The sequence below is a fragment of the Hypomesus nipponensis genome, chromosome 23, assembly GCF_054491055.1.
Source record: "Hypomesus nipponensis isolate SF chromosome 23, ASM5449105v1, whole genome shotgun sequence".
Classification (NCBI taxonomy): Eukaryota; Metazoa; Chordata; class Actinopteri; order Osmeriformes; family Osmeridae; genus Hypomesus; species Hypomesus nipponensis.
Window position 1 is genome coordinate 16,479,890 of NC_140383.1, and position 121,896 is coordinate 16,601,785.

General features: G+C 41.1%; 3 protein-coding genes and 4 long non-coding RNA genes across 12 annotated transcripts; 4 read left to right on the top strand and 3 right to left on the bottom strand.

The window, feature by feature from the left end:
- Window positions 1–5,078: 5,078 nt before the first annotated feature.
- On the bottom strand, window positions 5,079–13,597 carry LOC146234389 (uncharacterized). 5 transcript variants are annotated; one of them, XR_014741653.1, is made up of 5 exons: window positions 13,542–13,597; window positions 13,241–13,261; window positions 10,257–11,937; window positions 9,619–9,761; window positions 5,079–5,783 (listed from the first exon to the last, which is right to left on the bottom strand). It is a non-coding gene; the product is annotated as an uncharacterized LOC146234389 (long non-coding RNA). The 5 variants fall into 5 exon arrangements; XR_014741652.1 differs by lacking the exon at window positions 13,542–13,597 and having other exon boundaries at window positions 10,257–10,317; window positions 11,858–11,937; window positions 13,241–13,344; XR_014741654.1 differs by lacking the exon at window positions 13,542–13,597 and having other exon boundaries at window positions 5,079–5,333; window positions 5,721–5,783; window positions 13,241–13,344.
- Window positions 13,598–66,498: 52,901 nt separating this feature from the next.
- LOC146234390 (uncharacterized) lies at window positions 66,499–68,529 on the top strand. Its single transcript, XR_014741588.1, has 2 exons — window positions 66,499–67,550; window positions 67,661–68,529. It is a non-coding gene; the product is annotated as an uncharacterized LOC146234390 (long non-coding RNA).
- A 1,862-nt stretch (window positions 68,530–70,391) lies between these two features.
- ndufv3 (NADH:ubiquinone oxidoreductase subunit V3) lies at window positions 70,392–89,738 on the top strand. 2 transcript variants are annotated; one of them, XM_084688428.1, is made up of 5 exons: window positions 70,462–70,521; window positions 71,369–71,442; window positions 82,067–82,163; window positions 84,337–85,953; window positions 89,180–89,738. In XM_084688428.1, the coding sequence occupies exons 3-5, from the start codon at window positions 82,121–82,123 to the stop codon at window positions 89,347–89,349; spliced, it is 1,830 nt and encodes a 609-aa protein (XP_084544554.1). In that variant the 5' UTR covers window positions 70,462–70,521; window positions 71,369–71,442; window positions 82,067–82,120; the 3' UTR covers window positions 89,350–89,738. The 2 variants fall into 2 exon arrangements, with proteins under 2 accessions (XP_084544553.1, XP_084544554.1); XM_084688427.1 differs by lacking the exon at window positions 71,369–71,442 and having other exon boundaries at window positions 70,392–70,521.
- A 6,202-nt stretch (window positions 89,739–95,940) lies between these two features.
- On the top strand, window positions 95,941–98,372 carry LOC146234392 (uncharacterized). The gene is made up of 4 exons (XR_014741734.1): window positions 95,941–97,162; window positions 97,371–97,524; window positions 97,643–97,761; window positions 98,000–98,372. It is a non-coding gene; the product is annotated as an uncharacterized LOC146234392 (long non-coding RNA).
- Window positions 98,373–107,150: 8,778 nt separating this feature from the next.
- LOC146234393 (G2/M phase-specific E3 ubiquitin-protein ligase) lies at window positions 107,151–108,317 on the top strand. The gene is made up of 4 exons (XM_084689854.1): window positions 107,151–107,223; window positions 107,300–107,478; window positions 107,622–107,794; window positions 107,886–108,317. Exons 1-4 carry the CDS (start codon window positions 107,151–107,153, stop codon window positions 108,103–108,105), a joined length of 645 nt encoding a protein of 214 aa, XP_084545980.1. The 3' UTR covers window positions 108,106–108,317.
- A 1,596-nt stretch (window positions 108,318–109,913) lies between these two features.
- Window positions 109,914–111,620, bottom strand: LOC146234394 (uncharacterized). Its single transcript, XM_084689830.1, has 4 exons — window positions 111,528–111,620; window positions 111,172–111,337; window positions 110,719–111,012; window positions 109,914–110,491 (listed from the first exon to the last, which is right to left on the bottom strand). The coding sequence occupies exons 2-4, from the start codon at window positions 111,294–111,296 to the stop codon at window positions 110,101–110,103; spliced, it is 810 nt and encodes a 269-aa protein (XP_084545956.1). The 5' UTR covers window positions 111,297–111,337; window positions 111,528–111,620; the 3' UTR covers window positions 109,914–110,100.
- Window positions 111,621–116,678: 5,058 nt separating this feature from the next.
- Window positions 116,679–118,933, bottom strand: LOC146234395 (uncharacterized). Its single transcript, XR_014741681.1, has 2 exons — window positions 118,745–118,933; window positions 116,679–117,395 (listed from the first exon to the last, which is right to left on the bottom strand). It is a non-coding gene; the product is annotated as an uncharacterized LOC146234395 (long non-coding RNA).
- Between the last annotated feature and the right edge of the window lie 2,963 nt (window positions 118,934–121,896).

A 121,896-nucleotide genomic window follows, 5' to 3' on the forward strand; every position in this document is an offset into this window, starting at 1 on the left:
CCTGAAAAGTGCACAACACGACTCCTTCAAAGAAGAAATAAAAAACCTGGTTAAAGCGGAAGAAGTCTCAAGAAGCAGTCCACTCAAGAGTTTAGATCCCATTCTTGATGATAATGGTTTGCTGAGAGTCGGGGGACGTTTATCGTCAGAAGACATGTCCTGGGAAGAAAGGCATCCTGTCATTCTCCCCAAGAACCATCATGTTTCCACTTTGCTGGTAAGACACTATCACGAACAGGTTGCTCACCAAGGTCGACACTTAACGGAAGGTGCAGTTCGTTCAGCTGGACTCTGGATTCAAGGAAGCAAGGGGTTGGTGTCGAGTGTACTACAGAAGTGTGTGACCTGCAAAAGACTAAGAGGGAAGTTAGAAGAGCAAAAAATGTCGGACTTACCTGTTGAAAGACTTACTCTGGATCCTCCGTTCACTCACGTTGGACTCGATGTTTTCGGACCTTGGACTATCACAACACGCCGGACCAGAGGTGGCCAAGCAGAAAACAAACGCTGGGCAGTCTTGTTCACCTGTCTGTGTACACGAGCGGTGCATATTGAGGTTATAGAGAGTATGTCAACATCCAGTTTCATTAACGCCCTGAGAAGATTCACTGCTATCAGAGGACCTATGAGACTATTGCGTTCTGATAGAGGCACTAACTTCATTGGAGCGTGCAAAGAACTGCAGATAAACGCAGAAGATCCTGAGTTGAAAGCTCATCTGCAAAACAAAGGATGCACCTGGTCGTTCAACCCTCCACATTCCTCGCACATGGGTGGGGTGTGGGAAAGGATGATCGGTGTGGCTCGTCGCATTTTGGATGCCATGTTGGTCAAGGAAAACTGTCGCCTCACCCATGAGGTCCTTGTGACACTTATGGCAGAAGTCATGGCAATTATGAACGCAAGACCTCTAGTTCCAGACTCTTCTGACCCTGATATGCCAGCTGTCTTCACACCTGCCATGCTGCTCACTCAGAAGATTGACACAGTGTCTGCTCCACAAGGGAACATGGAACTTAAGGATCTGTATACAAAACAGTGGCGACAGGTCCAAGCCCTTGCCAAGACGTTTTGGAGACGCTAGAGGCAAGAGTATTTGGCAACTCTTCAGTCTCGCAAGAAGTGGACATCGGACAGATTGAACCTGCAAACGGGAGATATTGTACTCCTGAAGGATAGTCAAGTTAAAAGAAATGAGTGGCCAATGGGAACTATCGTGGAAACCATTCCCAGCCGTGATGGAAGAATTCGGAAGGTTGAAGTCAAGATCATCCGACAGGGTACCCCTAAGGTGTATTCAAGACCTGTTTCAGAAGTGGTACTGCTCCTCAGTAAAGAGACTTAGTGATATTATCAAATATCAGGCGGGGAGTGTTCTGCCCCCACAATTTGTTTTTGTGTTAGACACCTGGTGGTTACAAACGGCATTGCATGTGTGATTTGTGTTTTTTGACCGTCCTGTGTTACCTTAGTTTAGTTTGGATGCAACTAGAAAGAGAGCTCAGCATACAGTTAATTCTCTCCTTTGTTGTCCTGAGAAAGTCTCAGTCTGTGAGTATTTATGTTTAAAGCTTCTAAAAAAACTTGTGTGGCATAGCAACTATGTTTGTTTAGTTTCTGAGTGTTCAGTTTTAACTTAAATTTGGCGATGCTAATCGCGGCAGCATTTTACATTAAGAATACACTGTAAAACCTCTCGTTTTATATGTTTTTCTGCAGTTTTACAAAATCACCTGAAGTAAATGGAACCTTACCAAAGTTTAAACTCTACACTGTATCCTGGACTTTATTTCAAGGAACCTGAACTTATTGTTAGCTATCTGCTAAGCTATACTAATCGAGAGCGAGAGCAGAATATGTATTTTATTGTCATTTTCAATTACCTATGGTTGTACAAACGAAACAGAGTTTCCCCAGGACCATGATGCCATATTAAAAAACCAGGGTCAGGGTCAACGTATATGTAGCCAACAGTGACAGGGCAGTATGTACAGTGACAGGCCAGTATGCAGTGACAGGGCAGTATGTACAGTGACAGTACAGTATAGTATAGGTTCTCGTGCCAATATATTGTGATGCCAATTTGTTGAGCGGTCATCTTCCTTCTATAGTAAGTAAGTAAGTAAGACTTTATTTATATAGCACTTTTCATACAAGAATTGCAGCTCAAAGTGCTTTACATAAAATCAACAAAAACAACAATAATAATAAAAGTGTTGATCTAACTAGCCGCACTCTATCTGCGGTCTCTCGAATCCGTCTTAGATCCGAGCTGCCACTTGCAGTTTCTAATATACAAACATGACAAGGGGCTAGACAGGACGGGAAGAAATATTCAGCATAACATGAGGAGAGGGAGGAGAAAAAAAAGTAACCCCCAGACTATGCTCCTAGGGGAGTACAGTGTGGGAACAGGCAAAAAACACCTCAGCACAGGGGTGTGTATGAGTGTGCCTGGGTTGGCGCCTTCGCCTAAGCCACAATCAGTCAGATTCTCAGTTCACAGATAGTATTGCCATGGAGACATCCTTGGTCATGACCCAAGACAGAGACGTAATCCACAGGTGAAAGTTAGTGTATGAGTAGGCCTGGGTTGTCACCATCGCCTAGGCTACAATTAGACAGTTCTCAGTTCGCAGATTGTAAACTTGTATAGAGTTAGAAAAGTGAAATACACAGCCACAGTTAGATAAATAAAGGTTCATCGGCTGTCCTTCACATTCACATATACTTAACAGATCATTCTTTATACTTAACAGATCATCTATGATGTCCCAAAGGCCCAACTCATTTTCAGGTCAACTTCTGGCAGCAACCTTGCAGGTGGGTTTCACTGTGCAACCAGGCCTACCCAAGCTGCTGCTGGGTCAAGGGATGATTTTAATGGCACACTGGGACTTGTAGATGACCTGAAGTAAATATTAGTCTTTCTGCTGTGTAAGATGTAGGCCTACTGCTTTTAACTTGAGTTGAACGCCGTTAAACACTGCCATCGTCAGCAAACACTAGCCATGGCTCTACTTCAGAAAGGATACTGTTCACAGCTGTATGAGTCAATAGGACATTACCATTACCTGAATGACTTGTAGTGACCGGGAGGATATGCCTGTTGTGATGATAGTATAAACCATGTTAGATTGTTGACTCTGTGTATTGTTTGGGTCTCCTCTCCCTGTCTGTTTCTGTGTCTTTGGTTCTGTTGCAGGATGGCAGGCAGGTAGAGGAGCTGTGATTGCTGCAGGGGCACACCAGTGACCTGTGCCTTGGTCCTTAATAAGCTGCGCCCTAACAAGCTGGGTCTCTCCATTACTAGCAGGAACATCATTTCTGTTTGCTTTTTAGTTTGTAATGATTCTCTATACTTGCACTGATCCCACATCCATTCCCTACACTACTAATTTACATGACCGTTACATACAACCGTTTTTTTGTAAGCACTTTCTATAGAATAAATATGCTGTTATCCATATTCATGTGGCTTGCCACTTCCTTCATTTACTTCTGGAGCAATAAAGTATCAATCTAATCTTTCTATGAACCCGGTTAACACAAAATATCGTACACTACTAATCGTCAGCTAGCTAAATGGTTGGCGAATAGACAATCAAGCTTGATATGGTATAGTCATGAACTAGCACTGTTCAAAGATGTCCAACCCAAGTTCTTAATGTCTGCAGAAAAACACAAAAGAGCAGAAACCTGCTCTCGCAATGCAGTGTTAGGCTTCTAATAAAATAATTGTGATAACTTTCATTTATCTTCACAGTTCCCGCTCACTAGGGATAATTTTCCATGACCTGACGCTCAGGTAATTGACCCTTTAGTGACACCATCTATATGGGTAACACCATTTTCATTATCTGGGAAATCATACCCTAATCTTTTGTTACATTTCCTTCTCATGTAATACACTTTCCCCTACATTCAGCCTAATTACATACTCCAAACTAACACAATGTACCATCATTAGGCTACAGTGTCTTGGTAAAGGGTGAAAAATACTAGATTTTAACTAAGCTTCCATTCAGGATTACGACTGCAGACGCATTGATTAAAGAGAAGTTTAAAGAATTATAATAGACATTTTTGTAAGTCCGACGGTAATATCTGTAGGTTGCCACCTACACTCAGAAGCCAATTGTTACTAAGAAACCCTTTTAAAATCAAACACTCTAAAAGTAAGGTTATACAATTTAATTTGATGTCTTTAATTAATTCAATTATGCCTTATGTGTCACGGTGTGTGGTGGGGTACGACCCAAACGCAGGAGAGTAGCCATACATTGCCTCAAACAAAGGGTTTATTCTTTTAACTGGGAAACAGCCAGGGTCTGTAGAGGTGTTAGCACATTTGGCGCCCTAGGCAAGATTTTTCACCAGCACCCACTCTTATGCCGCCCTAGGCGGCTGCCTATGTCGCCTATAGGATTGACCGGCACTGGACAGGGTACTCACATTAACAAGGGTAAGGACAAGACAAAGACTGGACACAAAACAGGAACCTAAAATACAGAGAACCAAACAAGACACAGGTGGACAAGATATTACAAACAAGAACTGAAACCACTCAACGAGACACAAGTGAAGACAATGGCAGACACAAGGACACGGTAGGGCAGGGCAAAACCAAAAACGGGGGCACGGCTGTGGCCGTGACATTATGCCTGCCCAAAGGTGGGTGACTGTATTATCCCAGACTTATCCCAGACAGTACTGTTTGAACTGTACATGGGTTGTGTGTATGGGCAGTCTCAGGGTTATGTCACAGGTGTTGGCCTTTGGGAACACCTTTGGTGCTGGGGAAGGACCAGGGGGACAGAAAGATAGTCAAAATATAGTATTTTCCTTAGAGTAGAGGTGCTACACATGTCGTAAATGGATACAGGTCACTATACAAACGTTGAATGTATTCATTCACACAAGGTAGTAGCCTACACTAAACCTTTCAAAGTGCCAATACACACATCTGTATAAGCCCGGCATGAGGTGTGTAGCCAACCAGTGCTTGTTTAATGCTGTCATAACTGGATTCATAAGAAGATTAGATAAAAACTTCAGGAAGTGACAAGCCACGGTAATAAGAATAAACATGTATTTATTTAATAAAATGTGCTTACAAAGAAACGGTTGGTAAATTAGTAGTGTAGGGAATGGGTGTGGGATCAGTGCAAGTGTTGAGTGTAAAGAATCATTACAAACTAAAAAGCAAACAGTAATGATGTTCCTGCTTGTAATGGAGACCCAGCTTGTTAGGGCACAGCTTATTAAGGACCGAGGCACAGGTCAGAGCTGTGCCCCTGCAGCAATCACAGCTCCTCTACCTGCCTGCCATCCTGCAACAGAACCAAAGACACAGAAACAGAAGACAGAGAAAGGAGACCCAAACAGTGCACATAAAGGCAACAATCTAACATGGTTTATACTATCATCACAACAGGCATAGCCTCCCGGTCACTACAAGTCATTCAGGTAATGGTAATGTCCTATTGACTCATACAGCCGTGAACAGTATCCTTTCTGAAGTAGAGCCATGGCTAGTGTTTGTTGACCATGGCAGTGTTTAACAGCATTCAACTCAAGTTAAAAGCAGTAGGCCTACATCTTACACAGCAGAAAGACAAATATTCATTTCAGGTCATCTACAAGTCCCAGTGTGCCATTACAATCATCCCTTGGCCAAGCAGCAGCTTGGTTTGGACTGGTTGCACAGTGAAACCCACCTGCAAGGTTGCTGCCATAAGTTGACCTGAAATGAGTTGGGCCTTTGGGACATCATAGATGATCTGTTAAGTATAAAGACAACAGTGTGTGAATGTGAAGGACAGCCGATGAACCTTTATTTATCTCACCGTGTGTATTTCACTTTTCTAAGTCTATACAAGAAAGATGACCGCTCAACAAATTGGCATCACAATATATTAGCACGAGAACCTATCACTTCATAACTGCTACCTCCAATCACTGTACATACTGTCCTGTCACTGTACATACTGTCCTGTCAGTGTACATACTGTCCTTTCAGTGTACATACTGTCCTGTCACTATACATTCTATCCTGTCACTGTAGGCTACATATACGTTGACCCTAGCACCTTACTGTCGTGTTTTTTAATATGGCATCATGGTCCTGGGGAAACACTGTTTCGTTTGTACAACCATAGGTAATTGAAAATGACAATAAAATACATTTGACTTGAATAGTAACAACAGTTGTATATTGCCAACAACTGAGTTTGCGCATTGCCTCTTACATTAAGGAATGTTGGCAGTTAACCTAATCGCGCACAATACTGAGGCAACGCAATCGCAGTGCAAATGCAGTTCACAAAACTCCAAGCCAGACAGCCAGCCAGCCAGCCTGATATTACTGCATTTATTTGTCTCTGCACCCCTTGTTATATCATAGTATTGCAATTGTGATCCCCAACTTCAGACTAATAGCTAACTAGCTAACCAACATTGTATTTGATAGTAGCCTAGCTCGCACGAGCATCCTAAGACCTACTTTACTTACGTATTAGATGTTACAATTGTTAATTTCCCATCGGAGATTCAAGCAAGACTTTAATTTTGGAAAACCAGACGCTGATTGTGCCAAACCAGGCGTTAATTTTGTGTGGTTTGCTAGACACGTCTCAAAATTTGAGACGCAATTTACTTGTGTAAATGGCAACGTGTCACGTGACACGTTCAAAGCACGCGTTTTTTAGACGCGTGCTTTTGACACGTCTCAAAGTTTGAGACGTAATTTACGTGTGTAAATGGCAACGTGTCACGTGACACGCTTCAATTCGAGGCGAAAAAGACGCCGACTTTGTATGGAAGTCAGCGTTTTTTACGCGTGGTTGAGACGACTTTGCATGCCGGGTCGGCGTTAATTACGCGTGGTTGACACACGGGGGCGTCTTAATAGTTGCCCACTAGGCCTTCCATAAAATGAGGGTGAGGGCGGGGCTTGGTCAGCACACCATTTCCAGAAAGGATGTGTGTGCGTCTCGCCAAGCTTGCGTGTGTCAGTAGGTTTGACCACCTGTTCCTCTTTGCGCTGTATAGCACAGCATTTTCAATATGCAACGTGCGGAACAAGGGGTTTAAAATGCTGTGCAACACAACGCAAAGCGGAACAGGTGGTCACCCTAGTGTCAAGGGGCGGGATGAGTCTGTGAGAATTTGGAGCGCGCTCACTGTGGAGCAATTCAATTGAATTCAATCATATATTGACATACCAAGGTGAAATTGTTTATGGTACTTTAGAGTGATGTCGTCTTGAACCCTATTAGGTTTGAAAAACAATCAGTCAAATTATATTTGATTTATTAACACAAAGATATTGAGGCAATGTGGACATTTACATAAATACACTCCTTTCAGCCATTTTGTATTGCATTTCTTATTCCCTGTCACCCTATGTAAAGACATGTATTCTACACATCTGTAACTAATTTCAAGTCGATTGGGTCTATGGTTTATGAGTAGAAGGGTTTTGAAGGTTGTACCAAATTTGGACTGTACAGCAAAATCTATCATGGCGGACTTTATGGGTCCTTGAGGCTTTTTTGTTTCCCATGAGAAATAAGGCATGTATACCAATTTTCAGGCATTTTGGAGTAATGGGGCGCTGGGGAAATCACGTAGACTTTGGGTGTGTTTTATAGCGCCACCTATGGGCGCACATGGGCCACTAGCCTTCTGGGAGTAATGAGTGATCTCCTACCGGAGGAACCCTAACAAATATATTTGTGAGAGAACAATGGTTTGTGCTCGCCGAAGGCAAGCACACCCCAATTATTTAATACCTTGATGCTGTGTAGGGGTAGGCAAGGCTTCCGTCAACATATCGGCAAAAAAGTACAGCATGTTTGAGTTGTGTGATGTACTGGCTATAATTAGGACATGATCCATTACACAGGATCCACCATGGCCATCCAGAATCATGAAGGGCTTGGGATTTCTGGGTTTGTTGTCATGACAAGTCAACTGGCATACATTGTCATCATATACTTGATACTAGTACACAATGAAATGAAACAACATTCTTCCAGGACCTAGACATATCCTAGACAACTATGTAGAATTTGGTAAAAAAAAGATTGGTCCAACAAGACAAGATCACATTTGTGACAAATGCCTCAAGACTGTAAACAAGTAGGATAGTGCAAGGGAAACTGTGAATGTAAACATAACCTTCTAAAATCATACGTGGACATCAGTTATTGAGTTAGCAGCCACATGCAAAACTAAAAAAATAGTGGAGTGATGATGTACAGGAGCGTGTGGGGTGCATGGGTTTGTCCACAATGCGTGTGGCTTTGGGGATGCAGCGTTTGGTATAGATATTTGTGAGGGAGGGAACAGAGATCCTTACTCCTGAATCTTCTCAGCTGTCCTCACTGCCTCTGCAGGCTGTGATGCAGCTCCTTGGGATGCTCTCTACAGTCCCTCTATGCAATGTGGTGAGGGTGTGGGATGGGAGATGGGCTTTCAAAATTAACACGCTGCTGGCACATCAAGGTGTTCGACAGTCTCGTTGATGTTCAGCAAGGAATGGTCACTTTGTGCTGACCGTACTTGCTCGACACCTGAGAGAAGGCCATGTACTGTGGACAATTTGTACAGCAGTGCAACCATCTTTCAAAATTTTCTGTCTCCTGTGCAGTGGCGGAACCAGACTTTTATATATGGGGTGGCCAAGGGGTGGCCAGGGCTACTTCAGGGGGTCCACAGATCATGACTGAAAATGTGTGTGTAACCATCATTAGACCCTTTTTACTGGGGCACGTGCCCCAGTATAAATCTGCTGTGCCCCAGTAAAATCTAAAGTTAGAGTTTTAACAATTGACTTTATTAGTCCGTGCATTAATTTAGATTGATAATCCCGGAAAAAATAAACGCAGTATCCAAATAAACACTTGTAAAAGCCGATGCATGCAGAATTCCATGTCAGCACGCTCTTCTGAGCTTGCCAAATAGCCACTGCAGCACGCACACAGGAGTCCAGGTGTCGGACTCGGCACACAAGTCAGAATTGAAGTAGGCTAAGAAAATATTACAGAACTAAAGATAATTTCTAAATGAGAGGCCTACCGATCATCTTATTTTCATTAAAACTAAAACATGAAGCTCAAAAAACAGTATTTGCGCTCAAATAAGTGTGCGCGCTCGCATTAACTATTGATGTTGCTGCCAAAGCTGATATCAAACTTGCATCCCTGAACTGTTGTATAGTGGGTTAAACAATGGGAGTTTCTATAGCCTCGTAGTGCATTGTGCGCAGGAAGCTTGAAAGAAAAAAAGGGATATGAATATGGGCCTGTGCCCCTGTAGAGTTTTATGTCTAACAACGCCTCTGTTACACACACTGGACTGTACTCACAAATCGGAGAGACTTTGGTCACTCTGTTTTAATGAATATATAATCTGGGTCTAACCCGGTTAGAGGTTAGATCCTTTGATGAATCTTTTACATTAAAACATAACTATTACTGTATACTCACACAAAAAAATGCCACAGCCATCAAAACAAGAACACTCATGAATCAAGAAAAACGTTTAGGCTACGTGTGGCCTACAAACACAAACTAAACTTAGCATGTGACTGACTGCCAAGTATGCTCTGACCTGGTGCCTGTAGCCTCGGGGAAGAAGCTGCTCTGAGGTCTTGGGGTGGTGCAAGGACGGGTCTATTTCCACCTGATCCTGTTTGCGCAGCTTTTTGAAGAAGTTTGCTATCTCACCCCTTCTTTTAATGTTTGAAGTCAACCCTAAGCAAAAATAACATCCATTTACCCACATTTGAGTCCAATCTCAATCTTAAATATATCCCCATTATTATCTTCAATCAACTACCAGCCTTTAAGTTACTAGATCATGGCTAGCCCTACTCTGAAATACGTAAGCCTGTGTACCGTGTGGTTAATAAACGTCAATTCGGGAACTTCAGCTATGCCTGGATGATTGCTCCTTTCTGACCTAGCAGTCAGGTCATTACAATAGATTTCACATGGCTAAATGATACTGTTGTTGTTTTAAAAGTGTGCAATATAAATGAAAATGAAAAAAACGAAATTCAATCAACTGCACCACAGTACGATAACTGCGCTGTTAGCTACCAAGGTAGTGCTAAACAAAAACAGGGACATTTCTCTTATCTGAATCTTTTATGGAACCAAACTGCCAATATGCATCTTTTTCTATGGCTCTGCGGCCCAGCAACTCAACTTTCATCAGGAAGTCTCAACCCCAATCCTAAACCTTACCATCTTCCGTTGCTGGTGCTGTATCAGACGCTGGCCTAGTGATTTGTGACTGACTGGTGAACTGTGGAAATATCCTCGATTGAAACAATGCGCAGCAATAATTGCTTCTGGTCCGTGTACTTTGCGGCCAATGGATTTCCGTTTTAAAATTAGAAAACCAAAATCGGGAAACAAGCTGTTCCCCGATTACCATTTGGAAATAGGAAAACAAAAAACTGAAAGCGACCCATTTTCTGTTTGTTTTTTGATAATAGAAAACGGAAAACGAAAAAACGACCCGTTATCTGATTTCTTTGATGTGCTTAAACATGGAAATTGGGAAGTAAAATAATGTGTGCAAATATTCTTTCTCAATTTTGCATACATTTTTGTTTAGTGACCCGGAAGTTGCTCCCACGAGCTTGACAGTCACTCTGGTCCACATATTCAGGATGTCAGCAGAGGGCGCGCTGCCATTTGTACGAAAGCAAATCAGTGACATAATGTTTTGAGTTTTAAAAGGCATTGAATACTTAATATTGAAATTTAAACAACACCGAATTCACATCTGAATATACATTTCCATGAAAAAAAATTTTTTTCCCAAAAATTCAAAACTCGGAAATTCAGTTTGCTCAAATTTTAGCCCCCTAAAAAATTGGACCTTAAAAATTTCAGAGCCTATCAACTTTGAGATGTATATCTTAAAAAATGTGAGCCTTATGGAACGATAGGTTCATTGTAATGAATAGGAAATCATTGTTTAAATAGGCTATGATTGGTATGAATTGTGTTTAGTTATGCATTGTGTTTGTGAATGATGTTATAATTTATATGTCTGGTAACCTTTTTGAATATAAAGTGTTCTTCAAAAAATATAATTTAAACTGTACTTGTTGTATAGAGAATACAACAACATCTGTAAAGCAATACCGATACCATTATTAGAGTTGGTTCAAAGCACATTGTTATATGTAAGAATAAGACCTTTACCAAATGTTTTTATTAACGATTGTACTTTATTTGACAGTAAATGTAATAATACATATGTTATTGATGCTTTGAAATCCAAATCTTTTTTTATAACAGAGGATTGTGTGTACAGGCTCTGAATATGGTTGCATTGTCCATAAAACAAAAACATTTCAAATTCAGTAAATGGCCCATTTCCCCGAAAGTCAAAGAAACTCACTTTAAAATAATTTATAAAATATATCCGGTCGCTGACTTTCTTAGAAAAATATTCAAATTTCGTGTAGAACCACAGAATGTCTAATATAATATGTCTAATATAATATAAATCCTTGAACAGGCTTTGGTAGAACCTTCTTTATTTTGTGAGGTGGCTGATGAGACTCTGGAAACATGCTTCCGTCCAATGTAATCAAATTTTGCATTGAGGCTCTTTTGCTCTGCGAGCAATTTTATCGTTCATCCGCTCTCCTATGCGCCTTCTGCTGACATCCTGTATATGTGACTGTCAAGCTCGATTTTGGTTTTCTAATTTTTTAATGAAAATCCATTGGCCGCAAAATGCACGGACCGCTTCTTTTAACAAGATAAATTAAATGTCAATCATCATCCAATTGCCAGCGATTGCGAATGATATTTTGGGGTGGCACCTGGGGTGGCCAGTCCGATATCAGGGGGGTCCAGTGCCACCCCTGGCTCCACGACTGCTCCTGTGTGGGCCAACATTCACCTGTAAAATTAGAAAAAGGGAGATCAAAAAACGGTCAACAGCAGGCAATCAAGTGGTATGACGAGGTGTGTTCATTACCCTATGAAACATTACAGTCATACATTGCCGTCTTGTCATTTCAATAGGGAGGGAGTCAGGTGGCTGAGCGGTTCGGGAATCGGGCTAGTAATCAGAAGGTTGCTGGTTCAATTCCCAGCCGTGCCAAATTACGTTGTTTCCTTTGGCAAGGAACTTTACCCCACTTGCCTCGGGGAAATGTCTCTGTGCTTACTGTAAGTCACTCTGAATAAGAGCGTCTGCTAAATTACTAAATGTAATGTAATGCAATAGGTTGTTATATTGAATAAGCATCATTTTTGCTTGAACTGTGGCCTGACAATAAATGATGAATAAATGTTCTATCAACACGGAAATGAATGACAGTAGATGGTAGCAAGAGATCACAAAACATAGCCATCAATATAGAATGGATGTCTGAATTATTGTGTTTGCTTTAATTTGACTAAGCATGGCAAGTTGGTAATCGCTAGTTACCTGAATAATACCCTTTACTACGAGCTAGCTAGCAAAACATCAGATAGTGGAAAACAACCACAGGTCATGCTTTCGTCTCAATATCATGCCACAGGTATGCGTATATTTTGTGGGTATAAATAATCTACTCACCAGAAAAGTTTCCCAGATAAATTTAAGACAACCAAAAAGGTTTGAAGATATTCAAGCAGCATAAGCTTGCTTGATCGCCTTTCGTCAGGGAGTCATGTTCCAGTCTCGCCTATCGCTCAATTTGGTTGACAATCACCAATTGTTGTTAATTTACTTGGCTATGTTACGTAGTTTGTCTAGTAGGATTATAACCAAATAATGCAAGTGCATCTAGTCAGTGTAACATGTTACTAGGATTGTAATGCATTGTTTTGTTTTCGTTTTGCTGGCTTCCATCCAGTAACTTATTTGGTGAACACGGGCTGCGTTGCCTACTCAGAAGGTTTACGAGATGGAAGCCAGCTAGAGAAAACAAAACGATGCATAGCAATCAAGTTAGACTGACTGGATGTATCCGAATTATTTTGTATTCGTTATAATCCGACCACACAAACAACGTAACATAGCCTTGTAAATTAGCAACAGGTAACTTGTTGATTGACTCTACTACACTATGAGCTAGCTAGTTTGGCATGAACATCACCTCGTGAAATACAACAGTTCATGCTTTCATCTCAGTATCGTGCAAACTATATGGGTGGTATAATTTGAGTTATACAAATACTTCAGTCACCAGAATAATAGTCAAAATATTTACTTGGAAGGTTTCCGCCAGTCCCTTGAAGCGGAAGAAATACATAACGAGAATGTAAACAAAACAACCAATGAATGGAGTGGTCATCACTGACACTGGGTGCAAACTGAATGCGAACTGAATGCAATGGAAAATGCGAACCGAGAAATGCTGAAATTGTATAGCAATTCGATTTTAATGCGTCATAATCAATTTCTGGAAAGTTGAGATTGATCCAAACTCAAGTGCATAAATAACTCACTCTGGGGAACCAGTCAAGAAATGTTGAATGTACGTGTGAAAGGGCTAGAAAAAAAAGACTTACATCCAACTAATTAACGCAGTGTTTTGGCTGAAATTTTTGTCGGACGCTGTGTTTCTATAAATTCATTTTGAATGCTCTGTAGCCTAGCAAACGTGGTTAGTTTACGTAACAGAAGTGAATTGGACAGATACAGTGTGGACAGAGAGCGTCCAATGCTACGCAACAGTCTACGCTCACACCCAGTTACGGCACAGTGTTAGAGAGTAGAAAAAGTAATAGACCAACTGCAAAAACAGTGACACCTTTACTTTGAAAAATTCAGCAAAGTCAACAACAAAACATTAAACATCATCTTCAACCAACAGAGCTCAATGAAAAGTTGGACAAACCAGCATAGTGGAACGAATTCTACTCAGTGGAGACTGGGGTAGATGATACAAGTGCAGAGCGCACACTTATTAGGCCGTGTTCACCCTTGACTTTTTTGTAAAAAAGCGCTGCCTTCAGTGCCTTTTGAGCGCCTTTTGAGCGCCTTTTGAGCGCCTTTTGAGCGCCTTTTGAGCGCCTTTTGAGCGCCTTTTGAGCGCCTTTTGAGCGCCTTTTGAGCGCCTTTTGAGCGCCTTTTGAGCGCCTTTTGAGCGCCTTTTGCCTTTTCAGAAAAGCACTTGGTGACATCAAGCGCCTTTCTGACGAGAATTCTGTAACCTGAACAGGAATCATACATTCTATATTATTATCCGTTATTTTCCGTTGGTTACTTATTGACAGCTAGCTACTATGGCAAATAAAATGCAATTACTTTCTTTAGCTTTGGCGTTTGAGGAGCCATAGCCTGGTGACTAAGGTAAAAGGTTACTCGGGAAGGTACACTCGTACCAGAGAATGTCTAATATAGGGAGAACTGCCACTCTCGGGAAACTTCCGGGTTCTGAACTGGTAGCAGTTCCATGTGAGGGTGCTAACGAGCGAGTGCAGAATGAATGGAGGTCTATGGAGCTATACCCCTCAAAATCCACTTTTGTCAGGATACATTTTTTTCCAGTAATCTAAATTCGAAAGAGGAGGCAAAAAAATACACACTGCTGGCTGTTAGATTTTTTTTAAATTCACCTTTCTGTTCTAAAAAGCCTTTGAAAATGTCATTGACGTTACTGCTTTACGGCAAGCTCTGGTCACTTCCTTTTCTCTCTCAAGGCATCGACAACACAGCTGACAGGTTAGGCTCTCCTTGTCAATACACATGCTAGAAAGAGTTTTGGCTTGCTTATGTTGTTGCTAATATTGCTAATGCTCTGACATTCTGATTCCACTTCGGATGCCATCAAGCGGGATCTCTGGTCGTATTAGTCTTTCACTAACCAATCAGCATTCATTAGGAAAATGCTAGCATGTTATGGGCAACAATGACTCACCCTTTAAGAAATCAAAAGGACATAGGTACTCGTCCATTCAACTTTCGACCTATAATCCATGTTGAACATGCAAAAACTACAATCAAATCGGAGATTTCTCAACAACAATCAGACGAAAGAGACAAATTTAGCCGTTTAGCTCCAAAGACTCCCATTCAACATGCACTCACTCGCGATCACCCCCAGTGGAACTCTGGTGGAACTGCAGCCAAATCCGGTACAATGGAGGGAGTGGCAAGGTTCTCTTTAAATAGGCTCTGCTCGTACCTACTCTCCTCGTCCTGATTGGTCAGTTGTCAGAACGGCGCTTGACGTCACCCAGCGCTTTTCTGAAAAGTTACGAAAATTAAACTCAAAAAAGCATTGGGTGCTGCACTTTTTTAGAAGTTTTTTAAAAGTCAAGTGTGAACACAGTCTTACAAGCACAAAACGGAGCAGGCAGAAGGCAAAAAATGAATCTAGGCAAAGTTCGGTATACGCTGAGATAGGATGACAGGGCAAAGGTAGCCTACCAGACGACAGGCTAGGGGAGGAATCCAGGGCAAAAACGGTCTGGGGCAGGTCATTTGTTTAGCATTTATTGTGGCAATGTTGGTACATTGGCTAGCAAGTTAGCTGGAGTCTTCGGAACCCCTAGCAACCATAGCTACCAATAACATGTTGTCATTTAGCAGATGCTCTTATCCAAATACTTTCTACAACTTGCTTTAACAGTTCCATTTTATTCGGAAAACAAATTAAACACACACACCAGTCAACTATAACTTTTTTTTTGAAAGACCACATTTACATGGCCATTGCGTCTTATTGTATTGCCTTGCAATTCCATTGATACTAAATGTGTATATAGATCTGGCCATAAGGCCATGAACTCCCTCCACCAGCAAACTTTCCTGGAAGCGAATCTCCTTGTTTAATTTGACTGGATATATCAACATTGAAGTAAGTAAATTCCATGAAATATTTGTTTTAGTAATTGTTAGAATATGTAGTTAATGTAAATACTAAGTTATTGTGGAATTCATGCATCACATTTGATTCTCGAATGTTCAGATACAGGATAAATACTTATAGAAATATAATGTATTTGATGATTCACACTTTTAAAATTGGTTATTTGTTATAAATTATAAATCAATGTTATTTCTATGTTAGCAGTGAAATATAGTCAACAGTTTTTTTTATCAGGACTTTGTTTGCCCAAATATCTGCTTGTTGCACAAGGCAGATACTGTTTGTGGAATGCTTTGGAGGATGGTTTTACAGTGTAAATGTTTTGGAATGTGGGGGTTGCATGTATGGTGCATTGTTCAGGTACAGGTGTGAATGTTATGCAATATGGGGATGTTAGAGGTTTGGGGGGTTGTATCTTCCTTTTAGAATGTTAAGTAGAAAGCACATTAGACTAGCCAGACAGTATTGTGTGCCTTTAGTGGAATGTATTGCACAAATAGGATTCATTTGCATTGGAATTAGTTGTACTTGAACATACTCTTAACTATTATTTCCATTTCAGAATGACACCAGCAAGGAGAGTTTACTTCAGTGTGCATGATGTCATTGATGCTATCCAAAATGGAGAAAGTGATGTTGACATGGAATCAGGCACCAGTGATTCGAGTGATAAGGAGGTGGTTGAAAATGTAGAAGAAGTGGAACAAGAGAATCAGAGACCCACTGATTGTCCAACTGATGATGAGGAGGTAAAGACATAGAGCAAACCAACAGAAGCGAACCAAACAACAACATATGCGCTAGGGTTGCAACAACGAATCGATTAAAATCGATTATTAAAAGTGTTGGCAACGAATTTCGTTATCGATTTGTTGTGTCGCGCGATTATTACACCACTCAATAAGTTGCAGAGATGTTTAGTTGAGCCAGAGCCTGTTTAAGGAGAGCCTTGCCACTCCCTATTAAGCCCCATTGTACCGAATTTGGCTGCAGTTCCACCAGAGTTCCACTGGGGGTGATCGCGAGCGAGTGCATGTTGAATGGGAGTCTATGGAGCTAAACGGCTACATTTGTCTCTTTCGCCTGATTGTCGTTGAAAAATCTCCGATTTGATTGTAGTTTGTGCATGTTCAACATGGATTATAGGTCGAAAGTTGAATGAACGAGTACTCATGTCCTTTTGATTTCTTACATGGTGAGTCGTTGTTGCACATAACACGCTAGCATTCTGCTAATAAATGCTGATTGGTTAGTGAAGGACTGATACGACCAGAGCTCCCGCTTGATGGCATCCGAAGCGGAATCAGAATGTCAGAGCATAAGCAACATTAGCAACAACATTAGCAAGCCAAAACTCTTTCTAGCATGTGTATTGACAGGGAGAGCCTAACCTGTCAGCCGCGTTGTCGATGCCCTGAAAGAAAAAAGTAAGTGACCAGAGCTTGCCGTCAAGCAGTAGCTCTGGTCGTACGATGTGTATGACGTCAATGACATTTTCAAAAGCTTTTTAGAACAGAAAGGCGACTTTCAAAAAATCTAAAACCCGGCAGTGTGTATTTTTTTGGCCTCCCCTTTCGAATTCAGAATTCAAATTATTGGACAAAAAATTATATCCTGAGAAAAATGGATTTTGAGGGGTACTGCTCCATAGACCTCCATTCATTCTGCACTCGCTCGTTAGCGCCCTCACATGGAATTTCAACCAGTTCAGAACCCGGAAGTTTCCAGAGAGTGGCAGTTCTCTCTATATTAGACATTCTCTGGTTGAGCGCGGAGCAAAGCGGAAGTAGAGGAAAGACCATCGGAGAGACGTTGTTGAGCAGGGACGTCGTTAGGCCTATTTTAGGGGGGCTGAAGTAGCACTAGTACCGTCTCGACGTCAACGACAGCCAGTATTATAGCCAAGGAGTTCAAAGTAAATGATGCACGGAGTGAAATTGTAAGTACAAGGAGTTACAGAATGTGGCTATCTGTAGTTGTTAGCGAGTGTTACCTGCTTTAGGTTTACTTGATATGAGGCAAATGAAAGCGAATATTGTAGTGGGCTATGTTAAAACTAAGCTAGCTAACTACTTTGTTAGAAACTGTCCCCAGTTAGCAAGAGTGTGAACTAGCGAATTCGAAATACCAGAAATAACTACCGACGTCTCTCTATCCTTTGCATTGATATATCTCTCTAGTATTTCAAAACAATAATATAGCTGCAAGCAGCAATGTGGTGGCCAAGCAGGTCAGATGACCCAGAAGGAACTTTCGACATCTAGTGACTGCGGTGTACCTGGCTTCCTTTGCAGTGGCTTACAGTCTTGCTAAACAGAGAATCAGAGACATGACAAGCTTGTCTGCTTTGGCTGGATTCCAACCTCTGACGTTGACATTGCCAGGACACCAACTTATCCTAGTGAGCTATTCTCAGTGCTGGAAATCACAGATTTCAGTTACTGGGTAAAAATGTGATTTGTCCAAAGTTTAAACAGCTGTAATTCAGTTCTATTTTGACATGTAAAGGTGATTGTGGTCTGAAGATAATCTGTGCCAAATGAGGTGAATATATGATATTTACCAAAAACAGTTCATTCATTTAAAATGGCGGCCACATCAATTCAGCTGGTATCACAATTTAACATGTGTTAAACACAGGATCGCCCCCTAGCAGTTAGATGACACAACCTTTTGTGGACCTCTTTGGAACACGGTCCTGAGCACCTGTACCAAGTTTGATGTCGTTTCAGCAAATATTTCCTGAGCTATGATCTCACGTCCTGTTTTGGCGGCTTCATCGCCGAATTTGATCAGCTTTACCGAAATGTGAAAGGGTTTGTGAGGCTTGATCTGAAGATAAATGACAATTTTTTGCTTATTGCAGCGCCACCTAGAGGTGAAATGGCATGACCTATTTGGACCTCTTTAGAACAGTGTCCCTAGTCCCTATACCAAATTTGGTGTCAATGCAGTAAAGAGGTGCTGAGATATGACCTCACTTCTTTTATGGTGGCTTGGTTGACGACTTTGATTGGCTGACGACTTTGATTGGCTGTTCCAGTCAAAAGTGTAGAAAATAAAAAAAAACTTGATGTCTTTTGTGAGGCTTGAAGATAAATGGTGCCAAATTTTTACTTATTGCAGTGCCACCTAGAGGTGAAATGGCATGAACTATTTTGGACCTCTTTAGAACAGTGTCCCTAGTCCCTATACCAAATTTGGTGTCAATGCAGTAAAGCGGTGCTGAGATATGACCTCACTTCTTTTATGGTGGCTTGGTTGACGACTTTGATTGGCTGTTCCAGTCAAAAGTGTAAAAAAAAACAAAACGTGATGTCTTTTGTGAGGCTTGATCTGAAGATAAATGGTGCAAAATTTTTACTTATTGCAGCGCCACCTAGAGGTGAAATGGCATGACCTATTTTGGACCTCTTTATAACAGTGTCCCTAGTCCCTATACCAAATTTGGTGTCAATGCAGTAAAGAGGTGCTGAGATATGACCTCACTTCTTTTATGGTGGCTTGGTTGATGACTTTGATTGGCTGACGACTTTGATTGGCTGTTCCAGTCAAAAGTATAGAAAATCAAAAAAACGTGATGTCTTTTGTGAGGCTTGATCTGAAGATAAATGGTGCAAAATTTTTACTTATTGCAGCGCCACCTAGAGGTGAAATGGCATGACCTATTTTGGACCTCTTTAGAACAGTGTCCCTAGTCCCTATACCAAATTTGGTGTCAATGCAGTAAAAAGGTGCTGAGATATGACCTCACTTCTTTTATGGTGGCTTGGTTGACGACTTTGATTGGCTGACAACTTTGATATGCTGTTCCAGTCAATAGGTTTAGATAATCAAAAAAACTTGTGAGGCTTGGTCTGAAGATGATCTGTGCCAAATTTGGTGAAGATTGGACAAACCTTATAGGAGAGGTAGCGAAAAAACGGTATATTCAAAATGGCGGCCATATCAATTCAGCCACATAAATTTGATGTGGCTGTAACTAACAAACGGTTGCTCCAGGGGATAATTTTTGTGAGGCTTGGTCTGAAGATCATCTCTGGCAATTTTGAAGAAGATTCAACAAGAATTGTAGGAGGAGTAGCGAAAAAACGCTTTTTCTTTACATTCAAAATGGCGGAGAATCTATGGAACTGGGTATGATGTCATAGAGTGCGTTGAACTCGTCTTGATCCAGGGAATCCAACAATACCTCATTTTGGAAAATGGGGCATATGGTTCAAAAGTAACATGTGTAAACACACCTTCAACTTTGACCCATTGGTGGCGCTAGATGGTTGGAATGGGAGACATGAAACTTGGTGAAATTGATGAGGGGACTGATCCCAAAGAATGTGCCAAATTTCACAACTTCTGACCATGTGGTTGGGGCTGCCATAGACTCCAATGACAGATGTGTAATAATAATAAGAAGAAGAATACGTAGAAACCCTTAAGGTGGCTTCGCCGCTTCGCGGCTTGGCCACCAATTATCAGTCCCTATAGAATGTTGTTATTTATAATCAGTTAATGCTAGTGAAAACTAAATGTCATAGTGTCCCTCATAACGCTATTGTGCCGGTATATCATCCAATTCATTGACCAGATGGATATAAGAACATTCTTTAGGAGAGGTGGCAGCTCCACCCAGTCAGATGAGAGAGAGAAGCAGGAGATTGACAGGGCTGAAGGAGCCGGTGTGACGGAGGTTAGCGGTCTACAGGTCTAGAAGGAAATGAGTGGAGTTTTTTTTATTTTCTTCGACTGTGGTAGAAATGTATAGGCATTTGTTGTCAGGCCTAGGCTACTCCAAGGCATAGCCTAAACTAGATTATTACATGACATTTTTACGCCAAGTCATAAAATTGGCTTCTGGATTTCGATCAGTTATGTTTCAATGTTTGAACTTATCTTAAAGGTGACATGACATGAAAACTTCATTTTATGAGGTTATTTAACATTAATATGAGTTCCCCTAGCCTGCCTTTGGTCCCCCAGTGGCTAGAATTTTTGATAGGTCTAAACAAAGCCCTTGGTGTTCTTCTCCGCCTTTGACAAAATCAAGGCTCAAACGCTCTGTTTGAAAATCTCCTCCAAGTGACGTAGATACGAGAAAGGTTACCTCCCCTCTCTCTGCTTTGCCCGCCCAGATCATCTGGCCCGCCCATGAGAAACTGAGCTACCACCTTGCAAGGGCAAGTGCGATATCGGTTTTTCCTAGAGAGACATCATGGGGAGCAAACAAACAAAGTACAACAGTTGCTCAGTGCTTGGATGTACAAATGCAAGCACAAATCTTTATTTAATTCCTTCATCCGAGCCTCTGCACAACCAATATCTCAATTTTATTTTCGCTGGAAATGCTCCGACACAACTTCCCAAAGTTTTGCATGTCTGCGCCAAACATTTCATCCAGGCATGCAGCCCTAAATCTCAAAACTTCTTAAGTGAATCACACTTAGATGAGCTTGCCAAGCACTATAGCATCAATCTGAAAAAAGAGGATAAAAAAAATAATAATTGCCGCACGCAAACATGCCACTCCCCTTGGGGCTAAGCCCCCCCTTTCTTTGAATCCTAGAAACGCCCCTGTTGTTGAGTAACATTGTTCTGAAACACATGGCGGAGAAATCAGTACGACTTAAGTCATTCAAGGTGTGGCAGCATTTCACACTAAATATGTCGAAAAGGTGCGTTAATTGACCGAGGTGAAGGTAGTTTCATATTCGACATTCGTCTCACATTCGGAAGACGTTACTTTGCAGCGTCGCGCTAGGGACCGGGTGAAAACTACCCATACCATTTTGAAAAAAGTAGACTTTTATAATATTTTTATAATTATATAAAACCTCAGACAGACACCAGAGTTAAAAATGTCTGGTTTACTTCCACAGCCTTTACTTTTTCAATTAAGTTTCAAATAAAATGATAGAAAATCACTCATCTATGGTGGCCCTGAAGTGCAAAAGACCCCCCCTAATATGAGTACATCCCCCAGGTGACAACAAACGACATTACATTAACTCTGAACGGAAAGGGTAGGTACTACACTTCAGCGCTGATTGGATGCAGTAGGCTAACTAACAAGATAAGAAATTGATCGACAGAAGTACAAAATGCCATAGCCTGACAGAGTTACGTGCACCAGGCCATTTATTTGGGTATTGAAGCATGTAGCATAGGCTACTAATGCAACAGCATAAATTGCGTGTTAAACGTAAACATCGATAGCCAAACAACTACAGTTGCTACAATAGTCCACTTAACTCCATCATTATCATGAACGTAATCGTTTTGGTTGGAAGGAAAGAGGAAACATTTGTGTTAACAATTCAGAGTCATATGACACTACTCTTATAATCAGGGTCATTCCTATGAAACAATCTTAGATATGCTGTTAACGTTTCACAATATTTAAATAAGTAGGCTACAATGCGCACGCTAAAAACGCAGTTGCAGGAAGCAGGACTTGTCAGAAGAAAGAACTAATAGTCCACTACTAGAACAAAATGCCACAATGACAGAGTAACGGACCAGGATATAGTTGTTTGGCTATGGATTTTTACATTTAACCCGCAATACTTTAATTGAGTATTGTACTATTTGCTACATTCTTCAATGGCCAAAAAAATGTCCCGGTGCACCTAACTCTGTCAGGCTATTGCATTTGGTACTTCTGTCGATCAATTTCTTATCTTGTTAGTTAGCCTACTGCATCCAATCAGCGCTGAAGTGTAGTACCTACCCTTTCCATTCAGAGTTAATGTAATGTGTTTTTGAGTTAATGTAATGTCATTTTCCATGTGGGGGAGCTTGTTTTTGTATTGGGGGGAGGTAAACAAGTCATCCGATTTGGGAGGAGTTTACTCGTTTTCGGGGGGAGTGTTTTCATTTGGGGGATGTACTCATATTAGGGGGGGGTCTTTTGCACTTCAGGGCCACCGTACTCATCTTTGAAAATAGCTTAATCCTCGCAAATCTTACCTTTTTTCAAAATTGTGTAAAAAAATCATACATATACACCAGATTATTCTAATAAAATCTGGCCTACTTCCACAACCTTTCCATTTTCAAAAATGTTTTAAACAAAACTAAAAATAAATCGCTCATCTCTGAAAATAGCATAAAACCTATGGAAGCAAATCGTCACCAAAATTCAAATGAAAAGCATTTCTGGAAATGCATTTTTCATTTTAAGAATGTGGCTGCATTATTTGACTCATAAATAAAATTAGTAAAATCAATCATCCTATTTGCATTTTAATTTTCTTCTTTAAGACTAGTCATTCTTTCACTTAATTAAAATGAAAATATGCCCTAGCAAATAGATACCAAAATTGACCACAATTCAAATTCAAATGCATTTCCAGAAATGCATTTTCATTTTCAAGAACATGGCTGCAAAATCGTGACCACAATTCAAATTCAAATGCATTTCCAGAAATGCATTTTAGTTTTCGTGTTCTGCCCACAAATAACTGCCCATAATTGAAAACGAAAATGCATTCTGAGCGGCGCAGCAGAGGGACGTCAGTAGCCTTCTTTTTCAGCTCCCTGCTGACCGAGCTACCCATCTTGTTCAGTAGGGGGCGGTGTGCACATACGCATTGCATTACATGACAAAATTTGCCGGTAAATTGACTGAATTGCCGGGTGTTTAGAGGACGCATCACATATCATGGCGCTCCCTCAAATTGTGCAGACATTAGAATTAGCTGAGCTGGTAGAAACTAATAATATATCTGAGTCTGATGCCCGTGACCGAGTAGAACAAACTGAGTTGCTAGTTGCTTGAGGAAGACCCAGATCATCTGGGATAGCACACATACGTCTTGCCGACGTTGGCCCGATGTGTAGAAGATACGTCGGCAAGGAGATAGTTGGTATTTGATCGAAACTGACTTCCAGACGATGTGTGGACGATGAATCAAATCACACCCGGCCGCACTACAGATATATTCTGATAGATAACTCCTTATATGCTGTTAAATACTAGGCTGTTAAATACTAGGCTATGTCCGATCTCTCAGAAAGCAAATATTTCACTATCCATAACCGATATGATATGTCACTTAGCAAATGAACATAGCCTATAGGCTGAACATTGACATTGACTTTGGAATAAGGAGACAAAAATATGCTTGACCATCCAAAATTGGCTATTAGCAATACAGTAGCTAGCTAGCGTGACTTGATTCAACCTGGATTTTCTGGATGTTGGATGGCATCAAGCTCTTAAAAGAACTCCAACACAAAAAAGAAAACAACAAAACATAAATATATAGTCTATAGCTTTGCCAGTTGTTCCACGTCTTCCATCGGTCTCCGCCGCCCTCCGAGTCTGTCTCGACTCACTTGGTAACAGTAACTGCCGATTTTGGCAAAGGAGAAGACACAAGTTTTTACAAGTTTCATAAGCACTTGCTCCATACTGTTCCTCCAACGAGCAACTGAGCTTTTGTTCTGAGGTAAAGTTTGGTCGTTCTGAAATCGTCTACCTTTCCCTGTGAAACAAGCTGTTTCACCTTTGGCCTATTTCAGACAAAATCTGAATTTCCGCAATCTGAATTTCAAGAATCTGAATTCCTGCAATCTGAATTTCAAGAATCTGAATTTCAAGAATCTGAATTTTTGAAATGTGTATTTTTGGATCAAAATAATTCAGTTTAATTAAATTTGGCATACAAATAATTCAGATATTATATATTAAACAGCATACATTTCAGTTTTATGAATTCGACACACAAATATTTCAGATCTTTCATATTCAAATTCAGATACTTTTGTCAGCTTTCTAGCTCCATAAATCCGTTGCTTTGCATCCTCCGACGGATGGTCTGGTGGCCTACGCCTAACAGCTCCGCTATGTCCTTTATTTTTAAACCTAGACCTTTAGACTCGAACGGGATGTGGATGGTTGGTCGTCCCCGTCCCATTCGAGGCTCCACAGCATCCAGCCGTTCCAGGACTGAAGAGAGGTTTACTATGGCAACCTCATTAATGTGTACGTCTGTGACCCTAGGCATATATATGTCTGTGACGGCAGAGTATGCAGCCAAGCTCTCTGTGACTTGTTCTACTCAGTCACGGGCATCAGACTCAGATACATTATTAGTTTCTACCAGCTCAGCTAATTTTATCAGTATGTAGCCGACTGTTTGGGTTCGTTTATGTTGCATTAATCATTAGAGACGGACACGGTCTTCTGGCACACTTAGTACATCTTTACTGTATCTCCCCCACACATAGCATTTCACTCCACTCACTTTCTTCCAACATCAGAACCACACACCCCTGTCACAATCAAAGCCCACAAGAAAATACCTGTATCTGCACAATTTGAGGGAGCGCCATGATCTGTGATGCGTCCTCTAAAGCAGTGTTTCCCAAAGACTGGGTCGCGACCCTCGGGTGGGTCGCAAGAGATTTTTTGGGGTTCGCCTTGTCACCATCTGAATCTCTGCCAGTGGCGATTTCTTAAACTAGTTAATGGTCAAATATTTACTATTGTGTTAACATTTTAAATGCGTTGGAACACATTCATATCGAAGACGAGTTCATTCAGAATCAGCTACATATATTAGCAGGTCGAATGAATGATTTCCTTCTCATACATTCCAGTAGCGCCACAGTGCATTTCCCTGTAGAAGCTCAGCTTCTATGGATTTCAATGGAGCTGCTTTGAACAGTTTTTGTCAGTGCCTCAAAACTATACAGTCATTGGATAAATGCTGCGATTATGTCCCGCCCATGGACGCTCAGGTGGGGGTGAATGGAGGAGTGGGCTGGCCTGGATGCAGGGCTTCCGCGTGATTGGAGGGTCTGTCGAAAGACATCTCCTTTTGATTGACAATAATTTTGTACTATAAAAAGTCACCGAAGCTATTCAAGCTCAGTCCCATCGCGGATTCTGTAAGTTTAGTCGAAAGAGCTGCTGCAACCTATTTCTTGGTATTTGCTTGGCGAAGTTGCTAGCAAGTTTTAATCATACATTTCATACAATTATCCACCACATGTCTTGTTTCAGTTGAGCCTATTTCCCACATTTTCTTCGAGTTTAATTAATATAGTTTCGTTGATCGTTCCTTCCTTTATTCATTCATACATACATACTACAAACATACAGTAGGCAAGGCTAGTGTCGTAAGGGTGAACTAGCCAGTGAACTAGAAAAATAATGTAAAATATATATGATATGAAAATTAACTTCCCCTATTTGAAAGACCAGCAGCCGTCTGCGCTTAATAATTTTCCAACAGAGAGGTATGCCCTTCTGAATGATGAAATGTGGATACAAAATCCCTTCGAATTTGAGAGTCCTCGGGCTTAACTTGACGCTTAGTCCTGCAGAAGAAACCGAGTTGTTGCAGCTCAGCTACGATCGCACTGACGCTATGGATGTGTGACTTTATCATTCTGGATAAGCATTTTGTCAGAATATCCTGTCCTCAGTAGGGCCAGTATTTCGAATTATATGCTTATTCCTTTCACTTCCACGTACATGTGCGAATTGGGATTTTCTGTGTTCACAAAAATGAAGACAAGCACAGAAACTGACTGAATGCTGGGCCTGATATGCGTGTTGCGCTCTCCTCCTGCACCACGGACTGAAATGCACTACAAAAACGCAGACAGGCCCAGCTTTCCCATTAGCAATGTTGAATTGGTACAACATGTTTTGTATAATTTGTAATCTTTCTGTAATTATTTCATATTTTGTTCCAATATTGCTGGTTCAATTGAATGTTGAAAATAAGAATACATGGGCTATATGTTTTTCTATAGCCTACATTGTATGTCCAATTAGGCACTTATTGGATACCTTCTTTAAACATTGCTGGTTCAATTGTTCAGAGAGAAGTGATCACTCAGTCTGAGATAGCTTATTAACAATGGCAGTAGGCGTACAAGTTCTGAAATAACTATAAAATAACAGTAATATATCCTCTTTATTGTGCAATAATGGTCAAATCCACCTTATTTTGTGATTTACGAATAATCTCTATTGGCTTGGGTCGCGAAGGCTTGTGACTTTTAAAATATGGGTCCCCAGAAAAAAAGTTTGGAAAACACTGCTCTAAAGACCCGGCAATTCAGTCAATTTCCCAGCAAATGTTGTCATGTACTGCAATGCGTATGTGCACACCGCTCCCTACCGAACAAGATGGGTAGCTCGGTCAGCAGGGAGCTGAAGAAGAGAGGCTACTGACGTCACTCTGCTGCGCCGCTCAGAATGCATTTTGTTTTCGAATTATGGGCGGTTCTTTGCGGGCAGAACACGAAAACGAAAATGCATTTCTGGAAATGCATTTGAATTGTGGTCACGATTTTGCAGCCACGTTCTTAAAATGAAAACGCAATTCTGGAAATGCATTTTCATTTTTGAATTTTACATTTCAAATTGAATTTTGGTATCTATTTGCTGAGGCATATTTTGAAAATTACATTTCAATTGTCTTTTTCGTTTTCATTTTAATTAAGTGAAAGAATGAGCAGTCTTAAAGAAGAAAATTTAAATGCAAATAGGATGTTAAAATGAAAAAGCATTTCTGGAAATGCATTTTCATTTGAATTTTGGTCACGATTTGCTTCCATATAAATCCACGCTAATGTTAAAATCCTTTTCAAAATTTGTTTTCAAAGTTTGTGCACATTCTGAAGATGTTTTGTACCGTGGATTTGCACTGTCAGTTCTGTTTTTGAATAAAGGGTTGGAAATCAATGCTTTTTTTTTTGTTCTATCCGATTCACCGATTAATTGAAAAAAGAATCTACAGATTAATCAATTACTAAAATAATTGTTAGTTGCAGCCCTAATATGCACTATCAAGTGGTATGACAACAGGACAGGCACAATTGTGTCATCCTTTGCTGGCATTGATCCTGTGCAAAAAATTCAACGCTGGAACAAAGCCACCAAATCCTACATTGAAGTTGAGAGACCTCATAGTGTGGGTGCATACAACAAATACATGGGCGGTGTGGATTTGCTGGACTCATTTGCAGCCAAATACAAGTTCCTCATGAAATTGCATCGCTCATACAGCTACATCGTCTGGCACACTATTATCATGCTTTTCAGAGGAAAGGAACTGCTTTTGGGACTACTATATCAAGTGAACAAATGGACCCCGGGGTCCTTGAAGTTTTCATTCTTTTTAATAAATTCTGATTTATCAAAATATGACTGTTGGGTGATTATTATTAGTGAAATGTACTGTTATAGTGCTATGTAAGCAATCCACACTCCAAATTAACCGTTAGTTGTTTTGTGTATTTGTTCTGACAGGTTGAGAGCAAATGTTGAAATTCTGCTCCCACTAGGCCCAACATTGCAATATTACGTTTCCCTAAAAACGTGTATGAATAATGAATCTTTCATTATCTGCATCAGAGGAGTCCTACAACATCATCTGACTTGATGATGTTTGGGTCTATATTTTATATTTTTGGTTCTATATTTGGGTCTTACAGGGTTAACTACTAATTTTCCATATTTAATTGCCCCTTCAATGCTGCTTGCAGCTATATTTAGGGTTCCTCCAATAGGAGGAAACCTATTGTTTTTGTTAGTATTCTTATTATTAGGGTTCCTCCGGTAGGAGGAAACCTATTGTTTTTGTTAGTATTCTTCTTATTGGGTTGTGCTTGCCTTCGGCGAGCACAAACCATTGTTATCTCACATGTATATATATTTTTTTTATGATTATTGTTTATTTTTGTGCCCCTGACGCATGGATACAACGTGATTGAGACTGTCTAGCTCGCAAATTGGACTTGGATTATGAGTGAAAAATACCACCCCCAAAAAATCACAACCATTTGGCTTTGTAGAGAAAGCGATTTAAAGTGGAACTGCAATCTCACATTTTTGATTTTGGTTGTGACAGTCCTTGAAATTTGAGTGAGTGCAGGTCGCCTGTGAGACCGCCTCGTCTTTTAGGCAGCAGCCATGCTAGAAAGCGTCATAGTAGTATTTTTTATAGCTAATTTTATAGTTCAATTTTACACAAAAAAGCTGAAAGAGGGAAATGTTATGACAATATGACTATTGTGATAACGGCCAGTTGGTGAGATTTTAATATAGATTGCTGTAAAAACTTTGATTTGTTTGCTACGTGAGAGCCTGTCAGCCTCCATTGACGATTGCGGCAGCAACAACAGTATTGTCAACAGGTTGACACTCAGTCAACTGTCGATCTGCGTCTGGTGAGTAGTTTCTTAATTTCGTACCAGGGTCAATTTTACATCAAAATAGACAGCAGTGTTTCAAAGATATGGCGATTGCGAAGACAGCCAGCGGGTCAGCATAGTTTGTAATTTGTGTAAAACGTGGAATTTGAGTGAGACTGCGTCTTGTTTTGACGTTAGCCACAGAGTCACAGACTCAGCTCGCCCACTGGCAGTGTAGTAGGCTACAGTACTTTCTTCAATGTCACAGCTATAGCTAAACTTTATTATGTCTTATTGCACGGCTGTTCTTAATGCTGTAGAATGCTCCATTCACTTGAATGGGGCTTCCCAACGTTCTGCGTTGGGAATTTTCTCATATTTGACCGTTGCTATGCATATTTGACCGCTGTCAAGGGAAGTGGCCTTTTTGCCTCGGATCAACCCCAGCGTACTTTGTTGCTTAGCGACGTCAACTGATTTGAAGCCAAAATAATGCTTAAAGTCTATGAAGTTCAACGTCTTTGGCGAACTATTTCTCTGCTGATCATCAATACGAATGGTAACAAATACATTGTAAAAAGACACACTGTGTTAAGTTATTTTTGTTGGCAAGTAGCCGTGTAATAAGCGGGATAATGTATAGAACGCCGGTCATTATCGGGGAAATAAGCCCCTTCATGGCGAAACAAAACTGGCAAAAACTCTGCTTCGCGTCGTGCCTAACAACTCCCCTTCCCTGTTCTAAAATCAGCGCAAACCACTGCCTCTTGGGGCTTATTGTTTAATTATCCCTTACAAAAGAACCTTTCTAATTTCCTGCGCTTTCAAACAATCAGTGGAGTGTGGATAGCTACGGCAGCTAGCTTGCCTCTAGCAAACTGCTTTTGAATTAGCCATGTCCCAATGTTTTTTTCAGTAAGCAGACGGAACTATTTGAATCGCAATTCCATCTGAAATACTGCCAGTGACAACGTTGTTACAGTAGCTTGTTTCAAAGGGGGTTCCTTGTTTCAAAGGGTGAATGAATTATGCAATATGAGTAGGCTAAATGCTTGAAAATATCACTAGAAGGGAAAACCGACCCACCTGGATCAAATCAAATCAAATTTATTTGTATAGCCCTTTTTACACGCAAGCATGTCACAGAGGGCTTCACATACGCCCATAGAACTGCCCCTCAACCAACCTAAACCCTCAAGGAAGACAAGGAAAAACTCCCAACGGGAGAAAAAATGGAAGAAACCTTGGGAGGAGCAATTCAGAGAGGGATCCCCTCCTCCAGAGACGGTTGGCAAGAGAGAGGAGCAGAACACAAGCTAAACATAGTCATACAGTGTCAATGGGTTTTGAAACACCAAAAATCCATTGTTCGGCTTTATAGACGTTGGATGGGACCTGGAAACTCTCTGTTGGCCGTCGTCGAGGCTGGTTTCCGGTTGACGACCTGGTCCAGCGTTGGTAGACCGACGACCAGGCAGGTCCTGACAGCTCAGACCCCCCATACCACAGGGGATGTGTGGGGGGGACAGAGAGGAGAACAGGGATTAGAGAATGCCAGGAGCAGCTAACAGTTACAGTCGTAATAGAATGAGATCCCCACCGGTCAAGTGTGGACTAGTGCAGCAATTTAACAAAGCTAAGAGGGTATTTGATGCAGCCCCACACACCAAGACAGCGACAGCCCCCCTTGATTGGAACATGAAATCTGTTCCAGGGGAAACAACTCTAAAATAGGTTATATTTATACGAATAAGGATGAAAACAACCAGCCCCCCGTTGTCTCCAACTAGTAAACTATAACAATTAAAATATACAGCAACGGAACTATTACAGTAACAATATACAATAACAGGTTTACTTTATTTGTAACATTTAAATGGGCAGTGTGAACATAAGCCAAAATTACAATTTAAAAGTTACATGTGATACACACATAGGCAAACGCACACCCCAGGTTTACATAGAAAGTACACACATTTAACAATCATAGGATTGACTAAACAAGAACGTTTTTAATCTAGTTTTAAAGGTCGAAACAGTATCAGCCTCCCTAATTGAGACAGGTAATTTGTTCCAGAGAAGAGGTGCTCTATATGAGAACGCCCTACCTCCAGCAGTTTTTTTCTTAATTTTGGGTATTACCAGATAGCCGGCATCTTGAGATCTTAGAGTCCTTGCGGGGCAATAGGGTGCAAGGAGACCGGAGAGGTACAGTGGTGCCAATCCATGTAGAGATTTGTAAGTTAGTAGTAAAACTTTGAAATCAGCTCTGGCTTGGATAGGGAGCCAGCGTAAAGAGACAAGAGTAGATGTTATATGATCAAACTTTCTTGTTTTTGTCAATAGTCTAGCAGCAGCATTTTGTACCCGCTGTAAATTTTTCAAGTAGGTAATTGGGAGGCCAGAGAACAACACCTTGCAGTAGTCCAATCGGGATGTAACAAAAGCATGTATTAGTTTTTCAGCATCATCCTTTGAGAGGAATTTTCGTATTTTGGCAATATTACGTAGATGGAAAAATGCAGTTCTGGTGATTTGTTTAATATAGTACTCAAACGAAAGGTCTGGGTCCAATGTGACTCCAAAATTTTTTACCAACTGGCTTTGAGATACTTTGACACCATCTAAGTTTAAGGTCAGATTGGATAAATTATTTCTGTATTTTTTAGGGCCGAAATTTGAACCTCGGTTTTATCCGAATTAAGAAGAAGGAAATTTGCTGTCATCCAACTTCTCAACCCGGAAACACATTTTTCCATAGCATGTGGAAATTCTCCAGGCTTTATGGACATGTATAGCTGAGTATCATCTGCATAACAGTGAAAATTTACCCCAGAGCTTCTAATTATGTTTCCTAAAGGTAACATATAGAGTGAAAATAACAGAGGGCCTAGAACTGAACCCTGTGGTACTCCGTATTTTACAGTAGTGCTCCTGGATGAGCAACCATCATAGTGGACATATTGTGATCTATCAGATAGATACGATCTAAACCACTGAAGTGAAGTACCAGAGATCCCAACATAGTTCTTAGGATCTGAAGCAAGCAAGCACACCCTACAATTTCCCCAGAAATGGTACCCTCTCTAGTTATTATTATTATATTTCTATACATGCCTTACTTCTCATGGGGAACAAAAGGACCCATATTGTCAGACTTATGAATTTTCTTGTACTGTCCAAATTTGGTACAACCTTCAAAACCGTTCTCCTCATAGATCCAATCAACTTGAAATTTGTTCCAGATGTGTAGAATACATGTGTTTATAAAGGATCAAAGTGAATAAGAAATGCTATACAAAAAGGCTGACAGAAGTGTATTTATGTAAATGTCCACATTGCCTCAATATCTTTGTGTTAATAAATCAAATGTAATTTTGACTGATGGTTTTCAAACCTTATTGGCTTCAATATGACAACCATCAACAATTTCACCTTGGTATGTCAAAATATGATTGAATTCAAGTGAATTGCTCCGAAGCACGCGCTCCAAATTCTCACAGACTCATCCTGCCCCTTGAACTACGGTGACCACCTGTCCCGCTTTGCGTTGTGCCGCACTGCATTTTCACCCCTTGTCCCGCACGTCATATATAGACTGCTTCCAATCGCAGCTCCCCGTTGCGAATATGAATTATTTTTCGGCGGCCATTGTTGTTTTCAACTGGAATCGCCTGATTCCAGTGTTGGAGGCAGCCACGTTTGGTAAGTCCTATTTTTACACATTGTAAGCTAGAATCAATGATTGGGTTCGTGAAAGTACACTACTCTTGAATTATGGTGAAGGTTTGAACACTTTGAGACCTTTAGATCGTGAGTTTGAAGTGACGGAAAACCAAACTCGAAAAGTAGCTAGCTTTTTCCCTCTGTGTAATTAGTGAATCATGTAGCATCTCTGCAAATTCATCAAAAAGGTAGAGGAGGGCAGCTTTAAGGAGAACAAGCAATTCCCCACAGACCTATCGGCTCAGAATTTAGATTTGGGTCGTGAAAGTCTTTGTAATAAGCCTATGCGCCAGGGAGACCGCATAGGCTTAGGTCAGCCATGTTTTGGTCGCGTCATGTTCATAAGTTCACCATTTCACAGTTCGGTCGACACCAAAAATGTCGACCGGGGCAGCCTTTAGGAGATGTGGGAATTGTGCTTTTAGCCAGATGCTCTGATTATTTTTGTGATTTGTGGAAAACTTGCAAGTGAAGTGAGATTGCGTCCCGGGGGTACATTGTTTTGACTTAGCCTCAGAGACTCGACTCGCTCACTCACTGGCAATGCGTAAACAATATCGTAATTCACTAAATTCTAGTCCTAAAACATCAGGGAGGGCTGCTTTTCGTAGACAAGAGTCTGCTGAAGTTAGCCAGTATATAGGATCTTTCAAAACAAGCCTATTTCATTTGTCATTTTCCTGAGAAAGCGACCTATGTTAGCCAGGCTTGTTTCACTCGGTCAGCCTATTTAAAGGTCTCTGACAGTCAGAATCACTGTTTACAGGCAAAGGTCGAGCTGGTCTTTGGTCAGATGTGTATATATTGACCGGTTTAGAGCTAAATACTCTTGCCAGAGCCTGGGATCGAGCCAAATATTTTGAGTGACTTTGCATGGCCGGGTCTCCATCAGGTCAACATATTTGGATTCAAGTTCAAGTAATGCCACTGCATTTCACAGTCAAAACTGAAGTCTGTGTAAAGCTTTATTTTTCACCACTGACATGAACACTTTCTTCACTTTTACAGGTCTGGAGGGTCATGCAGAGGCCTGCTCAACAGAGTTCAACAGAAGATGCTGAGAGAAAAACAGATCCCTTGCTGTACTACCCCCCTCTAGCTGGACAGCTTCTCTTCAGCCCTGACCCCAGAACAGCTTCATCCAGCTGGCCTACCCTGACTGCCTGCCTGCAGGCCCTGCTGGCCCCTGCCTGCCAGCCCTCCAGAGACAGACAGTCACCCCACAGACACAGTAGTTCTGCAGACTGCTTTTTTGAGGACATTGATGAAAAAAGACAAACCAGCATTTTTTACTTTCAAGTCTAAATGTTTAATCCTTTCCGTGTCCCAGCATGCCCAGCTGCTGACTTTTAGTGTCTCAAGTAATGAAACCAGTTCAAGTTATAGACTTTTGACCTGAATCCAATGATTAGTCAACTGAATAAAAATCACTCAAGAGAAGTACTGCTTCTTGGATGATTTGTGCTCCACATCAGTTCATCTCACACATTTGCCTTTGTTTTCATGAGATTCATGGAATTGCTAGTTTCTGCTCCACCATTGTGTAATAAAAAATATAATTTAGGACAGCAATTACCTTTTTGTGTTATCCTTTCACATTACACACTTTTGTGTTCTTAAACTCAACCGATTGTTGTCATTTTACCATACTGTAAATGAAAACACATCAGTGTTTGGGAAGATGACTGTATATTTCCACTTTTGATTTTTATTTCCATCGTAAATGTGGTCTTTCATTTCAATTGGAAGTGGTATTAAAAGGTCTTAAAAAGTCTTAAATGTAACTTGTTTACACCTGTAGACAGCCTGTGAAGCCCCCACCCCCCACTCCAGAGACAGTTGGTGACAGATAGGTGAAAACATTAAGTTAAACATAGTTATGCCTTAAGAGTAGAGTAAAAAATAGGGACTAAATGTGGATGTAAATGGATGTTGAAACTCAGTTCTCTGAGTTGGTGCATGTCAGTTTAGGCAAAGGTTGTTTTTTGAACCTCTTGGTTTAAAAATAATTCAGATTTGATTGGAACTCTCTCTTTTATACATTTATATAGGATATTATGTTGGATTTGACATGTAACAGCCATTTAATTCATTAAGCAAGTTGTTTAACTCAAACAACCATAACACGGTACATATGGTATACAAAGCTGCAGTCAGATATGGAGAAATTGTTAGCTTCAAAGCAGAAAGACGCGTTTTATTTCAGGAGACTCCGAGACTTTAGCGCGTCACTAGCATCTCGTCATATCATGCAGTCGGAGCACAGCTAGATCATCAGCGTCGGTGTGGTTTAATGGGAAGTGAGAGTCGGCTATTGTACATTAATGTCTGCAAGGAGTTCATCATGGGCTGTGCCATAAACCTTTTGCCAATGATGTTATTCTTGATAGTAAGTTGACTGTGGTTCTGGAAAGCGGTCTTCAAGCCATCTTTGAGAAATTATGGAAACAGCGTTGCGAGCAATGTGTTTTGACTGTGGGAGGCTATTTTTGGTCGTCATCTAAACCTCATGCGTCCGCCACAGCATTTCTGCTTTGGCATGACTTGCGCTGGGAGGGAGGTAAACGGCATGATTGGGATAGTGTGTGGGTAGGTTTTATATAGGGTGAAATGGGTGTATTTACGTAAATGTCCACATTGCCTCAATATCTTTGTGTTAATAAATCAAATATCATTTTGACTGATGGTTTTCAAACCTTATTGGGTTCAATTTGACATCACTCTAAAGTACCATCAACAATTTCACCTTGGTATGTCAAAATATGATTGAATTTGAGGAGTTTAAACTTTGGCTGAATCTAACAACTCTTCCCACAGAAGAAACAGCATACTTTTTTATACAGTAACTGAACATGACAATATTCAACACTGAGAATAACTCAATGGACAGGGACAGTGACCTGTAAAGTATGAGATTGTAGATTTGAATCCAGCCGCAGTCTTTTAGCCTGTCATAAATTTGAATATTTGTTTAGTTAAACAGGATGACATCATTATGAAATACCATGCGCAATTTCATGCAATTCCACTTTGAAATGTCAACCACTTCTTAAACAGTAACTGACCACAGCATTTCCCGACACTAAGAAATGCCTCGTCTCAATGGGCTGAGACGGTGTACTGCAAAGTGCAAGGTCATAGGTTCAAATCCAGACACAGCCATTGAGCCTGTCATGATACAGATTATCTATTTTGTGAAACAGGTACACTACAGTAACTGTCTAGCTGCACACTCACTGGCGCGCGCGGCAGGCTCTCTCACTCTCACTCAGTGAAAGCACACTCAGCGCAGATTCGAGTGCATTGCTGCGGTCATGACTGAAAGAAAAAGAAGCATAATCTGGAGTTATTTCACTTCAGTTAACAACGATGAAGCTTCATGTGACATTTGTCAAACAACAATACGCCATTGCGGCAATACCACAAACATGAAAAGCATCTAAAAGTTGAACACCCAAGTAGCCTACAGCTTCCGCGAGCAGAGGAGGCAACACAGACACGTAATGCCTATTGCGGTTTATCTAATTATTAATAATGATGGCTTTCCGAATGCATTATAAAATTACTAAAATAAAAATATTTCATATAGACGTATCGGTATCGACGATACTGGTCTTGAAAGCACTTGGTATCGGATCGAAAAGAAAATGATTGGTATGGCCCATCCCTAGTGACAGACGCTGGTATTTTGGTCTGCATGTAGGTCATGGTCATTTCAGTAATGTCTTTTCATTAAAGTCCAGATTGTATGCTTGCAAATTAGGCATTTTACATTGCAATCTGAAAGTATTTGAAGGAGATATGTTTATTTAAATGTTGTTAAATCAACTAATGGATAAAATTACATTTCATAAATGTTTAACTTTTTCACACTTTCTACAGGTACGATGGTATATTAGGGCCATTGTAGGTCAAATGAATTTAATTTGCAAGAAAAATCTTGGCTATTATCTGAGATTCTAAAGTCGCAAACTCTTTTCAGTTAAGGAACCACGTCACTTTACTTTGCAAAGTCAACCTCATCACATTACAGACGCCACAGCTGGCGGTGTATTATACATATTATACTCACCGTGATTTTATCCCAGAATCCACATATTGTTATGAACATCCAGAGTTAGGATAATGCTCAGTATGCGAACTCGAGATTTACTAGTTTTTTCTAGCAAATTTACGATTTTTGTGGAATATTACTATGTTTATCCTGTCTTCTGCACCTCTCTTTCATCAACTGTCTCTGGAGGAGGGGATCCCTCACTGAATTGCTCCTTCCCAGGTTTCTTCAATTTGTTCTCCACTAGTGACTTTTTCTGGAAGTTTTTCTTTGTCTTCCTTGAGGGTTTAGATTGGTTGAAGGGCAGTTCTATGGGCGTATGTGAAGCCCTCTGTGACATTGCTTGTAAAAATACAAATACATTTTGATTTGATTAAAGTTAAGGTACGTATTCACACTGCCTATTCCATCTAATTGTAGTACAGTAGAAACTAACTCGACACATTTTTCTATCTCGTTTTTCCCTTAGAAAGAAGAGGTATCAAGGATTTCAACAGTTAGTACTGACAACTGAATCCCAAAGTTTTCATCATATTTTTTGCAGCTATGAGACTTGAGTTTGAGTGTGAAGCTGTTGTAACAGGGATGTATACATTTTGTAATATTAGGTTAATACAGGATAAGGTAAACCAAATAAATTCCTTAGATGAAGTATCATACTTTAATATATAAACTCAAGTGTCAGGGTTGTGACCCTTTGTTGGCCACAAGAGGCCCTCGTTGTGTTTTCTTGGTTTTGGTTATGTTAATCTGTTTTCATTAGGACATGTAGTTTTCACCTGTGCCTTGTTTGTTGTATGTGCTATTTCGGTGGCTTGGTTTCTTAGTTCTGTGCTTAGTTTTTCACATGCAACAGTGTACGTTACAATGCTTTCTTGGTTGTGCTTTTGCATCTTCTTTTTGTGTATTTCTGACCGCCAATAAAAGAAGGAAAAACCTATTTTGAGCTTCAGAGGAGTCTGCTTTTTTCCACAATTGGTTTCCCAAACTAAGCCACTATGGACCAGGGCTGGCCTGGGACAAAAAAATGGCCCTGGTATTTTTGCTCAGACCGGCCCACCACAATCGGTTGGACACCTACAGCCCTAAACATGTTGGTTATTTTTGCGTATGTTGATCAACCTCTAGACTTTTACTTTTTTTGGCCCGCAACTTCTCCGCACCCTCCTTGCCCTTGCGTTCGGTTTCTTCATCTTAATCCACAGATTTCTGGCTCTGAGCCACTGCATCTGACACAAGAAAACAGAGGGGGAGGGGTGAAGCCAGTCGCGGAGCCAGAGGGGTGGCCGGGGTGGCACTGGACCCCCCTGCTATCGGACTGGCCACCCTAGGTGCCACCCGAAAATATCATTCGCTATCCCTGGCAATTGGATGCTGATTGACATTTAATTTATCTTGTTCAAAGAAGCGTTTCTTGCAGCGCATTTTTTCCATCGAGGATATTTCCACAGTTCACCAGTCAGTCACAAATCACTAGGCCAGCATCTGATACAGGGCCAGCAACGGAAGATGGTAAGGTTTAGGATTGGGGTTGAGACTTCCTGATGAAAGTTGAGTTGATGGGCCGCAGAGCCATAGAAAAAGATGCATATTGGCAATTTGGTTCCATAACGGATTCAGATAAGAGAAATGTCCCTGTTTTTGTTCAGCACTAAGCACTACCTTGGTAGCTAACAGCACAGTTGTCGTACTGTGGTGCAGTTGATTGAATTTCGTTTTTTTCATTTTCATTTATATAGCACACTTTTAAAACATCAACAGTATCATTTAGCCATTTGAAATCTATTGTAATGTAGGGCTGTTTTGGCAGCCCCTTTGTCACTGGTCACCCAGACACTCGTCTGGGACAGTCGTTGATTGGCATGAATGCTAAAATAACAATCACACCTTAATGACACACCTCTGGAGAGGTGATCTCAACAGTTGAAGAGGAAGGTGGACAGACGAAGACTCTGAAATGATCATTTAAAGTTGTGTTTCTTGTAAATATCGTTCTCAACAGCTTTTAATGTCATGTTTAATAAGATTTTGTTTCTTATTTTATGTATTACATTCTAGTAATAATTGTAATACTGTAACATGTACAGGGTTTACAGAGTTTGTGCCTGCAGAAGACCAACATGTGTTTAACATATTCCCTTGTCTTGCAAGGGCACCACTTGGTCTACTGCAGCCTTGATTAATGATCCAATTTGAATTTGTATGCATTAGACAACTTTTCAGTCACATGACCGGTGTCCCCATTTTAGTCAGGTTGGGTGTATATAGGGAGAAGTTTTACCAATCACTTCGAGTTCTGTTTACGATACAGCTCTGGTGCGTTAAGCGCCTAGTCTTCATTGTGAATACCTTTGTTAACCATTGCTCTGAAGGTATGTTTTGTATTTGATGATACTTCATTATCATTGTATTGATTATCTTACTATTTATCTACTATCTTACTATTACTATTATAGTGCATTTTGAAGTTACTTGTTCTCCTTGAACTGTATCTATCAAGCTACAGCGGTGAAAACTTTGATCTAGTCTGGTTGATGCGGCTAACTGATTATAAACATAGACTTTTGGAGTAGGTTTTAACTTAAGGCCTCTTTGTCACTTACAGTGGATCTCCACGCTCCGAAGGAATTTACCGGAGCCTCTGAGTGATCGATTACACATCCTACAAGGTCTACTATGGTTAAATCCATATTATAGTAGAGATAAACGACTGATTAGTGAACATCATACTTTAGGGTCGGTGCTCTGATCAAGCAGATAATTTTTACCTACGTCAGAGTTTCATGTCATCAACTGTTTAGCGCTCAAGGTTACAGGCGCACTTGTGCACATTCCTAAAATTGGAGTCAGATATTAACAAGTCAACTATCTCCCTGAGAATCGAACCAAAAGTGAATTGTGGTTCCCAAGCCAGGGTCAAACACCAAGCGTCTCTGGCCTTTCAATTCACCACCTACAGTAATGACCTGACTGCTAGGTCAGAAAGGAACAATCATCCAGGCATACCTGAAGTTCCCGAATTGACGTTTATTAACCACACGGTACACGGGGTAGCCTACCAGTAAGCCAAACAGCTGTTTAGCCTTAGCCCATGCTAAATTAAAGAAAGGTAGCCCACAAAACAATAGTGACAGTCTTTTGTAAAAACCCAGAAGTAACAGAAAGAACAGACGCTAAGCTGGTCTTAACTTCGAATGCTCCATTCCCCCAGCACAATTCCCTTCCATGCCCCTTTGCCAACCACCAGGTTGCCCGGCATCCGATCATTCCGGGCATTCCCGTGACTGGCAGACAGCAGGTTGATTGGCATGTCGGACCCAGCAAACACTATTGGTAAACAGCCTAACACACGTCTTTCTGTGTGGGTCGCTACACTATTTTTGCACTTTAACTGCTAAAATTCCATAATGATATGCCTTATCAATCTATTAACGTTACAAAAGATTAACACTGCAGTCAGATAGCTACCCTGTTTGCTACTGTATAATGCCGGTTTGAAATACGTATTAAGATGATCAAGATGACGCCGACGAAGGCAGCCGCGGTAGCTAGGTGCTCTCTGTTTTGTCTTGTTTTGTCGTTAATTCAGTGTTCTGCCAAGATTTCCGGGGTTCTCTAACAAGAGAAGTACTTCTAAACATCAGGACTACACTACTCCTGCGGATTTATTTCCCTTTTTTCTGTTACCAGTGGCAGAATTAGTGGGAATTATAGTCATAGCCACCCTCGGCTTTGTCCAAGCAGCGAAGTGCCGGAGAGGAGGCAAACGAGCCGGTGCACTGGTGCGACTCCGTCGGCGTGGGGCACGCACAGCGTTACCGGGGATATTTCTCTCCAACGTGCGTTCACTGAGCAACAAACTGGATGAACTTCAGCTACTGGTGTGGAAAAGACTTTCGACTCATCTTCCGTTTTTTGCTTTACGGAGAGATGGCTGAGTGAACTGATCCCAGACTCTGTGCTACAGCTAGCAGGTTTCAAACTGCTGAGAGCGGATCGTGACCCTGTGGTCTCTGGCAAAACGAAAGGTGGTGGTATTTGTTTTTACATTAACAGTGCTGGTGTGAAGATGTGACAGTGATTCTGCAGCACTGTTCTCCTGATCTGGAATCATTTTTTATTAACTGTAAACCTTTTTACTCGCCACGTGAGTTTGCTTCATTCATACTGGTCGGCGTCTTCATGCGCCCTCAGGCTAGCGCCAGCGAGGCTCAACGTATGCTCGCCAACCAGATATTGTCCATGGAGCATGAAAATCCAGATTCCTTGGTGATTGTGCTAGGCGACTTTAACAAAGGCAATCTCACTCAAGAACTCCCCAAATACAGACAACTCATCAAATGCCCTACCAGAGAAGGGAACATTTTGGATCACTGCTACTCTTCAATCAGTAAAGCATACCATGCGGTTCCCCGAGCAGCACTGGGTCAGTCAGACCACGCCATGGTTCACCTGATTCCTACATACAGGCAGAAGCTTAAGCGCTACAAGCCTGCTGTGAGGACATCGAAACAGTGGACCTGTGAGACTATGGAGGAACTGCGGGCGTGCTTGGACTCTACTGACTGGGATATGTTCATGACTGCCTCCAATAGTCTGGATGAGCTCACAGAGGCTGTGACATCATACATCAGCTTCTGTGAGGACTGCTGTATACCAACACGCACCAATGTGAGCTACAACAACGACAAACCCTGGTTTACAGCTAAACTCAGAAGGCTGAGGCTGGACAAAAAGGCCGCGTTTAGGAGTGGTGACAGGAACATATTCAAGGAGTCGAAGAACAGGTTTAGCAAGGCGGTGAGAGAGTCTAAACCAGCGGTCCCCAACCTTTTTTGCGCCACGGACCGGTTTAATGTTGCAATATTTTCACGGACCGGCCTTTAAGGCGTGGCGCATAAATACATAAAATAAAATGATACGACCGGCATACAAACGGTGGCATTTTCTAAATACAATAATAAACGTGATAATAATAATATTTAAACATGCCTTCAAAATAAGACGCAACACAAAAACAAATATTTAAGGTGCATGAAAAATACATTTATTTTTATTTTTTATAAAACTGAAATAATGTAATTATTTATTCTTTCTCTGCGGACCGGTACCAAATGACCCACGGACCGGTACCGGTCCGCGGCCCGGGGGTTGGGGACCACTGGTCTAAACGACTGTACTCAGAGAGGCGCCAGTTCTCTGCTAACGACTCTGCTTCTGTCTGGAGAGGCCTCAGGCAGATCACCAACTTCCAGCCCAGAGCCCCCCACTCCACTAACGACTCTCGTCTGGTCAACGACCTGAACGAGTTCTACTGTCGTTTTGAAAGACAATTGGACAGTCCTGAACAACCCCTTTCCACCCGTGAGGCCTCCCCCCCCTCTACAGTGACGACCCTCTCCATTCAGGAGAGAGAAGTGAACAAACTGTTCAAGAGACAGAACCCCCGCAAAGCAGCTGGGCCGGACTCTGTCTCTCCAGCCACCCTAAAGAACTGTGCTGACCAGCTGTCTCTGCTGTCTCTTCAACACCTCCCTGGAGACATGCCATGTGCCAGCCTGTCTCAAGTCCTCCACCATCATCCCTGTGCCCGAAAAGCCCAGGCCAACTGGACATAATGACTACAGACCCGTCGCCCTGACCTCTGTGGTAATGAAGTCTTTTGAGCGCCTGGTGCTGGCACACCTTAAATCCATCACAGACCCTCTACTGGACCCCCTGCAGTTTGCCTACAGAGCCAACAGGTCTGTGGATGATGCAGTTAATATGGCCCTCCACTTCACTCTACAGCACCTGGACTCCCCAGCATCCTACGCCAGGATCCTGTTTGTGGACTTCAGCTCTGCCTTTAATACCACCATCCCCGCTCTGCTTCAGGACAAGCTCTCCCAGCTGAACGTGCCTGATTCCACCAGCAGGTGGATCACAGACTTCCTGTCTGACAGGAAGCAGTGCGTTAAGCTGGGAACATAAGCAGAGAATGTCTAATATAGAGAGAACTGCCACTCTCGGAAAACTTCCAGGTTCTGAACTGGTTGAAATTCCATGTGAGGGCGCTAACGAGCGAGTGCAGAATAAATGGAGGTCTATGGAGCGGTACCCCTCAAAATCCACTTTTCTCAGGATATAATTTCTTGTCCAGTAACTTGAATTCTGAATTCGAAAGGGGAGGCCCAAAAAATACACACTGCCGGGTTTTAGATTTTTTGAAAGTCGCCTTTCTGTTCTAAAAAGCTTTTGAAAATGTCATTGACGTCATAAACATCGTACGACCAGAGCTACTGCTTGACGGCAAGCTCTGGTCACTTACATTTTTCTCTCAGGGCATTGACAACACAGCTGACAGGTTAGGCTCTCCCTGTCAATACACATGCTTGAAAGAGTTTTGGCTTGCTAATGTTGTTGCTAATGTTGCTAATGCTCCGACATTCTGATTCCGCTTCGGATGCCATCAAGCGGGAGCTCTGGTCGTATCAGTCCTTTACTAACCAATCAGCATTCAGTAGCAGAATGCTAGCGTGTTATGGGCATCAACGACTCACCATGTAAGAAATCAAAAGGACATAAGTACTCGTTCATTCAATTTTCGACCTATAATCCATGTTGAACATGCACAAACTACAATCAAATCGGAGATTTTTCAACGACAATCGGGCGAAAGAGACAAATTTAGCCGTTTAGCTCCATAGACTCCCATTCAACATGCACTCGCTCGCGATCACCCCCAGTGGAACTCTGGTGGAACTGCAGCCAAATTCGGTACAATGGGGTTTAATAGGGAGTGGCAAGGCTCTCCTTAAACAGGCTCTGACATAAGTCTCTAATTCCCGGTCCATCAGCACTGGATCTCCCCAGGGCTGCGTCCTTTCTCCTCTGCTCTTCTCCCTGTACACTTCTCTGCTCTTTGACTGCACCTCCAGTCATCCGTCCGTGAAACTCCTGAAGTTTGCGTACAACACCACCCTCATTGGGCTCATCTCTGGTGGAGACGAGTCTGATTATAGGTGGGAAGCAGACAACCTGGTGACCTGGTGCAGCCAGAACAACCTAGAGCTTAATGCTCTCAAGACAGTGGAGATGGTTGTGAACTTCAGGAAGAACACCGCCTCACTCACCCCATCACCCTGTGTGACTCCCCAGTCAACACTGTGGAGTCCTTCCGCTTCCTGGGCACTATCCTCTCCCAGGACCTCAAGTGGGAACTGAACATTAGTTCCCTCACCAAGAAAGCACAACAGAGGATGTACTTCCTGCGGCAGCTGAAGAAATTCAACCTACCAAAGACAATGATGGTGCACTTCTACACACCATTATTGAGTCCATCCTCACCTCTTCCATCACCACCTGGTACGCTGCTGCCACTGCCAAGGACAAGAGCAGGCTGCAGCGTATCATCCGCACTGCAAAGAAGGTGATTGGTTGCAATCTACCTTCCCTCGAGGACCTGCACACCTCGAGGTCCCTGAGACGGGCGAGGAAGATTGTGGCGGACTCCTCCCACCCTGGACACTCCCTGTTTCAGTCACTCCCCTCCGGCAGAACGCTGCGGTCCATCAGGGCCAAAACCTCACGCCGCTGTTGGCCTCCTCACAAGGCCAAGAGCTCACACTGACTGAATGTCTTTAAAACTATTTACATTTTGCACTACATTCAATTCCTGTAATATTTCTATTTTAGATTGTATTTTATATTGTAAATTGGCAACTTATATTTTATTTTATTGTGTATTTTGTTTAGGTTGTATTCCACTTGGTATTGCTAGTTTGTGTATCTTTAGTATAGTTAGACCTCATCTGAATTTAAGATTCGTATATGTTTATTGTATGCACCTCCCTGCCAAAGCAAATTCCTTGTCTGTGCAAACATTCATGGCGAATAAATCCAATTCTGATTCTGTATTTCAGAGTAGGGCTAGCCATGATCTAGTAACTTTAAGGCTGGTAGTTGATTGACGATAATAATGGAGATATATTTAAGATTGAGATTGGACTCAAATGTGGGTAAATGGATGTGTAGGCCTAGTTTACGTGTTATTTTTGCTTAGGGTTCACTTCAAACATTAAAAGAAGGGGTGAGATAGCAAACTTCTTCAAAAAGCTGAGCAAACAGTATCAGGTGGAAATAGGCCCCAGTCTTTGCACCACCCAAAGACCTCAGAGCAGCTTGCTCCCCGAGGCTACAGGCACCAGGTCAGAACATACTAGGCAGTCAGTCACATGCTAAGTTTAGCTTGAGTTTGTAGGCCACACGTAGCCTACACAAACGTTTTTTCTTTTAAGCCTCACTTAAAAATATTGGTTCTTGATTCATGAGTGTTCTTGTTTTGATGACTGTGGCATTTTTTTGTGTGAGTATACAGTAATAGTTATGTTTTAATGTAAAAGATTCATCAAAGGATCTAACCTCTACCCGGGTTTGTCCCTGATTATATATTCATTAAAACAGAGTGACCAAAGTCTCTCCGATTTGTGAGTACAGTCCACTGTGTGTAATAGAGGCGTTGTTAGACATAAAACTCTACTGAGGCACAGGCCCATATTCATATCTTTTTATCTTTCAAGCTTCCTGCGCACGATGCACTACGAGGCTATAGAAACTCCCATTGCTTAACCCACTATACAACAGTTCAGGGATGCAAGTTTGATATCAGCTTTGGCAGCGACATCAATAGTTAATGCGAGCGCGCACATTTTTTGCACATTAATTTGAGCGGAAATACTGTTTTTTGAGCTTCATGTAATAATGTTTTTGTTTTAATCAAAATAAGATGATCGGTAGGCCTCTCATTTAGAAATTATCTTTAGTTCTGTAATGTTTTCTTAGCTTACTTCAATTCTGACTTGTGTGCCGAGTCCAACACCTGGACTTCTGTGTGCTTGCTGCAGTGGCTATTTGGCCAGCTCAGAAGAGCTGTAGTGGAAAAAAAACATCACACTGCTGTAATTATGAAGTTGAAATGATTATGGATTATATGATTGAGAATGAACCTCTTAATCACCTTTATTACTTGTATATGCTACATTACTGAAAACCAGATGCAAAGCTGTTGACTGATTAGTATTACCATTAAAACGTAGAAGATATAAAGGCCAAAATGTGGAAGTCCAGATAGATAGAGTTTGAGAGCAACAGAGAGAAGTGTGTGTAGGCCTCTCCCATGAAAGACTACAAGGCCCAGATATTGAGAACTACAAGCGCCAGACTTCAGGCGACAGATTTATGTCCTTAAACTCTGTATGACCGTGCAGCTGGGCTGCAAAGCCCCACGTGGGCACTGGATGGGAGAAAGTTAGGGAACGTCCAGGCTATGCAAATTCTGTGACAATGGACCAACCGAGCATACATGAATCTGTGACCACATATAATGTACCAATGATAAAATAGCATAAAATAATGGAGGAAAAATATATAAGCAGATGTCCAGAGAAAAAAGTGGAGTCAGACTCCGGGGTCTACTCGCGTTTGTTGGAATCAATCCTTTGTGTTAGATTCGAATAAACACTTTGCATCAAACTTTGCTGCCGTTTCCGTGCTGTTTTACTTTTTGATATTGGTTAAAAACTTAGACTATTTTTTCGACAACAGAGCGTGCTGACATGGAATTCTGCATGCATCAGCTTTTACAAGTGTTGATTTGGATACTGCTTTTAATTTTTATTTTTTACTGGGGCACAGCGGATTTATACTGGGGCACGACGCTCATGGTGTGTAAGAAGGAAATGAGTTGCAATTCAGATGTAGAGACACAGTCTATTCTTAGTAAATGTAGAATTTGATTAAAGTAACCCTAGTGGACCATACTAGGCCACATTGAAGAACTCAGGCTTAATAAGTGAATTTGTATTTCTCATCAGCAATCATATGAATAATTTACACTGCTTAGATGCCAGGCTAAGGTTACGCACCCATTTTCAGTCATGATCTGTGGACCCCCTTAAGTAGCCCTGGCCACCCCTTGGCCACCCCATATATAAAAGTCTGGTTCCGCCACTGGGTGAAGCCTGTTAAAGGGGTCATTGACTGATTTTAAAGGGTATTTCACAGTTCCTTAAGGTCTCCGAATAGGGTATTGTCGTAAATGATTTTTGCAAGTTCCCGTGTATAGTGAAAATAAATCAGAGTGTCGAAGTGAAGAAAATCCTAAATCCGTACAAGTCAAAAATAAACTAAGTCCAAACTATGAAAATTATTCTAAGTGTTGACCCGTCAAAAATCAGGCTAAGTCCCAACGTTGAAAATTATTCTAAGTCCAAACCAGTCAAAAATCAGGCTAAGTCCAAACAGATGCACTGAAACTCAGAGTATTGATGCAAAAGTTTATTCCAACACAGGGTAAAAAAGGTATCCTAGTGAGTAAGCTCCCAAGAGCAGACTGGCAAGTTCTCTCCAAACATCCTCTTATATACTGTATTTTCTGCCTATTATTTGTGTCATTTTTTGCTATTGGTACAATACTGTTGGTCACAGATACATTATGCATCCTCACATTATTGGTACCTTTCTGTTGATGACCATTTCTACGCTTTGTCACCCAATTGGCCCCTATACTAGGGTTTCTGATTACAGAAGCTGGGTCACGTTGGCATCTCTGTCCTTACATAAATCTGACCATGTCCAGGCTCGTGTTGGGTGCACACACATCTTAGGCTGTTTTCTAGTTGGTATGGGATGCTCGTGCTTTATAAACATAGGAAACCCCTAGACACAGACCTAGGCCTGACCTGGGTGACAGCTTCAGACTTGGTTGGTAGTTTTCCTGCAGCTTGGCCATATGTGTACGTTCTAATTTACGGCTAGGCCTCTGCATTCCATGGAGTGGTACTTCCCTACCCTCCTTTGCTAAAACCAACGTTTCACACTTCTATTTGGTTTTACTCAGTCACAGCTTAGCATCAAATTTCCCATAATACAACTTAGAGTATAATATAAGGAATAACTGAGACATTCACTTTTCAATCGGATAGTTCCATAAATGTAACCCATCTCCATCATTTTCAGCAGGGTGACGTAATTTTCTTCATCAGTATGTAACATTGCGCCCTAATGCAACCCTGTGAAATAGCCCTAGAATAAAACGTGAGGTTTTCTCCCTTTTAAGGTATGCTCAGTGGCGGTCCTAGCACATTTGGCTCCCCGGGCGAGTTCTTCACTTGCGCGCTGATTGGTTGGTTTACAACGAGCGAAGCTGCAGAGCAAAGACGCAACATAGCCAAACATGCTTAATAAATTGAAGATTTACATGACAACACAGGTTATTTATTCGAATGAAACACAGTCACGAAAATGAAATAGCGTTAGCCCCATTGCCATTAAACTAAATCATCACACATTCTACCTATGCTAGATACAGGAGACATTAGCATTGCTAATAACTGTTAGAGACAAAATCATACAGCTTGCGGTTGTGATGAGCATATGGTCGGAACAGCACCTCTTTTCAGCAACAGCTTCTTAGCAAATTCTGTTTTATAATGTTCAAGGGTTTTCAAAACTGTCTTTGGTGAAATGGTTCGAGAAAATGAATAATTTGTTTAACTTCACAGGGATCTTCTCATAGACAAACATCATCCATGCCCGTCGGGTGTTTGGTTCCTTGGGAAGACTATGCAAAGTGTCAGCATTCCCTGTACAGCCTGGAACACTGCATTTACGACCATTGTCCATGTTGTATATCTTTGAAACTTTCTTCTTTGTAATTCCCGTGGAAGTACACAGAGTAGTTAAACTAATGTCTGAGATCTATGTGAACCCTGAGATTGGGGTGTGACAAAGGTACAGACCAGAGCCAAATAGGGTGGATTTTTTAAAACCAACCTTTTACAGCAGCAGTTTCAAATTGTGAGATTTGCATAGGAAAGAGGTTTCAATGGACTTTGAGGTTCACTGTATGTCCATTTTACCCACAAACTGTCGTTACTCAATTATGACAAGGTAAACTCGGTTTTGCAGTCAATGACCCCTTTAAGAGATGTGATTGGGCTAGCCCAGTGTCAGTATGGAAAATGATCCAATGGGCCGCTGTCCCTGCTTTATGAGCCAGTCAATGGCCAATTTTAAGTTTATAAAAAATATATATATATTAGTGGTGGGCCATTATCGGCGTTAACGTGCCGCGTTTACATGAGACTCTTATCGAGCGATAAAAAAAAAATCGCAGTTAATCTATTCTCAAAGTTGGGTTGGTAGCTGGGTCTATACTACGCAAGCTATGATGACTTTCACCTTGATATTTTAGCGCGGATGTACACCTAGCCAAATTGCACTGTAGGGGGCGAGAACGAGTCTTCAAACCTGTGTGTATGCCTTGTGTATGAAATTACCACATCAAACGTGTCAAGCTAACATGGATCGGCCCCAAGTGCGTCGGCCCGGTATGCCAGATTACCAGCCCAGGCCTGCTATGGACCCAGCGGATTCAGCCAGAGCACAAGATTTCTGTTCTATCTCATCCAGCCTACAGCATTTCCTATAGTCTTAGGCTACCCCTGGCTTCTTCGGCATAACCCCCAAATTGACTGGTTCACCAACACTATCCTTGAGTGGGGACCCAGCTGCCACGCTTCCCCTGTTCCTCAGAAATCTCTCCCGAGTCCCAAGAGCCCCTTGAACCCTATCGAGTTCTTCCTGTTTATCATCCACTAAAGGAGGTTTCCATTAGACACAAGGCCACCACGTTACCGCCACATCGATCCTATGACTGTTCCATCGGCCTTTGTCAGGTAATGTCACAGTTGATTAAATGTTAGTGCACATTAATGAGAGTAATGTGTGCAAGATATCCATTGTTTCTTGACTGTTATTACCATGACAATGTGAATTATTTAATTGTCCAATGTCATTTTTAGGTCACTGCCCCATGATTGTGTTATAAACAGTGTATTGGATTGTGCACTTGAAAGAGTGATGTCTACACTATCATACTAAACATTTTAAACATGACAAATTAGTATGTGAGACAAATTAATCCTAACTGCAGCAAACAGGGTTGTTAGCTTTAATTAAGGACAATTTTTACATAAATATTTCTTACAAAACAAAAAACACCCATTACTCAACTTCTCGTGTTCATGTATAAAAATAAGCATCTCTTTTATTGTGAGCGGTAATGGGCCTATAGGGCCAGAATGTAAGCCTTGGAGCCATAATCAGAATGCTCACATAATGTGAAACACAAACATGCAGAAAAGTATTGGCATCCATAATAAGGGACAAACATTAAAAATATAATTCAATATTTATTGGAGCATACAAATTTCCTTCAGCTGTGTTTAACACTTTTTCTTTTGGTTTTGTCATTTGGAACTTACAATATCATACAAAAAGGTGCACTTGCCTAGATTTTGATTACATAATAATTAGTTAAAATAAAAATAAATGATAAGAAACTCAACAACATACTCCTTTCTCTAAGAGACCCCAAGGAGAATTCCCATTCATCCTGTGGTTGTACTCTTGTCATTGTGTGTATAAGTAATGGATTTTAATCCTATCTATACACATGAATATGCGCCTGCTGTGCAAGGTCTGAGACACCAGGTGTGGGTTTTTTTGCAGACCACAACACGGTTGTAAAGCGTATAATCAAGTGCATTAGCTAATGGCTGCCAGTGACAACGTTATTACAGTAGCTTGTTTCAAATGGGATTCCTTGTTTCAAAGGGTGTTCTTAATGAATTATGCAATATGAGTAGGCTAAATGCTTGAAAATATCACTAGAAGGGAAAACGCCCACCTGCAACTGAAGCAAGCAAGCAACACCCTACAATTTCGACAGAAATTGTACCCTCTCTAGTTTCACATTGTGCTCGTCGTCGTCATCTGCCGCTTGTCCGGGGATCGGGTCGCGGGGGCAACGACCTAAGCAGGGAGGCCCAGGCTTCCCTCTCCCCGGCCACTTCCACCACCTCTTCCTGGGGGACCCCGAGGCGTTCCCAGGCCAGCCGAGTGACATAGTCCCTCCAGCGTGTCCTGGGTCTTCCCCGGGGCCTCTTCCCCCCCTCACATTGTGCTTTATGCCAAAAATATGAGAAACGCATTGTATAACCTTCTTTTCAATTGAGCACCACTTTGAGGAGTTAAACCTGCGCTCTTTCTGCTATCATTCCTGGGACGAAATTTCTTTCTTTCCTTAGGGACAAAAAAACAATGTAAATAACTATTTTCATTGCAGATATCAAGCTGTTTTCAAACACACTACATACACAGACAATGGACACAGGAAGCATATTTAGCAAAGCTTTGTTTAAATTAAACCCAAAATGGATTTTAAAATTGTTATTGGTGTCTTCATTCCATTATCCACCACCAGCCCCAACCTATTCCTGAGTCACATGGCATCCTGTCCCAGGAAATTGATGTTGTCTTTCTTTATTGAAATTCAATTAAAATATTATTATCAAGTAGGGTAGAACAGTGAATTTAATTTAATGGGTTTGAACAGCCACCATAGCCTATACCTGCTGTCCGAGCTCAAGGCTATCCTGCTGACGCTCATCTGTTGTCAGATGAGCTTCCTCATGGACACTTAAAATAGTTTGCTCCTGAATCTCCTGGACTGAGAGCAAAATATCAAAGAAGCAACAGTAATTATGAAACATTTTTGTCATTAAGTGTGAGTAGAAGACAAGAAATGTCATCCAATGTGACACACGCATGCAGAAAGTGGTGACAACAGAACACACACACGTGGTGGTGGTGGTGGGGGGGGGTGTCCATTGGGGTGTTGAGTATTAAAGGCCATATGGCAGGTTGATTTTTCCAACAAATTTGCGCTATTTGGTTGTTGGTAATAAACATTTAAACTGTTATCCATTGTATTTCATGTTGTTGGGTGTCATAAAATGTAATATAATACAAAAAAGTTGCAACTTTTTGCAATGATTCTTCTTTCCCCCACAATGCATTGCATGACGTCACGTTGGGGAAACAACAGACAAATGTCTGCTTTAAGACCATTGAAATCCATTGGAAATAAACACTACTAGGCTAGTACCAGAGAATGTCTAATATGGGCTCTGCTAGTACCTTCAAAACTTGGGACATCTCGGAACTGTGTTTAACAACGTCGGGGAAAATATTTAACTAGCGATGATCTTGGGGGGATTTAACAGGTGGGACTGGCAAGTAAAAAAAATAGCTACCCCATAGCTAGCATGATGTCTTCTGCTGTACTACTAGTACTACTAGAGGTAACTAAGTGGATTTTTTTGTAGGGCAAGTGGAAGAGAAATGTACTTGCCCCAATGGACAAAAAAAAAAAAAAAAGCAATGGTACTTGCACTGGCCAACTTGCAACGACTGAGGATAGCCTACCAAAGTTGAGTTAGCCAATGTCGTTAGCGATGCTAGCTAACGTTAGTTTGCTAGCAGTGGCAGTATATAACATTTCACTGGTTCTTGCAGCTGTTTGTTTAGCAAGTCACAGTGTTTACAAGCCCTGATAGTGTAACTGAGACAACGCAGTAGATACGACTTTCTTGGATGTGCTAGGCTGGATAGACTGTTGCACAGTAAGTAGTTCTACAATGGTAGTATCGTATCTTGCCTTGTAGTGGCAGCATCATGCAGCATCATACATTTAAGAAATTCAAGACTTGCATGTACAGTAAGTAATGTCACATTAAATAATGTATTTAAACTCAAGCTAGTGTGGTGTGTCACTGTTCAATGCCAAAAGCTTTTCTGTCAAAAGAAACGTTTTCATTTCCAGCACATTCAGTGAAGTTTGGCTAGCAACAGCAGCTAGGCTAGCTTGCTCGACTGAGACCGACAGAAATGGTCACTTTTGGCTTATTTACTGATAATGATCGCTTCCAGCAAACTTCTTTTGAATTTGCCATTTCCCCCTAAATAAATGTCCAGCTTATTTACGTGTTTGCGGGCATATTTTCAGTTAGTAGTTGGTACACTACGCGATTCCATCTGAAAAATACTGCCGGTGTTGTCGCCCAACTGGTTACCACGCTAACTGGTTCCCCAGCTGTGCGTTCACGCATCAGTCTTCCTCCATCACCTGATTCGTCACAAATTCACAAACATGCTACTGGCGATTTTCAAGTCGGATCTCATATTTGCTGCGGCAAATATGAAAGTATGAAAGTATAAGTTACGTGCGCACTACATTACATCCATTCACAACAAAATAAATGGAGACAAAATAAAACATTTGCGTGCTCGCATGAAGTGGGATTCGATCGCACTAGAGCAAAAACCCACTCGACATGGCAGTCCGTTGCCTTACACTGAGAGCTGTTTAGCTCACAAAATACTACCAAATCGGTACGTATTTATTAACTACGTTGGCCTTCAGGTAACATCTTGTTTTGGCTTCTTCTAAAACAACTGGTTCCCATAGACACTACCCGAATTTAGGCTACTAATCACGTATTTGGGGTTGTTTCGAACCATTGGCCGTATTTTCCACGACATCACAGCTCCTTCTAACACCACATATTAAAAATTCATACTAAGAACGTCGCTGCTAACCCAGATAATACGATCAAAATAGCCTACGCGCAACCCTTTGAAACACAACATGTGTCCATTCGTTTCCTATGCGATTTCGTGTATGGCTGAGTGTTTCTTCGCTGTATCTTTTGAAATCAATTCATTTCAAAGTTGTATATGTAGCGAGCACTAGCGTACATTACAGCCATTCGCCAGGACAAAATAAATGGAAGCTAAGAAAATAAAAGATTCCAGTGAGATTCGATCCCACGAGCAAAAACACATCGGTCAACGAGGTCCATTGCCTTACACGGCGAGCTACTGAAACTGATGTGACAATATCATTCAGTCAAAACTTTACCAACTACGTTGGGTTTCAGGTAACATTTTGTTTTGGCTTCGTCTGAAACAACTGGTTACCGTTGACACTACCCGAATGTAGGCTACTAAAAACGTATTTGGGGTTAACTTGAGGCAATGGCCATATTTACCAAGATATCAATGCCCCCTAATGACACCACATATTGCAAAGTAAAACTTGAATCGTCGCTGTTAACCCAGACAATACGATCAGTTTAAATGCGAACAGTAGTAGTCTATAGATGGGATAATATTCCACCCGCGACACAGTAGGCAATTAGTGTCGTCAGTCCTGCCAATGCAAATTCCTTGTCTGTGCAAACTTTCATTGCGAATAAATCCCTTTCTGATTCTGACGAAGGTTTATTCCATGTTTTTGTCCTCTAGTGAGTTTTTTTTCTGGGAGTTTTTCCTTGAGATTTGAGGTTGGTTGAGGGACAGTTCTATGGGCACATGAAGTTTGTGACACTGCTTGTCAAAAGGGATATTCGAGGAGATTTGATCATTGTTTATCGTACTTCACACAAACATGTGTAGTACTTCAGATAATAAAGAAATACGATGGCAATACACGTGTCATGTGTTGGTTAAACATAAAATACAAATGTATCTAGCATAGAAACCTGGATGCTATTCACAAATGCATGCGACACTAATTGCCTACTGTGTCGCGGGTGGAATATTATCCCATCTATAGACTACTACTGTTCGCATTTAAACTGATCGTATTGTCTGGGTTAACAGCGACGATTCAAGTTTTACTTTGCAATATGTGGTGTCATTAGGGGGCATTGATATCTTGGTAAATATGGCCATTGCCTCAAGTTAACCCCAAATACGTTTTTAGTAGCCTACATTCGGGTAGTGTCAACGGTAACCAGTTGTTTCAGACGAAGCCAAAACAAAATGTTACCTGAAACCCAACGTAGTTGGTAAAGTTTTGACTGAATGATATTGTCACATCAGTTTCAGTAGCTCGCCGTGTAAGGCAATGGACCTCACTGACCGATGTGTTTTTGCTCGTGGGATCGAATCTCACTGGAATCTTTTATTTTCTTAGCTTCCATTTATTTTGTCCTGGCGAATGGCTGTAATGTACGCTAGTGCTCGCTACATATACAACTTTGAAATGAATTGATTTCAAAAGATACAGCGAAGAAACACTCAGCCATACACGAAATCGCATAGGAAACGAATGGACACATGTTGTGTTTCAAAGGGTTGCGCGTAGGCTATTTTGATCGTATTATCTGGGTTAGCAGCGACGTTCTTAGTATGAATTTTTAATATGTGGTGTTAGAAGGAGCTGTGATGTCGTGGAAAATACGGCCAATGGTTCGAAACAACCCCAAATACGTGATTAGTAGCCTAAATTCGGGTAGTGTCTATGGGAACCAGTTGTTTTAGAAGAAGCCAAAACAAGATGTTACCTGAAGGCCAACGTAGTTAATAAATACGTACCGATTTGGTAGTATTTTGTGAGCTAAACAGCTCTCAGTGTAAGGCAACGGACTGCCATGTCGAGTGGGTTTTTGCTCTAGTGCGATCGAATCCCACTTCATGCGAGCACGCAAATGTTTTATTTTGTCTCCATTTATTTTGTTGTGAATGGATGTAATGTAGTGCGCACGTAACTTATACTTTCATACTTTCATATTTGCCGCAGCAAATATGAGATCCGACTTGAAAATCGCCAGTAGCATGTTTGTGAATTTGTGACGAATCAGGTGATGGAGGAAGACTGATGCGTGAACGCACAGCTGGGGAACCAGTTAGCGTGGTAACCAGTTGGGCGACAACACCGGTAACAACGTTGTTAGAATAGCTTGAATGTATCAAAGGGGGTTCGGCTTGTTTCATAATAAACTGACCCATTTGCAACCGATGCAAGCAAGCACACACTACAATTTCCCCAGAAATTATACCCTCCTCTTTAGCGATGCTATAGACATTGATTCTAACATTTCACTGGGTCTTGCAGTTGTTTGATTGACTGAAATTATTATAAAATGTTATGTTCTAGCCATTTGCCTACTTTAGCAAGTCACAGTATTTCAAAGCACATATAATGTAACTGAGAAGACACAGTAAATAATTCCTCTTTCAAGTAATAAGTCCCCGTTCAACTGTTAGGCATCAAATTAGCTGCACGGTCTGTAGCTAGAGATATTGGGACAAAGATGCAATACAGTACGTAACAGAACGTGTTTATTCTGCAGAAATTGTGTAAATGTTTAATGTAACAAATACGATTTTTATAACACCTCAATTGTTATCATTTGTAGATTATTACAGCTCATCTTCGTTGGTCAAAGGCACAATCTTTACCCGGACGTGACCTGTGCATGAAAAAGTGGAACTTATGTAGGCTACTTAGTGTAGTGCCTCAAAAAGTTAATGTCAGGCCCTGAATGATCACTAGATAAAAAGAAAACGTTGACTTCCACTTGGTGCTATTCACTGACAGTCAAAATGAATAGTATATGTGCACTGCTGTTCATAGACGAGCTCCAGGTGTCGTTGCTGCGTTGCTAAATGATAGCAACTCACCAGGACACTTTATCAACTCTCCACTCATTCTCCTCGGTACAATGAACAATCCATTTAATTGGCTTTGACGGCCATAAGGTCGACTTGGATCAAAATTATAGGCTGCGGACCATCATATACATTAGTCGTTCTTGCCACCTCTTCTTCATCCCAGTAGATCGCCATAGTTCTAGTACTAGACTGAGGCTACTCTCCTCCACGACTCCCCAACGTGACGTCATCGCCGAATGGCGCTATTATGCTAATGCTAACACAAAAACCGTCAAAAATTGGTCTTAAACACCATTTTGAGACACCATTTTGAGATTTCTTGAATAATATACATATCTTGAGTGCTTTATGTACCCATTAATCAACAGTGGTGGTTAACCTGCCATATGGACTTTAAGGTTTGGCTCTGAGTAATTACACTTCTTACAGAAAAGCTGCTCAGACCCCTCTAAACTACAAAGCTTAAATGGTTGGTGCCAAAATAAAGTGTAGCATTCATTGATGGTACCAGAACTGTACACAGAACAGGAGCCGGTTGCACAAAACACATCAAGTTTTTTCCTAAAGTATGACACTTAAGGGTAAATTTCTCCTTAGCTAAGGGATTTACTTAAGGGGGTTGCACAGAATCCCTTAAATGATTTCCTAACCTAAGGTGAAACGTTAAGGGATTTACTACATTGAACGTGATTTCACAGCAGTAAAATTCGACCGTTTCCACGGAGACCGCGTTGTTTAGTTGTATCGCTAGTGCATCACCTTCGTAGCTAGAGCTAGCTAGTAGCTAGCTAAATATAGGCTACCTACGAAAAGAAGGCAAGAAAAACAAATTGGTCAGAGGAAGAAAATATTGTGCTTCTTCAGGAATACAAAAAAGAAAGCACATACTAAAACGTAAATTTGATCCACAAATGACTGCAAACAAAAAAACAACGAATGTAAGACGAAATTGCATCAAAAATAAACCTCAAGAAGTTTAGTGAAGCGGTCAATTCAAGAAATAAAAAATATATGCTAGAGCTAGCTATGATAACTTCACTGTTATGTCTAAATAAGAGAGAACCAATTTCAGGAGGGAGTCCAATAAAACTGGTGATATCAACTTTAGTCATAGGTCTTGTTGCTACTCAGTAATGTTTTTTAAAAGTGAGCGCAAGCCTACTTCTTAGGTAACTAGATCAAAATGAGATCAACAGTTAGGTTACACTGCATTTACCGGCATGAGTCTATATTATATTTATATTATAGCTACTTTATTTACAGCCGTAGCCGACGCATAAATAGTATTCATGTTTAGACTGCAGCACAGTAGCTTTACAGAGTGCCATAGGTGTGGGATGGGTTAATTTATCTCCATAAACGCTATATTGCGGTAAAGAATAAATCAGAGGTACCTTAAGTTTTCTTCCTTACTTTGTTTGCTAAGGTCTTTCGTGCAACGCTTAACGAACTTTAAAGGAATCCTTAAGTATACCAAGATAAGGAGAAAACCTTAAATACTTAAGGGAACATTTGAGGAAACCTTAAGGAAAAAAACTTAAGGGTGCTTTGTGCAACCGATTATATTTTAAGGAAACCTTAACTCTGACCTTAAGAAAAATCTTAACTTAAGGTGCTTTGTGCAGCCGGCCCCAGGTCTAGAGCAGGAAGTAGGGTAGGAGGCTGGGACCAGAGCTGGATGGAGAGCAGGGATTAGTGGTAGGAGGCTGGGACCAACACTGGATAAAGAGCAGGAGGCTGGGACCAGCACAGGATGCAGAGCAGGAGGCTGGGACCAGCGCTAGATTCTGGGCAGGGGTTCGTAGCAGGAGGCTAGGACCAGCGCTGGATGCAGAGCCTGAGGCTGGGACAAGCGCTGGATGCAGACCAGGAGGCTGGGACCAGCACTGGATGCAGAGCAGGAGGCTGGAACCAGCGCGAGATTCTGGGCAGGGGTTAGTGGCAGGAGGCTAGGACCAGCGCCGGATGCAGAGCAGGAGGCTGGGACCAGCGCTGGATTGTGGGCAGGGGTTAGTGGTAGGAGGCTAGGACTAGCGCTGGATGCAGAGCAGGATGCTGGGACCAGCACTGGATGCAGAGCAGGAGGCTGGGACAAGTGCTGGATGCAGAGCAGGAGGCTGGGACCAGCACTGGATGCAGAGCAGGAGGCTGGGACCAGCGCTAGATTCTGTGCAGGGGTCAGTGGCAGGAAACCGGGACCAGCACTGGATGCAGAGCAGGAGGCTGGGACCAGCGCTGGATGCAGAGCAGGGGTTAGTGGCTGGAAACCGGAACCAGCACTGGATGCAGAACAGGAGGCTGGGACCAGCACTGGATGCAGAGCAGGGGTTAGTGGCAGGAAACCGGGACCAGCGCTGGATGCAGAGCAGGAGGCTGGGACCAGCGCTGGATGCAGAGCAGGTGAAAGAGTAAGGAGGTAAAAGGCAGCAGCAAGCAGTCAGCAGGTGGGATCAAAATCTCAAGCCATCACTGGCAACAGCAGGAAGCACGCTCAGGGTAGCAGGGGTTGTGGACCTGAAAGACAGGCTAATAAATAGCTGTTCTGCTTAGTTTGCAAAGCAAGCTAAATTAAGCCTATACCTTTGTTACTATTATAATGATGATAAGTGTTGTTTACTATTACTAGCTTATTGTTAATGCCATCGTTGTGGTGTTAACTGACTTAAAGTTCTAACAATATAACAACCATAACAATATTGATGTTATCAGACACAATTTATTCATCTTTGTCTTTGCCTCAGAATAACATGTCAACAATATATAACGACGCCGTAACATGCCACGATATTATAACTAATTATATTAGGCTATAATTGCTCTGATTGGTTGGAGGTCTATCCAATTGAGCGAAGAGGCATTTGTTTTCCAGGCTCGTTTGAAACACGCCCCGTAGTCAAAGCCCAACGGAGAGTTCTCAGACTCTGTCTTTGCCTCAGAATAACATGTCAACAATATATATAACGACGCCGTAACATGCCACGATATTATAACTAATTATATTAGGCTATAATTACGTTTGTAATGCCATGAGCATAATAGCGTTCATTACAAAATGGTTAAATCTGCTTTAAAATAACTGAAATTAACTCTACAAACAACCGTCATGTATGTGCAACCATTTGTAAAATGTGCTACAATGAAGGCAGGCAACTGTAGATGATCAAATTCTTTCTCCTTGTTCTCGTTCAGCTCATGCTGGGGACACACCATATCACACCATACCACACCATACTCCATATCTTCCGACCAGTGGTGGCGCTAATCCTCGGCTACCACTGAAAAGAGGGGCCTGAGGAGAGTTCCGGTTTAAAGGGGCCTGAAAGTCTTGAACCGTCTTGAACCTGTTTCATCTAAGCCCCTACCCCTCGACTCTCGGCTTGAGGCAACAGCCCCGGTGGATGTAGTTGGTATTGCATTTCCGATTTTCTACCCGACTCGTCCGGTCGTTTTTTATGGAGGACCAAACCTGCCATTTAAAAAAATGAATGAATAAATAAATAAATGTCCACATCCATGCATTTACACATAAATAAATGCATACATGTACTAATTAATGCACAATTGTCAATCAATATTACCTTATAATTTACATGTATTTATGTATTTATTTGTGTATTCATTTATTTATTCATTTATTTATTCAGTCATGTATTCATTCATTTATTCATTCATGTGTTCATTCATTTATTCATTCATTTATTCATTCATTCATTTCTGTATTTCTTCTTCTCAATATGTTAATGAGATGTGTCAATCAAAATAGGTAGGCGGTATTTGACACACCATTGGCTAATCGTTTTCCACGCTTTGTATTCGATTATGTAGCCTTACATCCATCCTTGCTGTCATGGACAACATAGCCTACATGGACAGGCTGGCCGACCTTGTTGAAAACAAAGATTTAATTCACCATATATGATATTTGGATAAACAAACATGTTATAAAGATTTTACTACGTTAGTTGTGGGCTATCACTTAACACCCAACTTCACTACGCTGACCAGCCAACCATGTGTTTACCCCGATAAAAACGTAATCATTTTAAAATTAAAAATCCTGATTGTTGATTGTCAAACCAACATATTTGTCCTGTGTGTAAGAGCGAGATAGACAATCTGGCATATAGCCCCCAATCAAGCAGAAGAGAAATTTGTGAAGATTGACGACACAAAGTTAATCATCGAAGATGAAAAGTAGCTTAGTCCTAAATGGAGTTGTATGCCCCATAGCACATATTTTACAAAGACTACAGCAACAAAAGCCAAACGTTGCCACGTTATGTTGGGAATGGGATGCCGTTGCGACGGTTATTGTTGGAGCAACAAGTTGCCTAAATAGCCTGTAGCCTATGCCATGTTTATGTACATGTCAGCTTTACATGTAGAAAAGAAAATCTCAGAGAAGGTGAAAGGCTTGGTGACCGGCGTGGAGAAAAGTGCGTCTAGTGTGAACAGCATCGCGCCATTCGTAGTATATTGTGGCGCTCCAGGGCGCTTCGCAGCCAGTGTGTCCCAGGCGTTAGCTAGATTGAATCTATGGCTCTGGATTGATTGCAATGTCTGAACATCAGTTTCCACACCTACTGGCCTCCTCTCATTATCATATTGGGAACAATGAATGAATGAATAAATGAATAAATGAATACATAAATGAATGAATAAATGAATAAATAAATAAATAAATAAATGAATGAATGAATGAATGAATGAATAAATCAATAAATCAATAAATCAATAAATCAATAAATCAATACATAAATGAATACAAAATAAATAAATACATAAATATAAAATATATGTAACTATTGATTGACAATTGTGCATTAATTAATATATATATTCGTTTATTTCCGTCTAAATGCATGGATGTGGACATTTATTTATTCATTCATTCATTTGTAAATATGGCAGGTCTGGTCCTCCATATTTTTTATTCTATTAACTCCAGTCAACATATCGAAAACTATCTCCCCCAATAATTTTTGTTAGATTCTCGAACCTGGCTCATACTACTAGCTTTTTCATAGAATAATTTTTCCTGATTTTTGCAAAGATTGAAACTAATCCGAAATGGGTCAGCAAATCGCTGATTTACCTGAGCTGAATGAGAACAAGGAGAAAGGATTTGATAATCTACAGCTGCCTGACTTTATTGTAGTTTTACAAATGGTTGCACATACATGACGGTTGTTTGTAGAGTTAATTTAAGTTATTTAAAACCTGATGGACTTGCTGTAGATAATGACAAAAATGCAGAACACACCACTACAAATGCACTCCATAAACTATGACTAAATTGTGTCGGTAAAACTGTAGAGAATTACAGTATAACCATGCTAACCTGCTAGGGAAGTTTACCGGTGATGAAGAAAGTGTTTTGTCCGTCTCTTCATAAACGGAGTGACTAAGTTCAGTTGAGTTCTGGATTTTAATAAGTATTTATCAATCTGCAGATTGGGAGAGAAAACCAGACCTCTGACAATAAATGACAACACAACACCAGGCTTAGGTCTCAATCAAGTCTCTCTCCGCTCTGAAGGACAGAGGACCATCTTTTATAGGGCACAAGAATGTAAACATAGATAGTGACAGTCAGGCAGAAATGACGTTACAACAGTCTCAGAGAAAGAGATTCACAGCTCCCAACACATAGTTGGAGCTCTCCTTGTTGTCATGACAAGGACCATTTAGCCAGTAATTTCTCCTGATCTCAAACATCTATTAACCCTGATACATAGACCCAATCTACTCTTATTAATAGCAAGCTTACATGAGAACATACTAACTAGTATCCAATGACTAGTTCTCTTGATTAGTGAATAATGTAAGCACACAGGAAATCTAAATGTTTTCCACACCGGCTACCTGCCTAATGTTACAACATTGGATTAAAATTAGTTTAACCCGTTTGACAGATCGTTGCTAGCTAGAGCTAAATTCATCTGAATTTGTGGTTGCCGTGTACCCGATAAGTAGGCTACACTTCAGAATATCCACATATCATCTGACCAGATATCAATAGTTTGATCAGCTGCCTTTAGTAGCTCCAATACCTGTCTAGACATGTTTACTGTGAATAGATATCAATATTTATTGATAGATTTATTTCAGTCTGTATTTATTTCTGTATTTATTTATTTATTTGTACATTTATTTCTGTATTTCTTCATCCTTAAGCTAATTAGGGGGCGGGATAGGGGCGGGATCAGGGCAGGACGTACAGTAGGGAGGACAATAGAACGCGTCATTTTTGGCCAAGGCTAACCAACTGTCAAATACTGTGGAACGCCGGTAGCAAACGCATTGAATCGAATGCTAAGTTAGCCTGAATGTAGCTAAGAACGCCACTGAGAAATCTGGCACCGGAATTTTAAGGTCCACGTCCTTTTCTTAGCTCTATAACTAGCGACTACTAGCGAGATATTAAAAACAAACATGCCAGTTAACATGTAGACACTTACCCCTTAATGCTATCAAATGTTGGTTGCAAAGCACATTGAGAAAGTATATGAAAATAATGTTTATAGCTTTTGTTGCTTTGGCTACCTTTCATAGAAGGTCGGCACAACCGGGAGACATATCTTAAACGAAAGTTTAGGTTGTTTTCTTCAAAATAAGGTATGTTTAGTCAATTTTAAAACATATACATTTTGAGAAAAATCAAGTTGAAGTCATGTTGATGAAAATCCCATAGGAATGCATTGAAATCTGAACGTTCTATTGAGAAAAAGGTTGGTTTTTCCCATGTAACTTTTTTCAGCATGTCGGCACAACATTGACACTTCCTGAAATGCTAGGTTACGTATAAAGACGTCATCAGTCAAATTTGAAAGAAAATCGAAAGACATACATTTTATGTTTTGGCTCCCTGAATGAGTCTTTCAGAAACCTGTGACGTCAGACGTTTTGAGCCTCTGTAACTCCCGCGCTTGATTCATGCTAGCCTGCTTCCAATGCTCAATCAACTGATTCACATCATAGATTGTGCTACTAGCCGTATTATATATACCCGTATGTGGATGCAAGTATTGGTCATGGTTACTGGTTTAAAACATATATATTTTAGACACTTTACATGTATATTTACAGTGTGCAGATCAAAAAACAAACGTTGGTAATATAAAACCCACTCTCTTGGTGACTTTTTAAATACATGTTTCTACCGAAATGATTCATGGTTGTGATATGCAAATGATGTTGTCACGTAGCACAAATCGGAACCAATCATTACCTTTTTTGTCTGTCAGGAAATGTAAAACTATTTTTTAAAAAGCGCGAATATTCTTTCTTTCTGGCAATCAATGGAAAAGAAATTCTATGGCAGATAAAAAAAACAAGAACTACTGAAATTGCATTCATAAGTGAGGGGGAGCAACACATAGCCACTTGCAAAAGTTTAGGTATCATTTTGTGGTAAATTACCATTAGAAACCTTAACAAATGGGATCATGATCGACATTATCACGCGTAGCGTAACCTAGTATTTCAAATGCCAGTGCACCTTGTAACGTTTAATATAATTACAAATAACTTTAAACTCCACGAACATTACTTTGATGATAAAATATGGAACAGAGTACATACTGCTGTAAGTAAACTGATGAAACGATTCAATCATTTAGTCAGAGTTAGTGATAAAGAATCGTGTCTCGGTGTGGTGTTTGAGCTACTGCACATAGATCACCTTGAAGTTGGATGTAAAGGGAATTTGCAAGTGTTCGAGCAGGTAAATGCAGAGCTCAAAACAGAGAGAGAATTTAAATGACCAAACACTGTAGGCCTACTGGCAGGGCCGCCCATGGAAATGGCTGGGCCCCTGAAAAGGTTCAGTGAATGGGCCCCCCTAATAGGTCTTTAGGCTACTTATTAACGCATGTACGTGTGTGCTCTCTCTCTCTCTTCATAAAACATGTGTTAACTGAGAGAGACTTACTCAGTGATGGGAGCTACATTATAGAAAAACAAATATATCTTTATACATAAAACTTAAACATAAAGTTTAATAAATATAACTGAGAGGCCTTAACAACTTGTGTGGCGCCGGGCCAGACACACACACACATAAAAATAACAATTTGACACACCGAGATCTGCTACACTCACACCACATTTTCTAGTATGAAATGCAATTTACCTGTCTTCATCTTTGCCTATTATACAGCTATCTTCCTTGTCTTTCTGGATGCAGTCTTTTATAATGTATTTGAAGTCAACTTGTTTAGCCATTTCTCCAGTTCAAAATAAAATTGGTTATAATTTCTTAAAATATTTAGGACGAACATGATTATTGCTGGCATCGCGGCTGGGCTTCACCACGGCAGGGCCCCAGAAAGTGTTCCCATATATGGGAGGCCCTGCCTACTGAACATGTATTAGCAATGAATGATAGGTATAGAACGCCTGTTATAAAGCTTAGAGAGTGGCAGGCAGACAGCAGGCAGTTTATGAAGGGTGAGGTCACTCTGTCTGAGGATGTAGACATCCACAGAGGACCCATCTTAGATAAGTTGTTGGAGTCAACGTCAGAAGAGTTTGATGCTATGACTCAACAAGTTCTAAAACTTGTATTTGCTGGTTTAGTGAAAGTTTGCTGTAGGTTGGTAGCGGACCACTTGGAACATGGACGGTATGATGATGTGTCTGAAGATCAGTATCATGTCCTCAGATCAGTGCCCAAAACAAATGTTTCATGCGAGAGGGATCTTGGGATATTTGATTATTTGATTAGATCAAAGTTCAGGGCAAGTAAAATAGCATTAGAGGGTATGGTCATGTTTAAGCAGAATAGGTCCTGGGAATGGTTGTCAGGGTTAGATCCAGATAGAAGAGCTGAAGTTCTCGCCTCAGCTCGGACATCTGTGAAAGGAACCTATTTAGGTTTGTAGTCTTGCAATGGGTATGTAATATTCAGACTGTATTGGGTAAGTAGTCATTTGTTTGGTTTTAGCATTGGGTTGTCTGATCAAGTGGGCCTGTGCGGCACTGACAGACTTAGCTTTGCAGTGTGTCATTTAGCTATCGGTATGTAATATTCAGGCTTTGTGGTAGCTTGAGGATATTCATAATGGACCATTTTGAGATATTAGACAGAAGGGGGTGACTCCCTGTTAAGCCAAATGGTCTGCCATAATATCTGATAGCTGCATTGGGTAAGTAGTAGTAGTATTTGTTTGGTTTTAGCATTTGGTTGTCTGATCAAGTGGGCCTGTGCGGCACGGACAGACTTGGCTTTGCAATATTAAAACAGACAATGTCTATAAAAGTAGATACAGGTAGGATTAGAAGAAGTACAGTTTGGTGATATGAGACAGGGGGCCCTGTAATGGGGTGACTCCCTGTTAAGACAAACTGTCATAGTTAGTGTAGAAGTAATAGATAAAAGTTGCTCCCCTGAACCTTCACCATTGATGCAGAGGTGCCCAATTGTCCTCTGAGAGCTATCAACCTGTAGGTTTTTTTCACAGGCAATGACTACATTTTGGACCATAGGTTTCATATCCCTATAAATAAAGTATATTATTTGTAATACGATTAGTGTATACTTTTTGTCCATCATAAACAAACAGACGTGTTCAAATCAAAGTATTTGAAAATAATGGGCAATGTCACAACAAGCACACACAAACACCCTGTTCAACGTTAAATACACCCCCCAAGTGGCCAAAATTTTACATTACAGCAGTAGTGCTAAACGTGACAAACATTTGCATATTTGTGGTCTCGATTTAACATAATTATTTATAGCGAAGTACTGGACACCGCATTAGCTAGCAATGTACAAAGAATGTAAGTCTGGATAAGAGCAGAAAATCTGATAAGAGCATCTGCTAAATGACAAATGTAAGTCATATTTCGAGAAGGGTCCAAATGCAGTGCTCCTTCCTCAGGCCCCTCCAAACCGGAACTCTCTCCTCAGGCCCCTGAAGCCGGAACTCTCTCCTCAGGCCCCTTTTTTCATGTGTATCCGAGGTATTAGTGCCACCGCTGGTCGGAGGATACTGTAGGCTATTTATATTAATAGGCTAACTTACATTGAACTTCGGTTTTAGCATAAGTCAATAGTGTTTAACAAAGCGGAAATTAGCATTGCGGCTAGCGTTAGGTACAGAGTTCTAAATTAACACCCTCCAAATGCGGGCTAAATTTCATTTTCATAATAAAAACTCGCTAGCCAGTTTGGCCGGTGATAGCCTAAATGAGGCATTTCATCAACGATACATAAGGCTATGTTCTCGGCATGGTTATTGTTAATTTATCCCCCTGCAGTAGCCTAAGTTTCCCATGAACACCGTAATCCTACGTTATTGGAATATGGAATATATGTTTAGTGCTATTACACATCTTTATGATTGAAGTGGTAATTGATGAAGCAACATTTAACATAAATACAAGGATGGATATTGATTTCAGATTAAGAGAGTAGTGTTGTTTGTATTATCAACGTTAAAAAATGAATTATTTCAGAGCCGGCTCTTGTTGCCGTGGAAACAATAAACAATAACACGAGCCAGCTGTTGCTGCTGCAAATGACCAACGGAAAAAATGTGATATTCTATAATGACCACTAGATGACGCTAAACTGCCAAACCTATTTTCTATGCTTGCCAGGGTTAGAACAGTGATCATGTTTGTAATGTTAGCAATACGTAACGCTAGCCGCAATGCTAATTTCCGCTTTGTTAAACATTATTGACTTATGCTAAAACCGAAGTTCAATGTAAGGTAGCCTATTAATATAAATAGCCTACAGTATCCTCCGACCAGCGGTGGCGCTAATACCTCGGATACACATGAAAAAAGGGGCCTGAGGAGAGAGTTCCGGCTCTAGGGGCCTGAGGAGAGAGTCCCGGTTTAGAGGGGCCTGAGGAGGGAGCACTGCATTTGGACCCTATTGCATATTTCCCGCCCTGGCTGGAAGCAGAGCTCTGTGACGTAGAACAATGGCGTTCTTAAAGGGAGCTTCACAGCTTCTGGGTGCCACAAAACTCAAGGCTTAAAGCGGTGGAACGTTTCAAAAAATTACCTAAAATCACGCCTAAAAACTGGATTTATGAGAAAACTGATAGAGGTAACTGAAATCTGACTTCGGATTAGTTTAAGTTACGTTAGGTTACATACGGAATTGAAAGAAAAACGGAGCAAAACTGATAGGACATTTTTGGTCTGTCCTCCCTACAGCCAAGCATTATGCCATAGCAAGACCAGATTAGACGTAAAGTCACAGTAAACATGTCTAGACAGGTATTGGAGCTACTAAAGGCAGCTGATCAAACTATTGATATCTGGTCAGATGATATGTGGATATTCTGAAGTGTAGCCTACTTATCGGGTACACGGCAACCACAAATTCAGATGAATTTAGCTCTAGCTAGCAACGATCTGTCAAACGGGTTAAACTAAGGAACTCGTGTAAATGAGTAAAACGTACGTAGCTCTAATAATTTTAATCCAATGTTGTAACTGAAGGATTTAGATTGTTTGTGTCTATTCCAATATGTAATGATGGTATTCAATGACACAAATATGTGTTCTAGAAAGAGTTGTCTGGAGTCGCAGAGGTCCGATAATATCAGCTTTAATGCAGCAGTTGGAAATCAACAAGTACAGAGCTCTGGGGCTGTCTACGCTTCCCTACCCGCAACAGAGTTTCTGGCTGGTTCACGAAGTACAACTGGCTATCTGTCCCTGCCCCAGCATATATTATACAGTGCAATTGAAACAGGAATATCAAAAAAGGGTTGAGCTTGTTCTCTCGTGTATCAGGGAGTTGGTTCTTCCTTACGCATCCCACCTGCTCGTGCTCTCTCTCAGCCTGCATTCAAGGTTGCTTCTGAAATGGAGAGATAACAACACAAAATACAGCCTGTTTCCCATACCCTGTGTGAGACACAATGTTTTAAGCCTGAGCACACTTCTAAGTTCATAAGACATACATTTAATAAGCACAATACATAATTTTAATACATGCATCCTTTATAAAGTCTTATGAGCATTGTTCCTGTTGCTATATAGTGCACAGTGCCCGTGATGCATTTGGTGATTAAGTTGCCACAAATATTAATAACTGGGATTATAGATAGTGCCATGCCCGTGATACAGCTAATGATTATAGTTCTAGAATTGTAATGTATTATAAATTCTTTATAACATTAGGCAGGTAGCCGGTAAACTTCCCTAGCAGGTTAGCATGGTTATACTGTAATACTCTACAGTTTTACCGACACAATTTAGTCATAGTTTATGGAGTGCATTTGTAGTGGTGTGTTCTGCATTTTTGTCATTATCAACAGCAAGTCCATCAGGTTTAAACCAACCGCCACATAGATGCAACCAGAGCTGTACTCCAACTTAAGAATCTCTTCATACCCTCCATGTGTTGTCATTAAATGTAACTTACAAACAAGTAGTTTGTTCTGCATCTTTATTTAATCTTGCCCTACGTATTCCTTTTTATTGAATCATCAATAACTGACAGCACACAAGGTGATTATGACCATGTAATGATAGAAATAGGAAACAGTTTAATAAAGTTTTAAGCATGTGTAGTGCACAATGATTAAACCTCAAGGACTTGGTTGTGAAAGGCTACAGTACAACTACATGATAGTCAACATGACTATTATAATATGTACACGTTATTTTAGTCTCTGAAAAGAGTGTAAAGGGTGACACAATAAAGGTAACACTTTTGTCTACACTGCGCTGTCTTGGTCTTGCACCTAGCATTTTGGATTTCATAATGGTTGGGTGTGATGCATGGGGATGTATTGCATGCTCCAAATAGGGAATCGTGATGTAGGCTACAGCTTCCCAGCTGATAGTGAGAGGAGAAAGAGGTGGTTTGCTAAAGTCAACAGGAGCAAACTCAATATAACTCAATAACGACCACAATTAAAAGCATAGAAATGACAAAAATACTGTGGTTCAAATATAAGACAGCCCACTCCATCACATTTTCCCTCATCCAGTGGTCCCCCTTCCAGCTCTCTCTCATCCAGTGGTCTCCCATCCAGCGCTCCTTCAACTAGTGGTCTCCCGTCCAGCGCTCCTTCGTCCAGTGGTCTGACATCCACCTCCAAGGCACTGGTCCTCCTTTTCAGCTCACATCAACCTCAGTAGCAATGCCAGACTGCAAGGGCCATAGACACACACACACACACACATAAACAAACAGTAAGCTGTAATGATAATCACATGATGGACTGAATGTTACAATGGTCTCTAACTCATGATGGACTGAACGTTACAATGGTCTCTAACTCATAGTTTGCTTACTAAACATTCACTTTATGAATAGATTAACCATGTTGTACTCTGTTCTTTGATGGTTCCTTGATACTGTATAATATCATCCAATTTCTTACTGTACCAACTCCCAGACTTTGGTGCAAATAAGCGACCACATTTATGGATTAATAATTAAATACAGCTTTCCTCTCACACAAACTTGTTTGTAGGCATTAGTTTCTCAATAAATATAAATAGTGGACTAAATTAGCTAGCTACACTTAACATTACGTAAACACTCACTTCGTAGCACATTGTTTTTGTTATGTTCTGGCTTTTACATTTCTAGCTAGCATCAAAAAATCTCGGCACTTTAAGATACTGAAACGTTAAATGTACTAGATGCCAGAAAATGGGCCAAGAACTTACACATTCTTACCTTGGCACAGCTCCATCATACAATACAGTACAACTGTTCCTCAACGACGATGCTGCTGTGTTTGAAACTGATGCTAGCTCGCTCTAGTTCTAACTAGCCTACGGTGCAGTACCATGAACGTAAAGCCAATCAATTGATGCAACTCTTTCTCTTTATGACTCTGCATGCAGCTAAATGGTACAAATTGGTATCCAGAGCCTCAACGCGAAAAAGTAAAACATCTTGACCAGCACTTTTTTTTAGCAAGGTTATCTAGCCAAAACTCTCAAATCCCTGGCTATCTGTTGCGTGTGTGCAGTCTTTTGTTTACCAAGGTATTCATAGCAACCCCAGGCATGGAAAGTCAATCTTCGCACTCTGATACCGATCAACCAATGGGGTTAAGGTGACACCGTGACATACATTGATTGACAGCTTACCTCATTAGCTTAAGGACAAGGAAATACAGAAATAAATGTACACATAAATAAATACAGAAATAAATGTACACAGAAATAAATAAATACAAAAACAAATAAATACAGAAATAAATGGCAATGTAAATAACAATTGACATTGTTTTTGTATAAGTACATTTATTTATACATTTATTTATTTTGGCAGGTTTGGTCCTCCATAGGTAAGGACCGGTCCTTTATTTAGGCGACTTGTATCCTTTCGGAAGATAATGTTTGGAGCACAGAAATGGCGACCTCAATACTTCGAGTAGGACGACTGACGTCTCTCAAGGTAATTCCTTTTAATCAATCAAATGGGCGCAGAATTGTTATCATTCTGAGATATTAATGTTAAGAACTTTAACGCGTGGTTGTAAAAAGAACCAAAGCTATTATTTGCCAAAAATCTTTAATGTCCTTCCTGACCTATAGCTTGCTAGCTAGCTATCTGCTAGTAGCCTGTATATAAATGTTCGTTTTGCGGCGGTGCAGAAGCCAACTAGTAGGTTATAGGGTTGCCACTCGCGGTTTTCCCGGGATTGTTCTCTGTTTTGAACGACTGTCCTGGTTTTTGAAAATTACAACCCGGGACTCAAATTGACCAAGCCTGGCTTCCAGCCCAACTGCACCCCGCCCACAACAAAAATTGGATCGGGAAGTTGGGTCTGGAAGGGCTCGTATTGGGGACAAACTATATAAAACCAGGAGCTGGGCGGACCAATGAAATTGCCAGGGCGGGCTTTATACGATGATGGATAGATGATCAACAGTAACGTAATCAACAACGTCACGAAAGAGCGCTTGGGTTGAATTTGTTTTCAACAAACAACATATTACGTTGCTATGATTGGTTGTAGGTTATCCAATTGAGCGAAGAGGCATTTTTTTTCACGAGTTCGGTTGAAACATGCCCCATAGACACAGCCCAACAGAGAGTTATCAGACTCATATTCTGACTAGAATTATGAGTATGACAACGTCAGGCTAAAATTGACCTGTTTTTTTTGTTGTGAAAATGTATTTCTCAATTTGAATGTCATAGTTTTAAATTAGACGTCATTTGTAATTTCATTCTACTGCTATTCTTCCTGGCTATGTTAAAACATCCAATGTTGTGTCCGTAAATGGGTAAAACACAGCGAAGATTGGCCATGTGTATGACGTCGTCGTCCGAGTGTCCAGGTTTTTCACGATTCAAAGTTGGCAACCATAGGTAAGAGGCTAGGCACTGAGATATGAAAGCCAGATTACCTAATTTATTGTTTAGGCCTTGACCTACGGTCTCGGTTAACAAAAGTTTTAACAAATCTCTGTTTACAAAGGCGTTTGCAGACCTGTCGAAGAGTAAACATTTGCAGTTTGTCAGTCAGCAACGATGAAAACACACTGCTCAATTAAATATGAAGGCAAATGGCTTGCAGTCGGCAATACTTCAACCACACTTATCAATTCAATATTAAGCCCAAAATAGTTTCTAAATCACCAATTGGTAGATTATTTGTCCATAAAATCCATCTGCCGCTCTTTTGCGGGGATTACGCTTACAATGTACATTTATTTACATTTATGCATTTAGCAGACGCTTTTATCCAAAGCGATTTCCAAGAGAGAGCTTTACAAAAGAGCATAGGTAACTGATCATAACAACGAGGTAGTCCCAAACATTGCAAGCAGCCAAAACATGAAGCATACATTGTGAAAAACCAAATAAGTGCCAAAGGGAAGACCCATAAGAGCATGCAGTTATACAAGTTACAAATTAAAACAACATGAACCTCAAAGTGCAAGACTGTACCTGTAGAAGAATAATCAACAGTAAAATATTTCACAGCGAGTTCAAGAGTTAACTTCGTTATAACTAACCTACAAGAGCAACAAGTCTCTCAATAAGAGTCATTGTGATCCTGGAGGAAACTAACATCGGGTCCAGCCAAGCATTCCTAAGTGCTGTTGTACTCCCGGAACAAGTGTGTCTTGAGCCTTTTCTTGAAGGTGGGGAGACAGTCAGTGTCCCTGAGGCAGGTGGGGAGCTGGTTCCACCATTGGGGGGCCAGGCAGGAGAAGAGCTTGTGTTGGGATCGGGCGGTCTTGAGCAGTGGGACCACCAGGCGGTTATCTGAAGAAGACCGTAAGTGACGGGTGGGGGTGTAGGGCTGCAGGAGAGACTTGATGTAGTTGGGTGAAGTCCTGTTCACTGCTCGAAAGGTCAGTACCAGGGTCTTGAATCTGATACGGGCCATGATGGGTAGCCAGAGGAGAGAGATGAGGAGCGGTGTAACATGGGAGCGTCTGGGTAGATTGTAGACCAGGCGGGCCGTTGCGTTCTGAATCCTCTGAAGAGTGCTTTAGTGCTTTTTTATTTACATTTAGTAGACGCTCTTATCCAGAGCGACTTACAGGAAGTACAGGGACATTCCCCCCGAGGCAAGTAGGGGGAAGTGCCTTGCCCAAGGATACAATGTCATTTGGCATGGCCGGGAATCGATCCAGCAACCTTCTGATTACTATCCCGATTCTCTAACTGCTGAGCCACCTGACTCCTTGAGGGTGGTTTGCACATGCTGGGAGACCAGCGAGCAGCGAGTTGCAGTTGTCCAACTAGGAAAGGACCAGTGCTTGGACTAGCAGCTGGGTGGAGTGCTCAGACAGGTATCTCCTGATCTTCCGGATGTTGTAGAGTGTGAATCTACACGACCGGGAGACTGGAGCAATGTGGGCCGTGAGGGAGAGCTCCTCTTCCATGGTAACCCCAAGGTTCCTGGCAGAGGATGAAGGGGTCACCGTCGCAGATCCCAGGGGGATTGACAGAGATTGTGGGAGATGGAAGGTTTAGCCGGGATGATAAGTTCTGTTTTGGCGAGGTTCAGCTGGAGTTGGTGCTCGGTCATCCAGGCGGAAATGTCTGTGAGGCAGGCCTCAATCCTAGCAGAGATCCCCGGATCAGTCGGGAGGAACGTCAGGTACAGCGGTGTGTCGTCAGCGTAGCAGTGGTAGGAGAAGCCATGGGAGGTGATGATTGGTCCAAGCGAGGTGGTGTACAGAGAGAAGAGGAGGGGTCCAAGGACAGAGCCCTGTGGGACACCAGTGGAGAGCGGGCGAGGGCCTGACAGTTTGCCTCCCCAGGAGACCTGGTAAGATCTTCCCGACAGGTCGGATGAGATCCACTGGAGTGCAGTGCCAGTGATGCCCATCTCAGAAAGTCTGGAGAGCAGGATCTGGTGGTTAACCGTATCAAACGCTGCAGAAAGGTCCAGCAGAATGATGACGGATGACCTGCTCTGGCAGACTGGAGGGCACTTAAAGTATACTTAGTATACTTGAAGAAACTTTAGCACATAAAAGTACACTTAATACACTTTAAATTGTGCTTTAGTACAATTTAATTACAATTTAAATATATTTCATTCAAAATAAGTGTCCACACGATCATATACAATTATATCTAAAATGAGCTTACAAAGAGCTTGTTTACACTACCAAAGTTGAATTAGTAATGTTAGCGATGCTAGCGTTAGCTTGCTAGCTATCCTATAACATTTCACTGGGTCTTGCAGCTGTTTGGTTAACTGAAATTATTATGAAATGTTATGTTCTCCTTTTTCATAATGCCAGTATTGTATTGTTCCTAAAAAGCCAGTACCTCGGTACGGTACCAGTACCGGTATACCATGCAACACTAGTCCCAGCAGTGCAGTGTTTCCTCTGTTTGCCACAGGAAAATTTCTGCCGCGACAGTATCAGAAATAGACGGCCTTTTGTACAGCCCTATCAGCAGTGACTGAGTGCATGTTGGAGAATAGCACGGACACGCGAGCGGGGACGTGTGCCACTCGGCGTTAAAGGGAGAGAAAGAAAAAAGAGACCGTCGCTGTCCGGAGGATAACTAGCCAGTTGAGATTGTGTGTGTGCGTCCTTGAACTTTAAGTTGTATAACTTATGTTGTCAGTTCATTTAAGCCTGTTATTGTATTAGGGCAATTCCATGCAAAGTCACCCTTACCATAGAAGTTGTGCCCACACAAATATAACTGTTGTTAAAATGTTCACTCAGGTCTATATTTTGTTGCATGTAACCACTCTGATCTAAATTTATAGACAATTGCACTCTTTTACATAATATACAAGTTGTGCACTCATGCAAAAGAAACATTTGTCAAATGGCCGTTTTGTACCATTTCAAGAACGGGGTAAATGGACTCCAGTTTTCAATAAAATGTTACCATTTAGCATTTTCCTGATTGACAAGGGAATGATAGAGCATTGTGTATGCTCAGCTTGAGTTAAAAGCACAACTCCTTAAATGCATTAAGCCTCTTGTTTATGAGTCAGTGAGTTCCATGGCCAAGTCACGTCCGTAACGTTTTGTAGAATAAGTTTATGCCTATCAAACAGTGCCGATGCTACAACATCTAAAGTTTCTGTGCAAACCTTATTTATATCAATGGTTAGTTTAATTAAAAAATCTTGCCCCTTTGTTACTTTTAAAAACGTTAATGATGTGTTATGGACATGACGTTACGGACGCTACACAATGTAAATCTTCACAATACACTGTTCACAACACAATGGAAATGTTCTCAAATGAAACGGCAAAGCTAACAACCGTGTTTTCGGCTGTTATAACCCCTTTCACCGACGTGTTTCAGTGAAACAGATATTCCAGTCATGATTATAGTCGGAATCATGGGTAACATGATATAGCCTAAACATCTTCAACGATCAACATTTTCTCCAGTGATACTGAAATTTCGAGTAGCCTAATTGTCTTGCCGTAACTGTCTTTGACATAACCTCGATCCCCGCTCCATGTTTGTAATATATACTTCCTACTACAGAGGCAACTCGAAAGTGCTCGAGGGACTCGATTGGTTTAGGCATTTAAGGCGGCGCTCTGTAATTTGCTCGCGCTACCTGTCGGATCAAGCTGAGGTAAAGTTGACAGCTTCTATCAAAGATGTCTTAAAGGGGTCATTGACTGTGTTTTGGTGGTATTTCACACAGTTTACATTTACATTTAGTCATTTAGCAGACGCTCTTATCCAGAGCGACTTACAGTAAGTACAGGGACATTCCCCCCGAGGCAAGTAGGGTGAAGTGCCTTGCCCAAGGACACAACGTCATTTGGCACGGCGGGGAATCGATCTGGCAACCTTCTGATTACTAGCCCGACTCCCTCACCGCTCAGCCATCTGACTCAGTTTATTTGTAACTCAATGTTTTTAATTTCAGTGCTTAATTAATAGTTTAATGTTGAAAATCACTATTCATGTAGGCGTTTTATGTAATTTGTAGAAGACTGGTCCAGATGCGTCACATCCATGACGTTCAAACGTCATATCCGAAATGCTGATTTCCCAAAAAAGACAAATATTTAGAAAAAATACTTTTTTGTGTTCATTACTCTAAATCATTTGTAAGACTGTGTGAGAGTATTCACAGCTTAAGATGATTGGTGACCATTCTGAACTTTTATACTAGTAATTTGACAACTCCATTTAAAAAAAGATAAGGGGTCCTTTTCTTGTACCCAGCGCAATTGACTTTGTACACTGAACGCAAGTATCATTCCTATTTTGCACTCAACGGAAAGCGGACTTTTCCCTTCACAGACGCACGTCGGTAAATTAGGGAATGAACTTGCGCTCCCAGGGCAGTTCAGCGAAGAGGGTGCGTGTTCCGGCACAAACGTTCCTTGGTGTTATTTTGCAGTTTGCATAAAACAATGTCGCCACAGACCAGGAAAAAGTTAGTCTAAAGTCAATGGCGCGTTATTCAGATGCCATTTTAAGGGTGCATGCTTGGCCCGTGCGCACTACTGGCGAGGCCAAGCTACGTTACATTTCTTCCATGTCAATGATTGAAAAGAGTTTCATGAGTCTCTGGATGTGAACTTGATTTTTAACAATTGTGGCAAATTCCGTTATAATAGAAAATATATAAAATAGCAAGATAACAAGCGCGCCTGCTCTTAAAGGAAATGTGAGATGTTGCTCTGATTGGTTTATTGCACGTTACGCCCAAACCACACCTATGAGTAATGTAGCTACTTCAGATCAACCCATTTTAGATTTGCGCCAGGCGCAGAGTCATTTATCCCGCCGGTATAATTGCAACAGTGCAGGAGTCCCGCCCACAAAGTCACTTGCGTTTCACTTTTTCATACTTACGTTTCAGATTGTTAAAATAGGGCCTTAAATAGGGATGGGTATCGAGAACCGGTTCTGTAAGGACCCGGTTCCAAATTTCTCAAAACCCGAATATCAATAAGGTCCAAGCTTATCGATACCGCTATCAAGACCAAGTAATATAATGTAACGTTGACTTATGTCTCGAGAAATAAGTAATGTTATTTAAATCAAATCGCTGGTGCACAAACATACAACGTTTGACTAATAAAATGAATAAATTCAATTGAATGGCCTGCCAACCGCCTTTAAACTAAACAAAGAATAATGTTATTGCCTCACGCGCTACCTCGCTTCATTGATCATTTTGTTGCTAGCTACGATGGCAGAACGCACGAAACGGTCAAAGGCTTGGCTACATTTTATTAAAGCCAAAGATAAAGACGAAGCAAAGTGCAATATATGTTGTAAAGGGGGGGAAAAAACAGCGATGAAAAAGCACCTCAACGTTGTGCATCAGATAAAGATAAAAAGCAGTACTTCGACTGTCTCCGAGTCGCAACGGTGCAAACTCCAGCTGCCTTTGCAAGACCATCCTCTGGTGAGCACACCACAACTTCGTAGCGAGTCTCCGTCGTTGACAATAATAAGCCAATTCAGGGCTCAACAGTGCAACTATTTCACTCGCATATGCCCCTAAAATTTGATGTGTGCGCGAACTGCAAAAATGATTTACGAGCACAGTGTGTGAGTATAGACAAGCCTCCCCCCCTCACTGTTGATCATTCAAAACATAGCCACCGCAAGCATGGCTCTGTGGGATGCTTAAACATCGTGTTAAACAAAAACAGAGACAGAAGAAAATAGGGATAAGATAAGGAAGGTTTGGGTTTGGTTAGCTGGGGCCCATTCCATAAAGGCCGCTCAAAAAAGCTAGACTTAAAGTCCTAAACCAGACTTGAATACGTTTAATTAGTCAAGCGGGGCTTAAGCGGTTCCATAAAGGCCAATTTCAGCTCATGCAGTCCTACTAATTCAAGTCAGATTTACATAGTCAAGCTAATTGCGCGTGCACCCTATTTTTTAACAGCCCAAGAGGTAAAACATGGATCATACAATCCACCACGGCAAATGCAATGCACACGGCCACATGACTTCTTCCAGAAAGAACGTCCCCTTTAAATCGTGTACAATGACAGCTCCCTCATCCACCGCTTCAATTAAAGTAAAATAACACGCCATGATTGACGTCGTGAAAGTAGACCTTTGTTGATTAAAAAATACCCTCTAAACTAATCTCAATTGACTTTTTTGACATTGTTTAAAATAAATAGCCTACTATTAATTAAAACATTATCCAGTAGCCTAGTGCTAACTTTTTTAACTTTGTGTCGGGAAATGGGGGGCGGATTTAGGTTTGTTTTGCAATTGTACTAGTAGGCTACTGTTAACAATTATATTGCTATGATAAATATACTCGGATAATTTAGATTGAGATGTAGGCCTATGCCTGATGCCTAAACATTTGAAATCACAAACTAGGCCTAACATCCATACATTTAACGGCTATGGTGCGTAGCCTATCAAAGCATTGTTCATCATTGTTTAATGCATTAGGCTAAATGTTGTAGCCTATGTAGGCTATTTACGTAGATTTTCTATCAATGTTGAACTGATGAGAATAAGAGAATGAGAATATACGTAGTAAATCATCGTCTTCCCGTTGGGTCAGTGTTACAGGGACGTCTGGTTAAGCACCAAGTCACGCTAAGCCTGACAGTTAGTCTGACCCTGACCAGACTAGTTTTGTAGCCTAAGTTGCCATAGTAACCGAGTTCAAACTACGTTGAGCGAGGTTTATGGAACCGAATGAACAAGAAATAAGTCTGACTAACTGACATAAGTCTGGCTTATTCGGTAAACTCGCTTCATGGAACAGGCCTCTGGTCATTTAGTTAATCAGGTGCCTTTTGTTGAAACGTGTTCAACTTTTCATAAAGTCGATGAGCTTGACAATGTCACTTCGTCTACCAACCAATCACAGTCTAGTTACTCATCCAGGTTGTGGACAGTTTTAGATATAGCCAGAGCCAGGATCCATTGTGCCTATTTGCTCCTTTTAGCCAGCTTCCTCCTGAGAGCAACACGTTCCCCTTGTTCTATTTTACATCTGTTTTACTTAATAGAAAAGTATTGATAGTGGTATCGATAAAGACTCGAATCGTTAAGCAGTCTCAAATTTTATCAATATCAATAAAAATTAACGATACCCATCCCTAGCCCTAAATGTCATTATCAATGCTATTTGGTGGCCATCTTGAAAATCTCCAGTGACATTTCAGATGGTTTTCTTAAAGGGGCAATTGACTGCAAAACCGATTTTACCTTGTCATAGTTGAATAACGACAGTTCGGTGGGTAAACTGAACATACCGTGAAAATCAAAGTCCATTGACACCTCTTTCCTATTCAAATCTCAAAAAGAAAAAATGTGGCTGTAAAACGCTAGCTTTTTAACAAAGCTACCGGTTCCTACGTAGGACTGGTGATCGCCCTCTTATTGGCTCTGGTCTGTATCTTTGTCACGCCCCAGAATTTTACATCCAGACCAGCCCGAGGTAGCGTCTATCTCCGATACTAGTTAAGCTGCCCGCTGCTCTGTGTAGGCTACTTATAAGGAATTACAAAGAAGAACGTTTTGAATTATAACAAGGATATTGAAAATGGACCACGGTCGTAAATGCTGTGTTCCAGGCTGTACAGGGAAGGCTAACACTCAGTCTTCCCAAGGAGCCAAATATTCACCAGGCATGGCTGCTGTTGTCTATGAGAAGATCCCGGCGAAGTTTGACACTCAATCATTCATTTGCTCTGAACATTTCACCCAAACAGTTTTGACAACCTTGGACAATTTCAAGCAGGATTTGCTAGGAAGCTGAACCTGGGAAGAGGTGCTGTTCCAACCGAATGCTCATTGCAACCGTTGTCTATTTGAAAGAACTGGAGAAAGGCAGGTTCTAGATACAGGATACGTTAGCATTGCTAGTAACTGTTACTAGTAACACCTAGACTGTAGGCATGTAAACAAGTTTAGCTTGCTAGTTAACGTAAGAGCATAGGTAGAATGTGTGATAATTTAGCCTAGTTTATTGGTAATGGGGCTAACGTTGAGTCATGTTCCTGACTGTGTTTCATTCAAATAAATAACCTGTGTAATGAAAATCTACAATTCACGATGCATGTTTGTCCAGATCTTTGTCATGTTATTTTACAGCAAGATATCTAGAGCTAGCCTAGCTAGCTAACTGAAGCCGAGTAGAATCACGATATGGTTTGGTTGCTAAGCTGTAGCCTAACGTTCTACCCACCTAAGTCAATCCAGTTTGCTTCAACAACAGAAGTGGAAACAAGTAATGTTATCATTTCAAATGATATATAGTCAATCTGTTGAAAACAGTGTTGTGTAGACACAATAGATTTATTTGCGCGTTTTTATTTCAAGTCTCCAATTTCGGTGTTTCAGCGAGTGCTGCTGTTGGCCGTGTTGCGTTTTTGTTCCCAGCTTCACTCGTTGATAACCAACCAATCAGCGCGCAGCTTATCTAAATAATAATGAGCATACCATAAAAGGAGAAAAGCTAGTGTTTTTTCCGGGAGCATTTCAGAGGATCTGTCAGAGGGCATAGAACAGCACCCGGGCCATTTTCAACCCAACCAATGTTGATCATGGATTCAACCAATACCCTATTCGGAGACCTTAAGGAACAGTGTGAAATACCCCAAAAACCCAGTCAATTGCCCCTTTAATGTTAAAACTATTTCTCAAGTTATTTTAGATGTTGAGAAAAGCGCTGTGAAAGTTTGATTCTTAATTTCCCAACAGATTCTGTGTCTATTTCAGACATGTCACATCCATAACAGAATAATGTCACATCCATAACGCAGGTTTTTCCTCATAAAATTCTGCATAAAAGACTAAATGTTTTAAAAATTGCTATTTTTATGTTCACCTAAAACTCCATGATCATGTCAATATCAAACTTTCTACATTAGATATAAGGGTTCACAGAGTTACAGAAAAAAGTACAGTCTCCAGAAAATGACTGTCATTTCTCGTCACATCCATAACGGAACCCCTATTCTACCCGTTAAGTACTTTAAGAATATGCATGACAAATTTAAATATTGTAAGAAGCTTTGTTTTACTGATAATTTTTTCTTGTCATTTTGGGTACAAATGTCACATCCATAACGCTGGAATTGCCCATTAGTCTATAGTTCTTGCAAAGTTAACTGGTGATTTTCCTTGTTTGTATTCTTCACCTGCTAGCTAAATTGCACGTGGCTTTTGATTCGATAGCGATTGCTGAACGCCCTTGCTCACGTTTGTATTTTATGTACTTCAGTAGTTACACTGCTAGGGCTGTCCCCAACTAAGATTTTCTTTGGTCGACCAAGACTCGACTGAAACGTCTGAAAATCGAAATTTGAAACGACTCAATGGCTGCTGGACATTGCAGATTCAGCCGCTAATAGCCTACTAATAATAAGACTCATATCACCAGTCCTGTTGTAACCAAATGCTGATGGTATTTAGTATCTCTTACAATGTACTACAAATTTAAAATATTGTTTGTTTAACATGCAAATCATCAGAGCGCGCTCATCACTGCCTGAATTTGCAGCATGCGAACTTGCGTAGAAGCTGAGTGGGGAACGGTGCAACAGAGAAATATTTTGTTGTCTTGGCCGGAGAAAATGATGTCATTCGATTTGGATGTGATTGTTATAATAGGCATATTCATTTTTCAACCCAGTGCGTTAGCATGACGAAGTAGGGCTAGGCCAACTTAAGTTTTTCAGGTGGTAGGCTACATCATATTCGATGTCGAACTTTTACAAATAAACGTGGCAGAGTTTGCATTCAACGTTTTTCGAGTCACCCGGTACTTTGTAAATGTAATGTACTTTAATGAAATGCTGCCATACCACAGATTTATTTGCCATTTTGACTAATAACTGACAAAGTAGGCTATGGCAGAGTACCAAAACAAACCGCAGATTAACGAAAGGGAAATATGAACACCTTTTCTTTTAAATTATATATTTTTATAGTTGCTTTATTCGTCTTAAATAAAATACAATTTCTGTAGAACATTTAGTTAATTCAGCAATGATGGCACAAGCGGGAATCAGATCTTACACTGCCATACAGCAGCTCGACTAAAAAAATGTTAATCAACCAAGAGCATATCGAATAGAAAATCGCCTAGTCGACTGAGTGGGGACAGCCCTATACACTGCATTAAGATAATGTAATTAATAGTGGGTTTATTGTTGTTATTTGCTACAGAATGCTTAGCCTAATTATTAAGCAGACATTTGTTTGGACAGACCTGCCCCCACTGCTAAAACAAAATCCTAAAGGAAACACTGCAGTGGCAACAGAGCTATTGCCTATCTACTCTACTCACGCTTGCTAAGAACATTTGTTGATTGACATTGTTTTTTTGTAATTATTCAATCAAAAGTCACCTCACTGACGTACCATTTTCCACCAACCATTGCTACAGAATTTGAAATATTGATTATTGTGCTGATTTGCACAATAAATTGTATATATTTTTTCATATATAGTCAGTTGACCCATAATGGATATCATGTTGGTTTAGTTTTTCCATATCTTTAGTATGAATTGATTTGCTTTTAAATAGTGTCTACAGCTCGAGAGCTGGGGCATTTTGGGGACCCCATCATTCTGCACCCAGATGGAAGAGCCGATGAAACCAGCTACAAAAGCGAAAACTAAGAGTAAGGCCATTGATTCCTTCTCATTACCTTTTGTATTTTGGTTAATCTTTCAATGACAGTTTTCTTACCTGATCAAAGTTGGACTTAGACCAAGTGTGTACTACCATGCTATTTTCTTACAATGCCAATTCAGTTACTTACAAAAATACATTAAATTGTTTTGTGAAGTCATTTTGTTGTGTTTATAAGGTGTTAAAGTTAATGGCATCAATGTGTGAAATCATTTCATAAGGTGAATTGTATGTATTAACCAATTGGTGCATTTTATTGATCTTATTTTGCATTCTTTTGCGTCACTTATCATGTCTATCTTTGCATCTTTATTTTAAGTAGTTGCAGTAAGTCATGGGCATGTAGGCTAAGGAAAATTTAAACCATGCAGGGTTTTGGCTACATGCATTATGCAGCGCCGGCCCGCCTCTACAGAACCATTGCTGCCGCTGCTTTGGAATTCTATGAAATCGCAATTTTACAACTGCGGCGCTATTAGCTCCATGGAACTCAAATGAACGGTCGTCCGCGCACCGTTAGAAAGATCAGCAATTAGAACTGTGACAGGATGTCAATCTCTCACAAAGTCATGACTTAACAAACATAATTGCAAGTACATCAACGCATTTTCTCCTCTGCTGAGTCAGGCAATGACAAACAGGGCAGAGGATAGCATTACTCTACCGAGAACTAGAATTTGTTTTGATTTAACTGGCTAACGTTGATATACTTAACAGTTTAAATTAACTATTATTTATTGATCATGGCCAACTAATTATACATTTCATAAATTGTGAAATAATGTTCCAGGTAGCACTAACTTAGGCCGAATCCCAATACTCTGTCTTACCCCTACCCCTTAGTTTACCCCTACCCCTTATGTCTCGAAACTATGGGGTAAGGGCTACATAGCCCAATGAAATGAGACGCCACTTGGTTACGGTTACGTATATCGATGCCTCCAAAGCAATTAGTGTTATGCACTGATATCAAGTTTGAAAGTTTGATATCGAGTTTGAAATTCGCTGCTAATGGAGTTTAATTAAAACTGTAGACATGCATGGAGTCTCATGCATGGAATCAGAAATGCAGGACTGTGCAAATCAGCAATGTAACGTTAGCACAGCAAACTAGCGATTTTTAAAAACGTTTCAATTAAGAACATGGTTGCAAATATATGTACAGGACCATGTAGAGCACAAAACAAGACTGTCATAATTTTTTTATCAATTATTTAAGCCGAAAATATTACATTTATGGGACTCTCTGGATGATCTGTCCGCCATTGTTGCAGGTCACGCAGTATTCACTTACCCCTGGGTTTCAAGTAAGCTCCCGACCTTACTTGGTTTTAAGGGATGTATACCCCTTCGTCTTAGCCCTACCCCTAACTCAAAAAGAGTATTGGGACACCACTTACTCTCAAGGGAACGCGCAAAACTAAGCGCTAGGGGTAAGGGGTAGGGGTAAGACAGAGTATTGGGATTCAGCCTTAAGCTAGCTACAGAGAATGTTTTTGAATGACTTTACTTAAGCAATGTATTAAAATATTATTGATCTGATTTTCGAATGAGTTTGTTATAATATTTTCTCTTTTTGGAGCAGAAGAGTCAAGAAAGAGATGAGTGAAGGAAGAGAGGGAAAAAAGAGGCACAGGCTGTTCAAGAGTGTGGCACTAGTGCATAGTGCCTGTGATAAAACTGGTGGCACAAAACCATATTCCTGGTATTATGAACTTTGCAGAGTGCCTGTTTTTTTCTCTGATTGTGGGAAACTAAACCCATTCCAATTTGTACACACAAACACGTGCGCACCACCCATATTAAACAGCAGTTTAACATCAACATTTAAAAAAAAAAGTCTAATTTTGATCATGTGTAATCACTAAAACATCAAACTGCTAGATTTCCAGTGTCCTACCTAAAATACATTTGGCCGGACAACTACTTTGAAAGTGCAAAAACGTTGAAGTCGTTTTTCTCCGTTCTACACTTTTACCGAGTTACGGTCTTTTGCTTTTGTAGGGTAGTATAGTAGGGGACATTGGAAGGTGATTTTTTATTTTATTTTTATTTTTTGGTAGGTCTGTTAGGATATAAGCTTCCCAATCGAAATAAAGTATACCATTAACTATGTACTTTTCATTGAAAATCTCTCTCTGTCCCATTTGCCATTTCCTCAGTTATTGAGGCTCCAGACGGGAGGGATTCACTACTAGCCTACAAGACTGTTGTTGGCTTCCCAGTGAAGCTTTTTGCATCTGGAATTCTCCAAACACCGGCCTTAAGTGAGATTGAACCGCTGACAAGCCCAGTTACTGTTGAACCTTTAGTAGATACAACAGGAGCAGCAGCAGCAGCAGCACCTGCTGTTGCCAAAGTTACATCTGCTGTGGTTGAAGAGCAAGTAACCACAGAGGAATCACTTGAGTGTGCTGCTGGTCCTGTGGTAGATGTTGCCCCTCCAGTTGCCGCAGAGGAAGACACGGTACCCTTGTCAGAACGTGTTACAGTTTTCACCACAACCCCAGTGGCTGAGGAGGCCACTACATCAGCATTTGCTCTAGAAACAGCCACAGAAGCACCTACTCCAGTCGTTGAGACTGTAGCCAGGAAAGAGGCCTCTGCTGCTCCCGTCATGGATTCAGCTCCTGTCTTTGAGGCTTTTCCATATGCTGAGCCTCTGAGTCTAGAGGTAACTGCAAGAGAATTAGTTGCCATTGAAGTAATGGGATCAGAGCTTCCTGCCACCCAAGTAGCTATGGTTTTTGAAGCTGCCACAGTCTCCGATTTTCCAACTCATGCAGCTCCTGTAGTGGCTGAGCCTGCAGTTGCCCCAAGTGCTGAAGCTCTCCATGAAGACATTCCAGTTGTAGCCTCTTCTACAGCTGATCCAGTTGTTGCTGCTACTGCCTCCTCTGAGCCTGGAGGCCCACCTGTTGATGTATCCTCTTCCTCATCTAGTGACTCTGACGATGAGAAGTCTGACGATGAGAAGTCTGACAATGAGAAGTCTGAAGTGAAAACAAATGCTCAATCAAAGGAAGCTGACTTGGCTACACAGAAAGTTAAGGACCATGACGTTGAGACAGGGCCTGTATCAGCAATGCCAGCTGAAGCTATTTTGTCAGCTGTGCCTTTGGTCACACCACCAGTGACTACAGAGGAAGGCTACAGAGTTGTGGAAGCACAGGCTGCACCAGAAGTAACTGCAGTTAAAGAAGCTCCCACAGTCACTCCAGAAACTTTAGCCAAGGAAGTCGCTCGAGATGGTGCCCTAACTGGAGGCTCTGAAGAGTTGATAGAGGCTGTACTAGAGATTGCTGCTGACCCTAAAGAGTTGATGGCAGAAGCGGCTCTAGGAGTTGAGGTCACCACTATAGAAAGCATAGCTGAAACTGTGCAAACGGTCCAAGCAGCAGCAGAATATGCATCTGAATCAGTCCCTGCAGAAGCTGTAGGTGAAGTTAAATCGGTGGCTGAGGCTCCAGTGGAGGTTATCTCAGTTGAAGCTCTTGCAGAAGCTGCTGCAGAAGCCATACCAGCTGAACCTGCAGCTAAAGCAATCCCTGTTGAGTCTGCTGATGAAGTTACAGATGAATCTGCCCCTGCTGTTGAGGCTGCCCCTGCTGCTGAGGCTGCCCCTGCTGCTGAGGCAACTGCTGAAAATCTATCTGAAGCTACACCAGTGGAAAGCACAGAGGAGCTAGTAGACCCTGCCCCAGTTGTGGTTGAAGCTGCAGGAGAGGAGCTGCAGACAGAGGCCCAGGCGGAACCTGAACCGGTTGAGGCGTCTAAGGGTACACACCACACCCCCCCCTAAACCCTTTTGTCTTCTCTGTGGACCTTTTCAACCACAAATGTTCATGCTTCCAATTTCATTCTGAACGCATACTGGTAAATGGTAGAAATCTGTAAAATTCACGAATGCTTGAGCAATGTTTTCAGACAGTGTAACCAATTTGTCCTTTTTCAAGATTCACATTATAAACTTCAAGTAAAAATTGCATTTTATGTAACAGCAGTTTGGCTAACAGCCACTTGCATGAATATTTACACAGCTCAGCTCAATCTTGCTTTTGAACTTCTCTTTTCTAATGCACTCAACTACAGTTTCCAGTAGTTCCAGGAAGCTTGAGTTTTGGTGTTTTCTTTTGGTGTTTTCAGACTTGCCTGTCAATGGTCCTTGACTAACAAATATTCCCTTCTACAAGCTACCCAGACCATCACATTATAGCATGTAAATTATTGGGAGGAGAGGGGGCTATAATTAAGTATTTGACAGGCACATTTTGGATTCTTGTAACACAAGAAATAGCACAAATCTTGGGACCAATTAATCCACCTCCTTCACTCGGGGTAGCACAGGAAGAAAACGTATTCCTTAGTGCTGTCAGTTTAACGCATTATTAACGGTGTTAACGCAAACCCATTTTGACGGCGTCAATTTTTTTTTTCACGCAACTAACGTTTTTTTTGGCCAAGCAAATGTTTTTTTTTTCACATGGTGTTGCAGCAACTACTGACGTTACAAAAACTACAACACCACATCGGATCTAGCTAGACCGGACACAAAACAACAGGCACGCGCCGCTAGGGCTGTCACAATAATTACTTTTTCTTGTGCGATATATTGCACCAAAATTAATTGCGATAAACGGTATTATTGCACACACGTCCATTGTAATTTTCAGTCAATTTTATGCCCCCCCCCCCCCCCACCCCAATGTTAACAGGTATACTTGGTTGGCGTTGCCTTTTCAGCTTGAGATATACAAGGTGTGGCGTGAGAGCGTGTGAAATGGTTGAAATGCGTGTCTCACAGCCAATGCGAAAGTTTGCAGCATATTTGTAAATGCAGTTTTTTTTACCGTGTTTAATGGCTGCATCTCGTTGGCTATATAGCGAGTTACGCTATCCGTGAGTATGCGCCATTTCGCGCTGTCACGTTTATATTTGCACTGTCGGGAAAAAGCATCTGTAACAGAACTGTATGGAAAACCCCTTTCCAGGTCCAGCTGCAGTGGTTGTTCACAGGTTGAAAAACTGGGTGGGATAGTTATGTATTGCTAGGTGAGATGTTAGGTTAGTTGCCTCTTTTCGTTTCCACTGTTTTTAATCAAAGTCGACATACCGGCTCGTTCACGTTAATTGGCTCTCATCTCATTCGGCTTAAAGACAAAATGTTCCCGCTTGTTCTTCCTAACTAGCTGTAGGTGTCACGAAACAGAACACTTTATAACACAGTGAGTTCACGCCTTCTCTTCACCTGTCGGTGTCTACTCTGTGTGTGTGGAGACTCTAGTCCCGCCTACGCATTCAACACAGACAAGATGACTGAGGCAGCGGGATCGACTAAAATGTTGGTGACATTCGTTCTTATGTAAAAATAATATAATCATAATTTTTTTTATAAATATTATCAGTTGCAATATATCGCGGCACCAAAAATTATTGCGCTCATTTCCATATACCATGCGATAAGTCAATATATTGACTATCGCAACAGGCCTACGCGCCGCACACACATTTGTGTTTGCGAGCAGGCTAAAGAATAAGTAGTTGGCTAATGTTACGTTTTGAGTGGATGGTGAGCGCGAGATGCCGAAATTAATACCAACAAAATTCGGAATGGAACATTTACTTTTAAAAAGTTGCCAAATGGTTCCATTGATTCCATTGACAAGACCAAAGTGATCTGTGTGTTTTTGTTGTTGTGAACTGAGCTATCATCGCAGCACGTCTGAAATACCACCAAGCACACAGCTGATGAGAATTATCCGCCCCCTTGTCAAGGCCAGGCAATGGCAATGTTGTTTAAGCAATTCGCACTAAGCAATCCGACCCACTTTTCCACGTTGATAAGAGCATCAAAATGAGAAGAAATTATGGGACAAAAAGAAGTCAATGGACATTTAAAATTGATAAAAATGTGCGGTTAATTTTGATTAATTGCGAGTTAACTGACATTAATGCAATTAATCGCGATTAAATATTTTAATCGTTTGACAGCACCAGTATTCCTCTATCTGCTAACTACTTTAAAATGCCCAATTACTTTTGACCAATTGTGGTGTCTGAAAAGGCATTTCAATTTTTTTTATTTTACGATGTCTAAATGGGGTATAAGGATTTTCTTATTAAAATATATAGAGAAATAACCTTATCAGAAGCAACATTTTAATAACATTTATGACAGGGAATAAGGTTTAAAAAAATTGAACATCAGTATCGACCAATGAATATTGTCTATCAGTATTGGCCATTTTTCTTATTGGTGCATCTCTACAAAAATTGAATCTTACTTGTGCTTGACTCCCCCTCTTTCTGACTCAGACTTGCATTTATTTCTTAATTTTGAGTAATTCTTTATTTCTATTTTACATCCAGTGTTATGCATTGTTGCATTAATTTATTTCCGTTTCATATCTGATTGATATTATTTCCTAAGGATTTTTTTGTGCACTGTATACAAACGAACAGTACATCTACAAGATACATGGAAATTGTAGAGTATATGGCAACAGTAATTACACAGTGAATCAGAATCAAGCTCCAGTCTGAAAGCCTCACACCTTGTGACACTAATTCCACTAGAAGCTGGATGTGATTGAGATCTAAAGACGTTTGTTGTCATTAATATCTCCATTCATTGTTTTCCTTTCACTCTATCTCTTACTTCAAAATTGCTCAATGTACATGTGCTCATGATTTTGTATGGGAATGGGTTTATTAATCTGTCTATTTGGATTATGTGAATGACCTAATTTCTATTGGAGTACAATATTTATTTTACTTTATCCAGTTTATAGTTTAAAATAAGGAAGTAATACAATGTTACTGTTGGATTGCAGTATTGCAAATTTAAAGTAAATGTCCCTTTAGTCTTACTCACAATTATTCACTTTTGTGTGAAAAAAGGAAATTCTGTAAGAACATGTTGGTAAAACCAGACACAAAAGCAAAAACAAAAGATGCTCGTTCTACATGTCTTATTTCTGTGTTTCTTTGCCTCTTCCCTTTCAGAAGCATTAACAACACCCCCACAGGCTGAGCCAGAGTCATTTGACATCAGCACCTACAAGAATTACCAACACCACAGTTACAACCCCTACACATTTGCAGACCTGGATTTGGAGATGTTCAAGTACCGTCTACCACAGCCCTCCTCCGGCAGACCTTCTCCTAGACATTGAGATGCACTTACCAGTCAGGACCATCTGTCTTTTTGAAGGATGTTCCCTCAATTCTGCTGTCCTTGAGAAATGCTTATAATTGTGTAGTTAGTGAAAAACACTATCACAAACTATTAAAATACAGCAAGCTATTTTCCTGCTTAATAGAGATTGTCATTTCTGATAGCAGAAAGATTATGGCTTTTTTGTTTTGGGTTCATTTGAACAGTGCAGAGAATGACAATTATTTTTACGAAATCATATCAACTGGATTCAGTGATGTTGACGCACATCAAATTGTTCCCAACATTTGAATAGAAGCTTTGAACAGTGTTGGTTATATGGATCCTCTATAATCAGTACTCATTGATAATGGTATAAATCAATATGATTAAATATCTTATTACAGAGTTTTTGTTTCAGCTCTTATATTAGAACAGTGGTCTCAGATTAGTTAGGCATCCCAGGACGGTTCCTCGACATATAAACTCATCTCCCATATTATAAATATGCATGAGCCAAATGCCATGCGTGTGCTTAAGCGATGACGCAATGCAACAGCTGTGGGTCCCGATTGCTGCAGCCGCGTGTCAGTATGACCAAGATTGGCACTCAGGTAAGCTGTCACTCAAAATCGTATTTTTCCAATCCCTATAAATCAAACTCAGGGCCGTGTTCTATAAGGTCCAGGGCAACAGTGGACACCAAAGAATAACTGGATGTGGTTAATTAGAGAAGCAACAGAAAAGCACGGAACAATTATTTTAAAGGAGGCACAACTATGTCGGTGTTTTTGGGGCAGAATAGGATTCTGGAAAAGTAAGGGCTAGATTGACACAAGGCCCGAGCTTTGCCCTCCTACAGTTGAAGCGGTAGATTGACAAGACAAGGGGAGGGATGGGCAGCTGTCCCTCGCATGATTGATCACCCGATACAGTATGAGTCAGTTGATTAAATCGTAGAAAATCACAAAAGAAATCACTCATTTGAATCAATTAGTAGGTCACCTCCTGTCCTACCAGTAGTTTAGATTTTAGAAGGTTGGAATTACTCGATTTTCATCTAGTGATCCACACCCCTTATAAAAACCTGTTCTCATTTCCAAGTCGTCAAATAGGCTACCGACGCTTTGTCACGGGTACCCTTTGGCGTCAGTATGAGACGTCTTGGGGTTCCAATGTAAACCCATCTGCGGCGATATTGGACGCTTTGAACACCATTCCCATTGGATAAAGGCAGGGTGGGATGCCGTTGTATACGGAAGATTTTTCTTATACTCGAATATTTTTCAAACCCAAAACACGAAAGTCTTCTGAATAATTGCACAATAATATGGATTAATGCTATGTCCATCCAGTTTTTAGAAATTCGATTCTGAAAAAAAGAAAAGAAAGTAAAATCTTCAGTCACCATTGCTAGACGATTTGTTATACATGTATTTAGGCCAGGGTCGGACTGGCCATCGGGAGACTCGGGAGATTTCCCGAACGGCCGGTCAAACAAACGGCCGCTACGGCCACGGCATTATTCAAGAAAAAAAATCCTAATAGTTTAGGCTCACTTTGAGGACGGCCTTAATACCAAGCAACTGTTTAACTGGAGCAATCCAAAATCCAAAGGGTGGGCGTGGGCATTTCCCCCGTGGAAACTTGAACGGTGCACTTGTCCGTCCATTTTACAGATCACGATTGGTCAAAAAGCAATCGTTTCCGGCAGGGACGTCGTTAGGAGGGCTGAAAAATGTTCTTCAGCCCCCCCAAATCATTTGGCATTATTGGCTTAAAAATAATAATAATGATAGTTAAACTATTGTTTCTCACACGGACAAGTTATTTATAATTCTAACATGCTACATGTGCGTGCGTTCTGGTTTGTATGTTTACTCAACCTTCAAATTATAATCCAATAGCCTGTCATCATACTTTACGATGCAAACCCCGGGCACTAGACCGAGGTGAAATCAGTTTCATATTCGAGATTCAACAGACATTCATATTCGTACCTCCGCGTCATATTTAGGGACCGTGGTAAAAGAGTTGACAATCCGAATGTTTCTTCAATATATTTGTCGAAATCGACCATACAAACTAAAAAGATATTGAAGAAACATTCGGATTGTCAACTCTTTTACCCTGGTCCCTAAATATGACGCGGAGGTACGAATATGAATGTCTGTTGAATCTCGAATATGAAACTGATTTCACCTCGGTCTCACGAACAAGATATTTTTGCTGTTTGTTGCTTTATTTTTATACGGTTTAAGCCACAGTTATGTAACTTATTTGAACAGCAATAGGGTTCCACAGCTCTTAAAATGAGCATTGGCGACAAACCGAGTTAGAGAGCTATTTAACCTACCTGAGCAGACGTTCAAGAAGAAGAATGTGCATCCCTTGCGGACGCTGACGCAGAAAAGACGTTGAAGGTCACTTGGAAAATCTACATACATTGATTCGTTGACATACGTCTATGCATTGATGACCGTCGAGAAGGATGGTTCTGGTTCATCCTGGTTCTGGTTCTTATGGAGATTTCTTCCTGTTAAAAGGGAGTTTTTTTTCTTTTCACAGCTACCTCTGCACGCTCAGGAGAGAGATTGGATCGGAAAATAATTTCACAGCAATTTCCTTATCATAGTCACTTTTTTTAACTGGCTCCTTATGAAATTGACTAATTTGGAATTTAATGAATTTGATTGGATTTGATTATCAGTGGATTGTAATGAATTGGACTTTACATGGCCTGAATGGTATCTCTGAAGTACTCTGAGTTGACATATGTGTTGTGATTTGGCGCTATACGTAAATACAACTATTAATGAACATGTACATGTAAATATGTGTATCATACAACATTTAAAGTACTGAAACATATCTTTATTGAAATGATAAATCAAGGTTGATTTTGTCCAGGGTGTCTTAAAGCACTTTACCTCTGTCACTATGCACTGTGATCTACATAAATTCTTGCTTGTCACTAGTATTGCAAGTACTGAACCTTGCACTACTAGTCAATATTTTTGACTGGTACTGTGTATAGGCTACACATATATATATACATATACATATATATATATATATATATATAAATACACATATTTGTATGTGCGTCACCGTCTTTCTGGCTCAGCTCCCTGCCTTTGTCGGTTCATTTCAGACCCTTTCTCTCCCCCTCTCTCTTCTCTGCAATCTAGTCAACTGCACTCACCTTCCTTTTTAAGCAGGTCTGCTAGCCCCATAGTATATGCCGTCACGTCACGTTTTATTGAGAAATACAATTTCATATTACAAGTTGTAAATTACTCATTTTACAAGCACGTAGGCCTATATGTCCCAATAGCCCTGCTGTGTTCATTAGAGAACTACGTTTTTTTTTTTTACGATGTGAATAAATATATTATCAAAATAAGATAACCCCACGTGTAGCAAGGTCGATGATAGTAAAATGGTGAATTCGACTTCATGCAGCGCCGGCGTCGTCTGCAGCCGCCTGCAGCTCGGCTGACTTGAAGCAGCCAATGGCCAATATTTCCCCCCGACATTGGCCACTGCCAAGGTGTCTCTTATTTGACCACATTGGAGGCAAACCTAACCATAGCTCATCAGACAACTTAATTTTTAACCACTTTAATTACAAGATGGAGGAATACTTTGAGTAGATGGAATATCCACAAATCCGTGTGCAATGTAGAACAGAAGACAGATTAGAAATATCATATTTTGATTAAATGTTATGACCATTCTAGTGATTTGTGTACAGTGGGGGAATCTGGAATTCCTCTCCCCCAAATGTAGCTAGCGCTATGGCTGGATACTCTAAATAACTAAAAAACGTTCGACTTACTTCCACAATCGACCGAATTGGCCAAACAAGGCATGCACATTTAGCTTAAAGTTTACATAATATAGCTAGTTCATGTTGTTTTCCAAGTTTCACAGCAATCTGCTAAAATCGAGGCTAAACACGGTGCTACTGTACTTCTATCATTGTAGGGAGGACGGACCAAAAATTTCTTATCTTCTTATCTTAAATATGACTTAAATTATTTGTACATTGCAAGCTAATGCGGTGTCCAGTACTTAGTTAAATTGAGACCACAAATATGCAAATGTTTGTCACGTTTAGCGTTACTTGCAGTAATGTTAATTTTTTGCCACTTGGGGGTGTATTTAACATTGAACAGGGTGTTTGTGTGTGCTTGTTGTGACATTGCCCATTATTTTCAAATACCTTGATTTGAACACGTTTGTTTGTTTATGATGGACAAAATGTATACACTAAATGTATTATAAATAATATACTTTATTTATAGGGATATGAAACTTATGGTCCGAAATGTAGTCATTGCCTGTGAAAAAAAGAGAAAACAATTAGTAATGTGTTAAAACCGAGAATGCACATGCACACAAGCCCTCTTGTTCAAGTGAAGGGATGCACTAGAACGAGGAGAGCTAAGCCTATTAATTTTGACCGTCAACCAATCAACATGATAACTTAACAAACGTCGAGACTACAAACGGACTGATTTACCTACATGTAAAAATGGTACAGTATGTTGGCACAAGCTCTCATATTCTAGTGATGGAATGCACACGAACGTCAAGAGCCTTAGTGCCAATTAATCTTTGGTCAACAACAAGGAACATGATCACTGGACATCATACTAAGGCCTAAAAGAAAATGTAAGGAAAAAGAAAAAAAGAAAATATCGAGGTCACTCTGAAATCAAAGTATAAATAAAATAATATAATAATCAAAACTGCTAAATCCTTCCCTAACTACCCTATCTAGCATAATGAAACAAAAAGTTTTTTAAATAATCAAAAAGCCTACGCTTGCCCTCATTACTCAAATGAAGCCGGTCAGGGCTGTAAAATTCCAAAACAGGACGCGAGTGCCTCAGAAATAATCTATTTGTCCTAAGGTAAATGACACCCTCGTTTTCGAAGGACAGATGCTCCAGGAGAAGATTCGTTTCCCTAACTATGTGTTTGGTGGTAGCATCATCCACCGGCCGGGGGAGAATGAGCACACGGCAAAGCTTACTTGATACCGGTACCGCTCCCAAACTTTGTCCATCAGTTCCCGCATTCCCCTGAGGATATCATAAGGAGAATCCCCCTGCGCTACGTTGTTAGTTCCGATATTTATAAATATTTGCAGCGGGCCACTGACGGTGGTGAGGTGGTGCAGCTGTTGGTTTGCCGACCTCTGGAGTGTAGTTCCCGGGTGTACCCACGCTAAAGCCTCCGGTATTGCCACCTCCACCCTATGGAAAGCCAAAAGGGTCATATGTACGCGTAATTTTAACGCGTATTTTTGATTGGACACCCGTTTAGGAAGCGCCTGCAGCTGTTTCATAAGCGGCTGCAGCCGTAAATGTGCCGGCGAAAGTTACACATGAATGTACGCGTTAGTTAAGGCTTGCAGGCCTTAAATAAACGCCTGTATATTTACACGTGCATTTGCAGGCGTCAAATAAACGTGTGTATATTTACACGTGAAATTGCAGGCGTTAAATAAACGCGTGTATATTTACACGTGCATTTGCAGGCGTTAAATAAACGCGTGTATATTTACACGTGCAATTGCAGGCGTTAAATAAACGTGTGTATATTTACACGTGCAATTGCAGGCGTTCAATAAACGCGTGCATATTTACACGTGCAAATGCAGGCGTTAAATAAACGCCTGAACGCCACATGCAAATCACTGCCCGCAATTTCCCTAGCTCCTCCTGTAGTTAGCTGGGCTTGTGTGATTGGATTCCTCCCTGTATTTTCAAGTACCATGGATCCTCCCCACTGTAGAAGCGGCCGATTCAAAACAAGTTTAACCCAGCACAGTCAGAAGGAAGAGAAGTTTGCAAGAAGGAACTTGTGTAAGCAGACTAAATGACTGCACTCAGCTTTTGCTGTCGAATAACCCTGGACACGACGACCTTCAGTCCACGTTGACAAGGTAACGTTTTTTTTCCATTATTCCATTATCGTAATCTTCACCGGCTAGCTAGGCTAACAGGGGTTTAACTTGGTCACTGGCTGTGCGGATAGCTTTTGTATGTTTGTTTTTAGCAATGGATTGCTACTGTGATACTTCTGCCTTGCTAGCTAGCCAGTAACTGACTAGTCTAGACTGTTGGATAAAGACTAGCTGTTTGCGTTTCGTTTTTATCCGTGAAAGCTGCCATGTTAAGGCTGGACAGTCCATATCCAACTATCTGTCGGCTAGTTATGAAACTAGCAAAACGAGTTAGCCTTAACCCCCAACCATCTGCTATCCCCAGTACAGTAGGCTCCGGTGCTGCAAACTCTTTTGAGATTCGTCTTTTATTGTTGAAAGTCGATTAGTCAATCTAGTTTGTATTTTGAGGCAAACTCGCTGCTGAAGGCAAACAAGCTTAACCTTCAACCTGGCTGGCGTTACGGTGCGTTCACACTGCAGACTTTTTTACCGCTCAGCACCGCCGGCCTTCCCACGGTGCACCACGCTCGGGGGCGTGCCAGACAGATTCATTCAGAGCTGTAGTTCTCTTAAATCACTGTTGTAGTTCTATAATGTCATGGCAAATGTGCAGACAAAATACAACTTTTACACTCATTAAGCCGACACGCTTTCTAGATCTGACATGATCTTATCTTCAGCACACAATAGGTTATCTTTTTCCACACTTTTTTTAGGCCGAGTGAAAGATTAAATGCCACCCGCACTCTATGTAACGGGTCTTTTTCCGGCTGGAAAAAAAGATGCATCAGACATAAACGTTGACATGTGTAACCTTTTATTATATTACTCGAAATCTGTGCAAATCATTCGCTAGATTATGACTTGCCTCTACACATTCACTGTATGGATAGCGAGTGGCCGCCAGCCAGCATTTCAGCGTTGAATGTCAATCGTGTGCCGGGTGAGCTAGCTAGACTATGCAGCTAGCACAGAAGAAAGTTACGTAATGTGAAGAAACTGAATTAAAGTACAAAATACAACAAACCAAGGACGCCGACAACCTCAGCAACCCTGCGCCAGGCATATTTTTTTTGTTTACGTCTCTGTAATCTAACATAGACGTATCATACAATACTGGGTATGAAGACACATACGATGAGTTGCTCTTCCATCTTGAAAATTGTCAAACCTAGAAATGTTTACCATTACCAACAGTTGCTACGTTACAAGAAACAAGAAACCAACCCGATTGGCCATCGCTGGCGTTTTCACGCTCCTCATTTACATAAAGTTCAGAAAATCCAACTTTCGCTGCCCCGCTCGCCTTCCCACAATGCCCTATGCGAGCTTCGCCGCCCCGCTCACCTTCCCACAATGCCCTACGCGGGCGTCAACGCCTGGTTTCATTGAAAATGAATGGGAAGCCGACGCCCCGCTCTGCCCGCCCCGCTGCAGTGTGAACGCACCGTTAGCTTTTTCTTTCATCTTAAAACGAAACTTAACCTATTTCATTCAAGCCTGTGTTGTTACCGGACCACCACAAGGTACAATGCTACCACAACTTATAGCATCTAATAGTACTGGTATTTCTCCCTTTAGGCTATTGGTATTTCTCCCTTTAGGCTATTTTTAGTTGTTAGGCGATTTATTCGGGAGACTATTTGTTCACGTTCTTATTTCAGATACATATGGTCGATACATTATTACTGGTGTAGATACAACAACAAACAATCAAGCCTAACACCATTGTCTTCTTTCAGGATGGAAACAATGCAGCGAAGCCTAGAGTTGGGTACGCTCTTAAATGTTGCTTCAGCAGACAGCCTGATGGCTGAAGTATCCGAGTTCATTCAGGAGATTCGCACCCATGGCCGGCATGCACAACAAGGTGAGAACCATTTCAGTGGGGTTGGGTGCTCACAGCTTAGCTAGTCCTTTGATTTGTTTCGCACATTGTTCTCTGGCAGTTGCCATTGTTAAGTATTTTTGTGTCCATTGGTGTTAAATTCCAGTGGTATTTAACAGTGCATGCCTGGAGCGTGTGCAAGTTACAGTCTCTTAAATGTTCTAAGCACATCATTGTATTATTGTTGTAGCCAGTTCCGGTTACCATGGTTACCAGGCTCCATTGACCTGGAGGGGAGCTAGAGGTGCTCCTCGTTATGCCACCACCCGAGAGCAGCTGAGGGGTCTGATGATAGATGGAAGATATTCTCCACGTGTTCCACTACACTCAAAACCACTTCTAAGGTCAGTTGTGCTTGGGGTTGAATGCTTTTAAATGCATGGTTTCCACAATTTTGGCATGAATGGATTGTCAAGAATCAATTACTCTAGTGATGCATTGTCACTCTTTGTGTCTTGTCAGATACTTTTCATTAACCTGAGGGCAGCTGCCTCCCATCAATGTCGCAGAGGCTGCACAGAAGGTACAGTGTTGCTGCTCTGAATTCTTGATGACACATCGGTGGAAACTACAGACTGAAGGTAGATGCTTGCTCACTCACTCATTTTCTTGGTATAACTTGGTTATTGAAACTGCAGGTTGTAACATCTCAAACGCTAACAGGTAGCTCACTTGTTTATCAACTAGAGCAAGAACTGACATGGATATGTGGATAAGAATAGTTTAATGATGTTGCTGCTACTTCGGTTATTGATACAGTAGTAGCACCTCGAAATATAGATGCTTAAAAGTCCAATGTTATGTTTGTTGTGATTTCAGATGGAGGATAGTCATCCATAGTGGCATTGATGGTTACAGCTACCTTGTGTTTCTCCACGCTTCCAGCAACAAGTGCAGCATTACTGAATGCTGAGGCCAGACAGTCCGTCCAGGCTTAGAACAGGATCTGGTAGAAGCTAGATTTCTGTGATTGCCACCTTTTGAATTGGAAAACCATGGACCAGAACAAGATAATCAATATTTTCCTGCAGTAGTGAATGTATGTTACTGCTCGACATTAAATTATACAACGAGAAGAAGAAGAAGTGAATGTAGCTTGTTTCATAACAAGATGGGTTGATGGAGTGATATGGAGGGGTGATTGTCATTGTTTGTTTACTAATTGTTAAACATAAACAATGTATATCTTGAATCTGCCCTGAGAGCTGTCCTTGTGTCTTGCCTCTCTAACATTACACATTTGTGGTTGAGGTTGAGTGACTGCAAAAGCCATAGCAAATAGAATATAACTTCACTTTTCCAGAACTTTACGGTGTCAGACACATACAAAATGTTGTATGCACACAGGCATGTGCAGTATTTACAGGTATAAGAAAGATATTCTGATCCACTGACATATGGTCAATGTTTTGAGTCATGTCCAATACAAAACAGTTCGTCCTAGCATGCCCATCCACATCAAAGGAAGCATCCTCATGCAGCCCATCCATCCACCATAGAAGTTCACCACCAGCAGCAGAAGAGAAGGAAGTGGTGGATCCCCCAAAGCCCCATCCATCACACAAATGAAGGATAACAGATTAGAGTTCAACTTATATTTCCTCAGATAACTTTAATATGTATGTATAATAGAGCATAGAATAAAATAATGAAATGAATCAGAATACGTACATTGCATAAGTATTTTGACCGGGGAGAAGACAGAACCCTGTGTGTGTTAGGAATTTAATTATCTGCAGTATGAATCAAGGATTTACTCATGTTTAGTAGTTGTATTCACAACAGATGTGGTTACATTCTGTTAAAGGCACTATAGATATTCCACAAACACAAGCCTTTTAGTTTTTCCAGATGGGAATGTACATGATGCAGCAATGTAAGGGCAGCATCATCTAGACTTCTACTCTTCATGTAGGCAAACTGGAGTTGATCTGTCAGGTTCTGGACTGTCTCTTGTAGTTACAAAAGTATCAGACATTCAAAACTCTTCATCTCCATTGATGTAAGAGCTACAGGTCAAACATCATCACATATGCTGACACAGCCTCATCAAGTGTGTTGGCAAAAAACACTGACCAGTCTGTGTTATCAAAGCAATCCCTGAGATATATGATTGTCTTTACCAAAAAATTAGCTAATTACACTTTGCTAAACATACAACTGTTAACAACCAAGTTGAAGATAGAAAGTACTATTTGTGGGGAATACTGCTTTGGTCGCACTCTTTTTGGTCTTTTGGCGAAAATCTAGAAATCCTAGAACTGCGGTGCTAAAACTTCAGCTTCAAAATGTTGCTCTCAAGAGTGGTTGATGGGGTGGAGGGAATGATGAAGAGTTGGATCGAGCGATGCAGGTGTATTTGGTTGAGGGGTGGATGGATGTGATACTGCAATTATTATTGTTTATTATTGTATATATATTTTAAACATATCCATATCTGAATAATCAAATTCTCCAGAGTTTTCCTTGTTTCTTGCCTATCTCAAACCATTCAAATATCTTGTTGCGATCTAGTGACACTGCCCAATTCGCTAAGTGGCGCAGGTAAAACTATTGTCCTAGAACTGCGGTCCTGAAACTGCGATCCTGAAACTGCGGTCCTGAAACTGCGGTCCTGAAACTGCGGTCCTGAAACTGCAGCCTCCGGTGCTGCAGGCACATACTATTGGAGTAGAGAATTCTTGATAACCACAGAAACATAGTACATAGAAAGCTATAAGCTATTTTTAGACTGACACCTAGTGGACAATTAGAACAACACATGTTGCAATTTGTGTTGCAGGCCCTGCATTTCTATCACACAATAAATACATATATATATTTATTTTTCTGAAATGCTGTGTAATTTTGTAAAAACACCAAATATATATTCTGCTGATTAGTTTTTTTTACAAAATTAAACAGCATTTCAGAAAACGATAACGGAAGTGAGTTAATAGTTTTTAGTTTTTGCGCACACTTTTCCCAAGGTTTCTCGACATTGCGCGCAATTTCTCAGTTGGACAGTGTCTCAAGTGAAATATGGCTGATCGATTTCGAAGAAGAATAACTGAAATGCGGGATCGCATTAATCAGCATTTTGAGAGTCTGCTTGAAGAGGAAGCTCCAGAGCAAGGAGAGGATAGCCTTGTTGACAGGTAACATCACTGCAATAGTAGGCTATGATATATGGAAGTTGATTAGTCTATTTTTATATTGTTTAAACAGCAATGCATTTTTTCAAATGACAATTTAATGTGCAAAGTGGCAATGAAATCCTAAATTCAGTTGGATTTTTTTGGGACACAGATTTGAATGAAAGCTCATTTATAAGTATGTGATATTGCACATCATATTGGCAAGGTTTTTCGACTTTTTATTGAAATGGTAATGCATTTTTCAAATGGCAATTTAATGTGGCAGCGAAACAGCGCCCCCAGGCTATTGCATTAGCAATTAGCAGTAGTAGGTTACACCACTGGTTACCCTGAGTGCCCGGTGGCATACTTTTATATAATTAATCTTTCACCCTGAATAAAATACAAAAAATATATAATTCTATAGGCCTATATAGCTAGAAGCTAGCGTATTGGATTTTGTAGCATGTGTGTAAAAGTTGTTTCATCGACATTGTGAGACAACGTTGGACGCGTAGGCTACTAAACATCTTTCACTCTGATTAAATACAGCAAAAACAGAGTAGTGTGTAGCCTAGTAGATAACATCATGCTACATCGGTTTGATCGACTTTGCGAGTAGCCTACATAAACTTAAATCTGCACAATTTGCGAAGTACAACCAAGCCCTCGCCCCTCGGCTTGAAGCAACGGCCCCTGTGGATGTAGGTGGTATTGCATTACGGTTAGGTTTCCGACTCTTCCGGTCGTTTTTATTCTATTAACTCCAGTCAACATTTACAAAACTATCTCCCCCAATAATTTTTGTTCGATTCTCGAACCTGGCTCATACTACTAGCTTGTTCATAGAATAATTTATCCCGATTTTTGCTAAGTTTGAGACCAATCCGAAATGGGTAAACTAGCACCCCATTTATTTGCTTACGTCAATAAAAGTTGCCTGCAAATGTGCTCGCGGATACTAACAGGGCACGAGCACAATAGTTCACATTGGCCGATAGCCGATTTACATGGAGCTGATTGAGCCATAGACTTATATTGAATGAGCACAGGGAGAACTGGCTTGAGTTGCCTGCCCTGTTGTAGCAAGTTAAGCAAATGTCACACATACATGAAATGTTGTTAATATAGTTTATTCCCGTTATTTTAAAACAGATTTGATTTTTCGTTAAAACGTTCATGACATGATTGCAAATATAATATGTTAAGCGCGAGCATAGATTGTTGACGTCTATCTGGAGCAAAGACGAAGATTAATACTTTAACCGGTAACCACAATAGGAAATTATATAGGCCTATATTTAAATAATATTAGTCTTGCCTTCAGAAGCTTTTGTTAAACACACCCATTATTCTTTTGTTGATTGTGTCATCAAGCCAGACTGCTTTTGTGGGACAATGAAGGTCCTCAGTGACTATATGTTTCACCCCCACTTACATCTGATGGAAACGTCTTGTTTATGGTTCTTCGAATATTCCCCTTTCAAAGGCAAATGTCCAATAAAGTATATTTTAGACACAGTTCTCAAGCTTTTATTTATTACATTATTACCAAGTCTTGTTAGATAACGTTATATCCATTAATAGGCATTTGGTTTTGTAGGATGAACATATAAAACACAGGCCATATTTCTACACTGATGTTAAATTGAAGGCTGTGTGAATTTCGTGGCATTTCATTTGAATATAAAGAAGAAAGTAAGCTATGCTAAGTCTGCATTATGGAAGATTTCGGTTACCAAAATAACTATAAAGCTTTCTTTGCCTGGCGAGAACAAAGACGGAGCTGTTCATGCTAACAGTTTATTTCATCTGATACAATGCGTTGGAAGTCATACTCATATCACGAAGAAAAAAAGCAACCTATGTGATGAGTTCCATCTAGAATAGCCCTATATTTAGCCCTATAGCCTATTTCTAAAAAACAAGTGAAAGGAATAGTATACAGTGACAGAATACATTTCCGTTAAGTTTGCATCATGTGTCTGATTCTTATTGGACTTGTACCCCATTCTGCCACTGCAATGCCTTAGCTCAGGGGTTTTCAAAGTGTAAGACAGTGAGCCTCCCTTGAGAGAACATCAAGTCACCGGGGCCTCCCCCATTTTAACGGGGTCATAGAATGATTTTTTGGGGGGTATTTCACACTGTTCCTTAAGGTCTCCGAATAGGGTATGTAACATTGGTTGGGCTGAAAATGTCCCGGGTGCTGTTCTATGCGCCCTAATGCACCCTGTGAAATAGCTCTGGAATAAAACAAGAGGGTTTCTTCTTTCTATGGTATGCTCATGAATATATAGATGAGCTGCGTGCTGATTGGTTGGTTTACAACCAGTGAAGCTGCAGAGCATAACCCAACATAACTCACTGAAACATCGAAGGTGGCGACTTGAAATAAAAACGTACAAATAAATCTATTGTGTCTGCACAACACAGTTTTCAACAGATTGACTAGACATAATTTGAAATGACAACGTTAGTTGTTTCCACTTCTGTTGTCGAGCAAATGGGATCAACATAGGCAGTGCCGCCGCTCCCGCCACTCGCATTGCGCGTAGGGCACCAAGTGCTGAGGGGGCACCAAAAATAGCCTAATGAAAAATCATCATAGTCATAATAATTATAATGCAGATATTATTTTAGTATAGAAATAGTATGCTCTTTTTAGGCATGCATATCACAAAACTGCCAGAACAAGAGATATATTTAATTGCTCAAGAAAGTAACGATGGTGCCCCCCCCCCCCCAAAAAAAAAAAACACTCGACTTTATCATGTACCAAAAATACAATGCACTCCTTTCCCTGCAGAGAAGTGTTGAGCACATTTATCTTTTCAAAGATATCAGACAAATAGGCTAACCTTGTCACCCAGTTCATGTCCTCCATGTGTTTCACCAACGGAGAGTTGTTTTAGGCGAGAAATAGGAGGACTTCCTCACGCAAGTCACACAGGCGGGTGAGGACCTTGCCCCGGGACAAGAGGCGATGAGAAATGCGCACCCGAACCTAAGACCTAGTCAAGGTTTTGATGTGAGGTGAAATCGTAACTTCACATTAATGCGAGCGTGCATGGTGCGCGAGCAACATTTTTTGCATGAATTTCAGTGCAAATTTTTTTTTTGCTTTATGTAGCCTAGCTTAATATGAACATTAAGTTGGACTCATATTCTTATATTTTCCGGAAATTACAACCCAAATGTTTACCTGAAAGATTCAGGGCTTTTGAGAAAACATATTTTTCCCACCCTTGCAGGAACCTAGATTTATGAAGTGACAGATCTTTCTTTTTTTACCTGGCTTTTTCAGTTCCTCCTGGCATCTTTTTCCCTTCTATTTTATTATTCTCTTATCAGCTTAATCTAGCTAACTCCCTCCACAACAATAAATGATGGTTTATTTATGGAGTTAGATTAGTTTCAGCTTGTCCCTGATTAACAAGCAATATTTCACCTACATGCTACCAGACGACATTGCTCGTGATCTGAAGGAGACGATGTGCGTTATTATGGCAGGTTGTTGAAGTCCACAGACACGTTAATGTGATTGGCTAAAATTGAAAGAGAGGATCTGATAGACTGCAGAGAATATACTTTAGAAAAAATGCATTTGTGAATCTAAGCGCGTCAGGAAAGTTCCAAAAATCCACACCAACGAATGCAGGGATTTGTAACTCGTGTTTTCCAATTTGTAACTCGTGTTCTCCGATTTGTAACTTGTGTTTGTCAGGTTGCAAACAAATGTAATGGGGGTCATTTATTTGTGAATCGTGTTACATTTGTGAATCACGAAATACATTTGTGAATCGTGTTAGGTTTGTTTGAATCGTGTTAGGTTTGTTTGAATCGTGTTACGTTTGTTTGAATCGTGTTACATTTGTTTGTTTGAATTATGAAACTAATCTAACTCCATATTTATTGTCTCCATGGCAAACACTTGGTACAGGCACTTGTGTTTGAGAAAGAGAGCATGCGCGACAACTGAAAACTGCACTTTTTAATGCACGGTGTGATAATGTGCTTATTTAGATTAAAACCTAGTGTAGCCCATTAGCTTACTTATCAGTCACACAGTAACTTAACAAATTTAACACATATCCTTTCATTCGGTGTGTGAAAAAAACAAAGAGAAAGCAGCCGATTTTATAAGCGGGCAGAGCGGCCCACTGTGAATTCTCCCGATGGCCTGAAAACTATTAATAAACAAGCAATATTTTGGGGGGTGCTATCGGGGTGCTTTGGTCTTTCTTGGGGGTGCTGAAGCACCTGCTAGCCCCTCCCTAGCGCTGCCCGTTTCGCCGATGCTGTGGGGCTTACCCGCCTTTGCAATAGGCCTACGTAATGCAACGAGATATGATGCCTCAGTTAGGGTTAGCCTCTTTGCAGACCACACATTGTGGCTTTTGAACATCGTATGGCCCTATCCAAGAAAATCCCAACTTTATATATACCTAGTCATATTTTCTGCGCTTTCTGCTGGGTTCAGACATTTTCTATCGGCAAAGTTGCTGTCACCGCTAGCTAAAGATGTTTTGTGTCAAGTATACTTCACATGCTGTCCTGACTGAGAAAATGATTAAATGACATTAAAATATGTATATTCCATATATCTACCAAATTATAATTTTCCAGAAAGCATATTTTTTTCAATAATAAAAAATATATATACTTGCCGCCTCCCCTGAAACTCTTTGGCGCGCCTCCCCTAAAACTATTTGGCGCCCCCCAGGGGAGGCGCGCCCCACACTTTGAAAACCCCTGTCTTAGCTCACACGCTCGTAACATAGGCTCGTAACCATATCAATCTATGCTCGCGACTGGTTGTCGCAAAGTATGACGTGTACAGCTAGTTGCAAGCGTGCACAAGGTCTCGGAGCTAGGGAAAAAAAGAGCCACTGTTTAAAGCTAGACCAGAAGACACGGAAGTGGAAAGATGGCCGCGTCCAGTCTCGCGCTCTCGCTTGCCTCACTGCGCCACTGAGCACTTTTCATAGAAATGAATGGGGACGCCATCTTGGAAGACAAAAGTAGCTTACTCTAGTTATATTAACTTTATGAGTACAACTAACAACTTTGCATTTATCTGTCTGACACGCCCCCGAGCGTGGTGCATTGTGGGAAGGCAAGTTGTTATACTGTTACAGTAGCAATCATTAATAAAACAGAAAGGTATCATATAAAATAATAATATAACATTTATATTTGTTTTCTATGGAGAGGACTTCATGTAGGCTACTTGATGAGATGATATAGCCTATTAGATTATAGCCTGACACAGTATTTTGACCATACTGTATAGTTAACCCCGCAAATTTCCAAGATCCAGCCGTATCCTAGTGTTTTCTTAGGCAACATTGTTTTATTTTAATACAGGCATATTGTCGATACACGTTGCTTGTTTATTTATTTGAAGTAGCCTATGGCTCTAGGCTATATTGAAGGTGGTTTATGTGTATGATCTCAGTGGTCATTCACTGTTTTTGAATTTTTGTCTAAATGTAAATTATAATTAATTTATATTTGTGATTCTTCAGTTTTCCTTAATATAACAAAAAATATGTACTTCCCTTCAAGATTTGAACTTTTTAGGAATGAACAAAGTGGAAGAAACAGTCACCCACGGGCAGGTGGACCTGCTCGTTCTGTCACAAGGAGGCGTAACCGGACCGTAACTTTTAGGGTTACACTTTTAAGGGCAGGAGCCACACGCTACTCCACCACCGGCAGTAAGAATATTGCAATGTATCTTTGTTGTTGCTTTCTTCATAGCAATATGTTCATTTTTATGAGCTTTCCTTTATGTATACTTACCTTTTAGATGGCACAACTCAGACCTTGGTGGTTCCAAGAGACCAGGCAGAAAGGGATTTTAAAGCTGCGCTACAGCGCCTATTCCCTCAGCTCGACCCTGAAGCTGATTTCGATGTATGCAAGGTGGATTCGCACAGGCGTGTTCAGCAATTAAATTTATACGCTGTTACACCGGCTGCAATTATTTTAAGTGGCCAACTCGGAAGGTCAGCCCTATATATTCGGGAGAAGGTAATAAAACCCAGATTTTTCACTCTGTGCTCGATGTGATATACTGGATCAGTAGATCTTATTGTTCATGTCTAATGGTTCAACTCTTAAGTTTTGGTAGAAAGACAGTATCGTTCAAGGCCTTCACCTAATTATGCATTAAATTACATACAGAGGAATGCATGATTATTTACTTTTTTACTAAATCATTTTCAGAAACAACCTCATGTTTAACAGCTCTATTGCTTTACATTTTTATTTGATATGCCTTTACTTGATCCCTTACAGACTGCTTCCACAAACAACCCCACACCTGTGCCAGCACCACTTCTTGTGGCCGTGCTCCTGCCAGCACCACTTCCTGTGGCCTTGCCCCTGCCAGCACCACTTCCTTTGGCCTTGCCCCTGCCAGCACCACTTTCTGGTTCCGAAACACTTCCTGTGGCCTCCCCATCATGGAGTGCCCGTTCTGCATCTCCTGATGTAGATGAAGACACTGTGTAAGTTATGAGAGCAATATGTTATTTAAAGTATTTGACAAATTAACAGACTAAGTATTCAGTTAATGGCCTTTATTTTGAATTGTTCTAATTTTTAGTGTGGATCTCAAGCAACTGATGCAGTTGATGAGCAGCATGGTGGACATAACATCTACCCCTGATGGCAACCAAATGAACATCCTGCGAGACAGCGTATTCGAGTGTGCGCTCAGAGGTTTTCGGCGGGCACGCTTTAACCCTGAGGTGAAATTGGACGTCGTGTTCAGGGATGCTGATGGAATTGGAGAGGGGGCAGCTGACGAGGGTGGGCCCACGAGGGAGTTCCTCCGGCTGCTGATGAGTGCCATCCACTCATCAGATATATTTGAGGGACCAGACTGGGAGAAATCCCTTTCCTGCAACTCTCAAGGTGAGTTACTTTAACATCAACAAATACACATTTGTTATTAGCCCTTTGTATTATAAAATATTTATATATTCGACAGCACTCTATGATGGCGTGTACAAACAGGTGGGAAGGATGATTTCTGTCTGTCTGGTACACGGGGGTGTAGAGCCACAGTTCTTTTCAGAACGGCTCTACAGGCAAGTCTGTGGCCTACAACCTCCTGTCACAGACATAGCCGAAATAAATGATTACAACTTCCGTGAAAAGTTGACCAAGGTACTTGATACTGTGAACGGTTTTCTTTCTCTCATGTTGCTATGAAGTTATTATCCTGTTGGTTTTTATGAATAATTTCATTGTTGATACATCTTTTCAAGGTTATTGATTGATTGCTCATTCATTCATTTCAATGATCAAAGGTACAACTAGCACAAACTCTAGACGAGGCTCAGGAAGCGGTGCTGGAGGCCTCTGATGAACTCTCCATGTTGGGGTCAGTCCGATACATGCGGACCTTGGAGGAGAGGGATGCCTTGGTGGAATCTGCCACCAAGTTCTACCTGGAAAGCAGGCTACGAGATGCTGTTGAGCAGTACGTTTTTATACATATGAGGACTAAACATAAACTGATTAGGCAATCTGGGTCAATAAATTGCATGACATTTTATTTGTATGTGTTATAGGTTCAAAGAGGGTCTGGAGTGTCTGAGTCTCCTCCCAATTGCTACCAGACACCCAACCCTCTTCAGAGAGGTTTTTATGCATGTAGCGAAACCTCTACTAGCCAGAGACTTGGCTTCCCTTTTTGTGCCGGAGCTCTCCCCTGCTGGCAGCAACAAGAGAGCAGCGGAGAGTAGGGCCATATGCTTTTGGAGAGATTGGTTGCTGGAGGTGGAAGGTTAGACAAAACCCAAATTAAAATGTTATGTCACATAATTTTAACTTCATCACTCAGGCGGACATAAGCTCTCAGTTTCTTACATCTCTACTAGCTGTATTTAATCAGTAACTACTTTCATTGACAGTATGGTGTTCACAGTATTAAGGTTTGCCTTTAGATGTGATGTTTTTTTTGTATGATCTTTTGCAAAAACATTTCAGAGGGGAGCGCTGAATTAACCCTGGAGCAGATCCTAATTTTCACGTCGGGTGCTTCAGCAATTCCTCGGTTCGGCTTCCCAGTTTCACCCAGCATTGAATTTTTACACCACCAAGGGGATGAGCCTGTGAGAATCTTTCCAGAGGCAAATACATGTGCCATCATTTTGAGATTGCCCATCCATGCCACCTACATGGGCTTCAAAGAAAGGATGGAGAGTGGAATCCTCCAGTCACCTACCTTTGGCACCATCTGATTTCAGAATTGTTAACGTCTTCTGTTCTGTTTCCAATAAAATACAGGAAATCTGTATTTGAATTTTTTGTTGTCTTTCTCGTAGGTTTTTGGCAGATGCTTGTATTCAACGTAATGATATTTTGAGTAGGCCTATAAAACCTGTCTAACACCAAGCTATTCCTCTATTCGATCTCACAAATAAAGTTTGGATATTTATTACACGGCTGTTCTTAATGCTGTAGAATGCCCCATTTACTTGAATGGTATTTTCAGATAACAGACCGTTGCTATGTATAACTGACCGCTGTCAAGGGAAGTTGCCTTTTTGCTTCGGATTCCCGTCTTTCGTTGCACTCCGCAAGTAGTCCGGTAACTTTTCAACACCAGCGTACTCCGTTGCTTAGCGACGTCAGCTGATTTTAAGCCTAGAGAATGTTACACGTAATAAAGTTGAGCGTATTTGGCGAACCATTTCTCTGCTAATCAACACTACGAATGGTAACAAATAAATTGTAAAAAGACACTGTGTTGTTATTTTATTTTTGGCAAGTAGCTGTGTAATAAGCAGGATAATGTATGTGTAGAAAATGTATAGAACGCTGGTCATTATCGGGAAAATAAGCCCCCGACAGGGCGAACAGCCCCGCAAAGCGGAGGGGTGTAGCTTCGCTCTGAAAGGGCTTATTTTCCCGATAATGACCGGCGTTCTATACATTATCTCTTACATACATATTACCAGTCAAAAGTTTGGACACATTTTCCCACTGTATATACACATACACACTAGTGTGTAATAGAAATTCAGGGCCCGCAACACAAATTGCAACATGTGTTGTTCTAATTGTCCACTAGATGTCAGTCTAAGCCTATATACCATGTAATACGTTTCTGTGGTTATCAAGAATGATGGGAGTGGCCTGCAGTGTTAAGAATTGTATTTTGTGCACAACTAGCACTGGTCAACAACTTGGCACCAGTTGATGAAACATCAAAAAGGTCAATAAAAGACAAATAGCAAAAAAATAAAATAAAAACGTTTACAGAGTAAAGTAAGTAGCAGTGCAAGTAGCAGAGCAACTGGCAGTGCAAATATAATTCTCATTGCGTATTCCTTGTCTGAAAGTCCAAAATCTTATTGGTCATTTAAGGACTCCAGGAAAGAAATGACCTATTGCAGGATGTCCATTCCAAGGGCTGTTCTGAGGCCTCCGAGTGGATTGATTTGTGCGGCAAGTACTTGCATGAGAGCATTTCCCAAAGTAAACTGGTTTGGTCACTCTCTCTGGCCAGTGAACAACAGGTGTCCCTGCCGCCCCGCCCTGAGTCGCCCTGCGCTGAGCCACCCCGCCCTGAGCCGCCCCGTCCATACCTCTGGGTACAGTGCTGTCTGCCCTTTCACCTCCTGTGGGTGTGGCAGCAAAGAGGTCCTGCATTGCAGTAGTAGGTAGCCTCTGTTGTGCAAGGCAGGTTCTAACGAAGATCTGCAGAGGGGACTGGTGCCTCTCAGTCCTCAAACCATGGTGGTTCCACTGGTTGCAGAAGTCTGCCATGTCTTTATTTATTCAAGGGAGATACACATAATGCAGAGCCCAGACATGCATTTCATTGTCGATGTCCACAATCCCCTCACTCTCAAGGAAATTGAACAGATGGTAGTAGACATTGGTCAAACCACGCCACAGGTCACCCCACAGTCTCTCAATCCTCTGATTGTGTGTGCTCCTTCCCCTCAAAGCACTACCTCTACCAGACCCTCGGAAAATGTTCATGAATAAACAGACAGCGTTGTTTTCTCCTCCGTGGTCTGTTCTGACCCTGGATGGAACACCATATCTGGTCACTGCATTCATGAAGCAGTCCATTACAGTACTGCTGCGATTGTTGCTGGAAGCACGGAGAAACACAACAAGGCGACTGTAGCCATCAATGCCACCGTGGATGACTATCCTCCACCTGAAATCAGAAAATACATAACATAGGACTTAAAAGCTGTCAATAAAAGCTGTGCTTGACAAAGTGCAGCTGCACTACCAATAACAGCAGAAACATCTTAAAACAATTATTATCCACATGTCCATGTCAGTTCTTGCTTTGGTTGATAACAAGTGAGCTACCTGATAGTGTTTGAGATGTTACAACCAATAGTTTAAAGAACAAATACAGTCAGTGAGTAACCTTACCTTATCAGTTTGTGGTTTCCATCCAGGTGCCATAAAGAATTTGGACCAGCGACACGGTAGGACCTTCTGTGCAGCCTCTGCGACATGGCTCTGAGGGCAACCGCCCTCGGGTTAACGCGAACCATACTGTCCCTCACTCTGCGTCTCTGCACCCGGATTCCCTCTGCCCTCAGTTGTGCTCGGACGGACTCCGGTCCAACTCTGTCATTCCCAGCCACAAGGTCCTTAACCTTATCGTCCAGAGCAGTGTCTGACAAGTCTGAAAAACACCCTGCCTGTGAAAGATTCAAGCGTCTGACGAGACAGAAACAGTAACAATGCCCAGATGAGACAATGCATCACTATAGTACTTGATTTCTTGATTGTTGACAATCAACTCATGTCTTCAAACTGTGGAAATCATGCATTTAAAAGATTTGCTTTTCATAGCATTTAACCCCAAGCACAACTGACCGTAGGCGCCGTTTGACTGTGGAACGGGACACATGGAGGATCTCAGCCATCTGAGAGAGGCTGAAGGCACAGGACATGAGAAACCTCAGTTGCTCTCCGGTGATGTGATAATGAGGAGCCCCCATTGCTCCAGTCCAAGTCAATGGAGCCTGGTAACCAGAACTGGCTACAACAATAATACAATGATGTGCTTAGAACATTTAAGAGACTGTAACTTGCACATGCTCCAGGCTGGAATTTAACACCAATGGACACAAAAAATACTGAACAATGGCAACTGCAAGAGAACAATGTGCGAAACACCTCAAAGGACTAGCTGAGCTGTAAGCACCCAACCCCACTGAAAAGGCTCTCACCTTGTTGTGCATGCCGACCATAGGTGCGAATCTCCTCGATGAACTCGGATACTTTAGCTATCAGGCCGTCTGCTGAAGCAACATTCAAGAGCGTACCCCTTGCCCACTCTTCGCTGCATTGTTTCCATCCTGAAATAAGACTGGTGTTAAAGTAGACAAGGCTAGATTTGTTGTTGTTGTATCCAAACCAGTAATAATTTATCGACCATGTGTATCTGAAATAAGAACGTGAACAAATAGTCTCCATAATAAATCGTCTAACAACTGAAAATAACCTAAAGGGAGAAATACCAATAGCCTAAAGGGAGAAATACCAGTAATATTAGAAGCTAAAAGTCTTCGTCGTAAAAACAAACATACAAAAGCTATCCGCACAGCCAGTGAGCAAGTTAAACCCCACGTTAGCCTAGCTAGCCGGTGAAGATTACATTCATGTCACAAATAATGATTTCGAAAAAAACTGTACCTTGTCAACGTGAACTGAAGGTCGTCGTGTCCAGCGTTATCGGATAACAAAAGCCGAGTGCAGTCATTTAGGGTCTGCTTGCAGTTTCGTAGGAAGTTCCTTCTTGCCATCTTAAACTTCTGACTCTGCTGGGCTAAACTTGTTTTGAATCGGCCGCTTCTACAGTGGGGAGGGTCCATGGTACTTGAAAATACAGGGAGGAATCCAATCACACAAGCCCAGCTAACTACAGGAGGAGCTAGGGAAATTGCGGGCAGTGATTTGCATGTGGCGTTCAGGCGTTTATTTAACGCCTGCATTTGCACGTGTAAATATGCACGCGTTTATTGAACGCCTGCAATTGCACGTGTAAATATACACGCGTTTATTTAACGCCTGCAATTGCACGTGTAAATATACACGCGTTTATTTAACGCCTGCAATTTCACGTGTAAATATACACACGTTTATTTGACTCCTGCAAATGCACGTGTAAATATACAGGCGTTTATTTAACGCCTGCAAATGCACGGGTAAATATACAGGCGTTTATTTAAGGCCTGCAAGCCTTAACTAACGCGTACATTAATGTGTAACTTTCGCCGGCACATTTACGGCTGCAGCCGCATATGAAACAGCTGCAGGCGCTTCCTAAACGGGTGTCCAATCAAAAATACGCGTTAAAATTACGCGTACATATGACCCTTTTGGCTTTCCATAAAGGCCTAGTGGGCAAGTATTAAGACGCCCCCGTGTGTTAACCACGCGTAATTAACGCCGACTTGGCATGCAAAGCCGTCTCAACCACGCGTAAAAAACGCCGACTTCCATACAAAGTCGGCGTCTTTTTCGCCTCGAATTGACGCGTGTCAAGTGGCACGTAAATTACGTCTCAAACTTTGAGACGTGTCAAAAGCACGCGTCTAAAAAAACGCGTGCTTTGAACGTGTCACGTGACACGTTGCCATTTACACACGTAAATTGCGTCTCAAATTTTGAGACGTGTCAAGCAAACCACACGAAATTAACGCCTGGTTTGGCACAATCAGCGTCTGGTTTTCCAAAATTAAAGTCTGCTTGCTTGAATCTCCGATGGGAAATTATGACAACAATTGTAACATCTAATACTTTAGTCAAGTAGGTCTAGGGATGCTCGTGCGAGCTACTATGAAATGCAATGTGGGTTAGCTAGTTAGCTATTAGTATGAAGTTGGTGGTCACACTTGCAATACTTGAAAGGGGTGCAGACTAGAGACAAATAAATGCAGTAATATCAGGCTGGCTGGCTGGCTGTCTGGCTTGGAGCTTTGTGAACTTTCCTTGCACTGCGATTGCGTTGCCTCAGTATTGTGCGCGATTTGGTTTCACTGCCAACATTCCTTAATGTAAGAGGCAATGTGCAAACTCAGTTGGTGGCAAAATACAACTGTTGTTACTATTCATGTCAAGTGTATTTTATTGTCATTTTTAATTACTTATGGTTGTACAAACAAAACAGAGTTTCCCCAGGACCATGATGCCATATTAAAAAAACATGACAGTAAGGTACCAGGGTCAACGTATATGTAGCCTACAGTGACAGGGCAGTATGTACACTGACAGGAAAGTATGTACAGTGACAGGACAGTATGTACAGTGACAGGGCAGTATGTACAGTGATTGGAGGTAGCAGTTATGAAGTGATAGGTTCTCGTGCCAATATATTGTGATGCCAATTTGTTGAGCGGTCATCTTTCTTGTATAGACTTAGAAAAGTGAAATACACACGGTGAGATAAATAAAGGTTCATCGGCTGTCCTTCACATTCACACACTGTTGTCTTTATACTTAACAGATCATCCATGATGTCCCAAAGGCCCAACTCATTTCAGGTCAACTTATGGCAGCAACCTTGCAGGTGGGTTTCACTGTGCAACCAGTCCAAACCAAGCTGCTGCTGGGCCAAGGGATGATTGTAATGGCACACTGGGACTCGTAGATGACCTGAAATAAATATTTGTCTTTCTGCTGTTTAAGATGTAGGCCTAGTTCTTTTAACTTGAGTTGAACGCTGTTAAAAACTGCCATGGTCATCAAACAGATTCATCATCAGGTCATCAAAAAGTCAGATTCTCAGTTCACAGATAGTATTGCCATGGAGACATCCTTGGTCATGACCCAAGACAGAGACGCAATCCACAGGTGAAAGTTAGTGTATGAGTAGGCCTGGGTTGTCACCATCGCCTAGGCCACAATTAGACAGTTCTCAGTTCGCAGATTGTAAACTTGTATAGACTTAGAAAAGTGAAATACACAGCCACAGTGAGATAAAGGTGCATCGGCTGTCCTTCACATTCACATATACTTAACAGATCATTCTTTATACTTAACAGATCATCTATGATGTCCCAAAGGCCCAACTCATTTTCAGGTCAACTTCTGGCAGCAACCTTGCAGGTGGGTTTCACTGTGCAACCAGGCCTACCCAAGCTGCTGCTGGGTCAAGGGATGATTTTAATGGCACACTGGGACTTGTAGATAACCTGAAGTAAATATTAGTCTTTCTGCTGTGTAAGATGTAGGCCTACTGCTTTTAACTTGAGTTGAACGCCGTTAAACACTGCCATGGTCAGCAAACACTAGCCATGGCTCTACTTCAGAAAGGATACTGTTCACAGCTGTATGAGTCAATAGGACATTACCATTACCTGAATGACTTGTAGTGACCGGGAGGCTATGCCTGTTGTGATGATAGTATAAACCATGTTAGATTGTTGCCTTTATGTGCACTGTTTGGGTCTCCTTTCTCTGTCTTCTGTTGCTGTGTCTTTGGTTCTGTTGCAGGTTGGCAGGCAGGTAAAGGAGCTGTGATTGCTGCAGGGGCACAGCTGTGACCTGTGCCTCGGTCCTTAATAAGCTGTGCCCTAACAAGCTGGGTCTCCATTACAAGCAGGAACATCATTACTGTTTGCTTTTTAGTTTGTAATGATTCTTTACACTCAACACTTGCACTGATCCCACACCCATTCCCTACACTACTAATTTACCAACCGTTTCTTTGTAAGCACATTTTATTAAATAAATACATGTTTATTCTTATTACCGTGGCTTGTCACTTCCTGAAGTTCTTATCTAATCTTCTTATGAATCCAGTTATGACAGCATTAAACAAGCACTGGTTGGCTACACACCTCATGCCGGGCTTATACAGATGTGTGTATTGGCACTTTGAAAGGTTTAGTGTAGGCTACCATCTTGTGTAAATGAATACATTCAACGTCTGTATAGTGACCTGTATCCATTTACGACATGTCTAGCACCTCTACTCTAAGGAAAATACTATATTTTGACTATCTTTCTGTCCCCCTTGTCCTCCCCCAGCACCAAGGGTGTTCCCAGAGGCCAACACCTGTGACATAACCCTGAGACTGCCCATACACACAACCCATGTACAACTGTACAAACAGTACATGAAGTCTGGTATAATACAGTCACCCACCTTTGGACAGGCATAATGTCACGGCCACAGCCGTGCCCCCGTTTTTGGTTTTGCCCTGCCCTACCGTGTCCTTGTGTCTGCCATTGTCTTCACCTGTGTCTCGTTGAGTGGTTTCAGTTCTTGTTTGTATTATCTTGTCCACCTGTGTCTTGTATTTTAGGTTCCTGTTTTGTGTCCAGTCTTTGTCTTGTCCTTACCCTTGTTAATGTGAGTACCCTGTCCAGTGCCGGTCTTTCCTATAGGCGACATAGGCAGCCGCCTAGGGCGGCATAAGAGTGGGTGCTGGTGAAAAATCCTGCCTACGGCACCAAATGTGCTAACACCGCTACTGACCATGGCTGTTTCCCGTTTAAAAGAATAAACCCTTTGTTTGAGGCAATGTATGGCTACTCTCCTGCGTTTGGGTCCTACCCCACCACACACCATGACACATAAGGCATAATTGAATTAATTAAAGACATCAAATTAAATTGTATAACCTTACTTTTAGAGTGCTTGATTTTAAAAGGGTTTCTTAGTAGCAATTGGCTTCTGAGTGTAGGTGGCAACCTACAGATATTACCGTTGGACTTACAAAAATGTCTATTATAATTCTTTAAACTTCTCTTTAATCAATGCATCTGCAGTTGTAATCCTGAATGGAAGCTTAGTTAAAATCTAGTATTTTTCACCCTTTACCAAGACACTGTAGCCTAATGATGGTACATTGTGTTAGTTTGGAGTATGTTATTAGGCTGAATGTAGGGGAAAGTGTATTACATGAGAAGGAAATGTAACAAAAGATTAGAGTATGATTTCCCAGATAATGAAAATGGTGTTACCCATATAGATGGTGTCACTAAAGGGTCAATTACCTGAGTGTCAGGTCACCTCATAAAAGTAGAGGACGCATTGCGTTATTTGTTATGGAAAATTATCCCTAGTGAGCGGGAACTGTGAAGATAAATGAAAGTTATCACAATTATTTTATTAGTAGCCTAACACTGCATTGCGAGAGCAGGTTTCTGCTCTTTTGTGTTTTTCTGCAGACATTGAGAACTTGGGTTGGACATCTTTGAACAGTGCTAGTTCATGACTATACCATATCAAGCTTGATTGTCTATTCGCCTACCATTTAGTTAGCTGACGATTAGCAGTGTACGATATTTTGTGTTAACCGGGTTCATAGAAAGATTAGATTGATACTTTATTGCTCCAGAAGTAAATGAAGGAAGTGGCAAGCCACATGAACATGGATAACAGCGTATTTATTCAATAGAAAGTGCTTGCAAAAAAACGGTTGTATGTGACGGTCATGTAAATTAGTAGTGTAGGGAATGGATGTGGGATCAGTGCAAGTATAGAGAATCATTACAAACTAAAAAGTAAACAGTGATGATGTTCCTGCTAGTAATGGAGAGACCCAGCTTGTTAGGGCACAGCTTATTAAGGACCAAGGCACAGGTCACAGCTGTGCCCCTGCAGCAATCACAGCTCCTCTACCTGCCTGCCAACCTGCAACAGAACCAAAGACACAGCAACAGAAGACAGAGAAAGGAGACCCAAACAGTGCACATAAAGGCAACAATCTAACATGGTTTATACTATCATCACAACAGGCATAGCCTCCCGGTCACTACAAGTCATTCAGGTAATGGTAATGTCCTATTGACTCATACAGCTGTGAACAGTATCCTTTCTGAAGTAGAGCCATGGCTAGTGTTTGCTGACCATGGCAGTGTTTAACGGCGTTCAACTCAAGTTAAAAGCAGTAGGCCTACATCTTACACAGCAGAAAGACTAATATTTACTTCAGGTTATCTACAAGTCCCAGTGTGCCATTAAAATCATCCCTTGACCCAGCAGCAGCTTGGGTAGGCCTGGTTGCACAGTGAAACCCACCTGCAAGGTTGCTGCCAGAAGTTGACCTGAAAATGAGTTGGGCCTTTGGGACATCATAGATGATCTGTTAAGTATAAAGAATGATCTGTTAAGTATATGTGACTGTGAAGGACAGCCGATGCACCTTTATCTCACTGTGGCTGTGTATTTCACTTTTCTAAGTCTATACAAGTTTACTGCGAACTGAGAACTGTCTAATTGTGGCCTAGGCGATGGTGACAACCCAGGCCTACTCATAAACTAACTTTCACCTGTGGATTGCGTCTCTGTCTTGGGTCATGACCAAGGATGTCTCCATGGCAATACTATCTGTGAACTGAGAATCTGACTGATTGTGGCTTAGGCGAAGGCGCCAACCCAGGCACACTCATACACACCCCTGTGCTGAGGTGTTTTTTGCCTGTTCCCACACTGTACTCCCCTAGGAGCATAGTCTGGGGGTTGCCTTTTTTCTCCTCTCTCCTCATGTTATGCTGAATATTTCTTCCCGTCCTGTCTACCCCCTTGTCATGTTTGTGTATTAGAAACTGCAAGTGGCAGCTCGGATCTAAGACGGATTCGAGAGACCGCAGATAGAGTGCGGCTAGTTAGATCAACACTTTTATTATTATTGTTGTTTTTGTTGATTTTATGTAAAGCACTTTGAGCTGCAATTCTTGTATGAAAAGTGCTATATAAATAAAGTCTTACTTACTATACAAGGAAGATGACCGCTCAACAAATTGGCATCACAATATATTGGCACGAGAACCTATCACTTCATAACTGCTACCTCCAATCACTGTACATACTGTCCTGTCACTGAACATACTGTCCTTTCACTGTACATACTGTCCTGTCACTGAACATACTGTCCTGTCACTGAACATACTGTCCTTTCACTGTACATACTGTCCTGTCACTGAATATACTGTCCTGTCACTGCATACTGCCCTGTCACTGTACATACTGCCCTGTCACTGTTGGCTACATATACGTTGACCCTGGTACCTTACTGTTATGTTTTTTAATATGGCATCATGGTCCTGGGGAAACTCTGTTTCGTTTGTACAACCATAGGTAATTGAAAATGACAATAAAATACATTTGACTTGAATAGTAACAACAGTTGTATATCGCCAACAACTGAGTTTGCGCATTGCCTCTTACATTAAGGAATGTTGGCAGTGAAACCTAATCGCGCACAATACTGAGGCAACGCAATCGCAGTACAAGGGCAGTTCACAAAACTCCAAGCCAAACAGCCAGCCAGCCAGCCTGATATTACTGCATTTATTTGTCTCTGCACCCCTTGTTATATCATAGTATTGCAATTGTGATCCCCAACTTCAAATTAATAGCTAACTAGCTAACCAACATTGTTTTTGATAGTAGCCTAGCTCGCACGAGCATCCTAAGACCTACTTTACTTACGTATTAGATGTTACAATTGTTAATTTCCCATCGGAGATTCAAGCAAGCAGACTCTAATTTTGGAAAACCAGACGCTGATTGTGCCAAACCAGGCGTTAATTTTGTGTGGTTTGCTCGACACGTCTCAAAATTTGAGACGCAATTTACGTGTGTAAATGGCAAAGTGTCACTTGACACGCGTCAATTCGAGGCGAAAAAGACGCGTGGTTTTTTACGCGTGGTTGAGACGACTTTGCATGCCAAGTCGGCGTTAATTACGCGTGGTTAACACACGGGGGCGTCTTAATACTTGCCCACTAGGCCTTCCATAATATACACGCGTTTATTTAACGCCTGCATTTGCACGTGTAAATATACACACGTTTATTTAACGCCTGCAAATGCACGTGTAAATATACACGCGTTTATTTAACGCCTGCAATTTCACGTGTAAATATACACACGTTTATTTGACGCCTGCAAATGCACGTGTAAATATACAGGCGTTTATTTAACGCCTGCAAATGCACGTGTAAATATACAGGCGTTTATTTAACGCCTGCAAGCCTTAACTAACGCGTACATTCATGTGTAACTTTCGCCGGCACATTTACGGCTGCAGCCGCTTATGAAACAGCTGCAGGCGCTTCCTAAACGGGTGTCCAATCAAAAATATGCGTTAAAATTACGAGTACATATGACCCTTTTGGCTTTCCATACCACCCCACGCATTATGCTGTCCCCCCAGATGGCAACAGTGCGACCTTGAACAAAAGAGAATAGATTGTTTAACAGTACCATCGTTTTCAGGTTGTGCTGCTAAAACATTAATGTGATGAATAATTAAAAACGTATTTTTAATGCATGAAATGTATTTAGGAATAGGCTACATTAAAATGAATAGTTAGTTAGCATTTGCTGCAGACTCCTGGATTTCGTTTAAGGCAGAAAAAAAGGACACATTCTACATTCTCTACATTGTACATGGGTATTTTGTCTTGGTAAAAAGAATAAGACAAAATACCCATGTACAATGTAGAGATGAAATAAAATAAAAACATACCTGCGCCAAATGAGGTGACACGATCCTGCCAGCATACCCTGAAGGGTCGAGGGACATGCGGCCTGCACATTAAAGTCTTAGTTGAAGTCATTGTAAAACGAAGTCAGAATGGTCCAGTAAACGAGGTGTGAATGGTTTTACTGTATGCAAATATTGTCGCGATTGGATCAAATTAATGATTAACATCTTGGACAACCAATTACTATAAGGGGCGTTTCATGATCATTTTGTTTAGAAAAAAACAACCAATGAGAGTTTGTTTGCCAATATTTTGAATAAAAACAATGCAGAAACAGGCGGCAAATAAACAGGCAGATGTTTCCCTTATAAAAAATAAAAAGGCGGGAACAGATTTCATTCTAAAAGGCCAACCAATGAGAGGTCTTTATGGCAATATTTTAAATAAAAACAACACAGAAACAGGCGGCAAATAAACGGGCAGATGTTTGCCTTGCATTGTTTGAAAAAGAAGAAGCGGGAAACCCTATTATATGACAGGCAGATGTTGGATGCTAATCATAACAAACAATTACACCTTGCGACACCTACTGATAGACAAGCTAATTGCAGCCTTAATTCCAAATGAATGGAAACAGTGAAGTGATAATCTCTCTCATATATATCCCTGTTAATCAAATACAGTGTCTATAAATTATCTTCAAGGCCCTTGTAGCAACTATCTCATATTCTTTGTGAATTGAATCACAAGAAAGAAGAGAATTGCAGCACTTTACTTTAAAAGGATGTGATTTTCCTGTGACATTTGGACCTGTGGAGGGAATTACATGCAACTGTTAAGGGACTTGATATATTTGATGAACTATTTAACAAATAGTTGGGGGGGGGGGGGGGGGGGGGTTGGGGTGTAATGCAGGGATGCCCAATTGGCCTCTAGAGCTACCATCTTGTAGGTATCTAGTTTGGAAACCTACAGGTTGATAGCTCTCAGAGGACAATTGGGCACCTCTGCATCCATGGTGAAGGTTCAGGGGAGCAACTTTTATCTATTACTTCTATGTTAGCTATGACAGTTTGGCTTAACAGGGAGTCACCCCATTACAGGGCCCCCTGTCTCATATCACCAAACTGTATTATTTTTAATCCTACCTGTATCTATTTTTATGTAGACAGTTTGGCTTAACAGGGAGTCACCCCATTACAGGGCCCCCTGTCTCATATTACCAAACTGTATTATTTTTAATCCTACCTGTATCTATTTTTATGTAGACAGTTTGGCTTAACAGGGAGTCACCCCATTACAGGGCCCCCTGTCTCATATCACCAAACTGTACTACTTTTAATCCTACCTGTATCTATTTTTATGTAGACAGTTTGGCTTAACAGGGAGTCACCCCATTACAGGGCCCCCTGTCTCATATCACCAAACTTTACTACTTTTAATCCTACCTGTATCTATTTTTATAGACGTAGTCCGTTTTAATATTGCAAAGCTAAGTCTGTCAGGCCCACTTGATCAGACAACCCAATGCTAAAACCAAACAAATACTACTACTACTTACCCAATGCAGCTATCAGATATTATGACAGACCATTTGGCTTAACAGGGAGTCACCCCCTACTGGGGCCCCCTGTCTCATATCACCAAATGGTCCATCATGAATATCCTCAAGCTACCACAAAGCCTGAATATTACATACCGATAGCTAAATGACACACTACAAAGCTAAGTCTGTCAGTGCCGCACAGGCCCACTTGATCAGACAACCCAATGCTAAAACCAAACAAATGACTACTTACCCAATACAGCCTGAATATAACATACCCAAGACTACAAACCTATTTATAAATCCTAACCTCATTCTTGTAATAATCTGTGAGTAGTGGGTATTCTACCACTGAGCTGGCTACTCTGTCATCTTCCTCCTCTTCATAATCTATTAAGAACCCATCTTTCCCATTAAAACTAACTACTCTGCCTGGCCACCAACATACACTATCGTCCTCACTGCTAATAAACATATGCGCTATTCTTTTCCCTACAAGATCCTCTGCACTAACCGGTATTAATACTAGTTTATTTTCCTGGTATTCGGTCCATAAGGGCAACCAGTACTGTTTTCTATAGCCATCGTATTTTATTTTGAACAAA

Bases quoted from the DNA above. Each gene is read 5' to 3' on its own strand.
- ndufv3 (XM_084688427.1), top strand. From the start codon at position 70,477: ATGGCGACCTCAATACTTCGAGTAGGACGACTGACGTCTCTCAAG. The intron at 70,522-82,066 runs GTAATTCCTTTT...GCTTTTAAATAG, and splicing joins GACGACTGACGTCTCTCAAG to TGTCTACAGCTCGAGAGCTG. The intron at 82,164-84,336 runs GTAAGGCCATTG...CCATTTCCTCAG, and splicing joins TACAAAAGCGAAAACTAAGA to TTATTGAGGCTCCAGACGGG.
- LOC146234393 (XM_084689854.1), top strand. From the start codon at position 107,151: ATGAGTGCCATCCACTCATCAGATATATTTGAGGGACCAGACTGGGAG. The intron at 107,224-107,299 runs GTGAGTTACTTT...TATATTCGACAG, and splicing joins CCTTTCCTGCAACTCTCAAG to CACTCTATGATGGCGTGTAC. The intron at 107,479-107,621 runs GTACTTGATACT...CAATGATCAAAG, and splicing joins TCCGTGAAAAGTTGACCAAG to GTACAACTAGCACAAACTCT.
- LOC146234394 (XM_084689830.1), bottom strand. From the start codon at position 111,296: ATGGGGGCTCCTCATTATCACATCACCGGAGAGCAACTGAGGTTTCTC. The intron at 111,013-111,171 runs GTCAGTTGTGCT...CTGTCTCGTCAG, and splicing joins ACAGTCAAACGGCGCCTACG to ACGCTTGAATCTTTCACAGG. The intron at 110,492-110,718 runs GTAAGGTTACTC...TTCTGATTTCAG, and splicing joins GGAAACCACAAACTGATAAG to GTGGAGGATAGTCATCCACG.